Below are 116,359 nucleotides of genomic sequence, written 5' to 3'. Positions count from 1 at the left end.
TGTCGTCTTAAAATGGACAAAAAAACGTCATCGTATAGTATGTCATCCGAAACTGGACAAAAAACGTCATAGTTTATTATGTCATTCGAAAATGGACAAAAAATGTCATAGTTTAGTATGTCGTCCGAAACTGGACAAAAAAAGTCATAGTTTAGTATGTCGTCCAAAAATGGACAAAAAACATCATAGTTTAGTATGTCATCCAAAAATGAACAAAAAAATGTCATAGTTTAGTATGTCATCCGAAAATGGACAAAAACGTCATAGTTTAGTATGTCGTCAAAAAATGGACAAAAACGTCATAGTTTAGTATGTCATCCAAAAATGAACAAAAAAATGTCATAGTTTAGTATGTCATCCGAAAATGGACAAAAACGTCATAGTTTAGTATGTCGTCAAAAAATGGACAAAAACGTCATAGTTTAGTATGTCATCCAAAAATGAACAAAAAAATGTCATAGTTTAGTATGTCGTCCAAAAAATGGACAAAAATGTCATAGTTTAGTATGTCGTCCAAAAATGGACAAAAACATCATAGTTCAGTATGTTGTCCGAAACTGGACAAAAAAAGTCATAGTTTAGTATGTCGTCCGAAAATGGCCAAAAACATCATAGTTTAGTATGTCGTCCGAAAATGGACAAAAAATGTCATCGTCTAGTATGTCGTCCGAAACTGGACAAAAAAAGTCATAGTTTAGTATGTCGTCCAAAAATCGACTAAAATGTCATAGTTTAGTATGTCGTCCGAATATAGCCAAAAACATCATAGTTTAGTATGTCATCCGAAAATGCACAAAAAACAATTTCTTTTCCGAAAATGGACAAAAATATCATAGTTTAGTATGTCGTCCAAAAATGGACATAAAACGTCCATGTTTAGTATGTCGTCTGAAAATGGACGAAAAACATCATAGTTTAGTATGATGGACAAAAACATCATAGTTTTAGTATGTGGTCTGAAAATGGACAAAAAACATAATTTTTCTCCAACAATGCACAAAAACGTTATAGTTTAGTATGTCGTCCAAAAATGGACAAAAACATCATAGTATAGTATATCGTCTGAAAATGGACAAAAAATGTTTTTTCTTCTCCGAAAATGGACAAAAGCGTCATAGTTTAGCATGTCGTCCGAAAATGGACAAAAAACGTTGTAGCTTAGTTTGTCATCCGAAAATGGACAAGAAACATCATTTCTTCATGCCATATGATGAAATGATGTAAAGGAGGCTGTGAAAAACACTATAGAGCAGATTTCTTTGAATAAAAAATCATCATGAATTTTATCCAAAAAAAACGCCATAGTATAGTTTAGTATGTCGTCTGAAAATAGAAAAAAAAAGGCCATAAATTTATACACACGTGGACAAAATTGTTGGTACCCCTCAGTTAAAGAAGGAAAAACCCACAATTCTCACTGAAATCACTTGAAACTCACAAAAGTAACAATAAATAAAAATTTATTGAAAATTAAATAATCAAAAACAGCCATTACTTTTGAATTGTTGATTAACATAATTATTTAAAAAAACAAACTAATGAAACAGGCCTGGACAAAAATGATGGTACCTCTATAAAAGATTGAAAACTATTTGACCAGAGTGACATGATTAACTCAGGTGTGTCATTTAATTGACATCACAGGTGTTTCCAAACTCATAATCAATCAGTCTGCCTATTTAAAGGGAGACAAGTAGTCACCCTGCTGTTTGGTGAAAAGGTGTGTACCACACTGAACATGGACAACAGAAAGCGAAGGAGAGAATTGTCCCAGGACATCCGAAAAAAAATATAGACAAACATCTTAAAGGTAAAGGCTATAAGACCATCTCTAAACAGCTTGAAGTTCCTGTGACAACAGTGGCTCATATTATTCAGAAGTTCAAGACCCACGGGACAGTAGCCAACCTCCCTGGACGTGGCCGCAAGAGGAAAATTGATGACAAATTGAAGAGACGGATCGTTGGAATTGTATCCAAAGAGCCCAGAGCAACCTCCAAAGAAATTAAAGGTGAACTCCAAGGCCAAGGTACATCAGTGTCAGATCGCACCATTCGTCGTTGTTTGAGCCAAAGTGGACTTCATGGGAGACGACCAAGGAGGACACCACTGCTGAAAAAAACTCATAAAAAAGCCAGACTGGAATTTGCAAAAATGCATGTTGACAAGCCACAAAGCTTCTGGGAGAATGTCCTTTGGACAGATGAGACCAAACTGGAGCTTTTTGGTAAGGCACATCAACTCTATATTCATAGACTCAAAAACCAAGCATACGAAGAAAAGAACACTGTCCCTACGGTGAAACATGGAGGAGGCTCAGTAATGTTTTGGGGCTGCTTTGCTGCATCTGGCACAGGGTGTCTTGAAAGTGTGCAAGGTACGATGAAATCTGAAGACTATCAAGGCATTCTGGAGAGAAATGTGCTGCCTAGTGTCAGAAAGCTTGGTCTCAGTCGCAGGTCATGGGTCTTCCAACAGGACAACGATCCAAAACACACAGCCAAAAACACCCAAGAATGGCTGAGAGAAAAGCGTTGGACTATTCTAAAGTGGCCTTCTATGAGCCCAGATCTGAATCCCATTGAACATATGTGGAAGGAGCTGAAACATGCCATTTGGAGAAGACACCCATCAAACCTGAGACAACTGGAGCTGTTTGCTCATGAGGAGTGGGCCAAAATACCTGTTGACAGCTGCAGAACGCTCATTGACAAATACAGAAATCGTTTAATTGCAGTGATTGCCTCAAAAGGTTGTGCAACAAAATATTAAGTTATGGGTACCATCATTTTTGTCCAGCCCTATTTCATTAGTTTGTTTTTTTAAATAATTATGTTAATCAACAATTCAAAAGTGATGGCTGTTTTTGATTATTTAATTTTCAATAAATTTTTATTTATTGTTACTTTTGTGAGTTTCAAGTGATTTCAGTGAGAATTGTGGGTTTTTCCTTCTTTAACTGAGGGGTACCAACAATTTTGTCCACGTGTGTATGTAGTCAGAAAATGGACAAGAAACATCACAGTTTAGTATGTAGCCCGAAAATGGACAAAAAACATACTTTAGTATGTCGTCCGAAAATGGACAAAGAACATCATAGTTTAGTTTGTATGTGGAAACAAAGGCGATTTTTTCAACGTGGTAAAAACATGCCATATGATGAAATAACGTAAAGGAGGCTGTGAAAAACACTACAGAGCAGTTTTCTTTGAAAAAAAGAATACATGAGTACCTGTATGGTGGAGTAGGTTAAGCAGGTGACCCTTGTATAGGACCTGGTCCTGATGCAGGTTCGATTCCTATTGTGGCCTTTTGCTGCATGTCTTCCCCCGACTCTTCTCCCCCATTTCCTGTCTCTCCTTCACTATGCCTATCAATGAAAGTCCAACAAAAATAATATATAGAGAAAAAAGACACCACCCTTGCTCTTCCTGTTTTCCATCTTTCAATCACCTCTGACCTTATGCACGGACGTGTTGCATACTATACAGTTATGCCCTGCATTGGGAGTTATGCCCCGTCTTTTCAGTTGAGGCAAAGTACATTTTGAAGTATACTCATATCTGATACCAGGTGTTCTTTTGCAAATTATGCAAATTTACCGAAATGGCATGCATTTCATATCAGTATTGTTTTTGCAGTTCCGTTTTCAGCTTTCGTCCTGCAGCTAGAAGATCCTTGGTTCACATCCTGGCCTTCCCAGGATCTTTCTGCATGGAGTTTGCATGTTTTCCGTGTGCATTATTGGGCTTTCTCCAAGTACTCCGGCTTCCTCCCACAGTCCATAAACATACTCGCTCTAAATTATCCATAGGTGTGAATGCGAATATGATTGTTTGTCTCTACATGTCGCCCTGTGATAGACTGTTACCTGTCCAGGTGTCACCTGCCTTCACCCAAAGTCAGCTGGGATAGACTCCATTCCCCCAAACGTGACCCCAATGAGGATTAGGTGCTGTATAGATATTTACTACAATCAGAAAAGATATTTAGAGAAAGGTTAAACTTGGTTCAGCTACACCCCACTGATACTGATACATCATAACTGCTTTACTGCACACAAACAATAAAAATATGAATCACATTCACCAGACCCACAAATGGTTTCATCTTTACAGCAGTTTATACACGCAGCTTATATGGCATTAGCTTCTGCTGTTGTTGAAAGTCAAGAAATGTAGCTGCACAAACTGCACGGCATAAAGTTTGTGTCATTTGTTCAAACCTGTGCATATTCATTCATCATGTGGTGTTGTAAATCTACTTTAAACACACAGTTCTCCAATGATTTTATTTTCCAATTACATAAGGTTGGGTGACTTTAGCAAGACAGATTGTTTTAAAAACTGGTCAAACCTGAAGCAACCAAAGAAAAGATAATCTTACTTACATTGGCGGAGCAATAACAGCACCTTATCCATCTCCAAGAATGAAACTTTGTAGCATCTTTCAGCAGACAGATAAATGCTCAGATCTCAAGCCTCATCTTTTCTAACACATCCTCCAGAGACCATCATGTAAATTGGTTAGTTGTGTAATGAATAAAATTATGAAACACACAGGACAGTTTATGTAAGTGGGTGTTATTCATGGCTTTGTGAGCTAATATTTCCCGCAGGGTTTCCCTTCTTAACACTTAGTCTGGGCTCTTTAGTAACACCTTGCATTAGATTTCTCATTTATCCTTACCTTGCATCACCTGTTTACGGTGTACAGATGCACCAGTGAGATGAAGCTGCAGTGCTGCTGTAGATGAAGTACCTGTGGCAACAAACCGGGCATCAGCTGGACTGTTTTCACCCCATAAACCTTAAATAGGAAAGTCACTGGAGACACTTTAAGACTAATGTCTTTAGCATAACAACTGGAATAATAATAATAATGTTGGACAAATTAACTGAAACAGATCATCTCACAAAAAGGGAAATATGAAAGACTTTGTTAGGACATTACATTACTCTAACAATCATAGAGCCCTGAGGACGTCGTATGAAATTAATTTGTGTTTGCCCTTGCAGCATGTATGACTACAGCTTTGTCAGCCTATCCAAAGCAGTTACTGAAGTGGTCCCAACCAGCCAATCACAGCTCGGATGGGATGTGGCGTTAAGAAGGGATAGCTAATGTCCCGCAGGCTGCCCCAATCCAAAAGCACCATTAGTCTCTGTGCAGGGACCCTATAAACCCCTATAGGGGTTGATGATGTGCTGGTACATCCAGGACGTTCTGCAGAAGGTGGAGAAGACTGCAGGACATAGCGAATCCTGTTCAGGTAAGATGGGCTGCTGTGATATCTCTGAAATCTTTTGTAAAAATAAATCTTACATGGAGCATTTTTTTTGTTTGTTTATCTGCTTTGTGTGTATTAAACCAGAACTACTTCTCACTATGGATGATTAATACTGACTTTTCACTTTTCTTCCAGCATCAGCGTATCTTCTGTACGATGCTCAACGCCACTCTAGTTCCAGCCACCAACCTCTATGAGAACTCCACCACCCCTGGAGGCCCCCGTGGTCCTCCACCGTGGTACCAGTTCCCAGTGTGTGCCGTGGCTCCTTACGGCTTCATTTTCTACTTTGGGGTCAAAGTGTTCAACCTGGCTGTGGGGACGCCCTGTAACGTCCTGGTCATCTGGCAGATCGCTACCAAGAAAAGTGACTCGTCCACATCCGACATCTTCATCTTCAACCTGGCCATCCTAGACGCCTACTTCTGCCTGATGACGCCCGTAGAAATGGTGAACCGGCTGCTGCTGGACGACAGCCGCATCTGGTACTTTCAGAGATTTGCATATGGGATCAAGGACGTTGCGCCACTTTTTCTGGTGAGTTTTTGTTCTGCATTTGTACATTTGCGTATGGACACACCTTGTCATTCAGGGGTTTTTATTTTTACTATTTTCTGCATTATAGACTTCAAAACTGTAAAATAATACACATGGAATTACATTGTAAGCAAAAGTGCTAATCTTCAGTATTAATCTACAATTCAGAAAATAATACAAATAAATAAAAAGCATCAAATGAGAAGCGGTGTCCAAACTTTTGATTGGTAGTGTATACGTAATACACATATACAAATACATACATGATCACTTCATTACAAAGTCTGCAGATTTTTAGGCATTATTGATCAATCAAAATATGTAACTTAAAAAGGAATTTTATTGCCATGAAACAGTAGGATGCAGCACAGCAAAAAGCAGGTAAGGTTGAGTGGTTTAAATTCTAACTATAATCCACATTTTAATGTATTTCTCTTAAATATAATGCTATCTAGTATGACCACCTTAACAATACCCATGAAGCTGAATTGTCACCTTTCTGACCACATCAGCAAAAACTAAAAATGTAGAAGTTTTGTAAAAGTGGAATGTACAAAAAGAGTTGCTGTATTGGATTGAATTAGATTTCATAGCTGTTGTGGTGGTAATGGAACATACACTGTGTTTTTCCAGGCAATAAATGCTGTGAGTTGCATGTTTGGATCTGTAACGTTTATCTGCACTCAGTTAAGAATAGTTCCTGGGCAGATTCATAAAAATGTTTCATTTTTACAACAAAGGATGTGAGTTATATGGGTATGTTTAGCTGTTTTATGTTAAATGCACCGCTTATATACAACACATAGAATTGATTATCATTCCAAGATGCTGCATGTTGTGCCATCATCACTGTTCTCTTTTATTCAGTCTCTGCCTTTTTATCCCTTTTAAAATTTCCACTGCTTGTAGGCCGTCTTTCTAACCTCCTGATCTTAATCTATTTCTATCTTTCATTTCTCTTCAGCTTCTCCCTTATCCTCTTTGTGTGATGTAGTGCTTTTAACGAGCTTTTAATTAGCTATTCATTCTGTACATAAAGCACTGTGTAAATGTTCTTCTTAAATGTGCTATATAAATAAAATTATTATTATAATTGTTATCATCTCTGCTATTTTTTAAATGGTTTAATATTTTGGACACACAAGCATCTTATTAAGGTAACTTCTAAACTTTCTTCTCGGTGGAATCTGAACATGTTAATTAGCAAAATGTGTAGGTTTCTTACCAGTTTGGTCCTTGAGAGGCATTGATTGTATTTGCAGAACAGTTTAATGTATGGAACATTTGTGAACACATATCATCAACCAGGTAGTTTGACGTGTAGAGAGGTTTTTTAATTTAGTGTTTTAATTGATGTTTTGTCATTTTATTGAAGCTTTCAGTTAAAATTCAGCTCAAACATACTTCCTCCTGTCTGCTAGGTGTGCATCTGTCTGGACCGCTACATCGCCGTGGTCCATCCAGTACTGTTCACTGGTATCCGTGACAACAAGATCCGCATTGGCATCTCTGTGGCGGTCTGGGGCCTCATCCTGGCTTACGGCCTAACAAAGTGCACCCTGGGAGTCATGAGTGTCAACGAGGTCTTCAGCGGAGTCATCCTCTTTGCGTTCGCGGTCATGGTCTTCTGCAACATCTCCGTCATCTGGGTTCTCCGCCGCTCCGTGGCGGGAAAAGAGGAGATGCACCCCGTGAAGAAGAAAGCCTTCAAGATGGTGCTGATCATCTTGGCCATCATCGTGGCCAACTACCTGCCTCCTGTGGCGCTCATGCCTTTCGTGTCCTACTACTCGTTCTTGGTGTTCCGCTGTCAGATCAGCATCAGCGTGTTCTCCATCATGGATCTGAGCTGCAGCATCGAGCCGCTCCTCTACATCACAAAGATGGAGCGTGTGGACGGCAGGTGCTGCAGGTTGAGTTCCTCTCGGAAGCCAGTTGAGGTCAAGCTGTGATCAGTCTTCCGGTCATTAACTGAGCCTAATTTGGAAGATTCTTTCAAAAATGTTACTGGACAAAACATCCTGCGTGTGCCAGTTTTTGTTTTGCTTTTTAATATTCCTGTTGCTACCCCATATATAACTCCACAAGTCTGCTGAACTGTGGCCAGGACGTGTTTGGCCAAAAATTTTAACTCACCTAAATTTTCCGTTAAAAATACATATGATGGGACAAAAAGCATTCACCCTCTGAGCCAGCAGTTACATCAAGTAAATACCATGAGACAGATAATGCATGAGCTAAAGCTAAAAAAAAAACGAAGACTTTTCTCCTAGCTATTATCAGTGATAGAAAATTCTTATTTTAGTCCACATACAACATAATTAAAAGCTTAGTAGCGGCAGTAATTGTCATTTTAGACTATATGATCGATTGATTGATTTGTTTATTTCCGTGTCATGCACACAAGCGTGCCCAACCCTCATGGGTTTACAAGACACCAATACACCATCATTGCAACAATACATCCACAACAACACAATATTCTGCTGTTCAGTCCTTAAACAAAATATGTTGCCTTTTATCCCAGGCCTGGAAAAGAAATTCTGCCATGAAAAGGTTCCTCTTCTAAAACACAACTGTATTTTTTCATGGTCATCCAACCAAAAGAAATCAAAATAAACAGAGAACATCTTACTAAAAAAGCACCTCTCTTACATCTTCGTATACGGGACATTAAAACACAAAATGAACCTCATTCTCAACTTCACCTAAATTGCACAGAAAAAGTCTGTCCTTCTCTGGAGTAGCATGAAACCTCCCAGTCTCTAAAGCTAAAGCTAATGTTCCTGACTATAAAGAGGAATTCCTGCAGGTTTGATTTGGTTATTCAAAGTCTTTTTAAGTCAGATATCTAAATCTAAAGTATTTCAATTGCTAATTAACATAAACACACATTTTGTTGGTAGATACTGCCGTTTTCAACACAATAAATAACTGATTTTAACATTTATCCTAAACATGTAATTATGATAACACAGTCTTTCTTTTACATATGTTGTTGTCCAGCATAAAACTTTAAACTCTTAGGGAAAATATGGGCTGCCCTTTTCAGAAGAAAAACTAGTTTTTGTGTGTTTTTGTAATATGCTAAGAGACACATTTATGTGTGGTACAATGAGTCCAGCCGTGGTGGAGAATTTCCATCTTAAAACTGCAGTCTACTGATGACGAGCAACTGAGTGGAGAAAGAGACTCAAACTAAATAGATCTGCACACGACAAAGGAGGCAGCGGTGTAGTTACACCCAAGAAGCCAGTTTAAGGTAGAAAATTACTATTTTTGCCGAAAAAAAAAACTTCTGAATATGTCACTATGTAATACAGTTCTAGGAGTACAATCAGTGACTGGAGGGGGTGAGTATAAAAGAAGAGGCTGTTGGTTAAAGTGGGCGTCATTTATTCCAGGGCGTACCATTACTTAAAGAGTCTGTTTCCTTCTCTGCTCCTCCTATAGCAACCAGTAACCGAAACCCTCTCGTTAACATAAACATCTATTAATCCGTTTTAATGACAGCCAGGGGCGGTGTCTGCTTTACAGAGCACTGATGAAGCATTTAGTCAGTTTTTAAATCAGCCCTATTACCAGACATGCACAGTGGGACCAATTAGTTGCAGGGTAATGAGCTGACATGTAGATTAGGTTAGTTAACAACCTAAACACACTGTCATTAATAAAGGACTGACAATATGCTGTGGAAAGACGACATGATTAAAGAATTACCTCCCTTTTAAGAATTTTGTTTGATATAGTCTCTGAATTGGTTAACAGAATTTAGAAATTAAAAACCCTTTATTTTGATCCAAGCTTATTAAATTAGAAATGTGTACATGTGCTTGTCATCTTACAGGATATTTGTGTAAGGATTTCCATGCAGAGTTGTGGATTTTATACAGATACTTTAATAAACTTATCAAAAAGACGATGAGAAATCTAATTTGAATACATCATAGATACAGTCCGTTGTAAATGATAAAGATGGTCTCATTTGTATTTTTATTAATTAGAGGTTTAATTTCTATTCAAATGTTTGTCTTCCAAAAATGTGTAACGTTTTAATTTTTAATTTAAATCTAATACCAGGGGATCACAGTTAAAACGGCGACGATGATGGGAATGACAAAATGAAAGGTTTCATTTGTTACCTCAGTAGGAATCTAATTGTATATAACAGCATTAAATCTGAGTTATTTTAGCGTGCATCTCCTTGAGACTGTCCACACTGGCTTTAGGTCCATCCTCTGAAGTTACATATCCAGGGTAAGTGGGGTAAAACTGGGGAGACGGTGGTTTAGTGGCGTTTCCTTCTGCCCCTAATGACGGAGGCAGAAACAATGGAATCAACTTGGCGTGAGCATAGTCAATCTCAAAACCCTCAAAAATAAGCCCCACCCCCCAGGCACGCAATCCCTCCTCAAGGAGTCGTGACACCTTCTTTGCAGCCAACACCAGGCCTTCATAGTCGCCTGGTTCTAGTCTGAATATGTCAGAAGTCAGAGGTCGGCGTGGGACCAACACAGTAAAGCCTGGAGAGTTGGGGAACGGAGTGAGAAAGGCCACGTGACTTTTGTCCTCCCAAACCCGCCACTGCTGCTCCTCCCCACGAACAATACGAGAGAACAGGCCGGGGTGAGCTGGATCGTCCCCGAGGAAAGTCAGATCAGGTGAGGCGTCAGGGGAGGGGAGCTCGGCTCGAATCCTAGTCTGGATTTCAGTGAGTCTGGAGTCGCTCCATCGAGGGGCAGTCTTGGAGGTGCAGTAGCCCAGGTCATGTTCGTTGTGCTCCTCTTCTCCAGCCAGGTGAGGGCGCCACTCTGCATCCAGACCATGCAGGGGGAGGATACGGATCTGCAGCGAACACCATGAAAATACATGAAGAGAAGTTTACAGAGCAGCAGTTCTCTCTACAACCAGCTACTTAAAGCTGCTGCTTTACACACATCTGGGCTGATAACAGATATAGTTGTGGTACAAATAAACTGGTAAACTGCTAAATTTAACAGGCATATTCTCTCTCTCTGTTAAATAAAGAATGGGTTCAGCTCAATTCCAACATTGTGAATTCAAAATCCTGAGTCTTGTTGTAGCTTCCATAACAAGATACAGTCCTGCCTACTGCATGCTGTGTATACACTTTTAAACAAACATGAGATGAAGCGTTAATTAGTGAACTGGTAGGTGGACGAGTCACTTTGGACAGAAGCAAGTTAAGGCTTTATGCTAAGCTATCATTAACACATCGGCACACGGGCACAAAAGTGGTACGACTTCTCAGTTAACTTTCTTTACAAAATATTTAAAATACATTTTATTAACCTTCCTGTTGTCCTCATTTACGGGCACCAAAAAATATTTTTTCCTTGTCTGAAAAAAATAAAAAAAAATCAGCAAAAAATACTCCCCAAATTTCTGAAAATTTGCAAAACCCTCAGGAAGAAAATTCCAATAATTCCTTAAAAAATTCCCTTAAAAGTTTTATTTAAAAAAATCCCCCAAAAGTGGCAAGAAAATTCTTGTAAATATTTTCCAAAAATGAGTAAAAATCTTCCCAAAAAATCCTAAAAATATCTAAAGTGATTACATATATATATATCAGTAAAACTTTTAATATTTTCTTAAGAAACATTTTTAACATTTCTTTTTTTTTCACCAAAAAATGTTCAAAGATTCAAAAATGTTGAAATGTGGACATCAGAAGTTTCACTGTGAAAATATTTTTTTCCACATTTTCAAACTCTAAAACGGGTCATTCTGACCCACAGGACGACACGAGGGTTAACATACTATTCATGAATTTATTACAGGGCTTAAAGTGAGAAAAAATCCTGAGCCTGAACTTCTAAGATCCAATTTATAGTGTCAATAAACGTATTTAAATGTGTTTTAAAACTCACTAAAACACAATATATATGAGATTCTATTAATTCAGAGCAAATATGAGGTCATCTGGTGGAAATAATGCCCATTATGATCCCACTATTTTATTGTTGCTCAAATGTAAAACCTTACTCGGCCAAAACTTAAGGCATTTTAGAAAGTGCCCCAAGTCTGATTTTTTTTTATGTTGATGTTTCAATACCACATCACTATAATTGCAAAGATTTATTTTAGTATAAAGGGGGGGAAAAAATCATGAAAACCAAGTACATGTATGATTAATAACTTTTAATAATTTTTATCTCTTCAGTAAGAACTCAAAACAACACCAACCACAACAAAACTGCTACAAAACTCTGCTGCTTTCCTTCATAAGGCACAATTTTTACTTACAACATTATCTCAAGTGTCAGTCTCAAGAGAATATTAAGTGCTTGGAGAATACTGTTTGACAAAGTCATTTCTTTTTTCTTTTTTGCTTTGTTTGTGAATTTTCTGAACATTTTCTTTTTAACATGTTCAAAATGTTGTTTGTTGAAATAAACTGCAAAACACAGACAACAGAATTAACTTGTTTAATATTCTCTGGAACACTACAAGAGAATAAACTGTCATATGTCACTTGCTATACCAACTTTGTATTTAAGCAGGTAATAAAAGTACTAGTATTAACTCTTTAATGCAATTTTAGTTATTGCCTCACAATATAAAATTCCTCTGAATAAGTTGATCATGATGCTGACTCTCTCAAACTCTGTAATTAGCAAAGAAATCCGGGCCTTCCTGATCTGGTTTATCTGGGTCCTGGCAGCAATGGACTGCTCATGCTGAAGAACTTCTACTCTGGCCTTTTCCTCTGGAGTCAGCCCATTTCTCACACAGATCTGATTAAGAAGCCCTCTGTAGCACATAACCACACATACATGTTAGTAACTGCTCATTTGATACACCTCAATAATCTGTGTGATTAGTTTAAATCATTTGATTTTCAACTTGAACTGACACACATTTTGTTTGTTTTTGTTTTTTAATTCTCAATAGTCACAACAGTTAATAGTATTAAAAACATTAGTGTATAGTGTGTGACATCCATTAATTGCACACTATAGTAACCTAGTAAACCAGCTGATCAGAGAAGGTCTCACCTGAGCAGGTGTTTCTCTGTGAGGTCTGCTGACCAACGCACACCTCCGGACCTTCAGCCTCTCACACAGCAGCTCAGCGACAGCTCTCGCCCCCAGCAGCCAGGATAAATACTCTGCCTCCTGCAAGTGGAAGATGCTGCCTCCTGGGCTGCCAGGGCTGCTGCTCTCCAGAATCACAGAGCCGGGGGTCCAGGGCCGGGGGTGGAGGTAGGCCACCAGCCCCTCCGACTCCCAGACGACGTGACGACGAAGAGAAGAGGACATGCTGCAGAGCCGGGAGGAAGAGGAGAGAGTACAGGTTTTTCTTAAGCATTATTCAATTACAAGTAAAGTCAAAAGAAATATATTTTTTAAAAACGGGAATTTCAAATGTATTTCTATTTTCACAGATGCCAATCAATCAAAGTTTATTTCTATAGCCCTCTACAACAGCCCAAAGGGTGACCAAAGTGCTGCACAGTAAAAAACAAGAAAATAACTTAAAAACAATACAGTAACTTAAAACAGGACAAACAATCACACTCACACCAATGGGCAAATTTAGAATAATCAATTAACCTTTGCATATCTTTGGACTGTGGGAGGAAACCCACGCATGCACGGGGAGAACATGCAAACTGCACGTAGAAAGATCCCGGGAAAGCCGTGACACAAACCATGGATCTTCTAGCTGCAAGGCGAGAAGTGCTAACCACCACCCCACTGTGCAGCCCGTAAAATATAAAACACAGCAATAACACAGGACTAAAATATACACCCAAAAGTAATAAAATGTCACCATGGCGCTAGGTATTGAAAGCCATTTTAAAAAGGAAGGTTTTGAGTTTTGATTTAAAAGACCCATATCAGGAATGGTGTGCATGTCGGAGGGGAGTTTGTTTCAGAGTCTGAGTGCAACTGCAGAGAATGATCGGTCACCCCAATGTTTGTATTTAGACCTCGGTACATGAAGCAGCTGCTGATCGGATGACTTCAGAGCTTTTTTGGTCCTGTAAGGTTAAAAGCTCAAAGGACTGGAGTGATGGAGCATTTTGCACGAGTTGCAGGTGGTGGACAAATGACTGGGAGATGCCAACGCAAAGTGCACTGCAGTAGTCCAATCCTGAAATGATAAAAGTATGAATGGCTTTTTCACCATCGGTTCTGTTTGAGAAAGGCTTGACTTTGGCTAAAAGGCGCAATTTAAAGAAACGTTCCTCTGACAACGGTGTCAAGTTGTTTGTTAAATTGATGTGGTATGCAAAACTAACCAGTAAATCCAGAATGTTAAGCCATGCATCACCGGTATTGTATTTATTGATGTTTACAGTTATCTTTTATATTTATTAAAACTAGTTTGGAAAAAAAACATCAAGTGAAACAGTATATTTGTGGATATATTTGGAAAACACACCTGGTTTTACAAACCTGTTATGTAGAACGTAAAAACATATAACTAACAGATTAAATAAAACATGCCACAGATGATGATTAAATCTCTGTGCTGGTCTGTAGTCCATAAAAGTTTGCTTTTAGAATAATCCACTGTGGGTGACTTAAAATACAGTTCAACATCCAGCCACAAGTTTAGAATTTGTTTTGTTTTGTGCTGCAGAATAAGAAACAGTAATAGTAAATTTTAACAAATGTATAGTAAATATATAATGTGCATATCAGTATATCTGTGTGGGTTGACAAAAGCTTTTCCTATAAGTCTGTCTGCTGAATCTAACACAGTTTTTAAGATGTTTGTGATGAACACGTCCAGCTGTTGATCACACATCTGTGACTCAGGCTCACGTGACAGATGGCTGGTCTTGTGATACGCAGCTAATGTTGTTTGCTAATTTATGGTCGTAAACTACATTATTGTGACTTTATGTTGGAAAGTTAGACGCAATTTTAAAAAATAAAAGTGTATCCAGAGTTAAAGAAAATAAAGTTGCACCGAAATAACTAAACAGGGTATGTTATAAAGTTATTCATCTCTCAGTAAAACTAAAAACTCTGCCGACCTCCATTAAGAAGGACGGAGTTTGGTTCAAATATATCGCCCATTAATTGAAGTGACCTACCTTCTGCTAATGAACCTTGCAAACGGCATAAAGTTGTAGCAAAGCTGAATGTGAGGCTCAAACCGACCTGTCTTCTTCTGCTCCTCTGGGCTCGAAGTTAAAAGTCCTGTGATAAGAACAAACAGCGATAAATGCAGCTACAGCGGATGCAATCAGTCACATCAGTCAGTGCTCATGACACGAAACAGGAACATTTAAAGCCAACTTTTAGCCTAGAAAACACACTGCTGCACATGAATGGTTCGCTTCATGCCTCCTGAATTGCCTCCAGCTTCTTCTTCTACGATAGAATTATTTGCAAACCTGCTTAGACGCACATTACTGCCGTCTGCAGGACAGAATACCTCCTAATGCAGGGGTGTGAATCTCAATTTAGTTCAGGAGGCCACATGTAGCCTAAATTGATCTCAAGTGGGGCAGACAAGTAAAATCAGAGCATAATAACCGATAAATCAAAACAGCTCCAACAGTTTCCTTTTGTTTTGGTGCAAAAAAGTTGGCAATTTCAACACTATTATGCCCCAGTTTATCCTTTACACAAATTCATTACAACTTCCAGATCACAGTGTATCTACAAAGGCACAAAACATTTAGTCACAGGTATCTGGAAGTGAATGATCCAGTATTTTTTTACTTTATTATCTTACATTTACATTCATTTCCACATCTGTGTAGTCATCCTGACCACCACACCATACCAAACTAAAGTGGGAACTGTTAAGGAAGAAGGTTAAGTTGTGCTCCTGCCTTGTAAATGTATTGGATTTAAACATAAAAAATGCATAAATGCTGTGGCAGTGCATGAACAACAGGGTTCCACCAAATCAAACTCTGTCGTATTGAAGCTGTTGACTGGCATCATATTGCACAATGTTCAATGTCTTTAACCCTCCTGTAGTCCTCATTTACAGGCACCAAAAATATTGTTTTCTTGTCTGAAAAAAAAAATCCAAAAATTTAGCAAAAAAAATCCCCAAATTTCTGAAAATATGCAAAACTTTTACGAAGAAAACTCCAATCTCTTAAAAGTTTTATTTTTATAAATCCCCCAAATTTGGCAAGAAAATTCTTGTAAATATTTTCAAAAAATGAGTAAAAATCTTGAAATATCTGAAGTAATTACATATATATCAGTAAAACTTCTAATATTTTCTTTAAGAACATTCACAAAAAAAATCAACCAAAATCCAGCGAAATATTTACCAACCAAATATTTTTAATCCAGAGTTTAGTCATTTCTCAATTCTGCTATTAAAAGAAAAACTACATTTGCTTGTCTCTTAAGTCAAGAATAAAAACACAACAAAATACTTATATGTGGCAAAGAGTCTCATTCATCACAGTAAACGTCATATTTTGAAGGCAAATAAGATTTAAAATCAAATCCCTTCACTGTATTCTGGGCAGGCTCATGCTTGGTTCAGATCATTCATCACTGTTACATGTGTCTGCTTTTAGTGTTGTCATAGTTACACTTCCACTGTCTGATAATAAAATGATATCATTACAGCTGAAGTGCAAGTTGACTGAAATGTTTGCACAAAGGATGGTAAAACACGTAAAAGCAGATAATCGGTAAGACATAAAGTCAGTCTTTTTTGGAATGCTTTTTTTGAAAACCCGCGACCCTAGTGAAGATAAAGCGGTGCATAGAGAATGAATGGATGGATTGGCTTTTTTTGGAATAGTAAAAGTGTAAATTCTTATAGTTTGCTTTGCAAAATGCTTTACACAAACACTTGACAAGACCTGTGTTGCCTGACTAGAGGGTCAAAATGACCTGTGTCAGGACAGCTTAGCCATCAGACTTGTTGACACAGGTCACCCATTACATTCTGATAAAAGATTGTGACAAAGACACACTTCTGACTCATACTTTTGCCCTTCGAACTTGAACTGCCAGAGTGTAAAGGCCTGCTGACCCTTAATATGAAATAAAGGTCACACAGCAATTTTTCTTTTTTTTAACAGCCTTCATTTATTGTTTTTTTCTGAAATTTTGAACAGGAAATCGTCTTTTGTAGTTACAAAAAGTGACATCAGAGGGCATCTTTGAGCTGCAGACAAAGAGTCGTGACTCTTTCTGCCTTACTGGTAGGAAAGAGAGCAGCACTACAGCTGCAATGAAACGCTTTAACTTACTACTCTATATGACACATTCTGTCCTCACTATTTTAATAGATTTTCAAAGCAAAGGAGTTTGAATTCCTCCTAGTGAGTGGATTCTTTTCTTTGGCGCACTGTGACCTACAACTCACTTCCTCTTTCTGCAGAATGTCAACATAAAAAAAAAACTCACCTCTCGAGTTACTACGGAATGAAATGACTCATGGCGCACACCCACATACTTCTACACACGAGAACCCTGAATGACGTGATGACTGTCCTTGTCTCTAATCTTACCATCGCAGCTACTACCTAAACTTAATCCTCACCCTCTAAACCTGCCTTGAGATTTCACCTTTAAATCAAGTCGTAACGATCAAACAGCAATGTGAGGAAGTGAGGACCAGACGTACGGTCCTCGTTTTCAAAGCATGTCCTCTTTCTAAAGCCCTTAAAGTTCCTCACAAAGACACACACAGGAGATCAAACACTGCTATCTATGTGAGTCAAGCGCCAAAAAGCTTTCACTGCCACTTTCAAAAAGTCTGATGTAAATAAAAGGAAAATGACAAAAGGTCACCACCCTCATGCAAGCCGATCACCATATACTTCGCATATTGTGGAGTCTGTTGTGTTATACATGTGTGTTTATGTCAGGAGAATATGCCACGGTATTTAGACACAGGATAATGTACTGGGGTGTTTTTAGACAGGTTACATTTCAACATGAATTCACTAACATTTGCATGTCTCCCATAAAAGACAGTGAAGTAGAGTGAACAAATGTGTTGCCCCACTTTCTGGGAGTAAATCTGTCTTCTTAATCTGCTGCCCATGACCTCAGTAATGAGCTCAGCTGCTCAGAGGGACTCGTTGAAGGATGTCAGCTGAAGACCAGCACGAGGATTCACTTTGTCAGGGAGGGCAGAGGGTCAGACCGGGTGGGACTCAGAAGGAGATCCAAAAACGCCTGAATGTGTTGCACAAGAAGAAGCAAGCGGGGTCGAGTGCAGCTTTTAATGAACGCATGTGAAGTTTTTGGTGAAAGCAACAAGAAGGTCATCTCAAATTACTCATATTAGAGCTGCTATTAGTTGAAGGTTAGCCAACAGGAGCAGGACTCAAAAAGTAAAGACTTGCCTGTACTTTCAAAAGACAGAAATGACAGCTTCTGCACTGCATTATGGAAATTTAAGAAGTCAAAAAATAAGTAAGGAGAATTAAAATAAATATATAAATTAAATAATAACGAGGAAGCAGCTGAAAAACATGTAAGCAGAGTTCAAAATGTCTACACAGACAACGGTGGACATTCTCGTTTCACTGTCTGGTGCAGGGCAGAAGTGTGATGTAAGACACTCAGCTTATGTCTAAAGGCAAACCACCTGACCTACAAACAGTTTGATTGTAGGAGGATTGAGGTTTTTTCAGTATGACTGAGACTGAAACAAACTGCCCCTGGGTGATGCAAGGGCTAAGCAATCTAGGTGCACCGACCTCATGCTCTGCAGTTTCCGTATTTGTGCATTTATCTTGCTTAGCATCTCCTCGATGCTTTTGCCACATGCGGTTAAAGAGTGTTTTCAGCTGTGTGCTTCCTCGTCATAAATGGCAGGAGCTAAAGTGTTGTCATGTCTTCCAGCCTTCACCTTCTTCAGCACACTCAGCACATTCGTATTCTGATAGAGCTGTTTCACCACCCACTCCTTTTCCTTTCCATTCCTGATTTCCTGTCCTGACATAGTCGTGGTTGGGTTTGGTTATGGTCTCAGATCAACTGTAATTGGAATCAAATGAACCTCATGACAATATTTATTAAGATCTGCTCATTTTCTGGGGGGAAAAATACTATTTAATTGATTCTACTGATGCCAAGAGTGGGAAAGCTCTTGGATCATTACTTGGATCACCGTGGGCATCTGAAATGGAGTATGAGTCAGTTTCACAGTTAAAATTAAATGACGTAACTCAGTCGTTTATGTAAGGTGTAGCTGAATTAGCTCTGGAGAAACACTGTTGATATTTAGCTATAGCATATTTAGATTGTCATCACGTGCCAGTTTTATCCTCCCCCTCACCCCCAGAGCTCCCCTTTCCCCCATCTGCCCTCCCACTCTGTCTCCCCTCCATCCTCTGCACGTGTGCACATGTCCAGGACACGCTGGAACAGTGTTGCTCCGTTTGAGCCGCTTTCGTTTGTTTTCCATTTACAGTCAGGGCTAACAGAACAGCTGACGGAAACAGGAGATATCCACTAAATTTGAACAGTGAACTGTGTTGAATTAGGATCACTGACTTCAGCTTTAAGATCATAAAACATTTGTCTCAACTCGTGATCATTCTGTTGTTCAAATTTGTCCCATAGCAACATGAAAATCCCTGAAAGTTACAACTTACTCAGAAGATGTTAGTCTAAATGTAAATATGAAATAACCTATTTGGGAAAAACTGTTTGCAGTGTAGAATGTAAACGAGGAAAATGAACATAATTGATAAAACACAATTTTACTTGATTTTTTCCCCCTGCTTTTACTTAAATCTTTATTTCTTTGCAGCTAATAACAGAAATCAGTGTTACGTAGTGTTAAATAGAACAATGTATTCTGATTCAGTGCTATTCTTTGCCCTAGCATTCATAATTTACTTGTTTAATATGACAGCAAAGCCATTCAACTTACAAGTGAATCTGTAGTGTTTAGTTAACTACTACTACTGTGAATTAAAGACTGTTGGGAGTCACTGCCTTAAAGTGGGGTATGTTTGGTCTGTGCTCTACTTTATGTAAGAGGCTTTTTGAACCTTCTTCATGTTTGTTTATAGTCAAAAAAACATTTCGATGTATAAAAACTTACAGTCCTGTGTGTTTTTTCCTACAGTTTATATGCTTGAGATTCTATTTGTAAGTCTAAATGATTTAAACACAAGAAAAACTCCCCCAAATTGCATCCATACTCCCTCAGAATCACCCTGTGCTTCAGTAACTATCAATATGGCAGTGACTGCAGGTGGAGCTCGTACAAGATTATCCCCCATATGACGCCCAGGAGTTGCAGTTAAAATCAGCCAGGAATAGACCCATGAATGTGTCAGATTGCTTGGCCGTCACTGTGTACAGTAGACAAACTATGAATAGCCGTACAGCCTTACTAGGTTTCATCTCTCTGACGAGCCAAATGCCATTACTTGTAGCGTAATGTGAAATGTAGCTGAGGATTGTGTCGCCTGCCTGAGCTGAGCGACTCATAACATTAAACTACTAGCTGTGCACGGGTACAAGTCAGAGCTGGTTTTACAGGGTTGACTCCATGCGACAAGTCTGAGAAGAAATTAGAACAGGGTTCCAGTCTTTTTATTGGCATTTTTTGTTTGCACACGCCCAACCAGTGCACCCTGTAATTAATGCTACCTCCATTAAGGTGATCAAGGCTGAAAAACCTTCTCAGTCTCCAAATCTGACTGCTAGCACGAAACCAAATACACATATTGCCAAAATGTAAACTAATTTCTTTCAAGGTCAAAGACTAATAATGGGTGTTAGATTCTGAATAAAAATAAACACTCATTTGTGTTGCGAATCAACGTTTACTACACTTCTCACCTGCAGTAGATATATGCAAGCAAAGATACAGAAACTGTTAGTTTCATTGTTGCGAGCAGGACATCTTTCAGATATTTTCATGGCTCGGTTCTATTTAAATACGTGCAAGTGTGCTAAACACAAAGCAAGCATCGCAGTGAATTCCACAAATGTTATTTCAAAGATTCTGCTCTTTAAAAGGATGGAGGATGTTTCTATTTACAGGACAACCTGTGTCTGTCGTGACGTAAAACTTCACTCGAATTAAGGCAGAAAAATCTCCCAAAGTGAGACACATGACTGCACACAAACATGCCGTTCCTGGCCTGACACTGTGTTTGTCTAATTAGATGACGACACTGCGCTGTGAACATAGGAACTGAATGAAGCTTTTGTGATCTTGATTACTATGGAGCTCAAAGAGGACGTGACAGGACAAAAACAATCTTTGCTTGGAGCCATCGTCATGCAGCAGAGAAGGAATTTTCTGTCAAAAATGACAACTAGTACAGACAGTCACATTTGGAGGGCACTTGCAGGATAAAATGAGCTTTAAATCAACTTCTCAGTCTTTGTAAGGTCTGCGTGTAAAGCATGTTCAGGGCTTCCCTTTCAGTAACTGGACTCCACATGCATGTAAAGCTCAGTCCTGCCCTGGATTCTTAAGGTCACGTGGACATGAAGCTTGTTTTCAAAGCATGCTCAAACCCTGTGTCTCACACCCACACACACCTGGATTTATAATGTACAAATGTTGCAGATGTCATAAGCCAAGCAGAAATTGTGGAAAATACATTATCTTTAATCTAGACCCTACTATTGTAATCTCATATATTAAACACTGAAAAACAGTCCACAGACAACATTCCTCAGCTCCACACTAAAGCCACAGAAAAGGTGATTTGCATTTGAAATTATTCCAAAGACAGCTCCTTGACATATCATCTTATTTTCTTAAAAACATGAAACACATGCAAATGAAACATTGCATAACATGCACGACAAATATGCAACTACAGACAGCTCATGTGGTTTTATTTCCACCAGTGGGCAAAGAAACTGAAGCGATTTATCTTTGCTTTGTAGCACAAACCAAGAAGAATATGTTTTAATAAAAGAAAATAAAGACAGTAAAGATGGCCTAAAGCTGTGAAAAAGGCAACAGATCTCGGAAAAAGAAGAAAAACTATGTATTACTTGTGTCCAACAGCTGGAAGTTCTCGAGGCTGAAAATAAGGCGCATTGCAAATGTCTAACTGGATAAGGATCTATCTAATTCAGTGTATTCTAGATTTAACTGCAAACAATTAAGTGATTCATGTAGGAGACAACAGCATCTTTTATAGGAACACATCAAAACAAAACTACATTGAGATTTACATTTACAGGTGGGGAGAGTTTAGAAAAAGTCCAAAATATGTGAAAAAAATCATCATTCTCAAAGAGTGACCCATCTTCAAAAATAGTGCGCATATCAAAGGGATATGAACGTCTATGTCAGACAGCAAACGGCATGTATCAGGGCTTCTTCTTCAAAACGTGAGTCACTATGATACCACTTCTACACCAAGTAAAAACTGAACTGTAAGGACATCTGGATCTGTAATGTATTAGAGTTTGAGGAGTAAATAACAATCTCATCAGCATAAAGACAAACTGAACAATTTGAGCATTTTTATGGGAGGTCATTCATAAAAAAAAAGAAGCGGCTTTAAGGTGAAACCTCACTGAACAACCTTTTCAGTAGTTAAATATTCTGACTGAACATCCTCAACACACTGACATCTGTTATGAAGACAGGCCAGCAAACCAGAGGAAAGCATTTTGAGTGAAACCAGTAGAATATCAAGATGATGTTGATCAACCACACCCTGAAGCTCTTAAGCATGTCTGAAGCACCGAATCACAGCCTGGAAATTTAGCACATCTGGCCAAAAACGGGCTACAATCAATAACATGAATAATGGATGCATCCCATTTAGCTGTTCCATTTTCAGCGACCTGTTAATGTAAATGAATCCTCAGTAGTTCTGTCATACTACATCCTAAGCAGGTTTCCAGTATATGCACGCTGGAAACAGGACAAAATAAGGTCTACTCAACAGAGGGAGTGAAAAACGTGATTTTTCAGCGTGCTGTTGCTGGTCATTGTTCAACCACAAAGCAACGCACAAAGGAAACGGAGGAGAAAACTGAAACTCAGTGTGGTTGGTGTGAAGCACCTCCAGAAAGATCTTGTAAAACAAAATAGAAGAAAGACAAAATGTAGACATCACATACAGTTATCAGGTAGCGTAGAATTAAAACTCCCTCAAAGATTCTTTCTTTTTTCCTCCCTACAAATGTATTTTATACAAGCTCATGGAGGTACTGTAATTGTTCACTGGGATACTTTGTCACAGCGGTCATAATTTACTAAGATGTTTACTGTGGCGTGATCATCCTTAGTGGAGGAAATCAAAGACATATTTTTCTTTTAACAGCTACAGTAACTGAGCAATTAGAGAGTAAAGGGTATGTTGGTGTCATCAGTCGTCGACAGTCGCTGCAGGTTCCACTGTGAACAACTCATTCATAGCTGAAACATCAAAGTCAGAACGATTATCTCTCTTTCTCTTTTCCTGTGAAGCTCACTCAGTTTTCTTATCTGTGACTTCTCAGGAGGGCAAGGCCTCACTACTGAGGAATCTACCAGGGAGTGTGTGTGTGTGTGTGTGTGTGTGTGTGTGTGTGTGTGTGTGTGTGTGTGTGTGTGTGTGTGTGTGTGTGTGTGTGTGTGTGTGTGTGCTTAGAGGTTTTACTGTCAGGACTAAATTTAGACAGCAGCTTGACAGAAGTCAGCACATTGGCACACACACACTGAGGACTTTTTTTCATCTTATATTTACTTCTCAGACGTATTACTGTAATCATTCTCGGCTAAACAGGAGTCTGTCTTAACCCTCCTGTTGTCTTCATTTTAAAAAAAAATTGTTTCCTTCTCTAAAAAAAAAAAATCCAAAAATTCAGCAAAAAAAAATTCCCCCAAATTTCTGAAAATTTGCAAAACCTTCAGGAAGAAAATTGCAATAATTCATTAAAAGTTTTATTTTAAAAAAAAATCCCCCAAATTTGGCAAGAAAATTCTGGTGAACATAAATCCTAAAAATATCTAAACTTTTTGCTGCTTTCGTGCAATTTCCTGACATATTTATTCAATTTTACTGGCTCTTATTCTACTTTATTCCATGATTACATTTCATTTACCTCCCATATTGCATATATCTGGCCTCCTTTGCAGATGCTGTCATTTTTAATAATATTTTGTTATATATGTACATTTGATTTTATTATTTAATGTTGATATTTTATTTCCTATTGCTTGCTAATTCTTCTAAAGTGATTACATATCTATCAGTACAACTTCTATTTTCTTTAAGAACATTCACACAAAAAAATCAACCAAAATCCAGCGACATTCGCTGGATTTTGGTTGATTTTTTTGTGAATGTTCCCTAGAAACATTTAAAACATTTCTGTTTTTCCACCAAAAAATGTTTAAAGATTTCCCAAAAATGTTGAAAATATGAACATAGGAAGTTTCACTGTGAAAATATATATTTTTCCCCCACATTTTCAAACTAAAACGGGTCAATTTTATGCTTTTCTGTATTCGGTTTTTGTGTCCCCAGTGAAATATTTTGGCCTGCAACTCACCACACACATTTGTGGCACTCCAGCTTTAGATGAAACTAAATGGAGACATCTGTGCCTCACCCCGTCACTGTTACACCCACCTGTGAAAGCCACCCTGATAGACTAGAGAGCGTAGTCTGGTTTCAGAATTACAAGGACAGTAGCCCAGCTGTTTCTCTCTTTCCTCCTCGTCTCTCATTTCCTGAAAGACTTTACTTTAGCTTCAGGCGGCGAAATGTGACCCGACCTCAGCTTTTTGCAGCTGGGAGTTCACCACTTTGTCTATGCTGAAAATTCCTTCACCGATTTAGTCTTTTTATCTCTGCTTTGGACTGATATTTTGGAAACGCAAAGATACACGATGTGTTTACACTGGCGGCTGCTCCTTCTACTTGAACAGACCAGCTGATTCAACTCAATGATGCAGCGCTCAGGTTGTTCTAAATTACAGCAGTCACACTCTTATTTCACCAATGTTTAATCATTCCAACTCAGGCAAGAGTAGATGGAGGATCATGATTCACGTGTTGAAAATGCAAATAGTGCACTGCAACTCTGCGGGACGAGACTTATCGTGTCACTGACTTCATTTTCAAGGTTTCATATACACACATATTTACACTCACACTGCATTTTCTGTCCGTTATGTTACTCCGCCATAGAAAAGTTTTGATGTTCTCTACATTTGGGAAAGAAAAACTGTGCATACATCAGTATCGCCAGACTTCCCTAGAACATAAATGTACGTGTGTAGACATATCAAGTTAATGTATTTTCTATACTAATTGTAATACTGTGAGTCAAAATTGACCCGTTTTAGTTTGAAAATGTGGAAAAATGTTTTCAGTGAAACTTCAGGTATCCACATTTTCTGGTGGAAAAAAAATGTTTAGGAACATTCACAAAAAATCTTTCAAAATCCAGTGAATTTCGCTGGATTCTGGTTGATTTTTTTATGAATGTAATTAAATAAGTTTACACATACATATGTAATCACTCCAGATATTTTTAGGATTTTTTTTGAAAGATGTTTACTCATTTTTTTTGAAAAGAACTTTCTTGCCAAATTTGTTATAATTAAACTTTTAAGGAATTATTGGAATTTTTCCTGAAGGTTTTGCAAATTTTCAGAAATTTGAGGAATGTTTTGCTGAATTTTTGGATTTTTTCAGACAATATTTTTTAGTGCTCGTAAATGAAGACGACACATTCAGAGGACAAATTAAATTATATCTCGCTGTTCTATTTCAACAGACTCGACTCTCGCTGAATAAAGGACATCACACATCACTGGAGTACTGATAGATGTTTATTAGAAAAAAAGAAAAGAAAAGCATTGTACAAGCCAAACACCTGTGCTAAGAGACTGTGCTACTCAAGATGTGATTACGTTTTATCCAGCGTTAAATAACAAAAGCCACAACTGGAAAGCAAAGAAGGATTAAACTATGTACACAAAAAAAACACGTTGACAGTGTAACGTCAAGAATTCATAAATAGGCTGAGGCCCCTTTCTGGACTTGAAGCTGAAAAGAGGAAGGTCAAATGGGGTGACAGTAGGTTAAAACAGGAGTGGCATCGTGTTGGTGGTGCCTCACTTTACTGACACTAATTTCACCAAAGCTGATCTAGGGTGGGGCTCTGAATTGATACCAGGAGAGCGAGGGATTATCTTGTTAATGGGTCACAACTCTAAAACACTACCGTGGTGACTCACGTTTTGCATGCCTAATCTACAAACACTCTGCCTGTTCGTACAAGTGTCTTAGACGGGGAGTACACAAAGGGATCTAACAGGGGACTGAGAGACCAGCATGTACAGATGCTTCCCCTGACTACCTCCCAGCCCCCTGCTCTGCACTACTAATCTCATCAACTTCCATGAGCTTTCCGTTTTTCATCCAGCCATTCATCCTTCATTACTGTCCAGTGGCAAGTTTCTTTCATCCACTCTCACACGCCGATCTCTTACAATTTACACTCCTAATGCTACAATGGATTTCTTTGTTGGGACATGTGAGTATTGGATCAGAAACTCAACCTCCATTTCCGCTCTTTGATGAGAGATTGTGCCACTTGACCTTTCTGTTGTCTAAGCCACTGAGCTGGTCTTTCCACGACGGTGCTTACGGACTTCCTCCATCAGGTCCTTGAGGTACTGGATCTCTCTGCTGATGGACTCTGCTTTCTCCGACAGCTCACAGTTCCTCTTCTCCAACTCTTCACACTCTGTGAGCAGCAGCTCCTGCTCCACCCTCTTCTTCTGCCTGTAGCGAGTAGCTGCCGTCTTGTTCTGTTCCATCTTCTTCAGTTTCTTCTCCACCACTTTGGGAGCGCCGGACACCGATTTGACCCGGGATGCTTTGGGGGAGGAAGCAGCAGTGGGCTCCGGTTTGGAGTAGGGTTTGGTCCTGGAGGAACCAGCTGTGGGGGAAGGGGTGCGAGGAGGAGAGACGAGGCGACCCGGTGAGCTGGCAACTGACTCGATGCCAGAGTCACTGTCGCTGTCGCTTGATGGAGAGGTATTGATGGTCTGATCGGGGAGCGAAACGGGGGATGATTCCTCTTTTTTGGCGAGCAGCACCAGATAATGACAGGAAGGAATGGAGAGTACAATGGGGCTGGGTGTTTGAATGATACCACTGGGATCTGGGATGATGGTGGCAGTGAGGGATGTCACAGCTTTCTCTGCATCCAGGACATCCACTTCACTCCCAAGCTCCAGTGTGTCGGCTGGAGAGGAGGGGCATGGGGAGGGAGGCTCAGACTTCACTACAACCTCCTGAGCAGGAGCCACCTCTGTCTTCTTGGCCTCAGGTGCCTCAGGGAGAGGGGGATCTAGAGGCAGTGAAAGGCCCAGCTCTAGGCTGCTTTGTGGGTCGGGGATGGTCGCCTCCAAGGAGTCGAGATCCAGATTCATGTGGGAGTCAAGTGAGGCCAGGAGATCCTCGGGAGAGCTGGGAGATTCATCGGAGGAGCAGGAGCCAATGAGCGAATCCAGGTCGAATTCACTCAGGTCTATTTTCTCTGACATCCAGTCCATGCCCATGAAAGCATCATCTGCTGACAGAGAGGATTGCTAACAGTTAAAACAGACACAGATGTACCGGAAGCATTTCAGGCATTCTGAATTGACGGTATGGCAGTTCTATTTGCAATGAACACAAACGCAGATTTTATTTCACTGACACTCTCCATCATAATGATCTTATTTACACAACAGATGACCTCAGTTTCAGACTGGTTTTACCCTCTCCCTCCCCTTTTAATGATTCTGTGATGCATTAAAATGTCCTTAAACTGATGCCAGTAACCACAAAGTACACACATTACCGTGACAAAACCGGTCTGAGCCAGTCTCAGCTAGTACAGTCAGAACCACACCTACAAGTTGCAAACCAATGAGAGTTCCACATTGCCCAACACACCTACCAATTACTCACTCATGGCTTTAATTTTGATGTTACACACAAGTATGCTCATTGCCAAGAAAACGACACAAGTCTGAAATCTTATGTACAAAATTCATTAACTCACTAAAGCAGTAAGTACAGACATGTTTTAACGTCTAGGTCATTCTGCCTGCAATGTGACCTCAAACGGTTTCCCAACACAAAACCTCATAAAATATTTACTGCAAGTCTGAAAGCAATTTACATTCCAAAGTTACCACTCAAGTTTAAGACATGGCAAAGGAGACGGAAACATTTTCAGGGGGAGGAAGAAAACCTTACTAAGACACAGGATAAGCTTGTGACTTGCAAAATAATAAATATCTGCTACATTTTGGAATGTAATTTCCATTTCTTCATTTGTTTGCGTTTTCTTTAGTTCAACTTAACCATTCTCAGAATCATTAGAGATTCTTTGAAGACAACTGGGAAGCATAAGGTTGCTGAATATTTCATAGAAGCCGTAAAGCGACTCTCACCCTCGCCATTGTCTGCTCCAACACGGGCGTCGAGCAGATCGCCGGCACCGAGCCAGGAGAGGGACAGCGAGTCCGTTCCGGCCTTGGCTCCCAGGAACGACGAGGAATGGGTGGGAGGAGGAGAGGGAGGTGGGGACAACGACAAGGTCTGATAAGGAGACAGGGAGGATGCATGGGAGGAGAAAGAGAGGGGAGGCGAAGCTGGCTTCCCCTCTAGAGAGGAGGAGGGAGAAAGAGCTTCTTCTTCATCTTGGTCCAGAAGGGGCCCCATGGGGTCAGCCATCAGAAACAAGGGCCCTGCAGACAAAGACCAAATCCATCAGTATCCAACCCGTCATCCACTCTATTCTACACTCTAGCTGAGACAGATTAAAAAAAGGATCCCTAGAACAATGCACCAAAATCAAAAGTATGCCTGTTTTGACAATGATGTGGAACTGTGCTTAAAATACCCTTTAATTCCTAATGACAGGTGTGAAATAGCTCCACCTGGCTGCTTTGTATACAGCAATGCTGGCAGCTGCTCTCGTGGACACGTCATCACAACACCAACCTGAGTACAGGTCCTCCACGTCCTCCATGGCCAGCTGGGAGAGTGTCATGGCTGCTGCTGGACAGTGTTAGCCGTGAAAAGGTGTATGAAGACAAAAGTGAGTCTGTTGACGTGGTCAAGTCGAGGGGTTCGGTCCTGCTGTCGACAGCAGCAAAGCTGAGGGTGGTTGCCGAGAGAGACCTGTGTGGAGGATACACAAAAGGCACATCATATTATTGTGAGAAAATGAGGAATTGGCAGGAATATTTCTTAGTAGTTATTGCTGAATATAAAACATCTGTATTTTGCATTCTTAAGGGTGTTGGAGCATAATATATTTAGGTGTTTGATAATCAAATGTCACATGACTGGAAACTTTGTCAAAAAATTCCCTAAAGCATGTGTACTTCCTGAAACAAGTACACATTTCTCCACTGACAACCCTCATACAAACGGCAGCTTCCTCATTGGCCTGTACTCGCGTCGTTAAGACTGTTAGCGTGTCTCGCGTGGGGGAGGGGAAGCTAATAATAGCTAATCCGCTCCTTTGAGGTGTCACAGCCGCGTTGATGGGAAACACTCCGCCCTCCACCGGGGGAAAACATTTCCTAATTTGGTCATGCTTTGGCCGGTAACGCCGCCCTCCCGCATGAGTCACCGTAGAGAAGTGGGAGGGCAACCGCCATTTTCACAACAGAGCCATCTGTGCGAGGCGGGGATCACTGAAAAACGACAGTGCGCGCCATTTTGGACACGCCACGTTGTCAGTGAATAATATATACAAACACTACAATTATGTTAAGATGTACACCAGCAGTCGCACTACCGGTTTTACAAAACGATACACTTCATATTACGGCCATTTATTGTTGTTTCCCGTCGAGGTGACCGTTAACACGTCTTACAGATTCAACATGAAACGACACCAACTGTAGCCGGCTGGGACTACTTCGGCTGACTGTAATTCGACACTGACTCATACCGACTTCGAACCAGGAAATCCAGACCTCAGTGCGCACCTTTAATTTTTCCCGGTAGCCTTTCGATACAATTGCAATTTTTTTAGTGCCACTCAACAGGTACGTTAAGTTTATTCAACACCTACCAGCCCAGTCAACCTTTTAAATTTCGGACGGCAGAAGCTTTAAAAGTGAAAACATCATTAAAAAATACTTACGCCATTTTGCCAAAAATAGCCAGTGCACTTAGCCGTTGCACTGCCGGGTTGTTGCCGCTGCAAAGATCGCCGCCGCACGCCTTCACACTGCCATTTTAGCGCGGTAGAGCTGCCTCTAAACCACGATATTCTCTTTGTGTTTTGAAGAAACGAAAGACAGGCGGAGACGGGCGTAGGAGTATATAAAGAGTCGAAGCACTGCCGAATGTATTCCTCCGCAGCTTCACTTCAAGGGTGGGTTTGATGTGGGTGAAACTGGCAAGCGCGGGTGAGAGGAGCTTCCGATTCAGACAATAATTTTACAAGTACTGAAGACGGTAGCTCCGCCCAGCTGGGCAAGGGTTTGACCTAAACAAACACACCCTTCTGAGCGGGATCCCTCCGCTCGACTCTTGTTTGTAATTGGTTGAATGGATATCGTCTATACAGCTGACAAAATAGATCCATATGGCAAGTGACTTCTACGTCAGATGTAGGTCAAATGCAGAATGTAAACATTGAGGCAGGGAACTACTCTTTGAGTCTTTTATGCTTAAATAAAGCCTGGAAAATATATTACAATATATAGGATATTTTCTCATTTGTTGCAACATAGTTTAAATGTTAAATCAGTACTATATTTTGAATGTCAAATGTGTCCTGTTGCATATCTCTCAAATTTACCTTTACCAAACCCTTGTTATTTATTTATTTATTTATTCATACCCATGATCTCAGTAACTCAGTCCCAGTCTGTATTGTTTTTTTCATCGGCTGCCTTGTGTTGTCTTACATGCCGACGTTTCCACATTAAGGTCCAACTTAACTAATTATCTAGGTGTTATATACAATGAGAGCTACATGTTCAAATCTGTTGTATTTCCATGGCTTTTCTTTTTGTGTGTGTGCCCTCTCTCCTTCACTGTTGTGCGTCTTGGTTCTGTGTTGGTTGCTGATTTCCGCATTGCCAGTGTGTAAGTCTCCAGTAAAGTCATTGCAGATGGTGGTTAAACTTGATGAACTCGTCTGTAGGTCACAGAGTTTAGAACTACACTGCCCTCTGTTGGTGGAATTCAGCTCTTAAGTGGTTTATTTTCAGACTTGCAGATGAAGACATGATTAACAGAGTGTGAATTGATATGACATTTTACTAGATCCATTATTTTAATTAGGAAAGTATCTTGACACAAGCATTATGCAATGTGACGAAGAGGTTCAAATATTGTAGGTAAACACAATCAGTTACACACTGTATTCATAATTATTACATTCATTCAAAGTAAACTGTTAAATCTAAAAGCACTAAAGCTGCAAAAAAAACATGCTTTCACCAATTCCCACACCTGTAGAAATACCCCATGTCAAACCAAAGTCTGCAGTAACAACTAAATGCATAAAATCAGACAAGAAATCTTCAAGCAAAGAAAAAAATATCACACTCCTGAACAATGCTCTCTGAACATGTCTTTCATTTTGATGAGCTCATCCAATCCAGTCTCGAGATCCTCTGCCAAACTGCGGATTTTCTTTGCAAACTTTGACTCAAGGCCCTTCTTCACCTTTGGCCCATCTTTTCCTTGGATGTAGAAGGAATCCATCCCGAGGGCGAAGCCTTTTATCAGTCCAGATGCTTTACTGTTTGCCTCCAAGGCCGAGGCGCTTGCCCCTCCTTTGACAGCCAGCTCCACCACCTTGGTAAGCCTCGCTGAATCCATCTTGGTTCCAATCAGGGTAGACAAACCATGCTGCCTCAGCTGCTCCATTCCATCACTGATGACCTTCAGGCAGGCCTGAATCTCTGTAATGACTTCCTCGTAGTCGTGTAAGGTCTTGTCAATTTTCTTTTTGTCCTGTGTCACGTTCACCTGAGAGGACAGATTTCACGATGTGTCAGACTGCAACCTTAGGCAGATGAACGCGTATTAAAAAAGATACAAGTGAAAGAGAGAAACGGTAAAAGTATTTTTAAAACAAAAAGAACATTGGAGAAAAATTAAAAAAGCAAGACAATCTGTTTAACATGCACAAACAGTGATTTCAATTACAGATTTCACTACATCTACATGATTATTGCTGCTAAAATAATTTATTACAATGATATTATCACAATATCTGCAGATTTTTTAGAATTAATCGTCATCTCTAACTTTGGTTATTGTGTTTTTATCCTCTTTTGTCAAATAAATTTTTCTTAAAATTGTAGTACAGTAAAGTAAATAAAGACCCATTTCTCTTAATGAATAGTAAAAAGGCTGATGAAAGATTCTCAAAGCCTAATGACTGCGTGCAATACAATGTCAACTGAAATATCTTGTGGGAAGCAGGGTGCTGACAACTGTATCTTCTACGTTTGTTTTTGTTGTTGTTTGTTTTACATTTTATGGGACAGCTGACAGTAAGCATTACCATCACTTATTGTGTTTGAGTGTTGACCAAATATATTATTGTTGCTGGATTATTTACAGCATTATAACGGGTATTGTTAACATGAAATCTTTATTGCATTTTTAAACCCCTACTTTAAGATTAATGTTTTAAATTTGCGTCCGATCTGGTCACCTTGTTTGCGATGGCTGCTGATGCACCAGTGACGCCGCCGGCTGCAGCCACACCGACTCCGACTGCAGTCAGTGCCAGTGAGGCTCCCAGAGTGAACGGAGACAGAATCACACCAGCAGCTGCTGCCACACCTCCTGCCACAGTTGTAGCTCCTCCTGTAATTCCAGCAATCTTTGTCCCCTTTGAAACCTTACATTAAAAAAGAAACCAATGAATACTAACTCTCCTACTAATCCTAACTAAAAGTACTTTTAATGAGTTAAAGTAAAGTAGTAGTTATGTATAGCTAGTAGAGTCTAAAACTTAAGAGCCTCAGCCTGTACATACTACATTTTCATTTACAGTTAGTAATAATTCAAGTATAAAACTGAGTGCAATTTAACAATGCGTGACATGTTATTTTCATGTGCGGTCTTGTAACCTTGTCTAAGTTGTCAGCAACGCAGCGCAGCTCGTAAATGTGTTGTTTCAGGGTTTCATCACGTTCAGACATCTTCTTGATGTAAACCTGGATAGCGTCAGAGAGCTGCTCAGCTTTAACCATAATTTTCCTGGAATGTATTAGAAGAGACAAATTTAGGTCAAGTCATTTCTGTGTGCTTTTGATCGGCGAGTCACAAGATACGTCATCTATCAGGCTGAACATTAATGTGGATTTCAGAACAAGTAACACACAGTTAACTAACAAATAAGCACTTACTGGGCAACAGGACTCCTGGCGTTGTTCGTCTGTTGATCCACCACTTGGCCCAGACTAAAATATATGGATTGCCATGAAAGCAAATGCAAATGACCACGATGCCCAGAACACATCTTAATGAATTTGGTGATGCTGAGACTTTTCCTCTAGCTCCTCTATGATTAGTTTTTGAATTTGCTGCTGCAACAGGATTAGCTGTTTGGAAATACTCTGAACTGCAACCTCCTGACCAGTGCCAAAAACTGCAGTTCCTCAAATGGCCACTTGAGGCTGGTTTAAAATGAAGTCCAATCTCTATAGGCCCCCATGCTAAAATGCCCAATTCTACAGCATAAATAAACATGTTTAAGCTCACTACAAAAAGATTTCAGTTTTCAATACTAAGTTTCCCATTCATGACAACGATATGACGGGTTAATATTTATGTAACGCTTCCTTTTGAATTGTATGAAGGCTTCAATTTTAGCACACAGGTGGGTGATGTCATTGTGCAGTCCTTGGCCCAGAGACGTTAACACACTTTCCACCTCTTTGCTCATTTTTGGATTAGGTTGTCAGGCACTACCGAGATTTAACGTCTGGAGGCACCACACTGAGCTTCAAAACTGCTGTTCAGGAAACCTCTGAATGACTTCATGCAGGGTTTGCCCATTTTTATATACAGTTTTGTGAGAACCCATGGCATTCCCTTCAGCCACAACTGTGCTGTATGCTAGTAGTACCATGCTAATTAGCAATTGTTAGCATATTATAGTATCATGGTAGCCTAGCTGCGCTAGACCCAGGTCTGAAGACGTAAGGGTCTAGGAACTCTCGACAGGGAGGGAGGCGGGCTAAAAGGTTGTCTTTCAAATCACTCTGCAGCAGTTGGGTAGGTATACAACCAATCAGCGCAACGAAAAGGCTGACGTAGTTCCTAGAGCGCCGGAAATCAGAGGATGTGGGAGTTCGGTGAAGCCTTATTTATACAGTCAATGGGTGAAGCTCAAGTATATTACAGACATGTTAACAGAAAGATTATTCAGAGTCGGTGCTAATGGAGCTCAACGACTGTTGTCGTTTTTGTTGTCGACCCTGGCAGAGAATTAAATTCGTTGCCGTGGGTTGTCTAGCGCGGCTAGGCTAGTATCATGGTAAACCTGCATAACATCAGCATGTTAGCAAGGTCAGTTTGACCATGTTAATAATACACCACTGTACCACCACATAGAAAGATGTAATAATCTACTTACTGTGCATCTTTCGCCCATTTACATTTGAGGTCTTTGACCAGAGTATTCCAGGCTGTAATCAAATGAAACTGTAGATCAGCAACAACCACATCACAACATCAGAAAGAATTCTTCTCAGTGTGGCGTTTTCACTCACGTGTGTATTCATTGTCACAAATGGAGAGGGAGATGGCATCCTGATTAATGAAAGTAGATTGAAACACACTAAAACACTGGCCAATCATATGATATTAATTCATGATGATGACGTATTAGGGCCACTTTAGGTTTAAAAGAATTAGAAAAAAAGTTGATAATTTTGGTCTGCGCTGTTGTAATTTTGGTCCAGTAATGGTTGTAAATAATTACCAGGGTTACATAGTCATGTTCAAGCTCCTGTTTCGACGGCTCCACAGGCGGCAAACGAGGTTGTTCCTTACAGTCAGCTTTAGATGGTTGTTTGACCACCGTCTGAAAAAAAATTGTGACAATCCAGTTTATCGGGTGACTGTTGTCAAGTGTGTGTGAGCAGTGTTTGTATCTGTCATCGTAAATAGTTTCATTTTGATGACAGAGGTATGCTGACTTTTTTCATTCTTTGAATGCCTCACCTGTCTGCATGATCTCTTCATGTTTGATCTAGCATTAGGTTTGCATTTCTATTACACATTTACTGCTGTTCATGGTACCTTTCAAAACTCAGTCAGGGGTTTTCGCTTTTGCAGCTGGTATGAATGTGTTCCCTGATCCACTTGATCTAAAGTGCAGAAACTGTACTTTAGATGAAGTGTCATTCCATCATGTAATTAAGCATTTAAGTGCTTTTACGGTTATTTTTATCTTTTGATCATGTTTTTACTCTTCTGTACAGCACCTTGGTCAACTCTGGTTGTTTTAAAGTGCTTTATGAATAAATTTGATTTGATTTGATTTGGATTTTACCACTTATGACATTAGACCTAGGACATTAATCTTGAAAAATATTAGCAATCCAACATGTTGTGGCTTCTGTAGCTAAAAGTTTGTCCATATCTGACTTACTAGTGAGCTGACTAGTTGATGGACAAATGCTACACAAACATTAAATGGAGTTTCCAGAGCTTTTTGTAGTCAAATGACTGAATTCTAAGTTTCCCCAATTTGGAAAAAAACCCCAAAGTCCCCTAGTTCACTTGTACTAATAATAACTGAGGTCAATGCTGGGCACTTTGGTAAAATATGATGTGAAATCTCTGATTAGCTTTAACTTCTTTTGCCATATACGTAGATTTTGAAAGGGAAGAAGATGTAAAAAGAACATAGAACAGTGGTACCTTTACTATTTCCACTATGTCAGTTTCACTTCCTCCCGTTCTCTTTCTAACAATCATCTTCTTTGGTAGCACCGGTGGCGGAGCTGAGCGACCCAAACCACTCTGAGTTCAGATGAGAAACAAAACATTGAGTCACCACGTAGAATGCTGAACTCTGGTGTAAGACTCACACTCTGACAAAGGTGCAGGTTTTTAAACACAAACCTCTGGAGTTTTCGAGGGTGACTGAGGAGTGGGGCTACATTTTACCGGCTTGTCGTCCTCCGTTTTAACCGGACGGTAAAACTGCGTCCTTGGCACAGGAACGGGAGGCCTCGGCTGCAGAGAAGGACATAGGTCAACCACTTAAATGCATCCAAATACAAAAGCTGGATGGAATATCTGATGGCACATTGTGGAATATATTGCAAAAAAGTTGACGCATTTGCTGACTTGATTAGGAAGAGGCTGCTTATGTGGACAGTTATCAACATTTTATAGCTGCAGTTTAGAACTTTAATGCATGTTTTTAGAACTTTAAGCATTCATCTAAGACATAATAAAATGCATGTACATTATATGGTTCTAATTGGATCAAATCCTGTGCTCTAACTGTTCCTGCTAAATAACTTCTGTCATTAAGAAAACATTTCAAAGTCACTGCTATTTAGATTTTTATCACTTATTTATTGTGTGAGGACAAAACCATAAATGTGATCGAGACATAACATTGCTAATCTAAATTCCTAAACTGAACTGTGGTATTAATCAAAGCAGACATCGCCTCTGCAGGTTTAATTCAGAACCAATGAAGCATTAACCGAGTCTGGTCTGACTTGCCAAGCATGTCAAACTGACTGCACCTCCTCAGCACCGTTTCCAGCTTTCACTTTTACTTTCAGCAGAAATCTCAGCTACGACTATGTGTTTATTCATTGCAAACTTGATATGTGTGAGATTTTTTTTAATTAATAGAAATACATTCATTCATTTGTTAAAACAACATGGTCAAAAACATTCATTATCAAAGCACGAGTGTTTATAGTGCTGAAATTACATAACTGTTATCTTCTCTGAAATAAACAATGCATACTTACAGAGGGCTTTATGCTGCAGGTTTATGAGCAGAATTATACTTCTTAATGCAGGAATAATATCTTAAGATAGCCTCAGATGTCTATGCAGTCAGTGAGATGGAAATAAAGCGACACTACTAAGCACAGTTAAAGATGTTTTCAAATGTTCTGAATTTGGAGAATTAGTAAATCAGAAGTTTACTGAAATTACAGTATCACTTACACGATATTTTAGCTTCTATTGCTGGCAGCTAGCACTAACATACTGGCTTTCGTGGCTGTGATTTGAAAATAGTGTAAAACTGTCTGCAGCTGCACTAGATCATGTTTGTGGTTCACAAAGCCTTTCAAAGAAGACATTTGACAATACTTAAGGGAAATCACAGAAACAGCTTACAGTGAGAGTTTTACGCTGAAAAATTTGTTTTTAAAAAGTCGCTTCAATACTGCTCATTGAATTCCATCACCTTCAGAAAATCTCAGAGTAAATCTGCCTGGATGAATACCACAAGCAGAATTTATTTTCTGTGATTCTGATGAAATGATTATCCACCAGAAGGAATCTGCATAGCCACCTTTTAGTAAGCAGTTTTATATCTTAAAACTTACATACTCTCAGCCTAATAACATTTAGTTTCATTCCAATCTTACCTGTGACATTGTGTAACTCTTCTTCTCGTTGCTCTACAATCACTCTCCTTTGCTGTACTCACACTGGCTCTTTAAATTTCAAAAGCTCATCCCATAATCTGAACAGGTCAGATGTAAAAATGATTGACATCCTGTGGCTCAACTGGTATGCATTCACTGCAGTTCAGGCATCTGCGTTTACCTTGTTGCTATTGTTGCTATGACACAGATTTTTTGCAGCCAACTGCACGTCCCGCAGATAAATCTGATGTCCTTAGACGGCACGCACACACTGAATGCATCGTTTCACACACGACGTACAGCGATGTACACTGAAATATTTTAACTTCAAATGGCTGTTCACAGTTTTTCTGACAGTCTATTTTTAAAAATCCTTCTGCACGTGAATTTACTGTCATTTCAACTCGAACAACATTATGTACCATTTTTATTTTCGTTGTAATGAAAAACATGTTTGAACTTCTGCTCAACCATAGAGTACAGATAATTAAAACATTTGGAGGAAAACTAATAGAAAAACCAGTCAGGAAAACAGGAAGTTTGATAAATTCAATAAATTTCTTGTAATTTTGCATCTTTTTTTGACAAAAACATTTTTAACGTGTGAAAATAAAACTACATAAGTATGATTACAACATCAGTTTTGCATCGTTTAACTATGCCCGGCTTTTGCTGAATGAACTTATTTGAAGCATCTTCAGTAAGTTTTGCAGAAATACTTCATGAAGTGGTGAATTTTAACCAACAGATGCATTGTGGTCATAATGAAGCTCTTAGCAGGAAAAACACTGAAGACTCCATATTTCCTGTATGCAACCGAACGTGTCTGCAGTAAGTATGAAGGGAAACCAACTTCCAGAACATATTTAGATGCACTTTGATTCAGAAAACGCAGACCTGTGACTGTCTCTTCTGCTGCAGTAAAACGATTTTGTGCACATTAAAGGAAAACCAAGAAACAACGATCCTGACTGTTCGGTGTGTATTGAGAAACTAAAACCTCAACAACAGGAGCTTCGCCTGTGGCTGCAGTGTCTTTGCATATCTGTGTTTTATTTCTTCTCCTCGACAGTCCTGCCAAAGTATTCCTTCTGGAACTGTTGGAACTCCTCCTCGGTGAACAAAGACTGCGTCTCCTTCGCCTTCTTGGCGGGTCTGTCCGGGCGATTTCTGGACTGTCGTCCCGGGAGTTGGTTCACAATCTAACAGACGGACAGACAGAAATCAAGTCACCACTTTAGAACAAACTCATTTGCAGACAATAGAGGCAGTTTGACAAAATTCATGGTGACATCAGCTGTGAATCTATGCTGGTTGTCCACAAGACATAAATAATGAGGAACCCAGAAGAACGTCTAAGATTCTGCTTTTGTTCACAGATTTGTTTTCTCTATAAAGTACGACTCCAGCAAATCCAAATGATAAATTATTAGAAATACGAAGAATGGCACATGAATGATGAGACACAAAACTCCCACCTTGTGTCGATGCTATGCGTGGAGGTGAAACTGTTTAGGCAATTTAACGTTTGGTTGCTTCCACTGATTCTTATGTTAATGTCTCTAACTTTCAGAAATCACACAAACAAAAGAACCCCCACACACAAAGGCAGCTTCCAACACAATCTGCAGGTATTTCCTTAAGCAATAAACTTCTCTTCACTGGAACCTCTGGACTATTTGTAATAAAACCTGCCATGTCAGTGGTAGGCTGAGATATCCCAGAACCCCGGTGTAGAAGAGTGACCACTGTCAGTCACCGTCTTTCTTTTATGGTGTGCTCAGATCCCTTTTAAATCATTGTATTTAATCGTTTAATAGTAGTACTATGGATTTGAAACTGAAATATGTAAGCACTAGTAAGTCAAGTGCCAAATAACGCAGCTACAAATGCACTGAAGTAATGACGAACTTCAGCACCTGTAGGTGCGTTTTTAGTCTCTCTTACCTTCAGCGTATCAGAATCCGTTGCTTTGAAGCCAGTTCCCATGAAGTACTTGAGATTAGCATTCAGCTGGCTCTTCCCCTGCTTCTTCCTGAACTCCTCTACAAATAGCACCAAAGGAGAAGGAGATATGTAGAGCAAGAAGATACAGCAGATGATTTAAAGCAAAACAAGCACCATCAGATCATGTGTTACATCATCTATGACAGGGGTCGGCAACCTTTAACACTCAAAGAGCCATTTCGACCCGTTTCCCACAGAAAAGAAAACACCGGGAGCCGCAAAATCCTTTTGGCATTTAAAATGAAGACAACACTGCATATATGGCTTTTTTACCTCTATACCTTTGTTAATCAGTCGTGATTAATTAATTACAAAGCCTCTAATTAGATAGATTCCTTTTTTTAATTGTGTCCTTCCACTAATATTTATCTTACTTGATTAATGTCATTTTTGCTCCTGGACCTCATATGTTACGTAATGTTAGCTAGAAATCAATATTTTGTGAATGTCTATTTAACTTGTAAAATCTATTTATCCTAAGCTAATAACTTTTCTCCGGTAAGTCGCTGCCCTATTTTCCAAGACGACACTCTGACTCTGACCTGCTGCCGTGTTCTTGCGAGTAACGTGTATTACCCTATCATGAGTACTTTTGACTCAAAGACGTGTCTTTCTTGGAGTGGAGCTTTAATACACAGGCTTGCCATTCTTGAGTACAAAACGATGTGAAACTACAGGTGTTGCTTCTCCAGGAGAAAAATAAAAAAAGGCATGAAACGTCTGGGAATCTGAAGCTCCGTGTTGTTTCTCTGCATCAATTTGCGCTCTCATGTCACAGGGGAAAACCCCAGCAACACATCCGGTGGAGTGACACGGCAAAATAAGAGCGGTAATTTCACAATAAAACTCTACATTAAAATGCATTGAAACGCGCCTGAAAGGCAGAACAATTTATTTTCCAAAGTTACAGGGAACCACAACAGAGGGCTGAAAGAGCCGCATGCGGCTCCGGAGCCACGGGTTGCCGACCCCTGATCTATGAGTACTAGACAACAGAAGAACTGGAATCAGGCTACAGCACTGGGTCAGTTTGTGTCAACGAAGCAAAGATGGCTGCTTATACATCTCAGAATCTGTTGAAACTTTGCAGGAATGATCTTTGGCATCTGAAACTGACAATTGACTGTTTGTTTTAGCTGAAATTCCAACGTTTTCATAATTTTTCACCCAATAGAAATTTTCAATAAATCCTGTGTGAATTGGAAATTGAATGAGATGCCACTTTCAGATGCCCATTGAGTCTTCAAACTTTCAGGACATGTTCAGAGGTTTCTGGTGGATGTAGAGAACACACCAGGCACCTGGTATACTGAATGACTGTGTGAAATGCAACCGGTTGACTGACCCACTGCAGATTTGATCCTCTTGTCTTTGACAGTGGCTTTGCTCTTCCCAGGACCGAGGCGGCCCTGCAGCCTCTTGACCTGCTTGGTGACTCCCTGTCGCTTGGTGCTCACCAGCTCCATCACTGTGGCTGAACTGGGAGTCTGCTGCTGCTGCTTCTTCTTCTTCCCTTTACTGACATCTGGAAGGATGGAAAACAAGGCAATATGCTATTTTATGTTGTGGGTAACTGACCGGTGTCGTATAATGTGCTTCATAATAACATTTAGTAAAATTAAACCATGTAGTCTGCTGGTTTTAACTCCACAACAGCAAATTTAAGAATGCTGTACCATTCATTTTGAACATGCTGAACGACAACAACCATTACTGCCGACATAAATAAAGTGAAATGACAATTAACTCTGCAGTTTTCTTTTTTTATGCAACATCACCGATGGAATACAGATAACCGTGCATATATTTGTACTTAACCATAACGATTTAGTAACACTCAAAATCGACAACACTGGTTGGAGCTAAAGGAGGAGCTAATGCTAACATTAGCCAGCTAAGCTAAGCTAAGAGACTAACCTTTAATGTCGTCGCTCAGCAGCTCCAGGCCTCTTCTGATCAACGACGCCGACATCCCGATTAAATACTGTGTTGTTCCGTTAATCTGCCAGCTACATGTGTAGGAATGTTCTCTGTCTACCGAACAGCAACATGTGAGCTCATCAACAACCGGTGAGCTCCGCGTGTGCGTCGGCTGAAAGCACTCGGCCGGACAACAATCGAAGACACACCAAAGTTCCTACAACAACAACTACTACTACTACTACTAATAATAATAATAAGAATAATAATTACTATTTATTAATTTAATACATAAAATAACTCAAACAAAATTAAGAGGCTTTATGAAAAATAGAGTGGATTTTCTACTTTCAGCCCCTTATACACAAATATTTCGAGAAAACCCAAAACATTACAACAGTGATTGCAAAAACTGAGAAGAGTGCTACATAGCTGTGGTATACCAAGTCAAAGACGTGTATTATGTGACAAAAATTAAGTCAGGCTATTTAGAAATATAGGTCGAAGCAGTGCACTAAATTAGAAGATGATGAGAATTAATCCATAAAGTTGCCCAAACTTTATGGGCTAATAATAAGTCAGTCCTAATTGTGCACGATTATCACCATGGAAGAAGTTCGAAACACACTAACATAACAATAATAATTTATATTTCGGTTGGGGTTTAAATTAAATGTGCCATGTTATGATGAAGTGGCACGTACAGTGGGGTTCTTTATGTTAAATATTAGTGAGTCTAAACAAGCAATTTGCGGACTAGTTACAGTGTGATGTCATTACTGTAACCGCCTCCGGTCACTTCCAGCTGTTGGAAACTGGGGGGCGTGATGGATGTTATCAGCATCCTCTGCTTCTCCACCGTGCGCTCTCTCTGTGCGCCGCTGTTAACCTTTGGCACAGGATCAGATCCATACAGTTCAACCACAGTAAACTCTGCAGCCTCTCTACCTCTCAGGACTTCACATGGCGCTTCAAGCTAGAGCTCTGGTCACCTCTAAGTGGCTTGCGCAGGCTGTGCAGGTACAGGGGAAAATGCGCATTTTGGACACGTCTTGGTATTTGCCCAAACTTCGCCGAAACGCAAAGAGCGAGTTCAAAAAGAGGCACATACCAGGGGCGGCTTTCTTTGACATAGACCAGTGCTGTGATAAAACTTCCCCTCTGGACCACATGCTGCCAACGGAGAAGATTTTTGCGGATTACGTGGGGAATTTGGGAATAGACGGCGACACGCACGTCGTGGTGTACGATGGCAGCGAGTTCGGCGCGTTCTCGGCGCCCCGAGTGTGGTGGATGTTCCGGGTGTTCGGGCACAGTGCGGTCTCTTTGCTCAACGGGGGGCTCAGGAACTGGGAGCTGGAGGGTCGACCGCTGACCGACCGGCATGTCAGACAGACACCGACCGAGTTCAAGGCCTCTCTGAACCGCTCGTGGATCAAGAACTACGAGGACATCCTGGATAACCTGGACACCAAGACGTTCCAGGTGGTGGATGCCAGGCCCACGGGCAGGTTCAGAGGACTGGACCCTGAACCCAGAGACAGTGAGTAGCCTGTTGAGAAGTCTGTATGATGCTGATGCTGCTCTGGTTAGTCTCCTTTACCACGCTACAGAGGTGCAGAAATGATAGGTTGATCTGGTCTTCAGTTTGGTTTGGAGACATACTTAAATGAAAGTTAAGATCAATTTCAGTCTTGCATGCTCCACTTTATCAGTTGCTGGATCCTTAAAAAGTGCTTTGATCCTGACAGCTTCATCAACACTCAACTAATCACAAATTCTAATTTAAAGAAGACATCAATTAACTTTTTCTTTTTTGCACATTTCTACTCACAAAACAAATTCAAATTACATTTTATCTCAATTCTTTGAAATGATTTTCCGGTCATTACTACCAATTCTTGTTTCCTCCCATTGTTACATTGGGGTCTTCAGACTGGGGCTCCATGCTGAGGGCTGTGTGTGTCTTTGCTTTATTTACTGCTAGCCTAGCTTAGCGAGACTGTATTCCCGTTATAAGGGATATGTGTATTTGTAATACACAATATAAAGGCTGTCTGGTCCCCAGGGAAATTTACTGCAGCCTCTTAAGGATAAATCCACTGACACTGACGATAGTGATAGAGACAAATGAACCACTAAGGTCTGTTTCTGTCACCATGTTCATTAAATGGTTTCAAAATTACACCGACTGTGCCAGGATTTGAGATGTAATTCATGCTTCAAATGAATCAGCCTCTTCTTAAAAATTATTTCCAAAATAATACAGAGTAGACTTTTCAAAAATCAAAGTGTGTTTAACCTCGTGTCGTCCTGCGGGTCAAAATTCACCTGTTTTCAAGTCTGGAAATGTGGGGAAAAAAATATATGTTTTGACAATCAAACTTCTGATGTCCATATTTTCAACATTTTTGGGAAATCTTTGAACATTTTGTAGGTGGAGAAAAAAGAAACGTGAAAAAAAGTTAAGAACATTCACAAAAAAACCCCAAACATTATAATGCAGATGATAAAATTTGTGGATGTTTGGGGACAAAGCATGAAGTAGCCTTTATGAGTATTTTTGAAGGTCTATAATTTTACTCTTACTAAAGTATGCATTACACCATGATGTGAATTAAACTTGGCTACGAAGCAGCGTAGATACTGTCAGCTTGGAAAACGAGCTCCTGCTGAAACTAAACAAAAAGCTCATAAAGTAAACTGTGCAAGCTATGCTAGCATGCTGCTTTATCTGCGTATTTGTTCAGTTTGATCCATGTTTTTAATCATTTATTAAAGAAATGCACTTTGTTAAATGCAGATATTTTCTCCATGGATCTGCACTGAATGTCTGCAATGAACGTCAACTTTTAAAAAGTAATTGAGTAGCACTTGATATTATTCATTTGTACTTTTCGTAAGTATTTTTTAACAGCAGTAGTTTCATCAGTAGTGAATAATGTTTTAGTAATGTAGCTATGCATCTACTTGATTACATACTTCCATTATGCTTTAGTTTTTTTTTTTCTTTCAGTGCTAAAATAATGTCCAAAAAGGACAAATGGGATGTTAACAAAGGAGCAAACATGCAGAAATGGAACAATCGGACCTCACGAAAAAAATAAAATGTTAGTCCAAAGGAGAGCGTGACATTGTGTGCTAGTTTGGGCTCGGTGTAGAACAGGCCCACAGTGGAAAAACCATAATGTTCTACTTCCTTGTACGGAGGCTTTTTGCAGAGTTTGCTCTGAACAAACACACACAGTGAGCTGGGCCTGAATCACTGACCAACACAAACACTTGATGAGAGCGAGCAGACAGGACATACCCACATAACCATGCATTTTCCTGACCCATATGCTCACACACTCACACACAGCTGGACAGTAGCAGACAGTGAATGCTCGACAGTTTATAGACTGTCCATCCTTAGATATGTGGATCTTTGTAGATAGCAGTCTGTTAGATTAGAATGCAGCGATATAACACCTATAGTGCGTGTGTTATCTAAGCGAACACACCTCTCACTCTCACACACATGTCCCCGTATATTTGAATATCGTACGTGCACACACGCTTTAGCTCCATCTGTTCAAGCAGCCTCAGCACTGAACTCTGATCTCAGGCAAACTGACTGTTGCCATTGAATAGAGAAGTTTTCTGTGCTGGTACAGTCCAGGGGAAAACGAGAAGGCCTCAAAATCCAGTTTTTCCGAAAATAAACTAATGCTTTTACAGGATTTATCCACTACATTTATCACTTTGGAGAAAAGCTGTAATCTTTTGCTATAGCTGAAATGGTATCAAACCTCAATATTAACCAAACATTTTCTTACATTAACAGTTTAGACACTTTACATTTGAAGATATGTTAACCCTCCTGTTGTCCTCATTTACGGACACCAAAAAATATTGTTTCCTTGTCTGAAAAAATCCAAGAATTCAGCAAAACAATTCCCCAAATTTCTGAAAATGTGCAAAACCTTCAGGAAGAAAATTCCAATAATTCCTTAAAAATTTCCCTTAAAAGTTTTATTTTAAAAAATCCCCCAAATGTGGAATGAAAATTCTCGTAAATATTTTCAAAAAATGAGTAAAAATTCCAAAATAATCCTAAAAATATCTAAAATGATTACATATATATCAGTAAAACTTCTAATATTTTCTGAACATTCACAAAAAAGTCATTCACAAAAGGTTGATTTTTTTTGTGAATGTTCTTAAGAAACTTTTTTTTTTAAATTTCGTTTTTTTTTTTCTCCCAAAAAATGTTCAAAGATTTTGTCCACATTTTCAAACTTTAAAACGGATCAATTTTGACCCGCAGGACGACAGGAGGGTTAAGACAATATTGAGCATTTGAGAAGATCATTTCTGTTAGATGGTGAAAAGAAAGTTAAATAGCTGAAAAAGAGTTTTGATATTGATAAACAAGCTAAGGTGCAACATACTATTGATAAATGTGGAAAAATATAAAACAGCGCTCAGGCATATAATCAACAGATGACAGTGAATATACTGCCTGGACAGAAAAGTTTGTGCTTCTCCACCTCCTGTTTTTAAAGTTACTGTTTTGTAAATAAACATTTTTTTGGAGGAAGCATGAAGAAAGGGTCAAAACTGCTTCATCAGTGCTGTTTTTTAGTCCACATGGTCCTTCCTGTGGCCAGAAGATCACAGAGTTTACAGTTTTGTCAGTGATCAGAGTGATGCTTGGATGAATGTGTGCGTCCTCTTATCTTCCTTTGAAAGTGACACTGTCATCTTCATTCGCTGACTTTGCTCAGTCTGTCGTTATCCAGCTCCACTCCTGCTGAGCAGCTGATACTGGGGTGCAGCTGGGATGGTGTAACACATCCTGTGACCTGTGACCTCTTACTCTGTGTGATGCATGCACATGGGAAAGTTATTCACATAATCTGATGTTCTGTGGGGGAGAAACTGTGGGGGCTGCAACACGGAGGCTTTTGGTAGCAGCATGAATGTTGAATGTTAATAATAGCACTGAAGATGGCCTAATTCTATTCATATGTCCCAGTAAACCATGACAGTGTGACAGTGATCCAGCGAGCTCAATACCAGGACCCTCAAACGTAAGCAGCAAAAAGGAATTCAACCTTTATTAAGTTTATTATGTCTGCACCTGTGACTTTACCACAGTAACATGTCAAAAACGTTCTCCTAAAACACACCACTTAAACCAGGGTTCTCACCAGGATTTTTTTTACAGCGCAATGGCAGGTCGGGACGGCCCGACACTATGCGCATGCGCAATAGCCTTCATTAAATCTCGTGAGCGGCCGGCCCAGATGTCAGCCAATGAACGTCACGCAGACGCTCCAAACGCTCGTGATTTAGGAAACTATTCACCATACATGGCATCACGGAAACAACCGAGACATGCCAATTGTAACCCCGAGATTGGAAGCGACTCTTAATTTTAGACGGGAATGGGTCAATCGACAGGAAAGTACGGCTGAGGTGGGGAGACATAAATTAACCTAGATAGGCACCCAGTCGATAAAAACAAATGCACATGGCGTTATCTCTCTTTCACAGTGCGAACTGCCCCAATAAAAAAGTTGTCTCACATAAATATGGAAATATTCCGCAAGCAAATGTGCTCAAAACACAATACCACAACTTGAAAGGCAGCGTAGCGGCCCTAATCACAGCGTAATCTTTTAAACTGAAATGTGCTGGCGAGAACCCTGAAAACAAGACCTGTCCTGATCCACACTGACTGATCGATCCCAGCAGTAAAGCAGGTACAAACACTACTTTTAATCATGATGAGAAACATAAAATTCTTGTTTTATTTCTGGTTTTGAATACTTTAGCAGATATGCAGGCAGAAGTTGGGTGGAGCTAGGCTGAAACAGCTTCAAGCTGATAATATTAGGTGCATTTATCTTCAACTTTGGCTGACTGACAGCAGTAGTGCTTGTCTATATGCTCTCATTCAATCAAACTGTCATTGCTCAGACAATTACAATCAGTGTTATTTTAAAGGACAGAAGCACTACATCGACCGCCTTTCATGAGCTATTCACTATTTTCTTGGTGGGAGGATCAAACAACCTGTGAAAAACAGGTTGTTCTCACTACTTTGAACTCATCCAACCTAATGGAAACTGCTAGGTCTAACTTCTCGTCTACATTTAGTCAAGGTTGGCTCTAATAATTAACCAGCTAATTAAAATGTCAAAGAAGTTCTCGGTGTGGTTGCGTTTTGTTTAAACAGATAGCCAGAAAGTTGTATGTGTACACTTGGCAAACAGTAGTTAGCAAATCACAGCCAACTTGGCGGATCATCTAAATTCATTAGGCTAAGCTGTCTGTGTGATATTCCTTAATAGTCCTTGTGCTGGGATCATCATTGATATAGTTCAGAAATAAGATGAATAACAGTTCGGTTCATCTGAAGATACCATGTAGATTTTTTAACCACAAAATCTTACTTTGTTGACAAATATTTTCTTCAGCTGACTACAGTCTTGATCCAATCCTCATAATAATAAAGGAAAATCAGATGCAACCATTCTAAGAGGAGAGTGAAAAATAAGCGAAATAAGCCTTAAGAAGAGGTTCAGTCAGACAGTTGGTGAAAACCCCTGTGTGGGAGGATTGTGGCTACTAGGATCTTTGATAAAATGCTGTATCTATGTGGTCAGAAACCATTAGGACACTTTGAGAACAGCTCGACTGGTGATATAGGATCCGCACCATAAACTAAGCAAACTGCTAAACAATGAAGACTGGAGACAGATAAGTCAGAGTGAACTGAGAAGACACAGATTAAATTTTATATTCTTCATTTGGCCACACATATCATTTACAATACCGTTAGAAAACATGCCTATGTGTACGTGGCTGCTTTTAGGGACAAAGCAACCTTTTCAGTGCATTGTAGTGTCTTGTAGCTTGTTTTTGGTTTCCCAGTCTGCAGCTTTCTATTTTGATTTTAGTTCACTCTGACTACTCATGTTAATGTGGCTTCCAGCAACAGCATGCAAATGTTTTCAGATAAAACTTCCTCTGTACACCACCTGCTCAGCCCCAAACGTTAGCGATTAGCTGGTAAACAATGGGAGACTTTTCTTACAAGCTGGTGAACATCAAAGAAGGGTTACAGTAAATCAGAGGTAATATTTGACTTTTTGTGGGCACTAAATAGAAACCAAACCAATGCTCATTGGGTAAATCAGACACTTAGTTTTCAATCAACTTCTAATGTTAGTACTACTATCACAAAAATGCCAAGTTGAATGAGCATCTCTGAAATTATCTACAAACCCCAGATCCTTTGTGGGACAGGACTGTTATACTCTACTCAATGTTTCTGTTGATCTGTCCATTTCTACAATTTTAAAGTAAATTGAGACAACATGTTATCACAAAAAATATCCTACATATCTTTTCTTTTTGTGGTTGACAGACACAGAACCGGGCCACATCCCCGGCTCCATCAGCGTCCCCTTCCACTCCTTCTTGTCTTCTTCAGGTCACTTTCTGCCCAAGGAGCAGCTCCAGGGACTCTTCAGCCAGGCCGGCGTGGACCTCAGCCGACCTATCTGCGTCTTGTGTGGCTCTGCTGTAACTGCCTGCCACGTGACGCTGGCGGCCCACGAGTGTGGTCACCCGGGAGTGTCGGTGTACGACGGAGGGTGGTCGGAGTGGTACACCCGTGCCGTGCCCGAACACGTCATATCGGAAGGCAGAGGAAAACACTGGATCAAACTGGGGCTGGATCACGAGAAACTCTTTGCTTGTTGTTGGGGAAGGCGTGCTAAAATTTAAGGGAGGAGTTTGCCATTTTGGAACTTGTGTCTTCATGCTGTGAGGCTACAGACAGTGATAGGTTAGTTTAGCTTAACATAAAGACCGGAAACAGGAGGATACATGGAGTCGTTCTCAGCCAGATGTTTAGGAAATAGGCCTATCAGCGCCTCTCTGACTTTTTCTAATACACACACTGTACACCCTTTGCTTGATCTGTGTAAACAGAATTGTTAAACATAATTGTTGTACTAAGCTAAGCTGACTGTCTGCTACCTGTGGCTTCATATTTAGCATACCCAATGACAACTCTTCCTCTACATTAATGCATTACCAAGGACACTAAACAGGACTCACTCAATCGGCCTTGAAGTTGGAGAAGGTTAGTATACAGCTAATGTTGGAATAAAACAGATCTGTACTCTGATTCACACAGAGTCTGGAGTTGTTGACGTGTCATTTACATCTACTCTTCAGTAAAATATGTCAGCATATGTGGGCTGTAAGACTGACAAAAAGGGCTCAAATCTGACCTGAGAGCAGAGTCTAGTTTGTCAGGTGAGCTGAATATTCAGGATGCTGATTAGAAGATCACGTACAGACTGGAGTGTTTGTTTTTCTTTTTAAAGAAGGTATCCTCTAGTGACAAAGAAAAAAGTTTGTGTTCAATAAATAAATAAATTAAAACTAAATATCAACAGTGTTGCTTTAATATTTTGTCCTGACCCTCTCATATGTATGGATCTGCCACAACATTAAAACCACTGACAGGTACAGTAAAAAATAATAAAGATTATCTTGTTCCTGCGTCACTTCTCAACAGGTGGATGCATTAGGCAGCAAGTCAGTGAGTTCTTGAAGTTGATGGGCTAAAAGCAGAACAAATGGACAATCGTAAGGACCTAAAGCCTAAACTGTGTTTGGTAGACGACTGGGTCAGAGCATCTCCACAACAGCAGATCTTGTATGCAGTGGTGAGCACCTACCAAACGTAGTCCATCAGAACAATCAGTGATCTGGAGGCAGGGTTTTGGGCACAGCTCAAGATCCATTGATGGATTTGAGTAGTGAAGGCTGGTCTGTGGTCTGATCTCTCTCAAGAGCTACTGTGTTGCAGTTTGCTGAAAACCTAAATGCTGACTATGATAGAAAGGTGTCGGAATGCAGACCATCACAGCTTCTTCCATGTGGAGCAGTGAAGCTACAGAATGTTCTCCAGCTCGACCATGGAGCAATGGATGAAGATGGTCTGGTCTGAAGGACCGTTTTTAAATCTTGTGGATGACTTGGTTCATTATTCGGAGAGGAGATGGCAGCAGGCTGCTCTGCAGAAGAAGGCAGAGGCAATTTGATCCTATGGACAACGTTCTGCTGCTAAACCTTGGGTCCTGCATTCGTGTGGATTCTGCATTGACAGATAACCGTAGATATCATACATCATCATGGCAATTGCTTCCCCGTGTTCGACCATTTGACAAAAATTGTTCAGGAATGTGTTGCAGAACGGGATGAAGAGTTCAAGGTGTTGACTCTGCCTTCAGATTCTCCAGATCTTCGTCTGATCACCCCACCTTGCAGCTTTCAGGACTTAATAGATCTGCTGCTAACGTCTCTGTGTGTGGTACCACTGGACACATTCACAGGTCATTCAGAGCTTTCTGACGGCACAAGGGTCACCTCAGGAATATTAAGCAGGCGGTTTTAATGTTATGGGTGATCAGTGTATATGTTTGAACATATTTAAGAACTCAATGTTACCATCCAGAATTGTCTTTGTGTCTTTCTTAAAATGAATTATTGTCCTAATATCTGGAACATAGTCTTATAGTACACTGCACAAAGAACAACACTTTGACACCAAAATCATTGTGAAATATTGTCAGGACTCAAATGTAAATTGCTCAGGAAAAGGGTAAAAAATGTTGTTCTAAATGTATCCACAAGATCAAGTGATGATGACATCTGTGAGAAAAAGAAAGGAAGTGAAAGACTCAAAGCATTTCGCTTTTCTCATTTCTCTTTTCGTTAGCAGCCCGTTGTTGTAGTAAAGTGATTCCCTATCAGTACGGCTGAGACATTCTCTTGTCTGAATGTTGTAGAAGTCACACAAAGAGGAGTCAACCAAATTGATCTCTGCTGTTCCACGCTGAGGGAGTCGCCGCATTTTTCTGGCCCTAACTGGTGAGTGTGTCGATCTGATAAAGAAATTATCTCTGTTATCTCGCTGGAAACACAAGGTCCACTGGCACAGTTTTTGGAGCTAGGTCACATGGGGACTAAGCTTCAAAAAATATTTATTTTGTCCAGTTTTATTATTTGGTTTAAAAAGGTTTGTTGCGCTTTTAATAACTTATAAACTTGAGTGTGTTTTAACCAACATTATAAAACATTTTCAGGACAGTCAGTAATGTGTACTGAACAATACTTAGTCAACATTACATTAGGGTCTTCGCAGTGTTTTAAGTACGTCAAACTGTCTGATTTTCTAACCTTTGCAACAATCATATGATAATGTTTTTCGCTTCCACTGGAGGGCAGTACAGCTTCAGATCAGTGTTTAATCACCTTTTACAATATAGCCTCAGTATGAGCTCAGATTCTAGTCTCATAATTCGTGAATAAGACTCTAAACATGCAAAGGTCACACAGGCTGTTCAAACAGAGAAGTGAGAGTTTCTGTTACCAGAGCAGAAGTTTGTTTTCTTTCTATTGGTTTACAAAAAGCTGAAGTTAAATGTCTAGAGTGAACTTCATGAGTGAGGTGATACTGGACAGCTTCTTCTGTTTTTACCCGCCAGTGTGTTGCAGAATCACCATAAAAAACCCAGACATAATGGAGAATAAACCAAAATGACTCAGTTTCAAATGTTAAGAGCTGACTTAGTTTTTCCACCAGCAATAGGAATGTTTAGCAGGTGTGTTCACTGTTGTGTTTTTCCGCGCTTCTGACGTAAAGAAGATCACATGTGATGACCAATTAATGCAGAAAAGCGAGTAAAACCAAAGGTTCATTTCCCTGTTTTTGCCTCAAGGCCTCCCTGTAAAACCACAACTTGTAGTTGGGCTTTTGTATGGAGAAAACAAACAAGCTATGAAAATAAAATGAGGTGCTGGTTGGCAGCTTTTGCTACTTTGCTGCCTTCAGCAAACTCCTGTTAATAAAAACATTGTTGCTGTTCTTCTGTTTTTGTAAGGACAAGATGAAATATTTTATTTAATAAGCTTCAGAAGTCAGGGAAGGTAAATTTAGTTATCACTGGACACCCACTTCTTCATGCTTTCTGTTTGTATGCTAGCTGCTGTACAGACACAGCAGGGATATCAATTTTCTCACCTGAGTCTATGCAAGAAAACAAATGTTACCCACAAATGTTAAACTACTCCTTTAAAATGGATTTTGAAAAAGACTGAAAGCTAATTTGCGGTGGCAGTAATGAATATCTCCATTTGGCTTGTGATATACATAGAGTTGTTGCCACAGACTGTCAAGAGGGGAAGTCGGAGAACCCAAGTGCAGGCACAGAAAATGTCAGACGAGAGGGAAACAGGGTAAACAAAATGGGTTTTATTTTACAAACGACAACAAAGCCAATCCAGATAAGGAAAAACTGAGCAGAGGGGAAAACCAAACTAAACCGACTATCTAACAATCTTAATTCAACATAAAACTTTATCTAACAGAAATTCCAAAAAATCATTAAAGGGACATTACAGACACAAGCAGGGGTAATCGACGAGGGCAAGGACTGAACCAAGGTAAACTGAAGATTCGGGTGGGTGGAGGGGGTCCGAAGGAGAGGCAAAAACAAAAAGGTGTCCAGAACAGTCTGGGGCGGCTCTGAGGCATGGTAGCAACAACCAAATTCAAAACAAAACAGAACAGAGGGCAATCCAGAAGCTGGTCAACATACAAAGCAAAATATTCCAAGGCTGGAAGTGCAGGCAGACAAGACCGTTACGGAGGATGACCCGCAGGCTGGCAGGACAGGCGAGGCTGTTCCAGAGGCCGGCGACGACGGAGAAGGAACCACTCAGGAGGCCGCCAGCGGCAGACGAGACAGGGACCCTCCGCGACCCACTCGGGACAGGTGGAGGTGATTTTTGGAATGTTGAGGGACAGGTTCATGGTGGTTGTTGGGTGGAGTTGAGGGCCCGATGTTAGCCCCCATCCACACGAAGACAAACCGAGGTCTAAACGCATAAGTTTCTTGCCGAATCTGCGTATCATCCACACGAAGACGGCGTTTTGGGGGTCTGTAAATGATCATTTTTGAAACCAGGTTCCAGAGTGGAAAGATTTTGAAATGCCGTATACACTAGGGCTGCACCTAACGACGCGTCGACGAGTCGTCTGAGCACGATACGTCATCAAAAGCGGAAGTGAGCATGCAATGCAACAGAAATTCCCTTCCGACCGGAGCGCGGAACACTGACAAACGTCGGCGCGGCATCGTGCATAATACATGCACGACGCAGCGCCGATTTTCGTCCATGTTCCGCGCTCCGGTCGGAAGGGAATTTCTGTTGCATTGCGTGCTGACTTCCGCTTTTGATGACGTATCGTGCACAGACGACTCGTCGACGCGTCTTTAGGTGCAGCCCTAGTATACGCAGCTCCGTGTTTACTGGCTCTCCGCTACTTTTCAGATACACTTGCATCATAGTTTCATATCTTCATTGACACGCATGCAGTTTCATAACTTCATTGACACGCCTGCGCCACACGTGGCAACAACAACAACAATGGCAGCGTACAGTGTAGCAAATGTGCTGATGAAGCTAGTGACCCTACTATCCCCGTTGCAGCAAAATCTCCTTCTTCTCAATCACCACCGAGTTGAACAAACAATTATCGAGGACACCTTACGGCCCATTCATGCTTCCCGGCTTGGTCTCTGTTTACAACTTTTGCCGCAAGTGCGCATGCCCACAGTTTTTTTCTTCTTTTTGCGCGTGTTTCCGTCATATCGTTACAGCGCCCCTAGAGGTCTGGCATGTATTTTACAGCGTTTCCATGCGTATCGAGTGCATTCATGTAGACGCACACATTTTCTGAGACGCCGTCGTCTTTATGGTGATCGTTTTTGAAACTGTTAAACGTTTTGTCTTCGTGTGGATGGGGCCTTTGTGAGTTAGTCCACATAGGGGAAGATCGACCATGCATGGCAGCTGGCTGCATGCTCACCACACCCATCCTAACTGTTCTTGGTTTGGGGTTAGCAAATTGAGAGCAGGTGAACTTTTAAACAGGCGAGTGGCTAACTGGCGGACTAGCAGGTGGGTGACTGGTTGGATGTGATAAGGCCTGAGGTAGATCTAAAAACTCTAGAGCAAACTGAGGTAGAAGGTGAATGAGCCAGGGCTTTTGGGCAGCTTCATGGCGTTTCTGAGATAAATAATTTTCTTTAAGCTGAGGGTCCATTGCCCTTTTCCACAAGCCGTAGAAGTAGACGAGGGAATTCAGCAGTTTGTTGTACTCCCTCACCTGGACAGGGTCTTCCAGGGAAACAGAAGGCTGACTATTGAGGTCACTGTCCCATCCAAGGGCTCTATCTGACAAAAATGAGCAGAGAGTGCTGGAAGATATGCTGATGAGAGTTGACTGGGGACTTCCTCTATTTCGGGAACCTCGCCGTCCCTTAGGAGATACGTTTATTGCCACTCCAGTTCCCACGAAAGGAGACTCCCAGCCATAAACAGCTACGGTCTGAAAAATGGGGAACTAAACACGAAAGGGGGAAATCTAAAGAGGACCCAAACAGGATTAGACTGGATCTAAACCAGCTTTAATGGGGTCTAAAACTGGCTGAGCTGACTGGAGAAGACTGAGCTAAGCAAACGCCACACCCAATCTGAGTGAACCATACAGAATTTAAACATGACCCAAACTGGGCTCTGTGTCTGCTGACTTCAATTCTGGCCGGACTATACTGTTACAAGGGGCAGTTGGAGAACCAAAGTGCAGCTACAGAAAATGGCAGACAAGTTTGAAATATGGAAAATGGGTTTTATTTTACAAACGAGAACCAATGCAGATAAGGAAAAACTGAGCAGAGGGGAAAACCAAGCTAAAACGGCTATCTAACAATCTTAATTCAACATAAAGCTTTATCCCAACAGAAATGCCGAAAAATCAATAAAGGGACACTACAGACACAAGCAGGGGTAATCGACGAGGGCAAGGACTGAACCAAGGTAAACTGAGCCAACTAAAAATGAGAGGAAATCACTGAACAACATTCAGAGATAAACTTAGCAGGACGAGAACAATGGAAAACCAATCTAAATACACGAAGACACATTAACAAAACAGAGAATACACACAAATGGGGGAACTAAAGCTGACTTGGCAGACAGGGTCGGGGAGTCCAGAAACAGAATGAAAGCTGAGACGGAGCTGGGTAGAAGACAAGATGGGACAGGCCAGAATCTGGGGAAAGTACTGAGCCCAGGTATGGGGAATTGAAGAGAATCCAAAAGGGCAGAACTAAGTCCATGAAGGAATGTGAGTCTACGGTCCAGCAGAGATGAGGTGAATGAACAGGGCTTAAATACCTGGAGGTGTGATTGTATGCAGGTGAATGGCCTGATTACTGCAGCTGACTCTTGTCACAGCAATCAGCAGAATGCAGACAGGTGATGCAGGAGAGAGAATGAGAGAGACCAAGGGAGACAGACAGACAGATGCAGAGACCAACAGATGCAAACAGAGGGAGCCAGAGGGACAAGACAAAGAATATGTCAGGATTCTGCCCCAGTTGCTGCCTTCTTGTAGCCTAGCCATGCTACACCCATGTTTCTGACGGCACAAGGGTCTAGGGAAGCTCGACAGGGAGGGAGGCGGGCTAAAAGGTTGTCTATCAAATCCCTCTGCAGCAATTGGGTAGGTATACAACCAATCAACGCAACGAATAGGCTGACGTGGTTCCGAGAGCACCGGCGGGTTGTGGCTAAGTCCCATTAGCTTCCCAACCAGCCGTGGAGCCGCGGAGCCAACTGGTATATTAAGGATTTGCCATATCCCGTCGACATAAGTCCAAATACGTCTTTCTTCTCAATGAAACACTGAAGTGCCGTCCTTTGTTTATCTTTCAAGTTGAATTTTAGCTTCAAATCTTTAAGGGCTGTGGCCAAAGCCGAGTCGAAAGATAACTGTTTATTGTGCGCCGGTTGTTTCTGTCAGAATCGTCACGCCTCTGTCGTCACTTCGTTACACCCGCCTTCTGACTCTACACTTCATGGTGATTGGTCCGGCCAGTTTTAGGAGAATCCAGCCTCGAGCCTTATGGAGGGTAACTAGACGCACCCTGGCAGAGAATTAAATTCGTTGCCGTGGGTTGTCTAGCGCGGCTAGGCTAGCCTTCTTGTCCCTTTCCCATTTTTTTCCTCCCTTGTTGTTTTGTTCCTCTGGCTCCCCCTGTCTGCTGCATCCTGTCTTCTGATTACTGTCAGCTGATGCAATCAGTTCAGTTCCATTCACCTGGTTCCCTACTCTGCTATTTATGCCCTGCCCGTTCCCTCAGACTTTGCTGGCTCATTGTTGGACTCACATGCTGTTTCAGATGCTGCTCCCCCGCTTTCCCTACCCCTCTGGATTGCATCAGTTTTATGGACTACTCTGCTTTTCTCCCCTTTGTGGATTACCCCCCTTTTTGGACTCAGTTGTTTGGATGGACTTCTGTTTGTTTTTTGTGCCTTCAGTTTTCGGTTTCCCCGTGTGTGAGTTTCTTTCTTTAGCACTGTTGTTTGCCACTGTTTAGTTCTTGTAGCCACTTCAGTCCCGTTTTCAGTTTGTAGCAGTTTTGATTAATAAACCTTTTTTTTTATAATGCCCAGCTGCCTGTCTGTCATGTCTGCACCTGCGTTCTCCAAACACCCCCGTCGTAACAGAATGTGATGTAGGATATAGGAGGGAGAAAGACAAGCAGAGGTCATAACAGAGACGCTTGTGAATGCAGGGACTTTAATGCGATTTTATCAGTGCGTTATAGCCTTAGTCACCGTTACATTGCCTCATTTGCCAGCAAATAGTGACTTGACACTTGACGTGACATTTTTGAAATAAGTTTGCAAATTAAGGAAGAATAGAGGCATCAAACTAAGGCTCTTTGAGTTATTGATTAGTCTATACAAAGCTTTGCAGTTTTTAGCTCAATTTGTATCATCAAAATGAAGCAAAGCAGAAATGGGTTGTCACTACTAATATTTTCAATTACTTCAACTGAATAACTGTGTCTCTCTGTAATTTTTATTTGGTAATGTTTTGCTGTTTTTTAGAATAAGATTTTTGAACATTAAAGAAAAAAAAACCCTACAGCCAGCCATGGACCCTAATCACAACATACTTCATAATATAAACTAAGATACGACCATGCAAGAAGTTATCAGCTCCACCAAATGTTAGACACTCATGAAAGCAACATCCATGGCTATAACATCATTGGAACTTTCTATTTTTTCATTTATTAGCATGTACACAATATTTGGTTTGTATCATTACACACTTTAGAAAGCATTTGAAGGCTACAACTATGAAATCCTACCACTACTTACATGGACAGACATGATGAGAACAATAAAGCAAAGTGTAACGTGAACAATGAGGCATCTGTGTAGTAAGGGGAATTAAGGTCTAGTTTTGGAAAGCACTTGACTGTCATTTCTCACTATGTGATATAGTAACGCTCTGACACATGTTTAGAGGAAACAAATAAACTGAAACTCGGATTCTGCTATGCCTGGGGTTAAAGCGTAAAGCTTGAGCTGAAACGAACAGCAGTACAGAGGGAACAGAAACAAGCTAAGCAGCTCAGCAATAAAAAGAAATAGGGATTTCCAACATGTTGTTTCACACTTATTGAAACACGAACGGCACATCAAGAAGGTAGTACCATTAGGGGAAACCACATAACCACGTCTTACTCAGAAACCTTTCTGATACGTCACTTCTCATCCTGAGAGCAGATAGCTGAGTTTTAGAAAGCATTTTCAGTTAAACCTGAATGATTCTACAAACATGAAAATGATCAGTCACGAAGAACTCAATCAATAAGGAACAAGCACAAGGGTGAAAGAGCCAGAACACTACTGGACAGGTAGGCTATTGTGTTTTTCTGATGTAGATCAAGCATCTTTTTTCAGTGTAAGGAATGAATGAGACTGTGACAAGAAATGATGAAAGAGCAGACATGATAAGGATGTCGGAGAGGCTAAAAACGATAAGCGGTTTTAGAGTGAGAGCACATGTTCGTCGTACTCTAACCATGATAATGACATCAGCTGTGATGGTGACGAAACTGCAAGATGTTTTTTGATAACATTTGAATTTTGACCTATTTTTAAAAGTGAGACAAGCAGCGTAGTTTTACAAACTTCAAAATTCATTTACTGATGTTTTTAAGAGATTTCACTGGATCTTACAGCTTCAGATGTTCCACTGAACTGAAAGTTTGGGTGTTTGGGCAGTTTTTGTGGTTGGTAAACCTACCTTTAAAGCAAGCATACAATTTTAGAAACTTTTTAATGAATGTATATTAAGCACTGACAATAACCTTATGTCACTGCAGGGAGAAGGTTTGCGCAAGTGGGTTTTGAAAACTTATACAGACTTATTACACACTCTAACTGATATTTGACCAGCAAAATATTTAGATCAGATGAATATGATAATGCAGCATATGAAACACCTCATGCTGTGTTGTCAAGAAGAGCTTCAGGAATTGTAGGGGGAAATATTTAAGCTGAAACGTAATTAGAAGAACTAGCTTTCTGGAATCTGTACAAGTTAGGGACTGAAATGTAAACAACAATACAGTGGAGGCACCAAACTTACATCTACATACATTCATAAAACATTTATTTAAACAAACAACACAATAACAACTAACTGTGACGCAACAACGACAACACAGTTAAAGAAACAACAATACAAAACAAGCAATGTGGTGAATGTGAGTGAGGGAAAAGAGAAAGAAGAGAACAGGATGTTGCAATAATGGGGTCAGTATTAGGGTTTGAATTCAGTGTTCTGAGAAGAAAGGATGCATAGACCAGACCTGAAAGCAACTACTAATTTGGACACTTCTAGGAATTTGCTTTTGGGAATAAAAGAAAATTGATAAAGTTGTACCAAGTTTCAGTGACTGGAAGTTACTTGCATGGATGTTGTGATGCTGCGGTGCTGCTTCTGCTGATGCAGGTCAGAACAGCAGGGGACAGAGTGGAACCTCAAGTCGGTACTGAAGGATTTAGGAAGGATTTAGGTCGGACTCTTAGGAAGTACGACTCTGGAGGAATCTTAGAAGGGTTGACTAAAAGTGGTAGCTTAAAGTGTGATCTTTTATAAGGTAGTATTAACCCTGGACCAACTTCTTGATGAGGGCTGATGTCCAGATGTCCCTCACAGAGTTACACTTTCAGATAGTTTTTGAAGTTTGCATAATTTAAAAATGGTACGGTATGGTGATATATCGTTTACATGTGTGCACTCCTGACAGACAGCTATTCAATACAGGACAAAACACACCCATATGACATGAACCATTGTTCAGTCTCCAACTTTTTATGTGAGTTCCAAGTTGTGGTGTTTCATCGCGGCATTGTGAATTTGTTCCAGGATTCTGACCACTACTTCCTGCAGGGTCAGAAGTCGGTCAGAGTGTTTCTAGCAGGATTTGTTCCCTCGTAGGCCTGATAGTGAGTGGGGGTTTGAGCCAGTCTCTTGGCTAAACTAGACCCAATATGCATCCTGGATGTCTGGAGGTGTGCTATGGAACTTTCTGAAGGTCTGCTTTCTTGTGGCCTCCTCCTAAATAACACAAACTTCACACCATCCTGACAGATCTGGAAGGTGTCTTCCTTTAAGACTGCAGATCTGGTACGGCCCCTAACAGGGGACCCTCTCTCCAGTCTGATTGTAAATGGATAAAATTCCCTCTTTTTCTGTCTTAAAGTTTAAAATGGTTTATTGATCCTACATTATTAATATTGGCCAATATACAGATAAAAAAGCACTTTGAGATAACTTTTTCAAATGGAACATTTCAGCCCAGTGAACAGTTAAAAATATCTACTGTCTTTTTACAAAAATGAACTTCTGAAGTTACAAAGTTTTCACAGAGAAAAAGGAAGGAATAAGAAGCTCAGAAGCAGTTAAGAAGTGAGAGACTGAGAATAAGGGGAAAGCCCGTTTGATAAAGAGATGTGATGTATGTGGGAAGGCGACAGGAAATGGAAGAAGCGAGAGATAAAAACCAGACGGTGTGGAGGCGTGACAAGAGATAAAGAAGGGGCCCACACTTAATTTAAAGGTCAATGAAATGGCTTAATTACTTTCAATTTTTTTGCCAGATAAACTGGAGTTTGCAGTCTGTATGGCTTTGCTTTGAGACTCAAACACTCACACTTCAACCTGCTGGTAGCTCGTACCATTCTTCCACTGATCAGTGCTGCTCTCTCAGGTTAAGCTGTTCACTCCTACATGCTACATTCTGCTGTTTTGCCTCATGCTAATTTCTCCCACGCTCCATCCATCCAGTTTCGAAAAACAACTATGGCTTTATAGTCAAACCGACACAATCCTTGGATTCCAGTTAATAAAACTAGTGTGGTCCTGTAGTTCAGTGTACCAAACAAATCCCTCCGTGATGTCTCTGACTGATCGTTTTTCAGTGAATCACTTATGATAAATGGGATATTTTCCCTACTACTCTGTCCTTGGGCTTCCAGAGCTGAAGACATGCACTGACAATGTAAAGGGATCTTTATTATCTACATGTACACTCCCTGTGATTAACTGAATAGCTACCTACATCTAACCTCAGTCAACTCAGCTGCTGACAGATTGGTGGTGTTTGCACTGAAATCAGCCCTGCAGTGTACTAAACCGCTCCATTGGTGGCACTGTTGTCACTTCAGTTAGTAATGAGACATAAAATATGATCCAGGATGCACAATTTAAGCTATAGTTCTGAATTTTAAGGCTCATCAGATGCCACAATGCTACATAGTGGTGTAATATTCTGCAGTACCTTGTGAGATCATTTTTTGTTGCATTATGACGTAAAATGAGTCAGATTCACATGAATGATGAGCATTGTTACTTCATTTGCGCCTCAGTCAGCTTGAATGGAGCCTAAGTCTGGTGATCTGACTAATCATCTTCGTTCTTTCTCCCAAAAATGGTCATTGAGAACCTATCATGATAACCCTCTGCACAGGACTGTACTCAGTGAAACCTGTTGTCTCAGCTCTGAGTAGTAATGTGTCGAAATGCTAGAAGGGCTGAGAGTAAAATGAAAAGTAGCTCATTTTCTGCCAGTTAGAGGTTGAAACCTCAGAAGCCTCTGCACCAGTATTGTCAAGAAAAAATGTAGCACAAGAAAAGATGAGAAGACTTACTGCAGTGAGCTCTTTTTTTTAATTATTGGAAAAAAAAAGTTGCTTTCTGGGAAGGGCTAGGAAGTGGTTTGTGAGTGTGTTTAGTGTGTGTGTGTGTGTTGTTTGTGGTTTAATTTGTGTCTTTCTGAAGCAGAGAGGCAAGAGAAGAAGAAAGGAAGGAGAGAAAGAAAGAGAAGAAAAAAGTCAGCTTTTAAAAAAAAAAAAAAAAAAAAAAAAAGCTGTTAAACCACATTAGGGAAAGTCCAAAATGTCAGAAGCAGATATATCTAAACAGGACATAAACATACCTCAGTGTAAAAGGTTAAAGACAGGACCTGGCAAAGTGATACTAGACAGAGTTCTTGATTTGATAGTGTGACCCAGCAGGCTGTTTTCCATCATGTGACAAGTGCTCATTGCTGAATAAGTGCAGCCATTCATTTGGAAAGTCACTGGACTGTCCAGTATGTCTTTGAATCATGTTATCAGTCTCATGACATCAGATGTGAGTCAAAAGAATGTGAGTCTTATAAAAATAAAAGCTAGATACACTCAGTTGTCAGAAGCCATGCAGACCAGAGGTTCACAGCCTTTCTGAGTTTAAGGACCAGACAGCAGCTATCATGCTTCACATGGATTAATGAGTAGTACGTTGAGTCTCCCCCGCTAGTCACAACCACGGGTCTGCATTCCTCTGGACGATTTCTATTCATCTTACTGGCTTCTTCTTTCTCCCTCTTGTACTCCTCGCCGACTCTGTGAACCAGGGCCCTCCTAAACTTATAATAATCATTTTAACCATCTTCTTCAACAAATCAACACTCTAGAATATATGTATTTCAGCAAGCATAATCATGTGGTTAACTTATAATGTTTCTTATTTGATCTTTTTATTTGTCTGCTTAAAACCTTTGTTAGCTTAAGGCCTGAGTGCTTACTAAGACCTCAATTTCTGCATCCCACTTGACAACAGACAAACAATCACACCAATGTAGAGTAACCAATTAACCTCAGCATATTTTTGAACTGTGGGAGGAAGCCGGAGTACCCGGAGAAAACCCACGCATGCACAGGGAGAACATGCAAACTCCATGCAGAAAGATCCCAGGCCCACCCCGGGATTTGAATCGGGGATGATCTTGCTGCAAGGCGAAAGTGCTAACCACTACTCCACTGTGCAGCATGATGGAAACAGTAGAAATAAAACAGCTGCCTCACATCCTTTGCAAAGAGGAAATAACTCTCAAACTCTACAGACAGCAGGCTAACTACCTTGCCAACTGACAGCGAGGACAGCACCTGTAATTTGACCTTAATGTTCCTTTGACCTAATTCAAAACTGTTCATTGATCATTTTAATTTTCCTAGTAATATGTAAGGCTACAAACAAAACCATATGCAGTTTGTAGGTCTTATGGCAGTTACATCCACCTCCTTGCTTCCTGCTGGGTTTTAACAGATCAGCATTAAACGACCTCAGACCCAGTACAGATGTGAGGCACCGCTGATGGAGACTTCTTCTACAGCAGACAGAGCACAGATGTGATAATGATGGCTGCATCCCACTGGGTGGTCCTGGCTTGTGGTCATATCAGGCTGTCTTTAACTGCAGGAAGTTGTGTGCTGTTTTAGGGCAGCCTGAACCTTTGCACGTTTCTGCAAGAACCGACCCTGTAGAACCACTTTCAGGGTTCTTATTAGGGAAGGTAAAAATACCTAGTGATGGGAATGTACTTACTGATCTGAATAACCCTAAAAAACTGCTGGGCACCCCTGAGTGCCGCTAGGTTAAACTCAGACAAGACAAATGCTGGCTAGTTAAACTCAAAAAGGACTTTGATAGGCATATTTCTGCACTCTTGATATCTTCATCAAATAGAAGTTCTCTCCACTCCAACATCTCTATTAACAATGTAAAAAATCTCTTTAAAGACTGACATAACAAACCCTTCATTGGTCTTTTTCTACACACTTATAGAACTTGCATTGCATCCAGTAAGTACATTTTTTGTTGTTCTACACTTGGAGTTAAAGATGTGGTTGAAGCTGCTGGATCCTTTATCACAATGGAATCAGACAGGCTGAAAGGGTTGATTATGGGACTGTTTCTATAAATGTTATGTTAAGCCTTACAAAGCCATGTTTCTGGAGAAGTACATATACTAAAACCACCTAATCCATAAAAATACTGATCAAGTCTTGCGAGGTCTCATTGTCGTAGACGTTCGCCATTGTGAATTTCGGCCGTGTTATTACGGTACACGCCCCGATAAAAGCTTCGTAATTGCGGCTTCGTTATAACGGCTCATAGGGCTTTATCGTTTGAAAAAAGCAAATTTGGGGCCAATGTTTATATCTTATCATTGGTCGACTTAAACATACGGGTGTGCATATTTTATGTTAATTAGCGAGCCGAGAATGTTCGGTTTCGGCTGTGTGTACGAGTAAGCGTAAACTGAGTATACTCGGTCCTGGCTTTTTAAGGGTTAAATGATCTCAACAGAAAGCTAATTGTTTTTTGCTTGTTAAGGTTTCTAACTGAGTGACATGTCAGTTTCTATAAATCCTTAAGAAACAGTGCTTTCGTGCCTTCTGTGTTACTCATTTATATGCATGTCATTTTTCTACAAAAGGGAAGGAACTAATGCTATCCCACAATGACTTGCAGCAGCAAAATTCAGAGTAATGCACCGTTTATAGCAGAACTGTGACGCTAACATCTGTTGTCGAATGATTACAAAAGTGCAGCTGCATCCTCATTCTCTTATGACCGGTGCTTTCGTCATCAATTACCATTTATATCTCTCATTGACCTCAAAGTATTTTCCATTAATGTCATGCTCAGGAAAAGACATGAGATGTCATTTTTGGACTATTTAACAGCAGCCCTGCTGTAGAGCATGCTGGATCACTGCCATGACTGACTGCAATGCTTAGGAAGGAACTGAGTTGATGAAATCTGCGCCACCTCCACTTTTCCTGCTTTGGTGAGTCAAAATGTCTGGTGATTAAGTCCATTTTAAACATTAGCATTTAGCATTCAGCTTCAGAGCTTTGGCAAACAGTTGTCAAGTTGTCAGTTGTTTTTCTTATCAGATAATAAGTTTCATTGAAACCACACAACTCAACTTGAAACAGACAGACTCTGAACAATGGTTATAAAAGAGTGAATACAGCTAAGTAGGTTTTAATCAGCTATAGGACAGCAATAACAAATTACATCGAATATCTTGGGCCGTTTACTGCTCAGTGCTGTGAACAGATTATTTATAGCTCGTTTCATAGATCAGGCAGACTGCTTCTAATGACCATGAACATTTAGCAACAGTAATGAAGTACATTTGTCAGATAGCTGTATGTGTTATGTGCATAGTCCAGGAAACAAAAGAGGGAAATCAGCAGATATAAGCATCCCATCACATCCCTGCGATAAGCATCATCTATAAAATCAAATTCAATTCAACACAAAAGCTCAAAACACCCAGTTTCAAGTTTAAAAAGATCCCTTTTATCACAGCGCAAGCCAGTCACAGCATGGTCATAACAAACGCCATGTTCGAGCACAAGGCATAAGAGTAGCTGATACCAGAGCACCTTAAGCCAAAACCTGATGATCGACTTTGTATTCGTGTCTTCAGACTGTATGTCTCGGACCTTAGAGTGAAGAGAGGAGCAGCGCTGTTAACTGATCACCACCTGGTGGTGAGTTGGATCTGATGGTGGTAAACCCAACGTGTAGTGAGGGTGAGCTGGGAATGTCTGGCTGAGGCCCCTGTCCATGAGGTTTTCAACTCCTTCCCCTGGAAGAGTTCTCCTGCATCCTAGGGAAGGTTGGGGCCATGGAATCAGACTGGGCCGTGTTCAAAGCCTCTGTTGCAGAAACAGCTGTTAGGAGCTGTGCAGTCAGAAGGTCACTGCTGAGTGTTGACCCAAAAAGGAAGCTATCAGACTGAAGAAGGAGGCTTTTTGGCCCTGATTGGCTTATGGGCCTACTGAAGCAGCAGATAAGTACTGATTGGCCAAAAGGGCTGCAGCGAAAACTCGGGTATGGGAGGAGTTCGATGAGGCGATGGAGAAGGACTTTTGGTTGGCTTTGAGGAAGTTCTGGCAAACCGTTCAACGCCTCAGGAAGGAGAGGAAGGGCTTTGTACAGTCAGGGGAGAGAACTGCTGACCTGGACCGGGGACACTGTCGAGTAATAAAAAGAGCACTTCGAGGAACTCCTGAATCCCGTGAACACATCCTCTGCTGAGGAGGCAGAGACTGAAGACTCGGGGAATCTTCATCCATATCTGTGGTAGAGATTGCAGAGGTAGTTGTCCGGTGTACAAGTATCTTTAGATCACTGCAAAGGTGACTGTTAATTATTGTTTGACCAAGCTGGTGAGCAACTAAAAACTAAAACTAATTTCTTTTCCAGAAAAACATTATGTTTTTCAAAACACTGTGGACAGACATTGAGGCAGTTTTTTCATCAGTACATGATGTTTTTACATCCATGGCTCTGCTGGACGGCCTTGGATGTTGTTTTCAGTCTTTATTAGTACTGATGCTAACAATAATACTGAGGCTGAGTGGCCCTCCTTCTCTGTAAGGCCTACCAGACTTAAGGTTTTAAGACTTAAGGCGCTTGCTGGGCTGCACAGTGGTGTAGTGGTTACCACTTTTCTTGTGCATGCGTGGGTTTTCTCCGGGCACTCCGGCTTCCTCCCATAGTCCAAAAATATGCTGAGGTTAATTGATTACTCTTAACTTTCCATAGGTGTGAGTGTGATTGTGTGTCTGTATATGTAGCCCTGTGACAGACTGGTGACCTGTCCAGGGTGTCCCCTGCCTTCGCCTGAGTCAGCTGGGATAGACTCCACCACCCCCCGTGACCCTAATGAGGATAAAGCGGTGTGAATGGATGGATGGATGGATAAGGCTCTTGCTACTGTTTTACCTCCACACATTAAACACTGATGTTTTTTTATTGCGAGTCCTCACTGAACACACTCTAATGACCACATTTTGCTGCAGCTGCCAGGTATTTTTTTACTGAATTTGGGAAATCCATTGTGCACCTGCAGCCAGGAAAAACTCGCAGAACAATTCAAAGCTTACTTCACTGCTGTTTTTGTTTGACCTGATTGACTTTGTCTTGAAGCTTAACTGCTCTGTTTATTATTAATGGTTTTAATATTTTACTCATTTACCATTTTATCAGGTTTCTTACTGGTATTCCTGCATTTTCTGCCTAATTGTATTCTTGCTCTGCAGCACTGTAAACGAGGCCTTTACCTCACTGTCACTCTAAGTTTACACAGGGATGAATTGATTGAATGATTGATATGAGCAGTTACAGCAGAGTGACCGGAATCTTTCAGAGGATCTGTTCAGTTCAAGTTCCCTTTTCTTGCCTTTTTATAATCAAATGAGAACATGTTTATTTGTAGCATTCAGACATAGATTATTGATACATTTGCTCGTGTCGTTAATTCCACATAACTGAAAATGTTCACTTCAGTTTCTTACATCCATCATTCTGATGATAACTTCACATTTATGTTTATTGAGCCCATGATCTGATTACGGCTGCTTTTAGAACTGTGGGCGTTGTTAGCAGGAAGCACACCTGTGAGATTAGTGGAACATTTGGTTTCTCAGAAAAAACACTCTGACCTTTATTAAGTTTCCAAAACAGGTGACCGGAGAGAAAAAAAAGTAAGTGGGCTTTCCCCTGTCAACCGAAATGGCAAAAAACAGCACTGTGCAAAAGTTTTACCTGTTAAAATAAAGTGAGCTCACTTTGTCTCAAATACATTCAATGTAGCAAATAATAGTTTCAAAAACACTTGCACACAACTTTTTTCCATCACTTGGCAGAAAGGTTGGTCTGAACATCTGGGAGAATTCATCACAGTCTGTGGACTTTTGGCTGAAGCTGGTCTTTTTCAGACATGCTGTGAAGCTGCAAATTTAAGTTAGATAGCCCCCTGAATGTGCTGTGTGATTGATAAGAATTACAACATTTTAAGGCATAAAGCTTTTGCACTGTTTAGTATGCAGTGCATATAAATGCTGTTTGCAAACTGCAAAAAAGCATAAGAGAGCAGCATGGTGGTGCAATGTTTAGCACTGAATCTCTGAGTTGACTGGATTCTTTCTTTGTGGACTTTGCATGCTCTCCCTTTGTGGATTTTCATGTATAGATGAACTGATCATTTTGAAATGGCTGCAGGGGTGAGCTATGGTTGTGTGTCTGTCTGTGCTGCACTGGTGAAATGATCACTGGGATAGACTCCGGTCCACTCATGACCCTCATGACCCTGATGACAGGATGAGCAGGCATAGAAAATACATAGAGAAAAGAAAATGTTGCTTTAACGGGTGCTTTTGTGCAGTTAAACTGTGTGAAAAGATTTTTCGAACGTGAACATTTTTCAGAAGGGAAAGTTGTAAACGGGGCTAGTGGGTTGTGATAACCACACACCACAAAATCCTATCTGAAACACACAGGCACACATTTATTTTTCATCCTGTTTTTGAGTTTAAATGTCAGTCGGCTTCTAAAGCAAAGCAGCCAGTTTTCAGTACATGTCAGTTGACTGTTAGCCACAAAAGGCAAGTGTGGGTAAAGAAAAGAGCACATAGCAAAAACATATTAAATGACAGACTGTGTTTGTGTGCCTGTAGATTTGCGCTATGCCCATACATAAAACAAATTGGGGAAATGACAGACTGTAGAGAAGTAAAGGTGCATAAATAATTAACTTGTATGGGGAATAAAAACACTGAACTAGCCAGTATGCACCGGTGTGGGTTTTTTGTTCATTTCTCTTGAACTGTCAGCTACTAGGTGCAGAGATAAGATCAAAACAGGTCTGAGTATTAGTCTGTAGAATGCACTAATGGGTTAATAGATATCATCGCAAACACTCAAAGGTGAGAATTTCCACACAGTCAGATGTTTGCCAGGAGGGGGTTTTGTATTCAAATCGAGAGTGGACTTATAAGATCCATCCTGATTAAGTGGTTGATTTCTAAGTAGTGGTTTTCGGAGACCTCAAACAATATCTGTTGACGGGGCGTTACTTAATGTATGACAGCAAAACCTCATATCTGGTGTTTTTCCACAGAACATCAGATGGAATCAAGTGAACATTAGAGGCAGATCCTGGGCAGCTTTAACAGGTAAGACATCAGTGATCATACTTATGCTTCTTCATAAGACCAGATTGCTTAATGTTCAGTAAGTAAGAGGTGCTAAATCACATGTTATTCATGTCATCAGGGGGTAAAAGAGAGGCAGCAGGCAGGATGTTGCCAATTGTGTGGATTTTTTTTATTTGTTTTTTGTGTGAAAATGGTGTGATGACATTATTGAAAATGTTTCAATGCACCCACATCTGATTAAATGTATTATTGTTGCGCTTGTCTTTGAGATGGATCACGTTTTACTGGCATCATCTGCAACGTTATCTTTTCAAATTCGTATTTTTATTTGTGTCAAGATGTAAAAGATGCAAGAGTGCAGGTGACAAAGCAAGACAACGTTCTTTATTTTATCATCTAATTCACTCTAACTCAGTCATTACAACCACAGTGTTCCACTTGCAATTTTTTCATGAGCCAATACTGAATTAAAAATAACTATGGTTATATGTGTTATATGCACAGATGACTTGTTCTATTTCTGGCAACAAAGAGCCCTAAATGAACAAATGAACTTGAATCTCCAAATGCATTTCCTACAATGGAAGACCATGAAGGATGTTGCCACAAACCAATCAGAAACAGACCTGGAATATTTACAACTACAGCGTTATTTTTTCCAGCTGTGACATCGCAGCTAAGCGTGGTCCCTAATGACTTGTCAGAGGTTGTATCAGGAGTGAAAGCTGCAAACTTAATGCTTTAGCTGCACTTATAACACATTAAATGGTAAAAATCAGCTGTGTGCACGACAGTAATCCCAGATTACTGTGTTTTGCCTGGCTGTGGTGATGTGATTGCAGATTTGTTCGAGAATATCAGCTATTTAAGCACAACAGCAGCAATTGCTCAGGGTGCTAAAGTATGATGAAATAAAACAATGGGACAGGATGCATTACTCCAGCGTAGGATGGACTGGTTGACATTTGGCTTTGGTCAAATTAATGAAGCTGCAGTTCCCAGTCTGCTGTGCTCATTGAGAACTGGGAGGTGACGGGATTGATACGCATCAAAAGAGTTCATTTCTGTTTTTAATAGTGTGTTGTGTGAGCTATTTATCCATTACCAGTTTATTACCTACAGTAGTTTGGAGAAGCAGACAGAAGGAAACATTGCAAACATTCCTGGATAAATCTAGACTGTGGGGGTTTGGAAGAGAGTGAAATGTAACTGATTCAGTTTCCTGTTGGTTGGTTGGTTGTTTTACCTTTTTAAGAGCCTAAAATATGGTACTTTCTGCTGACCCCAGCCACAGCAGTTCATCACTGAGCTTCAATGCTGCTACTTCTATATGTGCCTCCAAACTGGGGGTCCACTAACAGCCAGCTACTGTAGATAATATATTGACTATAGACAGGTATCTTGCACATTCCCACTTTAAAAAAATAAACTAATCCTTTAAAGGGATCATATTGCACAATTTTTTTGGTTTATTTTTGATCATATTTTCATGTCCTCAGTGTGTTGAGAGGCACATGAAAGGTAGGCGAGAATCATCCTGTTGTTTTGCTCCTTGTTTCTGATTGCCGTAGATCAGAAAGTGTGTCTCTGGACCAGTCATTCACTTTGCAGCCTGTTGTGACGTCACAACAGGCTGCAAAGTGTATAGTGTTGGACCGTTAACGCTCGTGTCGTCCTGCGGGCCAAAACTGATCCGTTTTAAAGTTTGAAAATGTGAAGAAAAAAAATTCACAGTGAAACTTCAACATTTTTTGGGAAATCTTTGAGCATTTTTGGGTGGAAATATAAAGAAATATTTTTTTTAAATGTTCGTAAAGAAAATATTTAGTTTTACTGATAAATATGGAATCACTTTAATATTTTTAGGATAGTTTTGGAAGATTTTTACTAATTTTTTGAAAATATTTACAAGACTTCTCCTGCCGCTTTTGGGGGATTTTTTTTTTTAAAGTAAAACTTTTAAGGGAATTTCTAAGGAATTATTGCAATTTTCTTCCTGAAGGTTTTACAAATTTTCAGAAATTTGGGGCATTTTTTTTTTTTTGCTGAATTCTTTTTTTTTGCAGACAAAGAAACAATATTTTTGGTGCCTGTAAATGAGAACAACACGAGGGTTAAACAAAGGGTGAACAGTTAGTAGGGGATAAAGAGTCTTTTCATTATACATATGGAAGTCAACTTCAAAGTTCAACCTTTCTGATTTCCAGTAGTCAAACAGTGAAGAAACAGGTTGAAAGAAAATAGTCAGAGAGCAACAAACAGTACTTTTCACCTGGTCTTTCTCTATGATAGTCTTTACATTTAGTAGCTTTTGAGCGAGATGGTGGATTCCAACTGGAACAGTCAATAAAATAAATGATAAATTCACAATCAAGAACATAAAAACATGTGACACCGATGTCGACTTTTAAAATATTACTGAATCAAGATTATCTACCAAAACACATAAACAGGTGGAACCACAGCAGACGAGCCGAGGCAGGACCTGAAACAACTCTATTTCTGTTGTTTTCGGTCACCTGTTGCTGTCACACCTGATGCTTGCTGTATTTGTGATCAGGGGTGTTTAAGCGTGACGCTCGATGCAGAAATAAACTGTGACAAACAGGCCAAAGGGATGAGGAGGAGCAACATAAAGTGTGTCATCTTTTTGCCACGTGACAAATGTGGTATGCTTTTATTTGCACAGGAAAAGAAGAAGAGGGTCGTGAGAAACAAGCACAGCAAACCTCCAAATCTTTCACTCACCCAACCGTCCTGATGGTTTGACATGAGTAGTGATGACGGGACAAGCGGAGATGAATAAGACAACTCGTCTCCTGTTTGTTCTGCTGCTCCTTCTTCAAGCCCGTACCATCAGAAGTCAAAACTGTCCCAGCCTTCCAGTCAACAGTGAGTGATTTTGGTTCATTCCTAAAATGATGATGAGAGGTGAAATGATGAAAGCTTTCTTGTGTCACCTGTTTCATGTCATCTCATCTCTCTGCTTTCTCACAGACCTCACTTGTTACAATGACTACAAGCAGAACATCACCTGTGTGTGGAACAGCACATACATGTCTGATGACTGCAAAATACATGCTGAATATGCTACGGAATATTATGCTATCAGGTAATGACAGCAGTCACACAGAAAAACTAGACAGTTATGTATGACATCATCCATCCATCCATCCAGTCTATCACAGTACTACATATAGAGAGACACAATAAAGCACAGAGAGTAAAATCATTTCTTTTTGTGTTTTATGTTTATTTTGATTACTGCAGGTACAGTAGCATATGTATGTAATATATATATATATATACACACTTACAGTCATTAAAAACTTTGAGACAATATAATAAACATGTTTTCCTCACTTCAAACTACAGGTCTTCCTGTAGCCTCAAGCCTCTTGATGTCTCCAGACCAGCCCTAAAGAATTGCTCTATGCTGCTTTCAAAGGACCCGGATGCCTACATGGTGAGTCTGTACCCAAATATTGTTGTTGTTCTTCTTCTTCTTCTCCTCATTATTATTATTATTATTATTGTTATTATTATTATTATTATTATTATTATTATAGTCCCTGATCCAAAAGAATGTTTCATATCTCCATGTATCAAATTAGAGAAAAAATAATCTCTGGATGTTTAACTGGTAGCTAAATGGCTTTCTTGCTGAGACTTAGATGAGAAGACCGATACCACTTTTTTGCTTAATAAAATCTAAAATACATATAAATATCATATCTCATGCTACATCATAAACTGCATCGCATCATGGACAGCACACCACAGAAATACATTTCAAATAATTCCCCTAATTAAAGTTGAAAAGTAACCATTTTGCTTTGGCATGAAGAGATTCGTCATCCTTCTCAGCAACTACTATTCTGAATTGAATCGCAGTTTGTGTTAGGTATCAGTTGACACCAAAAATAGCTCAGACAATTCTCACTAAAATATAAAAAATTAGCAAGAAAAGGAAAACTATATAATTGTTGGTAATAATGTATCCACTGCTCGGTTATGTCAGGTTCTTTCAGCACCACAGACAGCTCACTGAGTGACAGAGAGGGAAAAAGCCAAGAGGCACAGAGAGAAATCCAGCCTTCTGGAAAAACAATAGTTGGATGGCTACCTTCACATTTCGAGCAAAATAACTGCAGTTACCACCTTTATTTCTGCTGTAAAGGCCTTCCTGGTTTAGTCCAGCGTGGTTCTGTCTTGGACTTCCTCTTCCCAAGCTTTAGTGCTGAGAATGCATCAGAGGAAGTACATCAGCATTCTCGTTCCCTCATGCTCATCTGAAATCTGCGATAGAGCTGACAGATGATCCGGAGCCTGGTTGACCGAAAATGTGTTTGAGGCGTGAGAAACTTTTCTCTCCACTTGGTACAGTAACAGACACTGTCACCATGTTGTGAAATGCTGAGGCTGGGATAGGGTTCAGTGACTTTGGATGGCCTTTTTCGTTTCCTCTCTTCCATAAATAAAGCCAAACAGACTGGAAAACGACTCCAGCATCTTAAAACGCTCACAAAGGCCTGTGATGGCAGAATCCAAGAGTGGAGTGAAATCCATTCTTCAGTGAGTGTTCCTGTCAGGAAAGGCCACTGACATCTTCATCTCAGCTGTGTCTCTGGCATCTGTTTGGCTGAACGAATCACTGTTCTGTTTGTATTCCTTAAGGAATTAGAAAACACAGTCCACTTCATGCTGGAGCACATCGATTTCCCCATGTGGGGTCTCGAGCAGCTTGCTGACATGATTCACCTCACGTAGGACATTGTACCAGATGGTAACGGTCAGCAGGCATTCTATGACATGATCTCCTGTTGTGGGTCTGGCTGCAGACACAGTTTCACTGTCACCTAATAACAGTGGGGCAAGTGTTCAGATCTGTTACTTAAGTAAAAGTACAACCACCACGCTGTAAAATAATATTATGATATTTACTGTAGACAGGGTTATCCATCTTCTCATCTCATTCTTATCAAGAAGACATAATTCTCAAAATGGAGAATTGTTCTTTAAGCAAACAGTACCTCTAATTATGATCATTTCCAGTAAATGTAATTTATTGTAAAGTGTTATTTTGTGGTTTTGCATTGTTTTCTTATGAATGTTTTCTACAAGTAATATACTTTTCTATATTTTTTTCCAGTTTCAAACATTTCAGAATTTTAAGATGACTCTTACCTGTAACACTATGAAGCAAAGTGTAATCATGTACTATATGCCAGTTTGTCACGGTGAGTATGACCAACAACGTATTGCCTCTTTGCGACATAACCTGTGAGCTTTTCATGGTGACCGAAGACAAACTCTGTGTGATCTTGCAGTAAAGCTGGATGCTCCGCCAAAACCAAACATCAACTTAACCACTGTTTCCTGGTTGGCCCAAGTCACCAAGCATCGCGAAATCTATGTTTTCAACACTGAGCTGCAGTGTAAAAAACAGAATAGGCCATGGACAGTATGTGTAAGTTGAGTAATAGTAACAGTGGAACAATCTGTGCAAATGCCCCGTGAATTGTGGTTGCATGAAATCCAAGCATGAGTCTGTAAACTGATGTGACAATCAACTTATTAAACATCCACAAACTGATTTCTTCCTTGTCAGGATTGCATTTTGCAGTGGAATCTGAATAAAGATGTGTTCCATTGCCAGCTGGATAATGAAACGCTGATGAAAGGTGAGCGGTATGAGGCACGCGTTCGTGTGCAGTCCGTTATCAATTCAAACCTGGGAGCCTGGAGTGACTGGAGTCCTACTGCATCATGGGTGTCAAGCGTAGGAAAGGAACCACAAGGTAAATGTTGTCTAACGTGAACAAAGCTAACTGGTTTAATCTGACGAATTCATTGAGTTTATAACAACATCATACCGAAGGCAGCAACTTCCAAAATCAGGAGATGAGTTTTGCCTTCTGGTCCTACTGTGATCAGTTGTTCTGTACACTTAAATACAAATCTCAGTTTAGTGTGGTTTAAATGTCTCATTGGACATACAGTAATGCTGCTCTTTAAAAGTCCTCCCTGTCACGCTTGCTCTGTTGAAATATCTTTGTCTGCCCTCTGATGTGGGAATCTCACAAAACTGCATTGTGTCAGGATAATTCCAACCCAGCAGGAGAAATGCAGCATGCTTTACCCTGAGCTAATGGTCTGTTCTGTGTTTGTCAGGTATCGCTGTGGATTTGTTACACTTTTACATCGTAGCAGGAGTGGCGGTGTTTGCCTTGTTGTTGGTTTTTGTCATCTCAAGGGCTGAAAAAACCTGGTAAGGAGACATAGGCACAAAGTACTCTTGCATTTTGTTCTACCTCATTGTATTACTTCATTATCATGTATTCAATTCTGGTCGACGGTGTTCAAAAGAAGCTAATTTTTTCCAACAGCTCTGGTTTGAGATTATGTCACTCTGTGTTTTCAGGGTTTACATGGTGAAGGGGATCCCAAAGATCCCAAACCCAGCAAATTCCTTCCTGCAGGATGCAAAGTTTGAGGTAAGTTTATGGCTGCCTATTTTCTTCCCTCTTTGTTGAGGCTTTGAAGCAACTGTAAAATTGTGTACTAGTAAGATTGTTAATACAGGGTGACACAAAAAAACGGTAACTTTTTAACAATCCAATAAAACCAGGAGTGATGGAAGAAAAATAATTTATTCATAGTAATTGAAACCTTAAAACATGCCATTTAAGAAACAATGATGGAATTTTCATTTTTTTTATTACTTCCTGTAGATGGCGTCCTTCTGTACGAATGCATTCTTGAAATCTCCCTGGGGCTATCTCAAGAGTAAAGTGTACACGACTCGACCAAGAACTCTGGATGAGTTAAAACAGAGAATTCAGGATGAAATTCACAGTATCCCAGCTGAGATGTTGCAGCAGTCAATGAGGAATCTCAACAGCAGATTTCAAGAATGCATTCGTACAGGAGGACGCCATCTCCAGGAAGTCATTTTAAAAAAATGAAAACTCCATCATTGTTTCTTAAATGGCATGTTTTAAGGTTTCAATTATTATGAATAAAATATTTTTCTTCCGTCACTCTTTGTTTTATTGGATTGCTAAAAAGTTCCCGTTTTTTGTGTCACCCTGTATGATAAAGTTGCTTGCATAAATATTTTTGACCACTTGGGGCATGTTAGCAGTAAACTTCTGCATTTAGCAAACAAAAATCATCCTTAACATTAATTTTGACTGTTGTCTGAGCCACATGTGTAATAAAGTCCATTACTTTTCATTTAACGCTGTTTCGGTCCCTACCAGCTGCATAGAAAACTGTTTAGCTGCTTTACAACTTTCATCGTCCCCAGTGAACTGTTGACTGTGCAGCTACTATACTGTGGTTTATCTCCAAAATTTACAAGTCAGAAAAATGCTAAAACTGCCTGTTAATCTGCAAAGTTGAAAAATATATCTCTGTGCATTTGTCACCACCAGGAATCTCTTTTACATTTAAAATAGCCACTTCAGTCATTTTTGATTTAAAATTACATCTGTACAGTTTAAAAAACAAAAAAGTAAACAATAGCACAATGCAAAAACATCTCAGAAAGGACAAAAACCAAAATAACAGGATGTTTCCTGAGTAGGCTGTGAAACCAGACAGATAAAATGACTCAACAGTCAAATGATTCAAACCCCAAAGGTTCAAATATGAGCGCAAATAGAGATCAAAACACGATGAACACAGCATATTTGCCCATTCGCAGATTATTTATTGGAAGTTACTCCAAACTGTCACCAGTTAAAGCCCCATGCTTCATACTGCAGGTCCTCCAAAACAGTCCAGACCCTTCAGGGCATAGACATGGAACCTCTGGGGGTGTCCTGTGGTGTCTGGCACTGACTCATCCACATGAACGACAGGACTTTTAACACCAGACTATTACACTATAACAAGATGACTAGTGTTATTGACCTCACCCATGTTGTGGCTGATTGGTGTACGTCCTCACAGTGAAGTGTGAAATGAATGTTCTATGTATTTTCACCTTCCTTATTCCTCTTGTACTTTCTCTCCTCCAGAGCTGGGTGAGTCCACACTTCACCAAAGAATCCTTCCATTCCTTCTGGAAACCAGTGGATACCGTGTCTGTGGAGGTTACCTCCACTGTGGATGTCGCCGCATTCTGCAGGCCAGATGAGAAGATGATGAGAAATGAGAGCAGCTACGAGTCCACCAGCTCCAGCTTCTCCAACCCAAGTTACTCCAATCTTTGTGCCCCTCCTCCTCCTGTTTCCTTGCACAGTGCAGGAAACCTGGAGCCCTGTGATGCCGATACACCTTACGGGCCCGTTGCTTGTCAAAGCGAAGGAACTAACACAGAAAAGGACAACAATGATGTGACAGAGAAAGAAATGGAGATTTTGAAGTTGCTTCCCAAAGGCAGCGGCGACAGTGATCCAGTACAGGTGATTTCAGATTATGAGAAGGTTGAGAAGGTCCAGGGCGAACGATTCAGACTCTGGAGCCGAGATTCAGGCATGTGCAGTTGCGAAGAGGTCATTCCAGAGAGCTTGGAGGCAGATAGCATCAATGTGGCTGAAAGCCATGATCAGATGCCTGAAGAAGATAAGGAGAAGGAGGGAGGGCATGGCATAAAAGTGAATATTCTAAAGCTGCTTGGAAGCAGTGGAGCCATTTTTGGCAAAGAGTCTATTCAGGTCTGCTCTGATTACGAGCGAGTCCAGGCTGTTCATAGTCCAGAGGCTGACAGCCCAGAGCTTCCAAGCCTGGATTCAGGTGTCAGCAGTGGGGGTGAGGAGCAGCTGAGTCAGGAGGAGAGCATGGAGGATGATAAGTCCACTGAATCTACACGCTTCCTCTTTCCTCCTCATCCTTCCAGTGCCTTGCCATGCTCCATGCTCTCCATGAAACAACTGCCTTTGAACTTCTCAGGGCCGGGTTTTAGTCCAGCCTTGAAACCGCAACATGATCATAGACTTGAGGACATTATGCAGATGTCAGGCAGCAGGTCAGTCGAGCCTTGTGCTGATGGTTATATGCCAGTGAGACAGGAACAGAGCTGAGAGGAAACAGACACAGTCACTTACCGTCATTTGACCAGAAACAGTAACCGCTGTGCAGTAAAGTATGTAGCAGTGGACGGTTCCTCACAGCTGTCTCTTTGATATAAGCTTGCCTAATAAAAATACTTGATGGTAGTTTTCAGGATCAGAGAAAGTAGATGTTTTGATGAATGTTATATTTTTTCAGTTATTTCTAACAAGTATTTAAATGTAAAATGATACAGGTTTTAGTCACTGAAAGGTGTACACCCCCCGTCAAAAGTTTTAGGACACTGCCTCATTCAAATAAAGTAGAACCTGTCCTCCAACTTTTGACAGGGGGTGTATTTCATCATATGGATGTGATCAGGGCAGGACTCTGATCATACATGTAAAGTTTCAGGCAGATTGGAGCATGTTCAGGGCATTTACACAGCATTTGAAATTTCATGGCGAAGGATCAAAATTCCAGAGGCCGCCACGGACACGCCCTTTGACTTTGGAAAAAGATTTTAATAACTTTGGATCATTGAGGCCTCCTGTATGTACTGGCCCAATTTGAGGTGAATTGGAGTTTCCCTCTAGGAGGAGTTCACTCTAGAAAAAAAATGAAAAATGGGCAAAATCTGACATTCAATGCAAAATATCTCACTTCCTGTTGGGTTTGGAATGTGGCTGTCACTGACTTTTTTGTTCAGCCTGATGTGCTGCACATGTGTACCACATTTAGTAGATACACCCCCTGTCAAAAGTTGTAGGACAGGTTCTACTTTAGTTGAATGAGAAAGTGTCCTAAAACTTCTGACAGGGGGTGTACTGTATGTCTATGGACTTGAGCACTTAATATCCCAGGATTTACTTTTTGCTGCCTTACATTTATTGCATGCTGGTAGAAAAACATCCATCGTTATGCTGCTTAACCAAATCTGAGCCGCTGCTACAGTATCTGTAGATTCCCCCAAAAGCTGAATGCTTCACTTTTGCATGCAACAAGTCTGACTGCTTCTGATGCAGCTCCGTTACTGTAGACTGCCACCCAGTGTACCAAATGTGCATTACACGCACAAAACAAAAACCCCAAAACAAGCAAATGACTCTTCCACAGGTGACTAGAATGACCACTGTTTAGGTACTATGACATATGTTTTTTTATTAATATGTTTATTGGGAAATTTGACATAAAAACTGCAGGACAGTTACATTGGCCTTGTATATACATGTACATTTGAAGGGAAAAGAAAATATTTAAACCTATCCAAGTCATGTAACATCGTATCTATACTATTCGAAATCTGTACAATTTCTTACTGCACCAAATTGTACTTCCCTTGGAGGTTTTTTAGTTTTTTGCAACAACAACTTAAAAATAGAAACGTAAACAATTATATAAAACTTGATAAGAACAATGAGAAATATAAGAGAAAGCAGACAAAGAAAAAGGTAGGCAGAAGAAAAGTGAAGAAAGAAAGCAGAGAGCGGGTGAGTGGGTGAAGGGGGGCCTTATTCAATTAAGAGGAGTTTAAAGAATTAAAGTAGGCTAGAAAAGAGCCCCATTTCTTTTGGAAAATATTCATATTACCTTTGACAGAATGTCTGATTTTTTCCAATTTTAAAAAAGACATTACCTCTCCAAGCCACTGAACACTGGAGGGAGATGTAGTGGACTTCCATTGTAAAAGAAGATGGCGTCTTGCTATTAGGGACGTAAAAGCTAAGACCTCCAATTGTCTGTGACTGAATCGAGTATAATAAAGATGGCAATGTGAGGGGAAGTATTTACAGGAATCAAAAGTATTTTGGACATTGAATCAAAGTAATTTTTCCAGAAATTGAACAAAGAGGGGCAAGAAAAAAAACACGTGGGTTAAATTACAGGGTGAATAGTGACACCTATCACAGTTATCTGTAACGTCAGAATATATTTGTGACAGTCTGGCTTTAGAATAGTGAATTCTAAATAATACTTTGAGTTGTATGAGTGTTATACGCGCACACGTTCAGCTTGTGCGATGACACATGATTTTAACAACTAATAATTCATGTGATCATTCATTAGACACTTCAGTGACATACTGACTGCAGAGATAAGAAGATGTCCTGTCATGTTTTCATACTGTGTCCTTGGGTAATATTGAGTGCATACCTAAATGTAAATTGTAATTTCGTTTCTGAATATATTTCCATATTTCTTTCTTCCTCTTTCAGTGGCACATTACTAGTTTCTTCGTTGTTTTCTATTCATGCAATGTAAACAATAAATAAATGTTGTTTTGAAAGAACTGAAAGTGTTGTTATTGTTGTGCATCTTTACGCTTTTTACTTTGTATTGCTGCTTGTCTACAGTGTGTTGATACTGTATTTATTCATTTTTATGTTTCATCATTGTGCATCTTGTACGTATTATTATTATAAATAAGTTTGTTTCTGCTGTAAAAATGTTGCTGCTATAACAATGTGAATTTCTTCTGGCGTGGGGAGCAATAAAGGACTATCTTAATCTTAACAACGTGAAATCAAATGAGAAATGTGCATCTTTTGTAGCTTCCTGGTTGAAAGTTACACATAAATGTTTTTTTTTTTCTCAGAACTTTCGTTGTCATCCCTAAAACTCACTGCAACAACTCAGAACACTGCATAAAGCTCCCAGTAATGATTTTGTGAGAGGTTCGGCTCAAGAAGCACAGAAGTAAACAACTAAACAACACCTCAGCATCTTTAGTGCATGAGTTAAAATACACAAATCCTTTCTTTCTGTGCATCGTGCTAATGTTTTATTTCTCATTAGGATTTGTTGTTTGCATGGAAAGTGAAAGAACTCTGGAGAAATGAGCTGAATATGTAAATAACCACTTTCACTCCCAGCAGATTTACCTGTACAGGGGAGCTGACTGGGTGCATCCCTGTTGCTAGGTGATAAACAGCTGCTGTGCTCCTGACTCACTTTCACGCATGATTCGTTATATGAAGCCATCAGTTAGAGCCTTGTGGATGCATAGCGCTAACTCGGCCTCTCCCTGAGCAACGTGCAAATCCAAAAGGGCTTCGGGAAACATTGACTGACTTTTGTTCTCACCTTTGGACTTACAAACAGAAAGGGAGCCGTTGTCTGTCCGTCAGAGCAACATGTGATTACCAGAGATGCTTGGTAAAAGCTGCAAGATTGTTCTAACAGCAGTGAGGCCTCATGGACATTAAAATGATTTCTTAAGGAGTAAGGACTGTAGAGTAATGCAATGGCACTCGGGCACGGCTCAAAAAAATCAATTTCATGTGACCAGGGGGTCACTCCTGCTGCTCTGGACAATGAGGTCAGTAGCACTAAAATACTGAAATAGTTAGTATTTATTGCTCATTATGTTGAGATTATTGTGTGTCAAACCTGTGAAGCTGTTAGAGCAAATTAGTGTTTACCAGAATAATACCTACACCAGTCTCTTTCAAAATGGAGGCTGTTGTTTTGGTTTTGAATGCTGTCGATGTGACCGTCCATTAGAGGAAAAAGCTGCATTCATATGATCTTAGTTTCAGTATTTGGCAGCTGACATCTGTTGCTCAGTCTCACTTGACTTCTTCAGTTTATCACATAAAGAACAGGCTTAGGGAGTTGTGGCTTTTGTGGGAAAAAAAGATGGATTGCACCAAGTCATGTCACTTGAATCAGCATCGGTTTAGCGGGAAGACTACAAGTCTAAAAAAAAAGTCTGAAAGTATGGAGTAAGAAAATAATAAGCTTGGACTTCAGCCTGTTGGAAACCAACAACATTAACCCCCACTAGGATGACACACCTGGATCTCCAAACACTTGGTGATCACGATGCACTGTGGGGAAATCTCTGACGTGACATGAATATGTGGAATGTGATTTTTCTCATTTGTTTCCAAAAGCTCTGCTGGTGTGTTTTGCAGTGAGGTTCGACTGAGGTGAAACTGGAAATGCAAAGTACACTGCCAGTGACTATTCTCTAACATTATCATGCCTAAAGTTTGCTATGCAGTGTTGAAACACCACTGGAACTAGGATACTATGTGAAGGAAACGGATACGACAGACAGAGTTTTGACCACATCATTAGCTCACTTTCTATTTTTTTCTCAGAATAACACACCATTATCAGCATTTACAATATATTATTCAGCCTTATTTGTTGCCTGATTCATCTCAGCAGCAGCAATTCAGGAGTAATTGTTAAGGAATCTCTGACAGAAAAGGATTTAACAAGGAAAAAAGTCAGAAGAATTTATAACTGTAAGATCCAGGGAAAAATCTCAGGGTAGATTTCACCAAGGAAAAGAAAACTGGAACAGCACCATGGCTAAATAATCCTGTGGGAAACCATCTCAGAGCCCTGGGTACTCTAACTCGGACACTGCATGAAAAGACACTATCAAACCCATTTTCAGGTACTGCGGCATATTGACTGAAGGCCCACATTCTCTGTAGGTCACAGGGAGTTCTTGTTTGTTCTCTGCAGATTGGAGCTGCCACACAAGCTGTGGTTCGCCCAGCCAGGAAGACTCGGTCCTGTAAATGTCTCCTTGCCTTCCTCATCATCCTCATCCTCCTCCTTATAGCTGCAGGAGCCACGCTGGCCTGGTATTTTCTGGGTGAGCAGCTCTTTTTCTCTCTCCGTCACTGATTGGTCTTGATTGCTCTGTTCACATCCAACACCACCAAAAAAAATTACAATTGTGGTTTTAAAGGAAATGGATTGCCCTAAAATTAGTTGAGATGTTCATGTTCCCCTCAGGATGAACGGTTGTCATGTTCATGTAGCCCCAATCATCCAGGGATTTGTTTGAAGCTAAATACTGCCAAATCTAATGACATTTCAGTCAATCTTAACTGTACTTTCTATTCCTGCTAATTTAGCATGTGTGCTAACATGCTAAACCAACATGGTGAACAAAACGGAAGCGAAACAGCAGCGTCTTAGTATTGTTAGCGACCACATTAACACGTGGATCCTCATTTTACTGCAGCTAGAGTATCTGTAGAGTCTCTGTCTTCTTGTTTACTTTGGTTGTCTTGATCTTCATGCTTTCCTCTATAACAGAGTACAAGGTTTGGGTGTTAGAGGCTCGTGTGGAGCAGCAGTACACGGCCTACCTATCCATCCTCAACAGGAACTTCTCTGCTCATCTGTCCTCCCACAACAGTCCTGCTTTCAAGAAAGAAGCCAAGGGAGTGCAGAACGTGGTGAGCAGGGAGAATGAACTCCTCTGATGCTGATGCACACCAAAATAACTTGGTTTGCCTCCTAAGGGAGCCAGAGCAGATGGTTGTCTGTTTTTTTCTGTAATCTTTTTCTTTTTAAATTAGAACAAATCATAGCACTCACTTGCACCATATAGGTAAATAAATTCACTCTGATCAAGTACCAGAGAGAAATGTGACTATATATTTGTTTATACAAGTAATGCAAGAAATAAGAAAAACATTTGAAACAACTAAGCTTAGCCAAAGAAATGGTAAAAGCACCACTTAAAAACAGCAGGAATAGACTGCAGTTTATATCGCTTTTGAATCGGTCACTGCATTATATAAGGCAAAAAACTAAAAGAATATGTCACATCCTTGCATCCAGATGAGTATTTGCTGCAGCAACTGACATACTGGATTATGTCCTTTCAAAAATATTAACATCTAACATGTAGCTAAATGCTTAGCTGTGACCAACTGGTACAATGTTTTGTGTTTTTCAGGTACAGAAGATAATGAAATGCTCAAGTCTGTCTCGATACTTTAACTACACCACCGTGTTCGCCTTTGGGTATGTGGATTTGACTTTTTCTTTACATACTCTACAGCAATAATGACCAAAATGGGAACTTGCATGCAGTGAATATGCAGTTCTGCTAAAAAAAAAAAAAAAAAATGGCCTGCCCAGATTCAGTACAATGCTGCAAAACTGATGGAATGGTGCTACAGAGGGATAATGACCTAGAACTTATTGCAAAGGCAACCCAAGATCTTCTTAAGGCAAAGAACTGAATGTTCTTAAATGGAGTCAGTCACCGGACCTCAACCAATCTGAGCTGCTTTTTAACTGAAGATAAACTAAAGGCAGAAAGAGCTACAAACAGCAACGGAAGATTGGTGCAGTAAAGGCCTGACAAAGCATCTCAATGGAGGAAAATCAGTATTTGGTGATGCCCATGGGTTCCAAACTTCAGACAGTCACAACTGCAAAGGATTTACATGCAAGTGCTACGATTAGATTTGCTAGTCCAATTCCCAGATACTTTTAGACCCGACTGCGCTTTATGGTGATAGTGGCATCACTCACAAACATCCCAGAGATCACTGGTGCTGTGTGAATGTTTCTACGTTTCGTTGTTTTTGCAGAGAGGGAAGTGTCGTGGCTCACTTCTGGATCGTGCTGTCCATACCCAGTAGTCATGTCAGGAGAATGACCCTGGAGATGGTCACCAGGAGCCTGGAGGAGGGTCTGAAGGGGTACAGAGGGTCAGAGGTGGAAGAGACAGCCCGCGTTGATGGATACCTCTTCCACCTCCCCACACTATCTGTCAGTGGTGAGAAAAAGCAGAGTGTGTTTTAGACAGAAGTGTGAAGTGATGAAGAAGATACAGAGAGAGAATTGGTCTTCCATTTAGTTTAGTTTTAATTTATTTTCTGTCTTTTTGTTCTGCTCCTTACAGAAACCGACCCCAAAGTTATAGAACTTTTGAAAGCCTCCTTTGGTATCACACTTATCTTTATTTGCTTGTTCTTTTAATTGTTTCTTATAAATCTTATTAATAATTTCTTATTTTTAATTAATTAGCTGTATTAGCATGCAGTACAGTATACTGTATATTTTCTCCAACAAAATTTTAATGCATGGAAAAAACTGTGATGTGAATGCACAGTTTGCTTTTTAGATAAAATGTTCTACGTGGTGTCTCCTAATCATGGAAAACCCTGTTCTAGATGATAATTCTTCTATGGGATGAAAAATTAGAAATTTCTTCCATTGCTCAAAATGAGATCTAATTGGTGAATAATTAAAGTCATCGTCTTGTATTAATGCTAAGCATGTTGCAGGGGTCACTGGTGAAAACATCTTTCCACAAGATTCAGTTTTCATGAAGACGCCATCTTGACGTTCATAAATACACCACATTTAACAATTTTCATCCTTTAATGCCCAATCAGGAATCATACCTGCAAGTTTTTGATCACAACCCTGTGTCTTGTTCTACTGAGTTAACCTGCTGTTAACTCACAGAATAAAACACGTCACTCTCTTATAGTGCTTGTTTTGGAAAAGCTGAAGGGAAGCAGGCAAAGTAATTGCACATTTTAGAATAATTCACATAAAACTGCTCCCATTACAATGTTTCGGAAGCTTTTAGTTTGCAGCACAAAGTTAAGCATTTTCAAAGCACAAAATGTGTTGAAATTGTGTCTTCCTGCAGAACTAGACCACATTTTGCCTGCCAGTACGTTTGTGACTTTAGAGAAAATAGTTACACTAATCAGTATTGTGTAACGCTTATCGCAATGATCGAACGAATTTGTGTGGCAGTTGAAAAAGAGGACGAAGAGGTCGTGGACATTCTGATCCAGTATCACCAAGTTTTCAGCAAGAAATCTGATGGTGCTTTTGGGTCATGTTGTAACATTTTTGAGATAAAAATTGTTTTTAAAATGTTTTCCCAAATGGGAAAGTATGGTGGCCGACAGGTGTAAATGCGCTGCAAACACAGGAATGATCCAAAACCAAAAACTCACAAACACATAAAACACATGCAAGAAAAATATGCTGCAAGAGAAACATGCTGCAATCACAGAAACGACGCAGAAGCAGACTTGCAAAATCACAAAACAAATGCAAACGAAAAATGCTGCAAATATATAAAACACACACAAACCCCCAGAACAACCGCAAGAGAAAAATGCTGCAAATTCAATCCACAACGGAAGTGCAAATCAAAGTTTCTAGCACGTAGCGTAATTACGCTGCTCTTCGATAACATTGTAAAATATGCCAGCCAAGTCAGCCAAGTAAAACATAAAGGAAAAAGTACCTTTTCACACTGAAAGAAATTGCACGCCTTCTTTTTCTTCTTCTTCTTCTTCTTCTTCTTCTTCTTCTTCTTCTTCTTCTTCGTGTCTGGTGCACTTCTGTTGTGGATTGAATTTGCAGCGTTTTCCTCTTGCGGTTGTTCTGGGGTTTTTTGTGTTTTTATATATTTGCAGCATTTTTCATTTGCATCTGTTTTGTGATTTTGCAAGTCCGCTTCTGCGTCGTTTCTGTGATTGCAGCATGTTTGTCTTGCAGCATATTTTTCTTGCATGTGTTTTATGTGTTTGTGAGTTTTTGGTTTTGGGTCATTCCTGTGTTTGCAGCGCGTTTACACCTGTCGGCCACCGTAGTTTGAGATAAAAATTGTTTTTAAATTGTTTTCCCAAATTGGAAAGACTTACTGACATAACCCTAAACTACAAAGCTACTAATAATGAGTTTACTTAAACACAAAACTTTTTTCCTTTCACAAAATATTACCTGAGCTCTAACACACAGTTCTGGCTCCTTTGTCCCAAGACTGTTACAGCTACCAGAAGGTGGTGTCCAGCAGCCCTGTGGCCCTCCATGGCCCCAACACACAGCGCTCCTCCTGCCTGTGGCACCTCCAGGCTGCCCCCGGGGCCCAGCTGGAGCTCCACATGGAGTGGCTGTTGCCGGAGTGCCGAGACCGGCTGGTGGTGTACAACTCCCTCACCCCCTCCGATAATCAGCTCATCACATCGTGAGTTCATCCTTCAAAGACAAGAAGAATTGGGCAGATAGAGGCCATCAATGTATTCAAATTACTGGAATGGGGAGTGTTTACCCTGTTTATTCCTAAATCTAATCATTTGCTGATCTCACCGCCTCTGGCCATGTTTCCCTTTGTCTTTCTAGAGTTTACGGCTGCAGCAGACATGAGCATGTGGTCCGCGTCCTGTCGTCAGGAGAGTGGATGACAGTGATTTGGAAACAGGGTCTCTACAACTACAAGGACCCTTTTTCTTTGTCTGCGCAGGCCTGGGATCATCAAGGTAAGATTAAATGTCTCTACCTTCTTACTGCTTCAGAAATGTGTCATACAGTAGTTTACAGAGACTGAAAGTAGAGACACAATTAATCAAATGTAGTCCTGTTTGTCTTTGGTTGGATTAAAGTCAACTGAAAACATCAAGAGGAAACTTTAAGATGACTTAACAGAACTAAGAGTCTGTGACCATGCTCATAATGACAGTACTTACACCTAATATTGTTTGTTTAGATTTTCTCTCCTAATTATGAGATCCTTTCTTATAATGATGACATAGTAACCAACCATTATGAGTTTTGGACACCATTTTTTTCTTTTCTAAATGCAATACACTTCTGTGACAAAGTAAAAGCAAAGTTATTATATTAGATTACATGACCTGAAGACCCGTCCTCCTGTTCACCTGTGTATTCCAAAATCTTTGACTTTTTGAACCCTTTCCAACATGTTATAAGAAGTCTCTTGTCCAGGGGGCACTCTGTACAGTTAGAAAGTGTGGCTTCATGTCATCGTCTAAAGGACATAAGCTGTCTGCACCTGATTTCTTGGTAATCCAACTGACAGTTCTGAGGACATTTCACTCAAACCCACAAATGTCAGACTTGTGGAGGCAGTGGAGGAAACGCCACGTCCTCACCAAAGTCCTTACGATACACTGTCTGGGAAACATGAATGTCTGTGCAAATCTTTTTTCCAATCTACCGTGAAGATGTTTAGATGTCGCAACATAAATGGCTGGATGAGAGCCGTTAGGGGCGCAAACAGGGAATCGCCAGATTCAAAGAAGAAAATTCTGCCTCAGTGCAACATGGACATAAGTCTCTGCAGTTTTATGGCTTGTTCTGACCAGACCAGGCTGCATCAAACCTGGTAGATATATGCATTTGGTAGAAATAAGTCCTGAATGCCATTCTATTTAGGATGCATTTATTTTGCTTTGGAGTCACTGACATCCGGTGATGCCACAAAGGAGACTAAAATGTGTGTTTCAGATCATAGAATCTCTCCCACTCTCTGTCTTACCATGTCTCAGAGTGTAATTCCAGCATACAGGTAAAGGCAGTATCGGGTGTTCAGGGGACACTAAGGACACCTTTCTTTCCCAGCTACTACCCTCCAAACACCAACTGTACCTGGAGCTTCATTGTAAGTCACACCTGCATCCATATAGACACACACACATCTACAATAATCATTTGAAACTATTTCTAATTTATTTTTTTATTTGTGTATCGACTGTCTGGTGTGTGATTTCAGATGCCTAGTGCAGGGATGGGCTTGTCCCTGGAGTTTGAGGGCTATGAGTTGAGCAGAGCCAGCTACAACCAGGCCTGCACCCAGGGACAGTGGATCATCCAGAACCGCAGGTAGACCGCACCACATTTAGTCTTTGACTTACTCTAATTTTCTGTTAAGCAGCTCCCCAAGCCTCAGTGACAGCAACAAGCAATGAGAGGAGAGATAGGATTCACATCATTGGAGATTGCCCACGCTATCTGGTCTTATCTCTCGTAATTACACAACTTATTCTCCTTTTAATAAAATGGTAGAAGTGCCTGGATTAACCAGCAGAAATGTGCTTGCCAATTCTTAGTGGTGGGACCTTTTTTTCCAAATTGCTGAGATCACTTTTCCGTCACATTGCCTTTTTAATGCTATTTTCTTTAGTGTATTGCACAGGTGCTGAGTCCCTAATATAGTCTCATATTTTAGGTTTAGTCCTACTTCTTCTTTATCCTCCTCACATTCAGACATCACGCATCATGCAGGTGGCATCGATGAATAGACATTCCATTTCTGGTACGCTAAAGAGCAGCGAGAACAGAAAAAAATGTGCATCCTTTAGGCAGAGAACTATAGTTTGGTGTCTGGCTGGAAGCAGCTGTGCACATTTTACATGCAGGTCCATTATGTGTGCGCTTTCAGTTACACAAAGCAAAAATAAACCCAAGTTGCACAGCAAAAATGTTTGGATCATGGCATGCTCTACCAAACAACAGGGGGCAGCATTGTCCCATTTAGCCTGCCATTACATGTCCATACAGTCTTTACATGCGAGGCCATTGTAGCTTCAGTGTGGGGTTTTTCAATCACTTTTCCAACCATCTCGTTGTCTCTGCAGGAAAACGTGACTGCAGTTTTCATTGAATTTAATTTCCTCTTTCCTCTTCTCAGACTGTGTGGTACCAGAAGCCTGCAGCCCTACAACGAGCGCCTCTTCCTGCTCTCTGTGACGGCCACAGTTGTCATGACATCCGAGGTGTCGCTCACAGGGCCGGGCCTCCAGCTGCACTACAGCGCCTTCAACCTGTCAGATCGTAAGTTGTGGAGGCAGGAGAGGCAGTCAAGAAATTTTGAACATATAAGATGGAAAGTTGTATTTATACCTTGTGTATGAATATAATTTAGATTTTTGTGTGTGTGTTTATTTGTGTATTTTCTGCAGCTTGTCCAGGTCAGTTCTTGTGCAGTGTGAATGGCCTCTGTGTTCCTGTCTGTGATGGAATCAAAGACTGTCCCAACGGACTTGATGAGAGGAACTGTGGTATGTTTTTTACGTTTCCAGTTCATACACGCCACATAAATAAGGACATTTCTGGACGGTCAAGATCGAATAAATGCTCTAATACTGACACTCAAAGACGGTGAATTTCAATGCATTTAGATAGTCGCAGGGCCGGCCCTAGGACTTTGGTGGCCCTAAGTAAGATTTTTTTTTTTTTTGTGGCCCCAAAACATGCACAGGGCAACTACCAAATCACGTGCACAGCTTGTGATTGGGTTAAAACACACATGCACATGATTAACAGCAAATATTTATTTTTTTTAAAAATGTATCCTTAAAACGATAGAGACAATTACCAATAAGTGTTCAAAATAATAGAAAAAAACTAAGTTAACATGGCAGGAAGCATGGAGTCACCAACTGACTGCTGGTTTATTTTTTCTTTCCTGTATTTTTCCCGTATAGTTTTCTAATAAGCCAGTTTAAATTGATATGTTACCATGATGATTTATGTTTTATTGGAATAAAGACAGGGACAAAATGTGAATCACACACTTATTGTGGTGTGGCCCCCTCTAGTGGATGTGGCTATAAACAACGGCATAGAGTGTTTACGCCAGCGGCCGGCCCTGGATAGTCGTAAATTTACTGTATGCCTCCACACCACTTGTGCAGCCACTTGTGAGACTTTTGGACGACTGAAGCAGCCAGTGTTCTGTGACTGACAGAGCTGAGGGTAGGACCGTTCAAGCAGAACAACTGTAATGTGAACGTTGTCAGTGTTCTGCTAATGAAATCTGCCTGGCTTACAATTTGAGGGTGATGTCGATCTGATCTGACAGGACTGTTCTTTCTAAATCCTTTGAATTTTGGATGGCAGAAAGAATATCCTGATTGAAAACCTTTGAGATTTGACAGCTTGTCAAGCTACAAGGTTGTTATTCATTCAGCTTAGGTTAGGTACACATTAATTATATGCTGTTTTATAGATGGTGAAATAATTTAACATGCCATGCAAACACAGCAGACTGTAGAAATATGTCAACTTAGTTGGAATGGTTTGCCAAATAGAATTTATATTCTATTAAAGCAACTGTTAAAAATGAAACAGTGAGAATCTACTTTACTGTCTTGAAAGAACTCCTTTTTCCAATTCCCTCTTGCAAAGATAATCAAACATGACCTTCAATGAGAAGCACAGCTGACTACCTCTGTACCAATCCACACATAGTTGTCTCACAAAAAATTCCATCTCCTTAAAGTATGGCTAAGGAGTATTTTTTGACATCATTTGACAAAAATTCCACTCTGAACCGCTTTTCACATGTCATTCAAACGGTCTGAGAGGAAACTACACTTCTGCACCTCTACTTCTGGCTCTGTTTTAATGCTTTAGAAAATCTAGCCCTTAATGGGAGATTTTAGCCAATCACAGGGTCTTTCACTGATCAGAGTATAAATAGCAACAACAATGAGTTCACAATGAGAAGATGATATGTGGTGCTGTGGGTTAGATGGTGGACTTTAACTTGGGAGAGTGATGTTTGAATCCTAGCTGAAGCGTGAAATAAAAACAGACATTTAGCTCGACCACTTATGCTCATTTGAAGCACATGCTCATCTGTTGTGGTGATCTTAGTGCAGAGAGGTAAGGGTTGCAGCAGAAGGTCTGTAGATTTCAAATTCAAGTTTTTTTCCCCAGATTTCTTCGTACTGCAGTTTTAAATCATGTCACTGAACGTTACTGAATTTATGAGCACACATGCACGTTAACGCCACCACTTCTGTGTGTGTTTCAGTGTGTGCAGCACAGTTCAAATGTCCAGAGGACAGTCAGTGTGTGGACTACTACAAAGTGTGCGACCAACATCCAGACTGCCCTAAAGCCACAGATGAGATGAACTGTACTGAGGGTAACAAACTCACACCACAAGTGTACCTGCACATATTCACATGATACGCCCCTTGGCAAAAAATAGTTGAACTCGCTTTAATTCTAAACTTTGCACTGTTTTTAAAGCTTTCTGAAAAATGCTTTCTGTGTACATTCAGATGTGCAACATTAACAAATTCAGCCAACTCTGTCCGTCCTGATTTGCACAAGCACAATGGATAGCTTCAACAGAAAGTATTAAGCATGGTATATGTGTGTGTCCAGGTGTGCAGTGTACAGATATGACTTATGTGTGTGCTGATGGGACGTGTCTGAAGAAGCCGAACCCCGAGTGTGACTCTGTTACTGACTGCCCCGATGCCTCTGACGAGAAACAGTGCGGTAAGAATAATATATTTAACTTTATGCTTTCTTTGAACCAGTTTCAAGATTTCTTAAGGGTCATACTAACCCGGTGCTTAATGTAATTTAAACAAAATGAACCAAAAAAATCTGTTTGAGTCTATCTTGTGTTGTTCTTGTTGGTATCAGAAGCATTAGACAAACTGGATGTATTTACAGTTTACGTATTTAGCACATTTCTACCGGTGTGTGTGTGTTCAGACTGCGGCCTGAGGCAGTTTTCCAGCCGTATCGTTGGGGGTACCAGCGCCACTGAGGGGGAGTGGCCATGGCAGGCCAGTCTGCAGGTGAAGGGCACCCACATCTGTGGTGGTGCGCTGATCTCCAACCAGTGGGTGGTTTCTGCCGCCCACTGTTTCTATGACGACCGGTAAGTGCAGGAAGTGAGAAAGAAGCAGTGTGAAAAGAAAATAGCTGTCAAAAGACAAATACCCTGAAGCGCCGTGTTGTGCAAAGATAAAAATATTTAATCTGCCTCTCTGACTTTGATGAACCGTTTTTTTTTTTGTTTTTTGTTTTTTTGCATTTTTATACTTTTATAAATGAAGTTGTTTTCTAAATCTCAGTTCTCAGTCCTGCTGGTGTCCTTGCTGTCCAGGCTTTAGGGGTGACAGCCTGTCTGACTCGGAGCCAGTGGATTTATGTATTTATATCTGCTTGTGTGTTCAAACCCAACTCAACAGGCTGGACCGTGGCCAAAACTATAGCTGCAACATCCTGTAGAGGATTAACTATTCTCCTCTACTTAATTTTCATGCATGGTGATTAAAAGCATTTGCAGCCTACAGCAAGTCTTGTCATCTCCGTGGATGACGAAGATAAAGAAACAGTGGCTTAAATATCAGTTGCCGTCAGTCAAAAACTGCAACTGTGTGGATTTTATGTTATTTTAAATTGCACTAGTGCAAGAAAAACAGCACACTTACTGCGTCTTTAACACATCAGACCTCGTTCTTGTGCTCCTGCTGCAGCCTCTACTCCCCCTCAGTGTGGACAGTCTACTTGGGTAAACTCCTGCTCAACCGCAGCAGTCCCACAGAGGAGGTGGCGCGAGTTCAACGCATCCATCTTCATCACTACTACGACGACGAGTCCCACGACTACGACCTGGCTCTGCTGAAGCTGGATCGGCCCGCCTCTGTGCTGCTGGCTGGACATGCTCGACCTGCCTGCTTGCCCCCGCCCACCCACCAGCTGGAGCCAGGCCTGCTCTGCTGGGTCACCGGCTGGGGAGCGCTCCGCGAAGGAGGTGAGCAGGGACAGGTGGGAGGCTTGGGGGGTTTGGAGAGAATAGGGTTGTCAAACGTATCCAAAAACGTCCTACCAGAGGGTCCAATCCGGTCCGTGGGATGAAAGTTACAGAGAAGAGCCTCTTCTGCTATGTCCTCTGACTTCCAGGTGCTGCCAGTGATGTGCTTCAGAAAGTGGATGTTCGTCTGGTCAGTGAAGAAGCCTGTGTTCGCTCTTATGGCCACCTGGTCACTCCCAGAATGCTTTGTGCTGGTTATCGCAGTGGAGAGAAAGATGCCTGTCAGGTACAGAGAAACACATACACAGAAGATGTTCACTTCATTTCGCAATCCAGTTTGGATGTAGTCAATACTTTAAAACAAACAATGGATCAAACTGCTAGATGTTAATAATGCTCTTACAAACCGGCCCATCACAGAGAATTATGATCTACAGGGACTCTGCAGTTCCCCTCAGCTCTAAGAGACTTTTTTGCATTCTTGAACTCTGAAGTGTTTGAGTTTTACAGCAGCAAAGAAAGCTGTAAAACCCACTGTACACTCTTGGCTCAGCACAAAGCAGCAGACACAGTTAGAGACTAGCTGTGGAACATGGAACACCACGAGTTGGTGGAGAGCAAAACAGAGCTGATAGGAACATTTGATTTAGACACATAGCTTCAAACGCTGATATTAAACAAAAAAACAAACAAAAAAGGTCTTGGGTAACACATTCACCATGTAAACTGCATATTTTATTGTTGTGCCTGCAACTTGAAATTTACATTTCATTAACGATTGTGTAGAATCTTCTTGTCATAATGCAACATATTCAATCTCTACTTCTCTCTTTGTGCGTATTTGAATACAGCCCGACTAAATGAAAAAATCCAGATCTGTGAATGTCTCTTGAGGGTCCTCTGGGTGACAGTCAGGCCTTAGACAGGCCATAAAATGAGTTTTAAAAGCTAGATATCCAGGCACCCAGTGATGTCACAGCTGAGTCACTGCTAACAATGACTAGCTTCGTTAATTACTGCGGTCATTTTGTGCTGCAGAGACATTATAATCTGACCCTTTCCCCTTTGACATTGCCCGTCTTTGTCAGGGAGACTCAGGTGGTCCGTTGGTTTGTCAGGAGCCGTCAGGTCGCTGGTTCCTGGCCGGGGTGGTGAGCTGGGGCAAAGGCTGCGGGCGTCCAGACTACTACGGCGTCTACACCCGCATCACCAGGCTCACAAACTGGATGAAGCAGATCATCAGCAGCCCCTGAGTCACTGAGAATCTTCATCATCCTCCCATCAATGACCCGAAGCTCTTTGCAATTAAAACATCAGCCACACAATGACACCTGGTGCCAGATTTCAGATTGCTTCTCCTCCAAATAGCAGAATGGTGAAATGTGAAAGGCTTTATGAAATCGGTTTTATGTGACACCTCACAGGACTAATTTGAAGTGTTTATCAATTGCATCCAGCATGCAGTAAAAACACGCCAAACAGCAAAAATGAAATAAAATTATTTTAAAAAGCAGGATTGAAACATAATAGTGTCAATTATAAGAAGTTTGAAGTACTTTTAAACCCATCCATTGGTTGAACAATTACTGTGTAACAGATTTTTATTTTTTTGTTATTTGAGAAATATCAAGCTTAAAGCTTAAAGGCCTAATTCCATTTTTTGTTATATGCTCTGTGTTTGCATGTCTGCCTGGTTGATATGAAATACAAGCCAAGTGTAGAGTGATGCTAATGGCTTTTAAATGCTTAAGTCAATATGCAAACCTGTTAAAAATGAAGACGTAGAACATCGGCATGTTGATGACAATCATGTATGACATGATCACCATCTTAGCTTAGCATGCTAACATTTGCAAATTAGCACTAAATCAATCAAGTGTCAAGCCATTCAGCGTAGGCGATCATTTCTCTCCATCAAATCTGATCTTTTGCCTTCTGAATTGTGATTGTTGCCCGTTCCATGTGTAGCCATGATGTCAGTCCGTCTATCATTTTCATTCTCTGTCTGCTTCATCCTCTCTTCCCATTAATTTTTCCAGTTGTGAGAATATATTCTAGGGTCTCTTTCCTTAAGATGTGTCCAAAAAATGTTGCTGGCCGCACTAAATTGAGAACGAAAAAGCACAATACTGGAAAAAGTCAGGTAAAAACTGCAGGCTTGCTTGAGGTTGCGTAAGGTTAACATATCAGGTGGTAGAACTAAGCAGAAAGGATAGGAAAGAGTGCATGTGGTAACAATGGCTGAACAATGGAGTAGAACTAAGTCTGCAAGCTGGTAACTGACATAGGATGAAGACTTGAAAAACAGAACAAAAACATGATATAGCCACAGTGACTATCTGGGGTTAATATTCAGGAGAACATATTTGAAGCTTTAGCCCTTGTGTTGTCCTACAGGTCATAATTGACATGTTTTAAAGTTTGAGAATGTGGAAAAAAATGTATATTTTCACAGTGAAACTTCTGATGTCCACATTTTCAACATTTTTGGGAAATTTTTCAACATTTTTTGGTGGAAAAGAGAAATGTTAAAAATGTTTCTTTAAGAACATTCACATAAAAATCAACCAAAATCCAGCAAATTTCGCTGGATTTTGGTTGATTTTTATGTGAATGTTCTTAAATCTTTAAAAAAAATCCCAAAATATCTAAAGTGATATATATGTAATCACTTTAGCTATTTTTAGGATTTTTTGAAAGATTTTTACTCATTTTTTGAAAATATTTACAAGAGTTTTCTCACCAAATTTGGGGGATTTTTTAAAATAAAACTTTTAAGAGAAATTTTAAGGAATTATTGGAATTTTCTTCCTGAAGGTTTTGCAAACTTTCAGTAATTTCAGGGATTCTTTTGCTGAGTTTTTGGATTTTTTCAGACAAGGAAACAATATTTTTTGGTGCCTGTAAATGAGGACAACAGGAGGGTTAAGTTTGGTCTCCACAGTCTTGACATGGTGAACCAAGATTGAGCTTAATTAAAAAATCAGAGTCATTTGCATGAGGCTCCATGACTCAGGCGGGACTTGAACGCAGCATTCAGAGCTCCAAAGGCTGAAATAAAGCAGTTTGTGACTTGTTTTGATCTGGGAGTGGATTGAATTAAGTACTCGAGGACGCTACACTATATAACCACTTAATGCTGAGCTTAAAATGCATTTCCCAACTAAACGAATGTCCAGTAACAATCCTCAACAGAACTTTGTGTAGGCACTGTCACAAAAATGTAACACTGTCTCAGTATGTTTGGGGATTTTAGGAGTTTCTACTTCTTGCTTTTTTTTCATCCATTTATGTTACTAGCTCACCAGATTAATGCCACACGCAAACTACCTTTTGTATCTATTCTTGCTTTCAGGTGAGCATTCCTAGTTGTGACACACTGACACACAGCAAATGCAACCCAGAGAGAGTAAAAAAAAAAAAAAGAAGAATATTTTGCATGCTTTATACTTGCCGGCGAGCAACAACACTTGAAAGTCACTGCAACTGCAGCCAAGGTAATGCCTCACCCTTTGGTGACCGATTTCACATGATGCACTTTCCAAACATAACGTTTAATGTTCTCCTTCACAAGTGGTTTGTCAGAGTCTAAGTAGTTATTTTCGGGAACTGTGAATCACTGTGTTCAGGGAGAGGCAATTCTTCTTTTCTGCTGATTTTATTATGAACAACAATGATATTCTCAAAGGGACTGAGAGCAGGTGCCAGAGCTTGGCTTCCCTCCCTGTGGCTGGATGCTCATGAGTCATGGTGAGTCTCAAAAAAAAAATGGAGAAGCTTTTTTCTAAGGAGCTGGAGTTAACTCTGGGGATGACTGACTATCTATCTATCTATCTATCTATCTATCTATCTATCTATCTATCTGCTCTTCTCCTCAGTGTCTCATTAACTTTTCCTCCTCCCTTTCTCACACTCGCTCATCTTTTTCAGTCTGGAAATGAGCCCTAATCCTCGGGGGATGTTTCAATATTTTGAAGTTTCCATTTTCAGTGTAATTGGTCTTTTATTAGGCTGTAAACCATAATGGCAGTTCTGCTCTATGAAGCATAACTACAGTGCTCAAACTGGCCTCTGGGGGCCACAGAAGCCATCCATCATGGCAGTTACCTATACAATAATGTTCAGTGCTTCTAAACGACCTTCAGGTTTAAAGACTGTGTTTTAAGTACTGTTTCCCACATTTTAACAGAGCAGATATGTTTATTAAAAATGTAAAAAGAATACTTTTGTTCAGGCTGAATAGGAAAAGACACCACGTTACATCTGTGTCTTGAAGTTGAAATGATTTTAAAGCTATTCCTTGAGGCACCATTAGGTGGAGACATTTACACAGAAAGCAAGTGGATGTTAAAGGTTGAACAAGGTAATGATTCATTGTCAACCTTCAGAACTTGCTGGTCGTGATAAACTCACGTCATCTGCCATTAACACAATCCGGGTGGGACTTACACCCACAATGCCCAGCTCCAGAGGCTGATGTCTTATCTATGAGGCCAGTGGGCTGCAGAAGATGCTACACGATATTCAAAATACAGGCCCGCTCCATTTTGATGTCTGCAAATGTAATTTAGATCACTGAGGTAAGCATAGAATAAAACTGTGTTACATGGTTCTCATCTGTGACTCCAAATCTACCAAAAACTAGGCCAGTGAGCTACATCTGTGTATGCGTCAAAAAAAGACTTTCCCATCATCCAGAGGTTCTTGTATATGTTTACCCTCTATAAATATGATGGTTGCCTTAAAATATGCGCCTGGGATTGTTCATTTTGACTGCATAATAAGCCGTGCCCCACTCAGCCTCAGAGAAGTCGAAGTATTTTCAGGTCACTGGTCAACAACTGTGTGGAGGAGAGTGCCAGACAGAAGAAGCAGACAGACTGTGATTGAGTTACAATCAGCATATTCAAAGAATTCACCAATCCATCCATATAGAAGAGGGATCAACTCGTTTACTGATTGGGAAAGTAGAGGAATATAAATGAGTGCAGTCTGAAGTAGAAGAGTGATTAACAAAATTGTGCAGAGGAGAGAGCCAGAAGGAAAAGGCCGGCAGACTTGGCATGGGATGTTGATTAAATTATGGCCATCGGCCATCTTGCTGCTCTTATGTTTTCCTTTGCCTGTGAAAACATTTAGGAGCACAGATGGAGCTGGTTTCATTCCAACTAACAGAGCACCATAATGTATATCTTGACTATTCTCGAAGCTTATTAGACACTGACTTCAATATTTACAGTAGCTATAAACAAACAGGCCACACTGAAATATCAGCCACATGGAAATTTATGTTTAGGAATCCAGAGCCCTTCCACAGCTATATTTCCTAAAATTCTTTGTGTTTGCATGAGTTAAATAAGTCAAAACCAAAGAACAAAACTCCGTCTGCACTGGACTTCACAGAGTTTAGTGTTTTTGTTAATGCAGCAAGATGTCTTTACAGACAAAAACAAACAAGAAGTCAAAGTAAGAAAATATCCCAATATATGACATCAGAGCTTGTAATTAACCCAAGTAATGAACAGATCCAATCTCCATGGATTGCTTTTAGGATGTTTATAACTCTGGACTAAAAAGTAGAGAATTACTTGGAAGCTTTATATGGCTGGAATCAGCTTGTCTTTTATTTTGAACTGGCACAGCAGAACCTATTATATCAGTGGGGAAACAAGGGAGAGGTGATAGCCTGCTGAGCCTGAGGTCTGATGACTGGAAAAATACAAGCTGTGGTCAACTGTTCTTGGCTGGAAACTCTGATGACTGACCCCAGATGTTTCTGTGGTCACTCAGCTGTTTGAGGAATAAATGAGGTGACTTCCTTTCTGTAGTTTATACTGACACACTTAATCTTTTTAAACAGACAAACACTAACTGAAGAAGCACCAGCATGACAAGACATGTTCAAGGTTTAGCGAACTAATCACTTTTTAAATTAGCTTAAAGAGAGACCATCAACACGACCCAGGTGGGACTTGAACCCACAATCCCCAGCTCCGGAGGCTGATGCCTTATCCATTAGTCCACTGGGCCACTTGCCACCACTGTTATTGCATAAGCACATAAAACAAGCATAAAACCACACTGTTGCACTGTTATGTGATTGGGTCTGAAAACACAGTTTATATACTCTGCAAACTGAAATACTGTATGTCATGTCTTGTGTTTTCTACCATGTAAAGAACAGTACTGCAACAAAAGCTCCTCAATGAAACAATAACAAGCATTTAAAAGTGCTGGATTGGAGTAATTCATATCTGCTGCTCCAACACTGACACATCACTCAGATTATGTTTAATAGAGCTATAAAGCTCAGTATACATTATTAATACCAGAGCTACTTTCACCACTGGTTTTTCCTCAAAGAAAGCAAGGATGATGTAACTTGCAGCATCTCTACCTTGACTATTGCGTGCAGCTCGGATTTAAAGACGCCCCATCTAATGCAAACAAAATTTGATTACACTCAGTGTTACTCACCAATATACATTATGTGTCCTTATAGGTTTTTCTGTCGGCACCCAAAATGTTCTAGATCTTGATCATGCTGAACTGAAACAGAAAAATTGGCTTCCACCTAGCACAACCTGTCCTGAAAAACATTCGTTGATTTAGTTTAGGCCCTCTTGCTCGTTACAAGACTCGTCCTTTTTTTATTCATTCAGTGAAATGTGAAATATGTAACTGGACCTGATTGGGCCCAGAAAAGGTGACCTTGATTCTGTTACAAAATACTAACTTCATCTAAACAAATCCGCTCTGTAGCCGTTTAGTTTGATTGCTTGAATGTGTCACTGATCACTCAGTATGGCAGCACGACAGGGAATGACTGGATGCTGGCTGCTGTGAGAACAAATCTGTCATAATGACCTCCTCTCATAAACAAATGGCTCTGGGTCAAGATAGAAGTATTTAGGCCAAATATGGAAACGCCCTGAGATGGAATTGAAGGATCCAGCAATTCCAAAGAGCCTCTTTGACCTCAAAACAGAGACCAAGTAGGTCTGCACAACTAAACAGCCACAAGAAAGTCTGATTAGGTGATCTGAGTTCATAAACACATTTAAATGCTGCAGAGAATTTTTTTTTTTTTACATTTTAAAGGCATTCAGCTAATGTTTGTACCTTGCTAATGCGTCCACATGGTGTTTTATTTCTCTGCTTGAAGCCACATCATGAGTGAAGTAAGAAGTCAGCATTATGGCTGAGCATTTCCACCTCCAGACTGCAGTGTCCAGATGACAGTCTCAAAAACGTGGAATCTGACTTTCAGGGTTTCATACAAAACAAACCTAAGTAACCAGTCCTGTCAATGTGCAGGTTTCAGGTTTCCGTATCATTCTTCTTCTTCAGAATTGGTTTCTAATTCGAATGTGTGTGGCTGAATTTCTCCAATATTACAACATGCCATTGTGTAGCATACAGTAGTTTACAGTGTCTGAGCAGAATCCTGAGTGGGTGCATGTGAGACGGATGGAGAAAGAGGTGGGAACTTTATAGATCTGCTCATTTTAGAGAAAGCATTGGTGTAGAGACACATCTAAGTCCCTTTGAGGCCAGAAAGGATTATTTTAATGGAAAAAAAATAAAATTTTGATACACCGAGATGAGTTTTTAGTGGATAAATCAACAACCGGAGCGGGACTTTAATAATCTCCTTGAATAAATGAGCATTCCCACACAACTGCAGTGCATGAAGAGAGTAAAGTAAGTTTATCTGGGAACCTTGGACAACTCACTGTTAGAGGTTAGCACATCACATGCATCTTAATAAACGAGATCAAGCACAAAATAAATTCAGCTCAGTCTTTGCTGTAAGATTGCAGGTATAGTAATACGCTTGTGAGTGTGTGTGTGTGTGTGTGTGTGTGTGTGTGTGTGTGTGTGTGTGTGTGTGTGTGTGCCCATGTTGTGTGTGTGTGTGTGTGTGGTAATAACTTTGTCCACAGCAACATGAAATCCACTTAATCTCCATCTAGTAGTTTACTTGCTGTCCGCAGGGCTGCTAGATTAAAACATCTTCACTGCACTCACTGAACCGTGAACACCGGCCTTGCAGTACTGTAAACAGTGTCCTCGCACACAATGGGATTTACAAGCCAATTTTTCACAGTTATGGAAGAACTGAGTACATGCCACGGATGCAGGCTAAGGCGCAGTGCATTTATCATCATAACTTGCCCAGAAAACCAACAAACAAACAAGCAAACAAAAAACCAAACACAGGAGCATGAAGGGAAGCTGCTGTACTTTTGACAAAGACGGTAAAATAGTGTGAAAGTTGCATATGTTTATCTTCTTACAAGCAAAACTGTGTGCCACTATATTTCCAATGTGGATCTGCTGTGATGAGTCTGGCTTGTTAACAGTTCAGGTTCAAAAATGTTTAAGCCAGATAAAATTTGAGTATCGAAAGTATCAAATTATTTGCAGTTGACTACAAAGCTACCTTCCCTCTTAGACAGAAAAATGAAGGTGCTAACTGGAGCAGAAATGGTTCTTTTCAGTGATGCCGCAGAAAAACTATTTTTAGTTTCACAAGGAACCTTTTAGCAAAATGATCTCCACAGAACCATTTCTGCAAACGGTTTAAACGGCTCAACTGCCAAAAGTGTTTCACAGAACTATTAAAACAACAATTTCCTTAAACACCATATGTGGCGCTCTAAAGAACTTGAGCAAAAACAGGTTCATTAAGGAACCACTTTCAGGATAGCGGTTTGTGGAGCCACCTAAAGAATCTCTTTCAAATAGTTCTTTTTTTTCAGAATAAATGGGTCTTTTGCACTCAAGTGGTTTTGTGTGGTCATGTGTGCTAATTAACATAGATGCTGGCTGTTTATTCATGTTCCTTCACACTTCATTCAGGTGAGTAAGATATTAAAGATGTGAGCTCTACACCTCTGAAGCCTTTAATTAAATGATGGAGCCTAACTATCATAATATATGTAATATTTTGGATTCTGGACTATCAGTTATACAGAACAATATACTATAAGATTGGGATTTTTCACTGTTCTGATCGATTAGCTGATCAAATATTCTCTAGATTATTGAATAAAAAATTGAATGAAAATAGTTAGTTGCAGCACTAATTTCCTGCTATCTTCTGCCATCAAATAACTCCAATAAAACTGTATAATTTAAGCACTTTAAAGTGTGTGAAGAACCATCCAGCAAATAAAGAGGTTCTTGAATTGGTGATGGCTCTCTAAAGGACCGAGGAGCCGCCACGCTGCTGGCGTGCAGCATTGTGGTAAATTAAAGCCTTACATAACGGAAACACCGAGATTGCAGTCAGTCTGCTTTTGGAGAAAAGGGGACAATAAAACCCTAGAACAGGTACATAGACTTTCACTTTAGCAGGATTAATAATGCAGGGCTTTTACTTGGGATGGAGTATTTCTACATTGCTGTGCTGGTACTTTTATTCAAGTTGAGGATCAAACCCTGCAGAGAAGTACTACTGCTCTCACATTCTAGTCTCCTGACTTGTGTTGTAGATTTATGGTGGTTAGGTCTTGTAAAGTGGACTTTATTGTCATCTTTTAGTTGGTTGTGGTATATGTGCTGCTGCCGCTGCTGAAGCAGTGAAGACCAGTTGTCTGTATTTGTTTAAGTCTCTTCCTCTACTTTAAACGTTCGGGTTTATAATCACAGTATAGCTGGTTCACAACAAGGTCGTTGTTTTATGTGAATCCATCTCTTCCTGTCACTCTGTTTAAACTAATGTTCAGACTGTTGCCAGAAATACTCCAGTTTTCTGTGCATCTAAAGTCGACATGTGCTGAAAAAGTGGAAAGATTGCCCTTTTTTGGTGGAGCAGTGGACAAATTTCACAGCAATCTATCCAGTAATCATGACTTAAACACTCTGTAAAAACAAATTAACCAGCTGACATTGCCACAGACCCAGGCTGATCAGACTGATGGGTGGATAAAAACAGTTGCCCACATTTAACTTTCTCTGGACTGACAAAGGTCAATAGCTCTCTCCAAATCTGACAGCTGTGAAGGCCCAGCGGCATGATATTATTCTGTCGTACTCAATTTTTTAAAACTCAGCAACTCAGTCAGACACTGACAGGCCTCTGACTAAACATCAATTGAAAGCATCGTTAAAGATCAATCCTGCACACAAGCAGCTCAATTCAATCAAAGGAACAAAAACAAGCTAATGGGTCGGATCTGACAGAGGCAGAGTGAAAGACGCCAGCAGGCAGGCAGAGACTGACCTTCCTTTGAGTCTTTCACTTTAAACTCCTATTTTATCTTGATGATTAGAAGAAATCATAGAATGAAATGTGGACACATGTTGTTAAATTATAAATCTATGGTTAATTTAAACTTTATACAGCAGCAACATTTGTGTCATAATTCGGTTTACTAGATGATCAAACAAACTGCTTTTGACTCTGAGTTATGAGGCCTGTTGTCTTGATGAAAAAGACAGCCAAACAGCTTTTTCTCAAAAAAGGAATGTTTTTTTTCTCTCCCTGCCTTCTCCATCTCTCCATCGCTCCCCTGGGCTCCTCTCCTTCAATGATAGGTTAAACAGCTGAGGGCTGTGTGTGTTTTCACTGTGGTTTAGATTCATCTTGGGAGTAGTGGTTAGACTGGGAGAGGAGGAGGGCGTGGGAGGAGGGTGTTTAGAGTGTGCAGAGGTTCAGCACAAAATACAAAGGGAGAAGGAAAGACAAAAGGATTACTAAAGACAAGCATAAGTTTAAGGAAAAAGGCAGAGCTTGGAAGGATTTTGTAACATCTGTGAGTGAATAAAGCACTACAGTCCTGCACCCTGTTCTTGCTTTCCTCCGGCTAAAATCTGCAACTCGACAGATGTTTTGGAGTTTCTTGTATCTCGCTAACCTTCTTTAAAAAAAAAAGACATGCAATGGAGAGAAAAAATCTCCTGAAATTTTCTGTTTGGTGGAGACAGTTCAGAATGAAAGCATTAAACAACTTAAAGAAAGCTGCAGTTGTCTTCTCCACTTCAGAAACAAATATCAAAGACATTTTTGAACTTTTAGGATTCATGTTAAATGTTGGGAAAATAGATTTAGAATTAGTTTATGGCCATAAATGGGTGTGTATATTTCTAAATTTCACATACAAAACAAAGCACAAAATCTTAATTAAAACACTTTATCAGGAATTTGACAAGAATGACACTGCAGATGTTCAGCATATAGATGCAGAAACAGCTGTAAGCAGACATCTTGACCTAAAAGAGTCAGTGCACAGGGTCGACTCGGTGAGACAGGAGACATCAGACGTTCAGCTGAAATAATAGATTCCAAGTTATGAAGTCTTTTGCTGGACAACCACACATTTTTTTTTTTTTTTTTTTTTTTTTTGCAGGAACACACTGCATTGGCTCCCACCCAGTTTTTTTTTAAATGAGGGGGCTGCATTTTGTCACAGAATTATGTTTGACCATGAGCTAAGCATCGGAAAGCAAATTTAAACCTCACACCTAAACCCAGTATAACTTTTTAAAAGTATAAATCAGGCTATTTTTGAGAATAGTGCCAATGAGCCTTGCAGAGTTAGAGATTTGCTCATGTGGTCATAATAACCTGCATCCACTTGGTCACATAATGCTGTAGCTGCATCTTATTTCAAGTTAAATCTTAGCCTTTGACACCAAAACTTTAAACAAAGCTGTTTTCTCTAAAAATTATTTGGAGGAAGCTATAATGACATTTTCAGCCTTGAAACAAAGACTTTGAAGGAGGTAGCCTTTAGCCTTTGATGAAGGACACACATACATCCAGTCTAATAGGAATCATGTGTGCCTCGTTCTCCTGCTTGGATATCCGTGGCTGTTTTCATCTTGCTTGCCATGGTGATGTTTGCCATTTCTTTAGGTTTTTTTCTAAAGCTAGACAATACAGACATCACAGCATCAGCTTAAATTGTCACCTGCTGTGTTCATGTGTGTTTTAGTAATCTGTACATGCCACATCTGTCAGTGAGTGAAAACAGACAAAGCAGGGCAGCAGAGAGAATACGGACATAGAAAAGAACATAAGGAATGTGCGATTTGCTTGAGAGTCTTGAAGTACGTTACTTGCGTGGGCTTTCGCCCTGTGCAAAAGCAGACTGTAGAGCCAAAACTTGCAAGTGGGAAATCACAATAAATCGCAACATAAAGCAACCACAGCGGCAGAGAAGCACATGGATGAGTCATCATGAAAAGTGCTCTGTGTGCAGCAGTGAAAGACAGCAATAAACCTGTTTATATACCGTTTATTTCTACAGATTTGTGATTCAAAAGAACCAAAACAAGTCAGAGAGACATGGTTAAAGGCAAAGGTATAAAAGCCTCGTTATATTTTCTGACTTTGTGAACAAATGCATCTCTGATTATTCTCAACCACATCTACTCTGATATTTAATCGAAACTCCGTACTGCTCTGCAGCTTAGCGCAGCCGCCCATAGTACGCTTCTCTAAAGAGGAAATAAGCAGAGGAGGAGTTGGAAACACTCGTTTAGATCAATTAGAAACTGATTTTTACATGCAAAGTATTTTCCATTTATTGTTGCAGCATTTTTTTTTTTTACAAGCTTGATGCCATCATGGAAGCGGCAAAACATATTGATTTTCTAGATTTTCAGAGTGAGATTACTTCAAATATCAATTTTAATTACTTTGGAAACGGTTTAGACGCAAATGTGTGCTGTTGGTTTTTGAAATCGATGCCAAAAGAATGATGGAAAGCTACATTTTCAAATGTCTGATGTTGAACATAAGTGAAGGAAGATGAGGATTGGACAGCGAAGTGGGGAATTAGACGGTAATGGAAACTGTAGCATTGGAGAGGGAAAAAGATGAATTTCCCTCTCTTACACAGCATCTATTTACACCATGTTTTGAGAATGCTCACATTAGAAAAATGATTGAATGAAGTACTTTGAAAGACTCTGGAGTACTATATTTGTAGCCCATTTAGCATTTAAAACGAACTGCAGTTTGTCAAACAGCCACGTGAGGCTGCCTCCAAAAATGAGTCAACTCCCATAGAATCCCATGTTAAATGTCCAACTTCACAGCAGAAATAAACATATTTGCTGCCTTGTACAAGAAACGGTTTTGGTCTCTGTAACATACTTCCCTGTAATGACAGTTTTTCATAGGGTGAATTTTTGGATAACTCAACAATTTAAAATGCTTTAAAGGTTTAAAGTCGTGCCTAATTATAGGAATGACAGGTGTGGCAGGTGGGTGGCAGGGAGACACGCAGAGACAGGTGCTGCCTAGATGGCTTCAAAACCGCTGTCTGAAAAACCAAAGGGTTCCTTCATCTTTATAAACAGCTTATGTTTCCATGTAAACGTCTTGGAACAAATGTTACGTGAAGATCTAAAGGATGGGAAGTTTATGTTCGCTGCCGAGTGCCTCGTCTCAGTGCTTTTCTTCTGCCACCCAATAACACCAACACTGTGCAACAACAGCTCACATTAGCCGAAATGGAGCTCCAGCAAGCACAGACTTCAAAACAAACTCCACACTACCACAAAAAAAAAAAAAAAAAATGATAAGGTCAAGCGTCTCTGACCAAACAAGAATGTGACCAACAAGGAAAATATGGGTCAGCATCAGCAGGGTTTTCCATTCATGAAGGGACAAAACAGGGAAAAGAAAGCATAACCGTTTTTCACTAAGATTTTGTTGATGGGAGAGTCTGACCGCTGTGCAAAGTCTTCTCCACAACATCCCAAAGATTCTCAATGGGTCTGAGGTCTGGACTCTGTGGTGGCCAATCCTTGTGTGGAAATGACATCTCATGCTCCCTGAACCACTCATCATCATAACCCCTATTAGTAACCCTATTACTATTAGCTTAGTTAAATCCAGGTGATGACTTTCTTGGGCCAGGCAGTGTATAATGCAATGAATGTTGTAGTTCGACTAAAAATAAATGTTAGAAATCAAATCACGATTAGTTGTCAAAAAAATTGCGATTATATATATTGTTCCCAGATTGTTCAGCCTGGACCTAAGGACCGCGAGCACAGTTTTCAGCTTTTGCAACCTGTTTTCACAGAGTTAAAAAAAGTGCAACAAGAGACCATTTCTTCAGTTTTAATGCTACTGAAAGTAAACAAAAGACATGGGACTTTTCCATGGGCATGCAACAGTCCTGCCAGACTTGAAAACAAATCAGTAATTTGTCAGTAGCAGTCACTGATGGCGCTGTCACACTCTAGCGTATAGAGCCAGCGTCTGAGGAACGTATGGACTTTTTGGGCATACGCTGACATACGCTGAAACACGCTAGGGGTACGCTGGAATACATTTCTAGTACGCCGGGGTACGCCGGGGTACGCTGATGTATGCTGACGGCCCAAAAAATTTATGAACATGCACAAAAATTTTCAGCGTATGGCGACGTATGAATTTTACGCTCCTCATACGTTCCTCATACGCTGAACACGCTAGAGGTACGTTACACATACGTCGAGTACGCTTCTCATACGTTGAAATTCAGCGGGTCAGGAAACCTAGCGTTAGAGGAGCGTATCATGAACGTGTGTCTAACGAATGGCTAACGTTATGATGGTAGTTCTAACGACAGTCTAACGTACTCAACTTATGCCTAACGTGTTCTGAGCGTACAGCCAACTTATCCCATGCGTATTACACGCATATTTCCAGCGTATGGGGGTGTATAGAAAGTCTCACATTTCCAAATCTGTATCAGTTTGTACCAGCAGTTCAGAGATGGAGGTTGCTGTGCTGCAACATCACCAAGATTTGCTACAGTTGGCAGTTGAGTATGCTAGACACAGAAGAAGAAGGCGTAGAATGAGACGTGCAATCTGGGTGAAACCTTGGATTGGAAGGCGGCGTCAATTTGGCCTTTATGACCAGCTTATGGTTGAATTGAGAAATGAAGATCAGAGAGCCTTCAGGAACTTCCTGCGCATGCCTCCAGAAATGTATGATGAACTGCTGGACAGGGTCGATCCCAACATCACCAGCTGTGTACGCTCCTCATACGTGTGGCTAACGTTCTGCATACGTTTCTCATATGTCGGAGCTACGCTGATATACATTACTCATACGTCGGTATATGTCCAACTCAAATACACATCACATCACATACGCTCACATACGCTATGCGTACGCTAGGCTCACGTTACTCTAAAGGTCATTAACCGAAAACCGACCTCATATGCTGAAAAGTTGTGCGTATAAACAATTTTTCGAAATATTCGATATGTTCCTCATACGCTGGCTCTATACGCTAGAGTGTGACAGCGCCATTATGAACTGTGATGCAGCCACCATTTGTGATCAAATTGTAACTTTTTTTCAATCAGTCACCATTTTGAGTCCTCAGCTGACAATGTCAAGGATCAAAAAGTTAAGATTTTTACCGTGAAATGTAATCATGCATGTTTGTGTCTAGATTTTATAGTGGCAGAACATTTCAAAAATCTACCCATTTTCCCTCCAACTAGCAATGTACTTTAAATTCTGGCAAATGTAAGACAATTCTCCAGGGGTAAGTATGACAGTCGCATACTGAGGTAATGCATGAAAAGACAGGAGTCAGCTCAAGAATACAAGAACAGGCAAAAGTACAAAAGAACAAAACATGAGACAGAAAGAGGCAGCGAAGAAGACAGTACAACAAAAGGGAGAGCATATATAGGACACAAAAGAAGAAAAAGAAGAAAATTTGAGAGAAAGATGGTGAGGAAAAAGAGTTCGAAGTTACTTCAAAAAGAAGATGAGACATTAGGAATATAGGAGGAGGATATGGGAATAAAGCAGACAGACAGAAAAATGACCCCAAAGCCACAGCATGGGAAACTCCACAAAGGACAGCTCCAATCAAATAGACAGCATGACCGGGAGATGAAAGGAGCTAAATGATGTGAGGGAGTGGGGGTGGAGAGCGAGGAGGAAGGGAGATGACAGGAGGAAGGATGAGGAGAAAATTGGATTGAAAGACTGAGGGAGATATTACAGTGAAAAAAGAGATGGTAGAAGAAAAACTGTGGGTGCAGATAGACAGAGATGGAGAGAGAGAGACTGACTGCGGGGGTGTTAGGTACAGTAGGCGGATAAAAGACACATTTGGCTCCGATTTCAGTCAGTTATGACTCCAAAGTCATGCATGGGAGTGCAGTCAGTCATTCACTGCAACACGAATGATCAAATGTTTTTAACAGGTTATCAAGTTCACGTGTATTCTCTTAAATAGATTTGGCAGGAAAAACAGAACAAAACATATATGTCAAGATTACATTTCTTGTCTCCAATGATAGGCTGGAAGGAATTATGGCAGCCAATGTCATTAAAAAATGAGCATCTTTGGCACCTGTATAGCTCAATGGGTTAAGCAGAGGAACCATGTATAGGAGCTGGTCTCCAACACAGCAGCCTGGGTTTGATTCCTGCTCACGGCCCTTTGCTGCATGTCTCTCCCCCATTTCCTGTCTATCAAATAAGGCCATAAAAATAATATTTAAAAAAAAAAAAAAGAGCGTCTTTGTCATTATGCTTCTGTCTTATTTGTTTGTTCTGGACACTTCCTTTTTTCTTCTGTTTGCTGAAGTCAGTTGTGCAAAGGTCCTTTGACATTATTATATTATTAAATATTGTTCATTTAAATGTCTGAGCCTTAACGCCTCGTTTTTAAAGTTATGCCAAACTGTTTGGGCACAGAAAAGATATCTTTGTCTGAATAAGTTGGATGGTTCTGTCTCTGACAGTGTTATCATGGAATTGCTGTTTATCAGTTGCTGGATGTAAGGCACTAACTGCACACGACTGAAATGTTGCCCCCTCTGGCTGATTATATAGGAAGGAGCTCAAATGCTCGCAATTGCGATAAATTAAGAATTTTTTTCCCTCTCAATCAGCTTCCCCTCATCATTATACGGTGTCTGTATGTGCGGAGGAGCGAGACAGATTTGTAATGTTTGAATCTGCTTCTGCAGAGTTGATTCAGCTCTGTGGTCACCGTGCTTTTGATTTATTAATATTATTTATATTTTGGAGTCCAGTGGTGTTGGACTGTCTTTTACTGAAAGTTGTTTCTAGCCTTTACTGCATTAAGGAGGCAGATTATTTATAAAAAGCTAGTCGGTGTACATTTTGATAACATTTAAATAGCATTTACCTGCACAGGATTTATTGATAATGTATTGAATTGCATAAAATTGTACATATATACAGTCATAAACAAAGTCACCAAATATTTGGACATTGACAGTGAAGTAAAAACAAAATGACTTAATATATTTTTAAAGTTTCGATCCCATGCAACAGGTAATACAAAGTCCTGCAAGACAGGAGAGATCTGCAGGTTGTGGTCACAGTGTACACATTTCAAAACACCTAAAACCATTATTTTCCACTCAGTGCCAACAGTATTTCAATTTAAAGGAGACCATATGCAGAGAACTACAGGTGAGGTCGTAAAGATGCTGAACTGACAGAAGACAGAGAAACGTAGTGTAAACACTGTGGAGCAGATCTGCATCAGCGGCAGTAAATCATTCAGCGGACGTCTACTTCTAATTGAAAAAGTCAGAATAAGATGATGGTTACAGTTTCAGTTATTAACTCTCTGAAACTTTTTAGTTTCAAATGAATTTTGGCGTATTAAATGATAAAAATGCCCATTATGAATGCGATTTTTATTGCATGAGTTCATGTAAAAGACACTGATAGAGGGCATAAACAAAGTGAAGTGAAACAGTGAAAAGATGTTTATGTGTTTTTGCTAAACATCTTCTGTAATTAGTCTTTCAGTTCAGGATTGAGGTAGCGCTCAGCTTTTTAACTATGTAAAAAACACTCACAAGAGACAAAGTGAGTGAGACAGAGAGACAGCAAAAACACGAACACACAGACACACAGACTACCTCCCCCGTCTCCCACCATCTGTCGCATGTTTTTCCATGTTGAGTTCCCACAGATAGGACCCAAAGGTGCCAGGCAGAGCTGGGAAATGACACAACTCGATGATGAAAAGCTATCGAGAGACAGAGAAGAGCTGAAAGACAATGTTGCAGTAAGGTAGTATTAAAAAAGGTTTATATTCAAATAAGAACATACCAGACGAATCAGACTGTGAATATTTTTGAGCCACTTGTGGATCATTTATTCTGCCTCACTTACAGTTTGAAATGCACTGCTGTCATACTTACAGTTAATATGTCACCACAAAGCTTGCAGCTTCATGGTATAGAAGTTTTTATCATCTTGTATGCATGGTTTCACCAATTCACATTAATCTAAACTTGAATTCTATTTCCATTTATCTGAACTTGTTCCACCATTTTGTTCCACCAACGCAAATTTAAATATGAAGTTTTTTAAAAACTTTTTTTTGTCACATAAGGAAACAAGACAAAGCTTCAACCATATTATGGAATATTACCATTTTATGGCACATTTTTCTTTGTGCACGTCCTGCAGACATAAGTATAATTTTGGAGTGTGTTCAATCCACTGAATCTCCTCTTTTAGCTCTGCTTTGGTCTTCAGCAGCCCCTGAGGGGAACAGTTGCTCTTTAGGAGGTAAATGCATCACTACTATCACCAGCTAGCTTTGCTTTTTCAGCTTGACAGGCAACATACAGAGGATTTTTAGAAATATTGCTGCAGCTGAAAACAGTACAGGTGAGACTAAAACCAACACGGTGAATTCAATCCAATGTTGGCATAGAACCACTGATTATAACAGCTTTTAATTCATCAGTCGTGTTCCAAAATATTCATAGGATCTTTTTTGTCTCATTGTTAAGTCCTGCCCTTTTTTTTTTTAGCATTATCAGATTTTTACTTGTCTAATATAGTAATTTATTTTCCTGCTTTTTGATTTTAAGTGTGCATGTGCTGCAATGTCCCTCAAGTTTTCTCAAGATTTTAAATAACATACAATCATTAAAAGAGGCGTGCATATGTAATGAATCCATTTTTTTTCTTTAATGAACACCATATAGTCACCTTTTTTTGCACATGGAACTCTGGTGTCACTACGTTCACTTCTCCACCCCCATGAAGTGTCACATTTCAACTGAAGCCTTAAAAGCCTGCTGAAAAGCCTCCTGGTTTGCTTTCCTCTCAGTTGTTACAATGAGCTGATCAGTTCAGCAAACTGACCTTCAAATAACGTCACATCTGCAGTCAAGTCACGCACCGCCCCGATTCTTCTGTTCATGGTAAACCCTGTATATACACACACACAGTACAGCTGGAAGGCGATGAATGGAAGGAGAACCGAGAGGAAATGTGGACTAATTGGGAACATATGGAGACCAAAAGCATGGAAGAACAGTGACTGCAGTCTTAGATGAAAATGAAGAGCACTTCTTGGCAAACAGGCATGCTCTGTTAAAAACATGTACAGAAATCCCTGCTTTGAAGGTTGTTGGTTCAACTCATAAGCCTCCTGGCTAAATCTGAGCTGTGGGAGAGTGAGTGATGCAAACCCCCCCTTCTTTAGTAAATCAATACCGAGTCGCTTTTAAAGTCCGTGTAAAAGAAAGGAAACTCAGAGACTTGTTTCTAACTAGATCATACATACTACAAAACGATTGCTGCAAACGTTCAAAAATCTGTCGATTATGTCGGACTGAGTTGTGAAATTGGACCGTAAACTGCGTTTCATCATTTCTGTGTTTACAAAGTTAGGTGCAACCCTCTAACTTGATTTCGCATTCAGTAGCCTGTAAATGTAACTTCAGCACCCATCACCTGCTAAATCCAGATGATGTCTTGCTTTGGTGTTTACCAAACAAACCCTCTGAGAAATTGGTGGATCCTTTTTATTATAACCAAACAAAACTACCAGCTGCACCAGAACAATAGCCTTAAAATGACAACAAAAAAATTCCGTACCAGGAGTGATTTCACCACTAACGTTTTTGGTGCAGTTGAAACAAACTCATGCCTGGTTGCCTGGTTAGTAGCTTTCATCTGGGTGGTCAGAACACTGTCAATCAAACAACCGAACCAAGGCTACGTGTGAAAGTGGGTCAAGAGGACTCTGCTGTGGCTCATCTGTAGTGTGAAAGCAAGTTAACCAGCATGTATAGCAGTACAAGTCCAACAGCTGCTAAATGATGCATCCATCTCTCAGTTCATAGTGATCTTTGACACTTCAGAGAGGCTGCACATGTTCAACAACCGGGTACTTCAGCCGCTTTAGTGGACCTCTCCCCAGCATTCAGAGAAGAGAATGCAGGTTATTTTTCATGATTTTGAAACCTAATGTTGTTTACTTAGCATACTATTATTTACCTGAATGGTTAGGAACACATGCTGAAGCAACACACTCAACACTGTGTTGTTGTTTTTCTGTTGTTTTTGTGTCTTGTGTCATTTTGATTTATTCCCTGTGGAGGCTTTAGCATAAACAAAAAGAAAGCCTCTGATGTTTATGGAGTTTGGTAATTAAATTAATTCCCCATTGTTCCTGTTCATGCCAGAACTGAAAGATCCATCTCCTCATTTTACTAGACTTTTCCATTTTTTTTTCATGAAATAAAAACATGGTCAAAGACTCTTCAAACCGCCCAATGCATTTATGTTTACAAGAACACTTATCTGTCTTTCCTGTCAAGTACTGTAGCAAACGGTACAGTTCAGAGTACCTGTTCGTCAGCAAGATGACTCCAAGCACTAAACTGTTGCACTCTGTCGATACATTTCACACTGTAATCAATACTAATATTTCTGTCAGACACTGATGATGTGAAAGCTACAATAAGCCCCAAAGACTGAAATCCATAAGTATAAATGTGGATGACTCAGAGGAGAAATCGATTCTGGATAAAGAAGAGTTAGGAAACTGCTAAAGTGCACTGAGTCTCCCTAGTTACCTTTTGTTGGGATAACTCGATGCCACAACTCTCTTTACATGAGGTCCACACAACCACAAACAAATCATATTTCCAAGTCGTGCCAACCTGCTCCTCTGAGTCAATCTCAACTCTATGCTCTCAATTTTTGGATTGTTGACTGCCTTAAATATTAAATATTTAATGTGCAGCTGTCTAAAGGTTTACAGTTTTTTTTCTATTTAGCAAAACAAGATATTTTTGGTTGCTCAATTTCCAGACTCAGGGTCGCAGAGTAATGTACAAGATTAGAATTGTTTGCGCCAGCTGTATTGTAAGATTTAGCTGCAGGCTAAGTCCATGCTATCCCCTGTGAACAAGGTGTCTCAAAGGTGTAACACTCAGTAAACAGATCAATATTGTTCTGTGTATGTGTTTATAAGACATGTCTGGGGAAGAGTGTTCAGCACTGTTTCTACGGCTACATCCAGAGAATATCCTGGAATTTTTTTAAAAAAGAGAAAAAACAATCTCCATCTAAAAGATTGTTGAAACATATTACATGATCCTTCGCTCAAATTTGCTGGAATAAAGATTCCTGGACTCACAGGCATTAGTACAATGATAAAATGCAGTAACTAACTGCGCACAGTCAGTAGCCTCGCATTGCCAGACCATTCTACAGTACAGAACAATCTGACTGCATCTTATTATAGGGGGGAAAATGCTCTGGCTTGTTTTTCTACAAGACATTCTCAGTTCTGTTGGGCGGAACTAAGCAATGGTGTTCCATCAAACAGTGTACAGGGGAATTATTGTGGTGGAACATTTTAATACGGAAGGTGAACACTATCACTGAAATAGCTAATTCACACACACGGACAAAAAAAAAAGAAAAAAAAATCCAAGCACAATGTCCAAATCCTCAGCAAAATCTGAATGTTTAGTGTGGTAGGTTGTTGTCCGAAGGTTGTTGTTTGTTTCTCATAGTTAAGGGGATTGTTAAAACAGCTAATGAAGATCTGATACAGTCGACATGATTGAGCTAACCTCTAATAGTCAATGCTTATGCCATTTTTCTTTGCCTGGAGAATGTTTATGTGATAGGGTTGTGACTGGTCAGGAAGAATCCACAGTGAATGATAACACCCAATCAGAAAGCAAACATGGGTGCCAGTATCATTGTGTCCAAAAGTCTCTGTTTCTGCCTGTCCAGAGCAAAATGCAAGCAGAGTTTACAAACTAAAACCGTATCAGTGGCACTTGTTTTCATCCATTGCTGTTGGGTGTACAAACAGTAGCAAACAGCAGACAGGTGTAAAATTGCTTGAACTTCTGTACACTCCTTAATTCTTATCACCGCTTACAGTCGTGAACAAAAGTTTTCAAACACTTGTGAAGACCAAATATATCATTGCAGTCTTAAGTTTCCAATTACTTCTACAGCTCTGAACTTTTTATGATGAAACCATCAAAAGCCATGCATCTTTTTTGTTTAGTTTAGGGGTTTTCATAAGTAGCTTTTTTTTTTTTTTTTTGCCAGGTTTGTAGTCAGATTTCTTATTTGGATTAGGGTTTGTTAAGTGCTGTAGCACAACAGACTTTGAAATCCAATTCAAGTGAGGCTCAGCATAAAATGCTAAAGAAATCTGGTGGTGATAGTGAAAGGGATCAAGGTTAAGGATAATCATCCAGATTAGGATTGGGTTTAAAGTAGCATTCCATTCATGGTAAGGTACAGCTGTGAACAAAGGTCTACAAACACTTCTAGCAACCATGTATATCAGGGCAGAGTTTCCAAAGAGTCCTATACCTCTGGATCAATGAAACCCATGTGTCTTTGTCACAAAAGACAAAACAATCATGCATTTGTTTTTTTCATAGATTCATTATAGGTCTTCCAGAAATATGACAAACTCTCCTGGGTCAAAATTATACATACAGAGTGGTAACATTTGGTTAAAAATGCTATGATGAAAAGAAACTGTGTCAGAGCCAAAACCCAAAGAGTCAAAACAAAGTGAATTTGCTCTAAGAATGGAAGAACACCTTCTCTGTTCCAGTAAATAGCACTTTGTTATATAATTAGAGCATGAAATGCAACAATAAATACTACTCAAAAGTCTAATATGTCAATTCTGCAAAATTAGCAGGCCTTAAATCTACAGGACTGCTGACAGCATATCTAATTTAGCTTATTCCACAGCATTAGAGATGACTACAGAAAATCATGGGGGACCCTCAGGGCATCTTCTTCCACACTAAACCTTACAGGCAGCGAGGAGCAGAAACACAAATATTCTCCCTTCAGATGTTTTCCTTCATCTTTTATGCTTTGTTGGGACATTTTGCCTTCATGGAAACGCAAGCTTACAACATGGAATTCATTCTTCTTTGTGTGTTTGTTCAGCGAGCTGAGGGGGCTGACAGGAAACAGAACAAGCAGAACACAGCCAAAACCTTGAGAGAAAGGAGAAAAAGCCGGGGTGATGGATTGCTTGACAGAGGAGAGGAGGGGAGGCCTGTGAAAGTAGGGTAAAGATCAAGCAGCTAAAACACGAAGCCAACGTTGATGTGCCAAAGTTCCTCGAATGACCACTTGAGGCGGGATTCAAAAATCTAAAGTGAAGCAAATTTAAGGAGGTGGTCTCTGAGTGACGGGGGAGTGATGTCACAGGACAGTATATGATATGCTCTACTTCTTTGCTAACATTTTGACATAGTTAGGACTTATGTAGTCAGGCACTAGCAAGACGCTGATGATCAGAACTACCACACAGAGCTAACACCATAGAAGGTTCATCCATCCTCATATACACTCTATGGTAAAGATAGATTATGGAAGAAATGGGGAGTAACTG

At 40.2% G+C, this 116,359-nt stretch overlaps 8 protein-coding genes and 1 non-coding gene across 15 annotated transcripts; 4 read left to right on the top strand and 5 right to left on the bottom strand.

The window, feature by feature from the left end:
• The first annotated feature begins 5,446 nt into the window (after positions 1 to 5,446).
• LOC110972481 (G-protein coupled receptor 4-like) lies at positions 5,447 to 7,779 on the top strand. Its single transcript, XM_022222864.2, has 2 exons — positions 5,447 to 5,827; positions 7,249 to 7,779. The coding sequence occupies exons 1-2, from the start codon at positions 5,447 to 5,449 to the stop codon at positions 7,777 to 7,779; spliced, it is 912 nt and encodes a 303-aa protein (XP_022078556.2).
• Positions 7,780 to 8,192: 413 nt separating this feature from the next.
• LOC110972482 (uncharacterized) lies at positions 8,193 to 15,221 on the bottom strand. Of its 4 annotated transcripts, none has more exons than XM_051946111.1 (4): positions 15,126 to 15,197; positions 14,901 to 15,006; positions 12,847 to 13,111; positions 8,193 to 10,672 (listed from the first exon to the last, which is right to left on the bottom strand). In XM_051946111.1, exons 1-4 carry the CDS (start codon positions 15,133 to 15,135, stop codon positions 10,001 to 10,003), a joined length of 1,053 nt encoding a protein of 350 aa, XP_051802071.1. In that variant the 5' UTR covers positions 15,136 to 15,197; the 3' UTR covers positions 8,193 to 10,000. The 4 variants fall into 4 exon arrangements, 3 of the variants coding, with proteins under 3 accessions (XP_051802071.1, XP_051802072.1, XP_022078557.2); XM_051946112.1 differs by having other exon boundaries at positions 14,968 to 15,006; positions 15,126 to 15,166; XM_022222865.2 differs by having other exon boundaries at positions 14,901 to 15,207.
• Positions 15,222 to 25,549: 10,328 nt separating this feature from the next.
• On the bottom strand, positions 25,550 to 30,067 carry atf4a (activating transcription factor 4a). Of its 2 annotated transcripts, none has more exons than XM_022187234.2 (4): positions 29,899 to 30,067; positions 28,743 to 28,922; positions 28,190 to 28,486; positions 25,550 to 27,321 (listed from the first exon to the last, which is right to left on the bottom strand). In XM_022187234.2, the coding sequence occupies exons 2-4, from the start codon at positions 28,789 to 28,791 to the stop codon at positions 26,351 to 26,353; spliced, it is 1,317 nt and encodes a 438-aa protein (XP_022042926.1). In that variant the 5' UTR covers positions 28,792 to 28,922; positions 29,899 to 30,067; the 3' UTR covers positions 25,550 to 26,350. The 2 variants fall into 2 exon arrangements, with proteins under 2 accessions (XP_022042926.1, XP_022042927.1); XM_022187235.2 differs by having other exon boundaries at positions 25,550 to 27,318.
• An 871-nt stretch (positions 30,068 to 30,938) lies between these two features.
• Positions 30,939 to 36,256, bottom strand: LOC110965892 (apolipoprotein L3-like). Its single transcript, XM_022215087.2, has 9 exons — positions 35,865 to 36,256; positions 35,661 to 35,762; positions 34,717 to 34,818; positions 34,505 to 34,544; positions 34,369 to 34,420; positions 33,137 to 33,190; positions 32,858 to 32,987; positions 32,437 to 32,625; positions 30,939 to 31,742 (listed from the first exon to the last, which is right to left on the bottom strand). The coding sequence occupies exons 2-9, from the start codon at positions 35,715 to 35,717 to the stop codon at positions 31,311 to 31,313; spliced, it is 1,056 nt and encodes a 351-aa protein (XP_022070779.2). The 5' UTR covers positions 35,718 to 35,762; positions 35,865 to 36,256; the 3' UTR covers positions 30,939 to 31,310.
• Positions 36,257 to 37,776: 1,520 nt separating this feature from the next.
• On the bottom strand, positions 37,777 to 41,495 carry rps19bp1 (ribosomal protein S19 binding protein 1). The gene is made up of 4 exons (XM_022215082.2): positions 41,291 to 41,495; positions 40,719 to 40,898; positions 39,314 to 39,411; positions 37,777 to 38,568 (listed from the first exon to the last, which is right to left on the bottom strand). The coding sequence occupies exons 1-4, from the start codon at positions 41,343 to 41,345 to the stop codon at positions 38,419 to 38,421; spliced, it is 483 nt and encodes a 160-aa protein (XP_022070774.2). The 5' UTR covers positions 41,346 to 41,495; the 3' UTR covers positions 37,777 to 38,418.
• A 567-nt stretch (positions 41,496 to 42,062) lies between these two features.
• On the top strand, positions 42,063 to 49,752 carry LOC110965891 (3-mercaptopyruvate sulfurtransferase). Of its 2 annotated transcripts, XM_022215085.2 has the most exons (3): positions 42,063 to 42,836; positions 46,314 to 46,368; positions 48,714 to 49,752. In XM_022215085.2, the coding sequence occupies exons 1-3, from the start codon at positions 42,257 to 42,259 to the stop codon at positions 49,066 to 49,068; spliced, it is 990 nt and encodes a 329-aa protein (XP_022070777.2). In that variant the 5' UTR covers positions 42,063 to 42,256; the 3' UTR covers positions 49,069 to 49,752. The 2 variants fall into 2 exon arrangements, with proteins under 2 accessions (XP_022070777.2, XP_022070778.1); XM_022215086.2 differs by lacking the exon at positions 46,314 to 46,368 and having other exon boundaries at positions 42,077 to 42,836.
• Positions 49,753 to 50,908: 1,156 nt separating this feature from the next.
• LOC110965893 (interleukin-2 receptor subunit beta-like) lies at positions 50,909 to 79,877 on the top strand. Of its 2 annotated transcripts, none has more exons than XM_022215088.2 (11): positions 50,909 to 51,235; positions 68,551 to 68,605; positions 71,277 to 71,479; positions 71,585 to 71,699; positions 71,963 to 72,053; positions 73,740 to 73,827; positions 73,918 to 74,057; positions 74,199 to 74,388; positions 74,762 to 74,858; positions 75,012 to 75,084; positions 76,615 to 79,877. In XM_022215088.2, the coding sequence occupies exons 3-11, from the start codon at positions 71,368 to 71,370 to the stop codon at positions 77,617 to 77,619; spliced, it is 1,911 nt and encodes a 636-aa protein (XP_022070780.1). In that variant the 5' UTR covers positions 50,909 to 51,235; positions 68,551 to 68,605; positions 71,277 to 71,367; the 3' UTR covers positions 77,620 to 79,877. The 2 variants fall into 2 exon arrangements, with proteins under 2 accessions (XP_022070780.1, XP_051801825.1); XM_051945865.1 differs by lacking the exon at positions 50,909 to 51,235 and adding an exon at positions 58,031 to 58,149.
• A 790-nt stretch (positions 79,878 to 80,667) lies between these two features.
• LOC110965890 (transmembrane serine protease 6) lies at positions 80,668 to 94,417 on the top strand. Its single transcript, XM_022215084.2, has 18 exons — positions 80,668 to 80,906; positions 82,070 to 82,202; positions 82,652 to 82,794; positions 83,301 to 83,368; positions 83,944 to 84,131; positions 84,258 to 84,299; positions 86,147 to 86,351; positions 86,507 to 86,643; positions 87,673 to 87,785; positions 87,897 to 88,006; positions 88,815 to 88,957; positions 89,086 to 89,184; positions 90,945 to 91,058; positions 91,304 to 91,420; positions 91,643 to 91,811; positions 92,413 to 92,690; positions 92,840 to 92,976; positions 93,779 to 94,417. Exons 1-18 carry the CDS (start codon positions 80,832 to 80,834, stop codon positions 93,941 to 93,943), a joined length of 2,436 nt encoding a protein of 811 aa, XP_022070776.2. The 5' UTR covers positions 80,668 to 80,831; the 3' UTR covers positions 93,944 to 94,417.
• Positions 94,418 to 98,647: 4,230 nt separating this feature from the next.
• Positions 98,648 to 98,720, bottom strand: trnar-ccg (transfer RNA arginine (anticodon CCG)). Its single transcript has one exon. It is a non-coding gene; the product is annotated as a tRNA-Arg (tRNA).
• Between the last annotated feature and the right edge of the window lie 17,639 nt (positions 98,721 to 116,359).

This window comes from Acanthochromis polyacanthus, chromosome 3, assembly GCF_021347895.1.
Source record: "Acanthochromis polyacanthus isolate Apoly-LR-REF ecotype Palm Island chromosome 3, KAUST_Apoly_ChrSc, whole genome shotgun sequence".
NCBI lineage: Eukaryota > Metazoa > Chordata > Actinopteri > Pomacentridae > Acanthochromis > Acanthochromis polyacanthus.
This window is presented reverse-complemented; position numbering and strand designations above follow the sequence as displayed.

Bases quoted from the DNA above. Each gene is read 5' to 3' on its own strand.
- LOC110972481 (XM_022222864.2), top strand. From the start codon at position 5,447: ATGCTCAACGCCACTCTAGTTCCAGCCACCAACCTCTATGAGAACTCC. The intron at 5,828-7,248 runs GTGAGTTTTTGT...CCTGTCTGCTAG, and splicing joins ACGTTGCGCCACTTTTTCTG to GTGTGCATCTGTCTGGACCG.
- LOC110972482 (XM_051946111.1), bottom strand. The intron at 13,112-14,900 runs GTAGGTCACTTC...CCGGCTCTGCAG, and splicing joins GCAAGGTTCATTAGCAGAAG to CATGTCCTCTTCTCTTCGTC. The intron at 10,673-12,846 runs GTGAGACCTTCT...TGTTCGCTGCAG, and splicing joins ACAGAGAAACACCTGCTCAG to ATCCGTATCCTCCCCCTGCA.
- atf4a (XM_022187234.2), bottom strand. From the start codon at position 28,791: ATGACACTCTCCCAGCTGGCCATGGAGGACGTGGAGGACCTGTACTCA. The intron at 28,487-28,742 runs GTTGGTGTTGTG...CTTTGTCTGCAG, and splicing joins CGTGGAGGACCTGTACTCAG to GGCCCTTGTTTCTGATGGCT. The intron at 27,322-28,189 runs GTGAGAGTCGCT...CCTCTCTGTCAG, and splicing joins TGGAGCAGACAATGGCGAGG to CAGATGATGCTTTCATGGGC.
- LOC110965892 (XM_022215087.2), bottom strand. From the start codon at position 35,717: ATGATTGTTAGAAAGAGAACGGGAGGAAGTGAAACTGACATAGTGGAA. The intron at 32,988-33,136 runs GTAAGTGCTTAT...AATACATTCCAG, and splicing joins GCCAGGAGTCCTGTTGCCCA to GAAAATTATGGTTAAAGCTG. The intron at 32,626-32,857 runs GTTACAAGACCG...TTTTAATGTAAG, and splicing joins TTGCTGACAACTTAGACAAG to GTTTCAAAGGGGACAAAGAT.
- rps19bp1 (XM_022215082.2), bottom strand. From the start codon at position 41,345: ATGTCGGCGTCGTTGATCAGAAGAGGCCTGGAGCTGCTGAGCGACGAC. The intron at 40,899-41,290 runs GTTAGTCTCTTA...CCATCCTTCCAG, and splicing joins GCTGAGCGACGACATTAAAG to ATGTCAGTAAAGGGAAGAAG. The intron at 38,569-39,313 runs GTAAGAGAGACT...TCCGTCTGTTAG, and splicing joins CGGATTCTGATACGCTGAAG to ATTGTGAACCAACTCCCGGG.
- LOC110965891 (XM_022215085.2), top strand. From the start codon at position 42,257: ATGGCGCTTCAAGCTAGAGCTCTGGTCACCTCTAAGTGGCTTGCGCAG. The intron at 42,837-46,313 runs GTGAGTAGCCTG...CATATGTCCCAG, and splicing joins GGACCCTGAACCCAGAGACA to TAAACCATGACAGTGTGACA. The intron at 46,369-48,713 runs GTAAGCAGCAAA...TGTGGTTGACAG, and splicing joins CAATACCAGGACCCTCAAAC to ACACAGAACCGGGCCACATC.
- LOC110965893 (XM_022215088.2), top strand. From the start codon at position 71,368: ATGACGGGACAAGCGGAGATGAATAAGACAACTCGTCTCCTGTTTGTT. The intron at 73,828-73,917 runs GTGAGTATGACC...GTGATCTTGCAG, and splicing joins CTATATGCCAGTTTGTCACG to TAAAGCTGGATGCTCCGCCA. The intron at 74,859-75,011 runs GTAAGGAGACAT...CTGTGTTTTCAG, and splicing joins TCAAGGGCTGAAAAAACCTG to GGTTTACATGGTGAAGGGGA.
- LOC110965890 (XM_022215084.2), top strand. From the start codon at position 80,832: ATGGCACTCGGGCACGGCTCAAAAAAATCAATTTCATGTGACCAGGGG. The intron at 87,786-87,896 runs GTAAGTCACACC...GTGTGATTTCAG, and splicing joins ACTGTACCTGGAGCTTCATT to ATGCCTAGTGCAGGGATGGG. The intron at 91,059-91,303 runs GTAACAAACTCA...GTGTGTGTCCAG, and splicing joins TGAGATGAACTGTACTGAGG to GTGTGCAGTGTACAGATATG.